The sequence below is a fragment of the Phodopus roborovskii genome, unplaced genomic scaffold (genome assembly GCF_943737965.1).
Source record: "Phodopus roborovskii unplaced genomic scaffold, PHOROB, whole genome shotgun sequence".
NCBI lineage: Eukaryota > Metazoa > Chordata > Mammalia > Rodentia > Cricetidae > Phodopus > Phodopus roborovskii.
This window is the reverse complement of record NW_026126480.1, coordinates 19,343,927-19,488,105: the sequence shown is the minus strand read 5'-3', so window position 1 is coordinate 19,488,105 and position 144,179 is coordinate 19,343,927. Positions and strand designations below refer to the sequence as shown.

The 144,179-nt window shown below is 40.7% G+C and overlaps 3 protein-coding genes, 1 non-coding gene and 1 pseudogene across 6 annotated transcripts; all 5 read right to left on the bottom strand.

Annotated features, from left to right (window-relative positions):
* Nucleotides 1–6,106: 6,106 nt before the first annotated feature.
* Nucleotides 6,107–22,402, bottom strand: Wee1 (WEE1 G2 checkpoint kinase). The gene is made up of 11 exons (XM_051192668.1): nucleotides 21,659–22,402; nucleotides 20,052–20,257; nucleotides 18,662–18,722; nucleotides 18,373–18,545; nucleotides 17,721–17,842; nucleotides 14,381–14,527; nucleotides 11,658–11,753; nucleotides 10,799–10,884; nucleotides 9,904–10,074; nucleotides 9,189–9,334; nucleotides 6,107–7,452 (listed from the first exon to the last, which is right to left on the bottom strand). The coding sequence occupies exons 1-11, from the start codon at nucleotides 22,229–22,231 to the stop codon at nucleotides 7,296–7,298; spliced, it is 1,938 nt and encodes a 645-aa protein (XP_051048625.1). The 5' UTR covers nucleotides 22,232–22,402; the 3' UTR covers nucleotides 6,107–7,295.
* A 17,101-nt stretch (nucleotides 22,403–39,503) lies between these two features.
* Nucleotides 39,504–39,991, bottom strand: LOC127227689 (60S ribosomal protein L27a-like; annotated as a pseudogene).
* A 14,891-nt stretch (nucleotides 39,992–54,882) lies between these two features.
* Znf143 (zinc finger protein 143) lies at nucleotides 54,883–92,350 on the bottom strand. Of its 3 annotated transcripts, none has more exons than XM_051192665.1 (16): nucleotides 92,232–92,350; nucleotides 83,409–83,527; nucleotides 83,011–83,103; nucleotides 82,151–82,234; nucleotides 81,427–81,510; nucleotides 78,146–78,342; nucleotides 75,473–75,547; nucleotides 73,637–73,756; nucleotides 71,265–71,340; nucleotides 69,987–70,112; nucleotides 68,180–68,359; nucleotides 65,360–65,587; nucleotides 62,293–62,441; nucleotides 58,953–59,114; nucleotides 57,153–57,299; nucleotides 54,883–56,027 (listed from the first exon to the last, which is right to left on the bottom strand). In XM_051192665.1, the coding sequence occupies exons 2-16, from the start codon at nucleotides 83,518–83,520 to the stop codon at nucleotides 55,944–55,946; spliced, it is 1,917 nt and encodes a 638-aa protein (XP_051048622.1). In that variant the 5' UTR covers nucleotides 83,521–83,527; nucleotides 92,232–92,350; the 3' UTR covers nucleotides 54,883–55,943. The 3 variants fall into 3 exon arrangements, with proteins under 3 accessions (XP_051048622.1, XP_051048624.1, XP_051048623.1); XM_051192667.1 differs by having other exon boundaries at nucleotides 81,427–81,507; nucleotides 92,232–92,297; XM_051192666.1 differs by lacking the exon at nucleotides 92,232–92,350 and adding an exon at nucleotides 83,613–83,751.
* A 5,191-nt stretch (nucleotides 92,351–97,541) lies between these two features.
* Ipo7 (importin 7) lies at nucleotides 97,542–137,406 on the bottom strand. Its single transcript, XM_051192664.1, has 25 exons — nucleotides 137,166–137,406; nucleotides 128,878–128,959; nucleotides 127,434–127,587; nucleotides 125,501–125,659; nucleotides 120,798–120,954; nucleotides 118,527–118,616; nucleotides 116,044–116,138; nucleotides 115,850–115,934; nucleotides 113,652–113,786; nucleotides 112,886–112,985; nucleotides 112,016–112,092; nucleotides 111,757–111,873; nucleotides 111,111–111,200; nucleotides 110,505–110,670; nucleotides 110,200–110,360; nucleotides 108,885–109,013; nucleotides 107,223–107,289; nucleotides 107,015–107,140; nucleotides 106,408–106,505; nucleotides 105,393–105,488; nucleotides 104,700–104,920; nucleotides 104,404–104,609; nucleotides 102,224–102,430; nucleotides 100,023–100,139; nucleotides 97,542–99,414 (listed from the first exon to the last, which is right to left on the bottom strand). The coding sequence occupies exons 1-25, from the start codon at nucleotides 137,247–137,249 to the stop codon at nucleotides 99,317–99,319; spliced, it is 3,117 nt and encodes a 1,038-aa protein (XP_051048621.1). The 5' UTR covers nucleotides 137,250–137,406; the 3' UTR covers nucleotides 97,542–99,316.
* Nucleotides 110,795–110,975, bottom strand: LOC127228963 (small nucleolar RNA SNORA23). Its single transcript, XR_007835062.1, has one exon. It is a non-coding gene; the product is annotated as a small nucleolar RNA SNORA23 (small nucleolar RNA).
* Nucleotides 137,407–144,179: the final 6,773 nt, after the last annotated feature.

Genomic DNA, 144,179 nt, shown 5'->3' with positions numbered 1-144,179 from the left:
AGCCTGGTCTACAGAGCGAGTTCCAGGACAGGCTCCAAAACAATACAGAGAAACCCTGCCTCAAAAAACAAAAAACAAACAAACAAAACAACAACAAAATAAAAAAACAAACAATAAAAAACAAACAAAACCCCCACAATTCTTTGCAATAAGGTCAGAGTTTGAATTCTAAATTCTTATTCTCTGTAGTTGGCTTTTCTTTGGTTGGTTTGTTTTTTGCTCTTTGGGGGCCTGCCATCCATTTCCCAAATAAATTCATGGAGTCTTATTCTTATAAATGCCCAGCCTTAGCTTGGCTTGTTTCTAGCCAGCGTTTAAAAAACTATTCCATCTACCTTTTGTCTCTTAGCTTCTACCTTTCTCTATTTTGTGTATCTATCATTCCTTCTTACTGTGGCTGGGCCCTGATGTCCTCTTCTCTTTTTCTTGCTCCTCCCTCTCTTCTCGAGCTTATTTATTCTCTTTGCCTGGCAGTCTCACCTTATCCTCTCTCCTGCCTTGCTATTGGCCATTCAGTGCTTTATTAGAGCAATCAAATATTTTAGGCAGGCAAAGCAACATAGCTTTACAGTGTTAAACAAACACAACAGAAAAGAATGCAATACATCTTTGCATCATTAAACGAATATTTCACAGTATAAACAAATATAACACATCTTAAACTAATATTCCACAACAAATCTTCATATATTTAAATTTTTGTTTATATGTGTGTGTTTGTCTGCTTGTCTCTATGGGTACCATGTGTGCATAAGTGCCACAAGAGGCCAGTAGGGGGCATCAGATCCCCTAGAGCTAGAGTTAACAGGAGGTCATCAAGTGCTCAATGCTGAGTCCTCTCAACTGATGAGCCATCTCTCCAGCCTGAGCCTCCATACTTCTGCCTTCACAAAAGTGACCACATCCTGAAAATCATTCAAGTTTATTGTACCTTGAACCCATTTCATACCATAAGGATGTCAGCACTCAAAACAAATATATGCTCTTCAAAATATTTATTAGCTATACAAAACTAAACAATACGAGTTCTGTTTCTTCAAGGTATTTTTCTTCAAAGGTTGGAATGGCTGAGGTTTCCCAACTCTTAGCTTAATGATGTTTTGACAGAACATGTCATCTTTTCCTGGTAAATCTTCCTAGAGCATACACAGATATTTCTCCTTATTCCACAGACCTTTGAACTGCATTGAAAATTAGGAACATCTGCCACAAAGAAAAAAGTTCAAAGATGTTCAGATGAGTGCTTCTCAAAAGTTTTTTAATGCTAAATGTTGGGAGGGGGACAGTTTCAATGCCTTATTCTTCCATTTTTATAAAAATCAATGCAACCAGGTTTGAGGGAAAAGACCCATATACTCTGAAAATTGGTTTCAATGATGCTGGTCTCACAGCATCCAAAACACTTCCAAACCCTTTTCATGTGTCCTCTTCAGCAATTACTTTAGTCCACAAATGGACCAGAGAGATGCCTCAGAAGTTAAGAACACATCCTGGGGGGCTGGAGAGATGACTTAGAGGTTAAGAGCACTGACTGCTCTTCCAGAGGAGCTGGGTTCAATCCCAGCACCCACATGGCAGCTCACAACTGTCTGTAAACTCTAGTTCAGGAGATCTGGCATCCTTATACAGACATACATGCAAGACAAAAGCCCAATGTACATCTTAAAAATGTATTTATTTATTTTTTGGTTTGGGGTTTTTGTTGTTGTTGTTTTATTTTTCAGACAGGGTTTCTCTGTAGCTTTAGAACCTGTCCTGGAACCCACTCTATAGACCAGGCTGGCTTCAAACTCACAGAAATCCGCCTCCTGAGTGCTGGCAAACACTACCACCACCCAGAAAAAAAAAAAAAAAAAAAAAAAAAAAAAAAAACCCACATCCTGTTCTTGTAGAGGACTCAAGTTCAGTTCCCAACACTGCACCCACATCAGGTGGCTCACAATTACTTTCAACTCCAGTGCCCAGGTATCTGACACCCTCTCTCCCACCTCAGATCCCGCACACATTCATACAGACACAAGAACATAGGACCACCCCCTTAGGAACTTTATTTTTAGTTTACGAAGAGGATTTTGTCCTTGTTTTAAATATGTATATGTTTTGCCTGCATGTTTATATAAGCTCTACATGCACTCCTGTTGCTGAGAGGCCAGAAGAGGGGTCAGCTCCCTGGGCACTGGAATTATAGGCAATTGTGAATCACCTGATATTAGTGCTGGAATTGAACCCAGATCGTCTGCAAATGCAGTGCCTGATATTAACCACTAGGACATCTAAATGTCCATGTTGAGGTGCAACTTGAGCTGTCATTTCTTTGGTAACATTCACCATGATTTTGAGGATGGAGTTTTTCACTGGCCTTGAACTTTCCAAGTATCCTAGGCTAGCTGGCCAGCAAACCCCAAGCCAAGCACCATGCTTGGCTTTTTTATGAGTTCTGGGATTGAATTTAGGTCCTCTATTCAGCTTGGGAATTTTGTTAGTTCCATAATTTCTTGACCACTGGAAAAAAAATATAGTTAGAAAAAATAAATAAATAAAAGTTTGAAAATTGCCCTTCCTAAGCTGAGTGGTTGGTGGCACATGCCTTTAAGTCCCAGCACTTGGGAGGCAGAGGCAGGTGGATCTGTTAGTTTGAGGCCAGCCTGGTCTACAGAGATAGTTCCAGGACAGGCTCCAAAGCTACACAGAGAAATCCTGTCTAGAAAAATAAAGGGAGGGAGGAAGGGAGGGAAGAAGGAAAGAAGAGAGGGAGGGAGGGAGGGAGGGAGGGAGGGAGGGAAGGAAGGAAGGAAGGAAGGAAGGAAGGAAGGAAGGAAAGAAGGAAGAAAATTGCCCTTCCTAGGACTGGTGAGATGGTTCAGTAGGTAAAGGTGCTTATTGCTAAGCCTGGAGACCTGAGAGCAATCTCCAGGAGCCACATGATAGAAGAAGGCTTACTCCTATAGATTGTCCTCTGACCTGCATAAACATATTGAGGTACATGACAACTACCCACCCCCAATGGGTGGTGGTGACACCCGCCTTTAATTCCAGGACTTGGGAGGTAGAGGCAGGCAGATCTTTGTGGGTTTGATGCCAGCTTGGTCTACAGAGTGAGTTCCAGGATAAGAGTCCAAAGCTACAGAGAAAGCCTACCAGGAAATATCAAAACTAAATAATAATAAAAACTAACCAAAGGAAAAAGAATCAATGGTAAATATCTTCCTCAAAGACTAACAGAACATTTCCTCTTAATAATTTTGAATAATCTTACTTTTTTAAAATCATTACTCGATATCTTATCCAACCCCTCTAACATGGACAACACATTTTATTGTTATGTATATCTGTGAATCTCCTTTAACTTACCCCAAGTCCCTAGTAAGCAAATACTGGAAACATGGCTCAGTGGTTAAGAGCATTTATTGCTCTTGAAGACCAGGTTTGACTGCCAGCACCCACATGGTAGTTCACAACCATCTGTAACTCAAATTCCAGGGGATCTGGTGACCTCTTTTGATTTGTATAAGCATTGAGTATGCATATGGTGCACATAAATACATACAAGAAAAATAATCACATAAAATAAACTTACTAATGAGTGTTTTGCCTACACATATATGTGCACCCTGTGTGTGAACTTGGTGGCCAGAAATCCAAAGAGGGTATTGGATGGTCTGCATCTGGAGTTACAGATAAGTTGTGAGCTGCCATGTGAGTGCTAAGAAATGAACTATATAGTCCTATGCAAAAGCAGTAAGTGCTTTTAACTATTGAGCCATCTCTTCAACCATATACTTAAGTTAAAAACTACATTCATCTATTTATGTATGCAGGCCAATGACTCATGTCATGCAGGTGAAGGTCACAGAACTGAATGGGTTCTCTCCTACCATGTGGGACTGAACTAATTAAGATCACCATGCTTGGTGATAAACCATCCTGCCAGCCCCCAAAACTATTTTTTACTGGTCTGACGGCTACCTAAGAGACAAAAATGACACAACAAAAGTATCTTATATAGAAGATAAGCCCAACTCTTGGCAACTTTCAGATGGTTTAAGATTTCCTTTTGTGTATCAAATACAGATTTTTTAAAAATACTTAAGCTAACACTGTTAAAAGAAGTGGAATGTTACCACAAATCTTAATGAAAAACAACTGAAACCTCGTGGTGGTGGTGGTGGTGGCACACGCCTTTGATCCCAGCACTTGGGAGGTAGAGGAAGGTGGATCTCTGTGAGTTCGAAGCCAGCCTGGTCTACAGAGCAAGTTCCAGGACAAGCTCCAAAGCAAAACTTCAAAAAAAGAAAAACACTTGCATGTTTCTTTGAAGGCAGTGTACTAGAAAAATGTACCTTAATAACTTGAAAATGATCAAGACAACAAATATCCACTTTTTTTTTTTTTTCCTTCTTGGTCAGTCTCTGTGTAGTCCTGGCTGGCCTGGGACTCACTATATAGTCCAGATTGGTGTCAAACTCACAAAGATCCACCTGCCTTTGCCCCTCAAGTACTGGGTTTAAAGGGGTCGGGACACTCTATCTGGCCTATCCATTTTTTATACCTTTCTTCCGTTGAGATTAAGTCTTAGTAAATAGCCAGTCTGTCTTCCAAACTGTAGCAATCCTCTTGCTTTAGCTTTCCCAAGTGCTGCTATTACAGGGGTGACCCATCTCTTCTGCTTCTTTAGTCTAATACCAACAAGCTTTTGTATTGAATATATATGAGCTGTGAAATAGAGCTCTCACAGCTCTATTTTCTTGTATTTCTTACATTCTTACACTGTGGCCCAAGTTAGCCTGGAGCTTATTGTGGAACCCAAGCAGGCCATGACCTGAAGAAAACCTCTCCACCCTATCCTCCTGAGAGAAACTTGGACCTAAACTACCAAATCCAGCTCTAAATTTAGTTTAAGATACCATAGGATCAGGCATCTTAGTAACAAATACTGCAGCACTGGGGCTAAGAAAAGAGTCTTAAGTTTAAGGACAGTCTTAAAAACAAAATAAAACTAAATATGCCATTAGGACTAGGAAAATAGCTCAGTAGGTAAAGGCATTTGCTGCTAACCCTAATACTCTGAGGTCAATCCCATATAGTGCAATAAGAGATCTGTATGAGTTATCTGTGCTCTCTACATGCAAAATAGCATGTATTTACCTCTCAACATCCCCATACAAAATAAGTTTGGGGTTTATTTGTTTTGCTTCTCCCCAGACAGGTTTCTCTGTGTAGCCCTGACTATCCTAGAACCTGCTCTGTAGACCAGGCTGGCCTTGAGCACAGAGATCTACCTATCTCCCGAGTGCTGGGATTGAAGGTATGCACGACCACTACCCCCCCACACCAAAATAATTATTTTTAAAATATCAAAAACAGCTGGAGAGATTACTCAGCGAAAAAGAGCATTTGCTGCACTTGCAGATGAGCATGTTTCATCCCCAGCACCCACATGTTAGCTCATAATCACTTATTGAATCTGATGCCCTCTTCTGATCTCTCCACAGGCACCAGAACCATACATGGTTTATATCAAACATGCAGGCAAAACATAAATACAAATAAAACTGGGTTGGGCATTTAGAAAGAGTGTTTAGCAAGGGCAAGGCCCTGGGTCATCTTCATTGTGTGCAAATACACACAAGCCAGCCTCTTAAAACTATAGGATTTTCTGTGACTCAGTCTAGTTAGAAAGCTATAAATTACAGATGGTTTATCCACTTGACCTGACCCTTTCTAAATTATACCTTATTTCTAGTAACACATGCAAGAACAGCAATATGCTTAAATATATTATTTATACTGATAAAAACATTCAAAACATTCATGGAATCTCAAGATATAACTAAACATGGACTAAAGCAAACAATTAAAGAGCCAATAAGCTCTGCAGTCCATCAAAATTGTCATTAGAGTTTTAAGCCCAGCACTGGGGTGGAGAAGAGAGGGAGCTAAATTTCAGGCCACTCTGGGTTACAGGTAAGAAACTATTTCAAAGAATCAGCAACAAAGAGGGAAGCACATTCTGTTCTTTAGTACTTTATACATTATATCCTGTATTTTCTAATGCAGCAATGAGGAGATAAAAAATAGAAAGCAGGCACCATCAAGATTTAGACAATTAAGGTAAGCACAGAGTGACTTTTAATACACCAGTCAATGTTAATAAAACACAAGTCAAACAGACAAGTGCAAATGTTTTTCAGACCAACATTAATAGGAAAACAAATGAGCCTTTCCCCCCCTTTTGGAGGGCAACATCTATTAGCCAAATCTTGTTAGTCAAATGGCTAATCACAGGTAAAATGTATTTTGTGTAAAACTTGTAATAGTCAGAAGTCATTCTGGCATTTCAAACAGCTATGTACAGTATTACCAAGATCAGTTTATGTACACAAATATGGAAGAGAAACTGGGCGAAACATTTAAAAATAGGCTAACCATACAACCAAGTACAAGACTTGACAGGAGGAAACATGTTTTAAAGTCAGAGAACGACATTGTAAGAAAAAAATTACAAAACCAGTAATAATTATACTACATTAATACAGCATTCAAACAGGGAGGGGATAGGTGCACTTTTTCAATGCACTAGCTTCAAAGTCCAAAGAAAAAAGGCAAAGCTGCTTTCCATGAAGAGCAGCTACATATTTCACATAATTGTTTGAAAGAAAGCCTATTAACAACAATGATTGTTTAATGCTAGTTTTACAGCAAGAGGAAACTAAAATAGCAGCAAATTCACAAGGCAAGGCTTCCACAGAATGACCATTCCATGGTGCACACGATGCCTAAAGTGCTCCCAGTTGGATATACAAGTATAATTCACAATAGGAAAAAAAAGAAAAAAAAGAAAAAAAAGAAACATAAGACTGACACAGGTACATCGGAGGCTGAGTAGTACTGAGTCTCTGAGCATTTCCCTTTTTGAAGGGAGAGGATGTTCGCAGTAAAGCCCTTGAGTCCTTCCTATGGGTTGTAACAAGGAAAGATACCTTTCATCACACTGAACAGTGAATGATAAGCAGCACACCACCACAGTGGTTAACCCTGCAAAGGCTGGTGGAACATCCAACAGTGACTGACATCCTACATGAAACAGACGGGAAGATGAGACAAGCCTGACATTACCAAGTCAGAATATAGCTCTCAACTGTAATTCACATAAGTCCCAAAAGGCATTTCAGGAAAACTACTGATACCAATGGACAAAGTAATTGCAAAGCGGATTCTAGCAGTGATTTCAACCTAGCTTCCTCTTGTCACAGTTTTTTTGGGGGTGGGGTAGGGCAGTGGGGGATGTGAGCAGTTCAGTATATAGTAAGGCTGACAGAGCGGTTCATTTTCTTTCCAATAAGTCGAGAAGTTCTATTACTCTGGGTGGTGGACCTAGTGGCCATCCGATCCGTGAAGAGCGCCCGTTCTTCAGCTGCAACTTTAGCTGCCATCTGGGCTTTCTTGAGTTCTCTAACAAAAATAAAAAGGAAGCAAGACATTCATTTAACTACTGTATTAATCCTATTAAAAGAGTCCAAGAGGCCAAATACAAACTGAACTATTGTGCTGGCTAGTTTTATGTCAACCTGACATAAGCTAGAGTAAGACAGAAGTAAAGCCTCAACTGAGACAATGCCTCTACCAGATCAGGCTGTAGGCAAAGCCAGTTTCTTAATTAGTGATTTGCCTCAACAAAACAACAAAAAGCAAGAGAGAAATCAGACTTCCAATTTTAACAAACAAAACAACATGTAGCAGCAAAATTGACATTAAATTTCACCATTTCATAAAACAGGCTTAAGAAAATTCTGTAGGGTAACATTAATTTTGGTGAGTGTCTGGGGGAAAATATGTTGCATGTTGATTTAGCTCCTACCATGATTTAGAGTTTGGAGACAATGACCATTTGCAAATAGACACACTTTTAAATATTTTTGTTTTGTTTTTGAAAGCAATGAAAATTGAATATAGAACATCACATATCCTAGGCAATAAAAGCTCTACCACTGAGCCTTTTCTTTACTCTTTCTTTATAGCCCATCCCATTATCCCCCTCAGGCCTCCATGCTAGGGATGAAACCAGGACCTTATGCTTGCTGGGGCTAAGCATAACATTAAACACCCACTTTTCAGATAGGGCCTCATTATGCGATCCTGGCTTACTTTGTACATCAGGATGACTCCCAACTCAGATAGTTCTTTCTGCCTCTGACCCGCCTCCCAAGTGCTGGGATTAAAAGCGTGTACCACCACTTGCTGACCCTTTACTTCTTGAGACAGGGGTTTCACCAAGTTGCTGAGCTTCCACACCGCTGAAAAAATTGAACTTGAGATCCTGCTGCCTCGGTCTCCCCAGCATCTGGGATCACATCTATGCTAACACATCGTATTCAGCTTTCGTATTGTCTGTGTGTCTAGTTGTGCAGGTACACACTTGTGCAAGTGTGTATGGAGGCCAGAGGTCAAAAATCAGATGTCTTCCTCAATTGACATCCACCTTATTTCTTTTTTAATATTCAAAATCTTTAATGTTTGCAACACAAGCTTTTTAAAAAACGACTTCTGTGTATGATTGATTCTTTATATGCATGTATGTCTGTGCTTCATGTATGCACCGCAGAGACTAGAAGAGGGCAATGGGTCCCCAGAGACTGAAGTCACAAACAGTTGTGAGCCTCTAATGTGGTGCTGGGAACTGAACCTCAGTACTCAGGAAGAGCATACAGTACAACTCTCCAGCCCTCCTTCACTGAACCCAAGGCTCAATGATTCAGGTGGGCTGGTTGGCACCCACCTGTTTCTGCCTCTAGCGCTGAGATTACAGACACAAGACTATGCGCCCACAAGAGTATTATTGACTCATACATAAGGTGGTAGTTAATACTGTTACTCAGTTCATATAATTTAAAACAAGTTCTTATTTTGCAAAAAAAAAAAAAAAAAAAAAAAAAAAAAGCTCAGATTTTCACAAGTGGGCTAGTAACAAACTTTTTACAATTTCAGGTCTCATGTTTATGTGGGAAAACCTTACCAACTGAGCCACACTACACAATCCCACTTAGTACTCATAAAATACATATTACAAAGTTTGACAAAAACCCTAAATGATTTCTCAAAACTGGAGAACCAATGAGAATGACAGTTAAAAAAAAACAAAAACAAACAAAACCATCAAAAAACCAAAAAAACAACAACAAACTCCTTACTTCTGCAAAAGAGAATTTTTGAATTTTTCAGCATTCAATTCTATTCGTAACTGCTCTGCGCTCTTTCTAGATGCAGACAGCAACACTGAATGCTTCACCAGCACCATTGCTGAAGGCCTTCTTCCTGGATCAGGATGAATCATAACCTGAGAAACAAAATCAAAATTGTGGTTAAACACTACATCTGGGCATGGAAGCACATGCCTTCCCCACTCCCCTAGGATCCCTCCAACCCAAGACAGGGTTTCTCTGTTTAACAGTCCTGGAACTTGTTTTGTAGATCAGACTGGCATCAAACTCACTGAGATCCACCTGATTCTGCCTCCTATATGCTGGGATTACAGGCATGCACCACCGTCTGGCAGGGAACATGCCTTTAACCCCACCACTCAAGAGGAAGAGGCAAGCAGATCTGAGTTCAAGGCCAGCCTAGTATACAGAGTGATTTGCAGGACAGCCAGGGCTGCACAGAGAAATGAGAAACCCAGTCTTGAAAAACCAGAAAAAAACATATTTATGGCCAGGTGTAGCATGCCTTTAGGTCCCAGCACTCAGGAGTAAGAGGCAGACTTGAGTATGTTTCTTGCCTACATAGTTTACAGGACAGCCAGAGCTACAGAGATCCTGTCTCTAAAAAGCCCAACCAAACATAAAAGACTACTACATAGTAAAATGTCACGGTGTTAATAGAGTACTCCACATAAAAAACACTCACTTTTAGCAACTCTGTCAACTCCTGGGAAAGTACTTGTGGAATACGAGGTAATCGACCCTGCCTGATTTCATGCCACTGGTCTCCATTTCTGGGAAGAGGTTCAGCACCAGCAGCACATACGACTGTGAGAGCAAGAGCAAAAATATCTGCTTTCGGTAGATCGCTATAGTTCTGTAAAATTTAAAAGAGAGAAAAAAAAAAAAAAGATAGTGGTCAAAATAAAATATGGCACACCATTATGGTCTATGTAAAAATTACATTAGAAACCTTTCCAATGCCACATTTAAGCATCTATTCAGAAAATAAGCTGCTAAATTTAGGAAGATGGTGTTTTTTTTTTTTTTAAATTACAAGAAAACTTGGGGGTGGTTAAATACACATTTAAAAATAGATGCTGCTATGTAAGTTGCCCAATGACATGCTCAGAAGCACATACCATGCCTTTGGGAATGAACATGCAGACAATGTGCATGGAGAAAATGAGGAGACTTAATAAATAGACTTTATGTGACACACTATGTCATAATTTATCTTTTATTTCCCTAGTAAATACAACATTTTTCACATTGTTTTTTACACATGACCATTTGTATAGCAAACACTTCTGTGGCTAAAAATTCTGGGTCAATGGAAATGTGAATTTTAATTACCAATACAGTGACAGTTTGATCTCTAGAAAGGTTATGCAACTTTGAAGTTCCATTCGTAGTGTACTGAACAATTTACTATGCCATCAGAATCCTTGCCAGATTAAATATCCCTGGGTGATGATTTCGATTTACTTTCTACTTTCAGTCTACTAGTTGCTTAATTTTCAACATATTTGAATCCAGTCTTCTGTCAACTGCTTAAGTGGTACAAAGCAAATACTATAAACCAAGGAAAAATAAATTACCTCTTGTAAAACTTCATTTGCTAGAAAACGACTATCACCTTCTTCAACTTGTGGACTAGAGATTCTTGTCACATGTCCAAGATCACCTAAACATAGTAGAAAAGTACAGTAGCTCAGTGGAGTACTCACCTAACATGCACAAAACCCTGGCTTAGTATCTAGAACCACATAAACCAGGCATGGCAACACATCCTAGAACTCAGGGTAGAGGCAGCAGGATCCTGAGCTACCTGAGCTACACAGCAAGTTCACGGAAGGATATGTGGGATATATAAAATTCTGTCTCAAAGTGTATAAACATGGGCTGGAGAGATGATGGCTCACCATATGAGAGAGAGCACTTGCTGCTCTTGCCGAAGACCAAAGTTCAGTTTCCAGCATGCACATAGTAATTCACAACTACTTGTTACTTAAGTCCCTGAGGATGCTTCTTCTAGCCTCTTTGGGCACCATGCATATACATGGTGTATTTACATTAAGGCAAATACTCAAAAAGAGGGCTATGAAGATGGCTCAGTTGATAAAGTGTTTGATGTTATAAAGAGTAAGGACCAGAGTTCAGACCCCCTGAACCCACACAAAAGCCAACACAAGAGCACATGTTTGCAAACTCAGAACTACCTCGAGATGGTAGGCAAACATAAGAAAATCTCAGGGACTCACAGGCCAGCTAGTCTGGCATTCAAAGTAGTATGCAATAAACAAAAACATGAAACAAGATGGAACATGGGGACTATGGCTTAAGTTTGTCCTCTAACATCCATACATATTATGTTGCACATACATACCCACCATGACCACACCTATTTACTCCTCTCTTAATTTAACTTATCATTAACAGTTAACAAAATAGTTTTACCTATTTTAAACATAACTTTGTTGGATGTCCAGTCATCTTCATCTCCTTCCTCAGACACAGCATTTGGGATTGACGTTCGAGATATGAAAATATTACCTGTTGAATAATAATAACTATATTTAACAAACAAGGCCAAATATAAATATTGTCAATAAAGCCAGGAGCGGTGATGCATGCCTTTTAATCCCAAAACTCCAGAGGCAGAGGCAGGCAGATCTCAGAGAGTTCAAGGCCAGTCTGGTATACAAACCAAGTTCCAGGACAGCCAGGGACAAACAGAAAAAAACAAAAACACCCCAAAAACAAACAAGCAAATAAAATCAAGAGTCCATAAAGCTGATGAGGTGGCTCAGTGGGTAAAGCAATTTGCCACCAAGCCTAACAACCTGAGTTCAATCCTCAGAAGCCACATGGTGCAAAGAGAAAACCAACCATCACAGGAAAAATTGTCCAAAACACCTTAAAAATACAAATTACATCATTGACAATAACAACCTCAAGGGATAAAGATGAGGCTGTAATGCCTCTGTGTAGCTTTCAAGCCTGTCCTGGAACTGGCTTTGTAGACTAGACTGGCCTTGAACTCACAGGTATCTATCCACCTGCCTCTGCTTCCAGAGTGAGGGATTAAAGGTGTGTGTCACCACTGCCCATCAGGGAATATATTTGTTAATTTAGCAATGACCTCTCAACATTTGGGAGTCACTTCATATGAGCCTTTTGCCTATATATTAGTCTTCAGTATTCTATTAACTTAGAAATAATACAAAAACTAACAGTAATTCAATACTGGGGGGGGGGGGAAGCCACTAATCTTTTGTAACTTTGGAGCCTATCCTGGCACTTGCTCTGAAGACCTGGAACTCAAGAGATCTGCCTGCCTCTGCCTCCTGGGATTAAAGTGATGCCTGGCCCCACTAGTCCTATTTATTTTAGATTTATTCATTTATTTTATGGATGTTTTTGCCTGCATGTGTATATGTGTATCATGTGTGTGCTTGTTGCTTGTGGAGGTCAGTGTTACAATACAAGCTTCATCCCAGGCCCTGGTATCCACACACCCAAAGAGTCTGGGATGTTATGGTAGAAGTTACACCCAAGCCCCCCTCTCCTGATTTCCTCAAACCCTGCTGCATCTCAGAAAGCCTGCCAAATAATGACTCCCTCCCCCAGAGATGCTCAAGACCATTCCCACAGGGTATTTAAACTGCCCCCGCAGAAAATAGATGTGTGGTTTTCTGGTCTCTCTTTTTCATCTCCTCTCTGGGGGACTGGAAGGCCATCCGGAAGCACTGAATCCATTAAACATAGGCTTTTCTAATTCAGTTTGGTTTGGTCTAATTTGGATTGCTGCATCAGGGGAAAGGCTTATCAGGGTGTAGAAACTTTTCAATTAGCATAAGTCATTGGCTCTTCTGCAAATGGAGTGATGGATGGTTGTGAAACATCACATGGGTGTTGGGTTCTGTGCAAGAACCAGAGCTCTTAAACTACCCTAAGAATCTTTCTCCAGCACTAACCACTTAATTTTAAACTAATGTTATCAGGCTGGAATGGAAGAATGAGTCATTTAGCTACCATGCAGTACCTACAACCCAACACTGTTTAAGGCTTATTTCCTACCACAAACAATACTTCTTTTTCTTAAAAGTAACTTATAACTGACATAAGTCTGAGTGTCCAATTTATTTTTTTGGTATGTGGGTATATGACATGTGTATGTGAGCCAGAGATTGATGTCAGATGATTTTTCCTCCATTTTCTTCATCTTACTTTACGAGATAAGCTCTCTCACTGTACCTGGAACTTTTAGTCACTGAGTTCCCAGGACCCACTTTATCCTCATCTCACTCCTATGTTGAAATTACAGACGTACACTTCTGCACTCAGGTTTGTTAGTTTTTGTTTTTTTGAGGCAGGGTTTCTCTGTCCCTTTAGAGCCTGTCCTGGAACTCAATCTATGGAACAGGCTGGCCTCAAACTCACAGATCCAACTGCCTCTGTATCTCCAGGGCTGGGATTAAAGGCCAAAGCCACCACCCAGCTTCCGCACTAAGCTTTTACACAGGTATTGAAGATCTAAATTTTGGTTTGCACAGCAAGTACTTTTTACCCACTGAGCCATTTCTCCAGACCTGCATATTTCATTTTAATAAATTTATGAATATTTATTTTAGCACGAGTATTACTCATCTTTATAGTACATTATATTTTGCTGATGTTGCAAATTAAAGTTTTTTTCAACCTCAGTAGCTCAAACAATTTTTTTAACTTTATGTCCGTTAGTATTTCTAGCCTTTGAACCTTGTTAAACAAAGAGTCATTGTATTTGTTGCTTAATATACCAGTTTAAATCAATCAACCATGAAATACTTGGGATAGTTGGGGTGGGGTGAGGGGTATGTCTAGTCCTCCCATCATAAAACAATACTAGTAAGTAATCAATGAAAAGTAGAAAGATGAGCTGGGCATTGGTAGCACAAGCCTTTAGTCCTACCACAGCCCCCTGGAGGCAGAGGCAGGCAGATCTCTGTGAGTTTGAGGCCAGTCTGGTCTACAGAGCTAGTTCCAGGACAGGCTCCAAAGCTACACAGAGAAACCCTGTCTCAAAAAAAAGCAAAGCAAAACAAAAGTAGAAAGATGTTTTCATATTGCTACAATGAAGTAATTTATTCTCAATATCCAGGTTCCAAGCAGCACAGCCAGATATCTAGAATACTTACTAGGTTTTATATCCATATGAACCAAAGACATTGAGTGTATGTATCTCAAGCCCCGGCCAACTTGCAAAAGCAGATCCTTCAGCTCTACTTCGGTAAAGTAGCTCATGGTTCTGTAGTTCTCACTTATAGCATCAGCCAAACTCCCACCTAAAAAAGACAGCAAAAATTAACATTTTTATTGCTTTCCCTTTATTGACATTTACCAAAAACATTTTATTTTCCCTTCTCTCTATACTGAACAACCGCAATTCTCCATCAAAAAAAAATGATGTTTAATAGAATCTCTCTCTTCAACTTGCTTGGGATATCAACTTTTATTTATTGTTTTTGTAAGAAATACTAACAAATACAGAAAATACAATGTAAACACCAAGCCTAGAGATATAGGCACATAATACCAGCTATTTGAAAGGCTAAGGCAGAAGGACCTTAAGTTTGGGGCCAGCTTAGGCTACAAAATGAAATTAAGGTTAGCCTGAGTAACTTAGTAAAGACTGTCTCAAAATTTTAAAAGGGCAGGATTTAATGCCAGTGAATATGTATAGGTCCTAGTTTAAATTCTCAGTGCTGAGAAGGAAATTAAGATTTAAATTTTCTTTCAACTTATTAACCTCAGCAACCAACTCAGTTCACTTTCTCAGAGTAAACCATCAGTTTCTTCCTCTTTTTTCTGAGGAGGAAAACCTCCAGTGAGTGAAACAAAAGCAGAGCATGGTGATCCACACCCACATCACCTTTAGCACTCTGGAGGTAGGGACAGGCAGCTATCTTTGAGTATTACACCAGCCTGGTCTACATAGAAAGTTATAGATCAGCCAGAGTGTACACAGCAAGACCCAGTCTCTAAATAAACTAGAAACTGACTTAAACCAGGAAAGGGAAGAGGTCTTTATTACTTACATCACTTATTGACTCACAAATTCTTAAGACTGATATTTATGAAAATAAACCTTACTACCAAGTATTTCTAAACCTTAAATTTTATTTATTTATTTATTTATTTATTTGGAGACACAGTCTCTATGTAGCCCTGCTGGATGGCCATTTGCCTCTGACTCCCAATTACTGGAATTAAAGGGTGAACCACCACATCCAGCTACATTTCTTCCCCCCCCCCTTTTTTTTTTTTTTTTTTTTTTTTTTTTTTTAAGATTTACTTATTATATGTGCAGCGCACTGCCTGCGTGTATGCCTGCAGACCAAAAGAGGAGACCAGGTCTCATTACCGATGGTTGTTAGCCACCAAGTAGTTGCTAGGAATTGAACTAAGGACCTCTGAAAGAGCACCCAGTGCTCCGAACAGCTGAGCCATCCATCTCCAGCCCTACATTCTTTCTTTTTTAAACAAAGATTACATCCAGCTATATCTCTTTTTAAACAAAATTTATAGGTATGTATTTTTGTATAAGTAAATGCTCTTATACATATGGAACATAGAAAAGGATACTGGTGTCTCTCTTTGAGACAGTTTTATCTCTCCCTGAATGCAGGGTTCATTCACATTTCCTCTGCTACACTGCAAACAAGCAAGCACCAGTGATTCTCCTGTCTCTGCTTTCCTGGGGAGTGGGGGACATATTCAGGAAGTCTAACTTGCTGCCTAGATGATAGAATTTGTATTTGTTATTGTACTTGTTATTGCACAACAAGCACTCTGAATCACTGAGCCACCTCTGTGGCCTCCTAAACCATACACTTCTCATCTTTACGGAAACAATTTAAAAATAGCAACAACCCACTGTGTAGGCTTGGGGGTGGGGTGGGGGTGGGGTGCATGCCTTTAATCCCAGCACTCAGGGAGCAGAGGCAGGCAGATCTTACTGAGTTCCAGGCCAGCTTGATCTACATAGTGAGTTTCAGGACAGCCAAGGCTACACAGAGAAACCCTATCTTGAAAAACAAACAAAACAAAACAAAAAAAAACCCCAGCAACAAAAAACATAACTTACTTAATACAGATGTATTAATGAATTCTAACAGTAAACTAGACTGGACAGATGGTGGGAATAAACAGGACTTCAGAATGTTTTCAAGAAATGGCTAAAATTAATGAACAGAGAAGAGTCATTGTCATTTTATGAGAAACAACATCAATGTTGGAAGCACACAAATGTAAACGCTAAATGCAGTGAAAATTCACTGAAAACATCTGTATAACTTGAATGTGTACCCCAAAGTTCAAGTAGTAAAGGTCAGAGGAGCTATACCTTCAAGAAGGGATTAATGTTAAATTGAAGTCTGGCCTCATTATACAAGGTCTGCCTTGGCTACAGTGAGCTCAAGGCCAGTCCTGTCTAACTGCTTAGTGAAACCAGTCACAAAACAAAATACAAAAAGAACTAAGGAAATAGCTCAAAGATAGGGCACTTGAGAGAATTCAAGAGGTTCTCAGTTCAATTGCTAGTACCACAAAGAAAAGACTGCCATCATGAAATTTGCCATTGAAAAATAAATAAAAAGGAATGGTGGCACATGCATTTAATCCTAGCACTTAGGAGAGCCTGTAGATTTCTGTGATTTGGAAGACAGTTCAGTCTGTATAGATAGAATTCCACCCAGGAATATACAGTGAAACCCTACATTCCACATGGAAAGATAAAGAATGAAGAACCACCTCAGACACCAATATCATATTCTTAGACTTTGAAACATCCAAAACAGAGAGCCAAATAAATTAATTATAATTGCCTCCTCCCATTGTATTATTCTTGTTTGACCCAAGACAACAGACTAAAATAATCTTTCCAGTATAACAAAATATATATACACAGCAAGGCTACCAGTATGCTGTCTTCTCAGGAAGCTTAGCACTGAGTGACAGGCATATAAACAGAACAAGTTCTACTAATGAGGTATGTAGAAGATGCCACAGAAAGGATAAGACTTTCAAACTAGAAATTCATGTTACTCTTCTGAATGAAAGATGAGAAAGGGAGCCAGATGAAGTAGCACATGTCTTTAATCCCCACACTGGGTAGGCAGAAGCATGTGGGTCTCTGTGAATCTAAGGCCAACCTGGTTTACAAAGACGAAGATACAGACAGACAGACCAGACAGACCACACACACCCACACCCCAGGGAAAATTATAAAAAAATATTCCCATGGTGGTTTTTTGTTTTGGTTTGGTTTTTGTTTTTCGAAACAGAGTTTCTCTATATTGTTTTGGAGCCTGTCCTGGAACTATCTCTGTAGACCAGACTGGCCTCAAACTCACAGAGATCCATCCGCCTGCCTCCCTCTGCTTCCCAAGTGCTAGAATTAAAGGCGTGTGCCACCAACGCCTGACTGGTATTTATTTTTAAACTCAAAAGTTTATGAATGAATATGACATCACTTACCATTACAATATTCATTCTGTATAAGCATATGGTCATCTTCTGCCCATGCAGAGAAATAGCGAACCACATGGGAATGCTGTCCAAGCACAGCATGAGCATATACTTCTCTCAAAGCGTTCTGCCTAGAAGAAAAATATTAATAGAATGTTAAATCATTTCTACTAAGGACTAAATCAAATTATCTGAAGCACCATAAAGTAAAAATGACCCTTTTAAACTATCACTATGCTAAAAAGTGACTTACTTAAGAGAACTAAGAATTATACAAACTGACTTAGTATACACTGTAACTCTATCATCAGAAAAATTGAGGCAGGAGAATGGGAGTTGAAAATCACCAGTATATAATAGTGAGCTCACCAAGGCTAGCCCGAGCTACATGAAACCTAGTCTTTTTTGTTTTGTTTTTGAGACAGGGTTTCTCTGTGGCTTTGGAGGTTGTCCTGGAACTAGCTCTTGTACACCAGGCTGGTCTGGAACACAGAGATCCGCCTGCCTCTACCCCAAGAGTGCTGGGACTAAAGGTGTGTACCACCACTGCCCAGTGAAACCTAGTTTTAATAAAGCATTGAGTATTTGGTTACCTAAAACCTTAATGTTTATCAATAACAAAGAAGACAAAACACAAAAGACAAAAATATTTAATACATACTCATCAACAGAGCCAGCCAATGGCTTTTTTGAACGCTTAATGGCATAAATGCATCCATCTAGCCTCTTCACACATTTAAACACAGAACCAAATTCTCCAGAACCAATTTTCTCCAGCTCATGAAATTCAGTTGCATACCGTGACTTCATATTGCTTTCAGTAATTGTAATTCTCTGTAATAAAGGAGAGTATCCATGTCAAATACAAGATATGAAACTTAAAAATTATTCTACACTAGGTTCTGCTGTTTACATAACATGCAGACATATTATTATAAAAAGCTATTTACTTTAGCAGGTCTTGTTTCATCTTCAAACTCATAATCACTGGCTTCCATGTCTTCAGAGGAACTGGAAAAAAAAAAATGTGTGTTTTTACCAATTTATCAGAACACACATCAACTTAAGATTAAAAACTTTACCTACTAACTATAGAGTGAAATTTATTTTTAATTGAAATAAAAAAAATATAGTTAATTTATGACCCTAAAATTTGCTCAACTGATTAAAAAAAAATCCCTACTGAGATTACTACTACACAGACCAAAATTAAAGCTTTTTTAAAATCAAATCTCTGACCATCAAGATAGCTCAGAGCAGCAGTTCTCAACCTGTGATTCAAGACTCCTTTGGGGTAATGTAAAATACATTATCAGATATTTACACTACAATTCATAACAGTAGCAGTATTAGTTATGAAGTAGCAACAAAAATAATTTTATGGTTTGGAGTCACCACAACATGAGAAATTGTACTAAACATGTAAATTGCATTAGGAAGGTTGAGAACCAGTGACTCAGAGGGTGAAGGTTCTAGCCACCTCTTGACACCAGAGTTCAAGAGCAGGGACCCACACAGTGGATAGACCAAGTAACTAAAGTCAACCAAGTATGTGACCTTCACACACACAAAATAAATACATGTGATAATAACAACACTCTGAGATTAGTTGACACTAGATGTTTGAGAAAAAATCTAGGCTTGGGGCTGAAGAAATGACTCACTGGTTAAGAGCACTGGCTACTCTTCCAGAGGATCCTGGTTCAATTCCCAGCACCCACATGGTAGCTCACAACTGTCTACAACTCCAATTCCAGGGGCACATACATGCAGTCAAAACACTAACACACATTTAAATTAATTATCTAAAACAAAAGAGAAATCCAGGCTTTTTTGTTTGTTTTTCAAGACGGATTCTCTGTGTAATAGTCCAGACTGTCTTGGAACTCACTTTGTAGTCCAAGCTGTACTGGAACTCAAGAGATCCACCTGCCTCTGCCTCCTGAATGCTTGGACTAAAGGCGTGCACCACTGCTGCCTGGTCTAAGTATTTTTTTAAAGTAATAATTTTAAAACAGGTTTGTGTATAAGTGTTTTGCATGTATGAGCATCGCATGCATGCCTACTGCCTGAAGAAGTCAGAAAGGTCAATGGACGCCCTGGAACCAGAGTTACAGCAGTTTGTAAGCCACCACCATGGGTGCTGAGAACTAAACCAAGAACAGCGAGAGCTCTCAACACCCAAGCCATCTCTCCAGGAGTCAGTTTCTTATTCATTTCCTTTCTTCCACCATTTTCTTTCATAATCTATTTCCTGAGAGCCATTCCGTAGAAACTGAATTCTGATAGTACACTGAACCCATCTTAGGTGTATAGAGGAACCAAACTATAATGACTTACTCATTAAAATATGCTCTCTTTCTCCCACGACACTGTCCTGAGGAATGAAGCAATACAGGATCCGGAGTAAAAGGATTAATATTCACTTGAGGAGTTTGCCGTGTGTCAAATTCTCTTTTTCCTGATTTTTCTGTGTCCATGAATAGAGAACCACCCCGGAGTTTAACAGAGCTGGAATCAATTACTCGAGCTTTGGAAAGCAAACTCTAGGAAAGGGAAAGACAATCTTCAGGATACAGCCTTCAACTGGCCTTTCTAAGCAGCTGTTGTGTAGCCCAAAAGCATCACACATAGTGAACGAAGAACCCATGCCAGAGAGGCCCCACTACCCCACTTGGGGAAAGAAAAGAAAGAACAAGGGAGGGGCAACACACAGGCCTTTCTCATATTTCAAGTAAAATAAACAGTGGCTGACTTAGGGGTCAGGTTGAATACTACTTATCTGTAAAAGATAGCAAAGTAAAAACCGGTACCGAGTCCTTAAAAGGAACATTTATAGTGACTAATACAAAGTTCAAATCAGTGGCTAAAAATTAACAGGCTCTTTCAACATTCTAAAAATAAAAGCGATCAGTCTCAAAAAGTCCCCACATCCACTTCAAGAGGGCTTTTGAAGGCTACCTCACTGAACTCCTCCCCTCACTACCAAAGGGACTGTGCCTTGGGCAAGTCGGGTAATAAAACAGCAACGCTCAAAACACACGTATTCTCGAGGTTTATGACTAAGGAGTGCATGGATATCAATAAATAGACTCCTTTTAAAAGACTTCTTTCCGTTAAACTTACAGGTGCCATGCCTGTCTTAACCTGGAGAAGTATCAGATCTTAATTTTTGTTTGTTTGTGACTTCTAAAGTATTACCAGTGATAGTGTATAATATATTATGTTCTCAGGCTATTCCTGACGGGTGCTGAACACACACTTCTTTAAGACTCATTAATTTTGACACATAGACCAACAAAACCTCAAAGACAACCCAGGGTAAAACACAAAGCTTCCTTAATACTAAATCCAGAAAGATAATCAAAAGCTACCTGGTATAATCATGACTGTAAACGTAGAAAACTCCCAAAGGGTACGCAGCCTCCCTAACGCCATATAACACGAAACCATAGGAGGGTACAAAAAAAAAACAAAAAAAAAAAAAACAAAAAACAAAAAAAACCCTTCAATAAACCTAACTCCTATCAGTGCTTCCCAAATTACAGGCCCGATCACCGGGTTTAAAAGGCACCATATGGCTCGGAGTGTCAGGTGACCCGCACCAATCCGGCATCCTAGCATACCACACCACCGGGGCCAAATCCTCAGCCACCTGGACAGCGGGGACCAACCAACCCCTTTGTAAGATGAAGAAGTTACAGACCAGGCCCATTGTTCAGTTACATAATCTTAACCGACAACTTCTGAACGGAGCCAAAAATAGGGGCTGCCAACTTTTTTTTTTTTTTTTTTTTTTGGTGGCGGCACAGGACAGCGAGTGGGGTGCGGCTGGGCGGTTATGTAACCGAACCCCGACAGCGGTGCTCCCGGCTGCAGCGCCGCGTTTTTTTTTTTTTTTTTTTTCTTTAAGCCCCTGGAACCGGTCGCCAGAGTCCCCCGCTAACCTTGGGCGTGTGCGGCGTGTCGAACAGTCGCAGCTTGCGGAAGGTCTTGTGCGGCGGGGTGCTTGGATAGTCTGGCTGCGGCGAGCAGGGGCCCTCCATGGCCCGCGGCGCCCCGCAGTCCCGCGGGGAAGCATCCCCGGGCCCGCCGCACAGCACCGGCGAAAATGAGCTACCCAAAAAGTAGGCGGTCGCCGGGGACTTGACCGGCGACGACGAACCGAAACCCTCTTCTTCCCAAGAGTCGCCCTCGGCGCCGCCGCCCGATGCTTCTGCGCCCCCGCCGCCGCCCCGCAGCAGCAGGTCGTCCTCCAACTCTCCGGGGCTACTAGGCTCGGCGCCGGGCGAGCGACGGCGCTCGGCCTCGGCCTCGGCGGGGCTGCGCGCAGACGGCAGCGGCGAATCGGGTTCCTGGAAGGCTGAGTCCTCCCCGGTGCTGTGGCCGCTGCCTTCCTCCTCCTCCTCCTCTTCCTCCTCGCAATCGCTGCCCGGTGCGAAGATGAGCTTCTGCCGCAGGCTGCAGGCGGCCGCGGCGCGGCGGGTGGGCGGCGGCTGCTGCCGGCTCAGGAAGCTCATTTTCCGGCTGCAGTCACGGCGGAGCACCGGAGAGCGGAGAATAGGCGAGCACAGGCCGGCGGCGTCCAGGTCTCGGCTGGCACAGGGGGCGGGTCCGCCACGTGCGATCCGGCGCGCCGGGTTGGGGCTGCAGCAGGCCTGCGTGGCGGCGGCGGCGGCACCCGGGGCGGCAGCCCCGAGTCGCTCCAAGCTCCCGACGCGGCGGCGGCGGTGGCGGCGGCGGCGCGGTTACTCAGCGGACGCTGGCCAGTCCCGTACGAGCCACAGGTCTCCGCAAGTTCGGCCGCAAGTTCGCGTTCCGCGGCTTCCCGCGACCGTTAATCACGTGAGGGCCCAGCCCACCAATCCCCGCCCAGCCCCGGGTTTGAAAAAACAGGGAGGGCGCGACGTAGCCCGCGGGGGAGGAACCAGCTACGCGATTTTGGCGCGAACTCGCTGGCCCCGCCCCACAGCCTCGGCGCGCCTCCAGCGCTGGGCGGGGCGCGGCGCGGCGCGCCAATGAACGGGCCTGGACTGCAAGGACCCTTCTAGATTCTACGCCTGGAGGACCGGAGCCTGCCGGGAGCCGCCCCGCGAGGAGGGGCGTGGGAGCGCTTCTCCCGTCTCGTCCCGCGGCCGGCGAGCTTTAGCCTCTGTCCCCGGGTTCGGAAGCATCCGGGCACCGTGCAGCCCTTAGGGACGCCCAGAAGCCTGGCCCAACCCCGGGTTCTGAGGCCCGACCCCTGGGGCGTTCTGGGCGTGGCTGTGTACCGTCACGTTCCGGAGTCGCGGTCTGAGCCGGAAACAGTGACCGTGTTCTGGGCGTTCATTGAGGCGGCCTTTCCAGTCCTGTGTCCTCACAGCCAGACTTGTCGGTGGTAGTCGGTCCTACCACGAGACCGAATGCCAACCATGCAACCGTAGTGTTTGCATTTCTTCGCTAGCACGTGAGAATGTGCTGGCCAAACTGATTGGCCCCAGGGGGAAAAAAAACCCTAAGTGATAGCCGTGAGTGTTTGTGCGCCCACGCCTGTAATTCCAGCAGCTTGGAAGCCGAGGCAGGAGGACCAGAGTTCAAAGCCCCTGTGGTGTCTCAAAAATTTCAGGAATTGCCAGGTGGTGGTGGCACAAGCCTTTAATCTCAGCACTCGGGAGGCTGAGGCGGGTGGATCTCTGAGATCGAGGCCAGCCTGGTCTACAGAGCTAGTTCCAGGACAGCTAGGGCTGTTACATAGAGAAACCCTATCCTGAAAAAAAACAAGAATAAATCAGGAAAAAAGAATATCTCCACTAGTTGACAAACCGTAATTTAATCTCAGTACACACACACACACATTCCTGTGTTTCTATTTTGTAAACTATCATGACTTTCTCCATGTTATTTTAGGGCTTTTGTTGTTTCGTTTTAGCATTCATTGTTGGAGTGGGAATCTTAAGAGACCAGACTGTCTCACAGAAAAGTAATTTCCTTTTTTACTAGCGATTAGAGCCCACTTTGGGGGAATTTAGGATATCAGTAGAAAAATGTAATATTTCCTGGTGTAGATTCAATTATCATAATTGATAATAGCTATTCATACTTATTTCTAGTCTTTTAGTTATGAGTATTAACTTTTATGATGTTGTGTGTTCTGTTTTTTAACACTTCGAAGGCTGAAAAGTCAGATTGTTTGTTTGTTTGAGGCCAGACTTTTCAGTGTAGCCCAGATTAACTGAACCCTGGCAGTCCTTCCACCCTCCATCTCCAGGGTGCTGGGAGTATAGGTCTGTGCCCTGCCAGGACAGGGTGATTGACTGGGGTTCACTTTTTTGTCAAGATAAGAGTTTCACTGTGTAGCCTGGCTGGCCTCTAACTCATAGGACCCTCTGATTCCCAAGTGCTGGCTTTATTGTTAGATCAAGATTGACCAAGGTGACCTGAAAATAAGAAAAGCCGACCTCAATAGGAGCAAATTGTCTTTTTTTAGAACAATGAAGGCCAGCAGTCTCTTCTCAGAGGTGGAGACTTCACCGTGGTTCAGGGAGTTTAGGGGTTTCACAGGACAAAAAAAGGAACTTCTGGGTCTAAGTTTCCCTCTGCAGATCTGTTCCAGTTAAATTGTCTCGAAGTTGTAAATACCGAAGGAGGTTGGTATGTTGACCTTTTGGTGGTCAAGTTTTATCATCTTGTCAACTACTCTGCCAGTGTTTCTCAGCTCACCTGAGTGAGGCCTTAGGTCATTAATCCTTCAGTTACAAATGTGAGGCACCAGGTCTGGCTTCTAAGCTAATTTGAAAATTAGTAGTAGTAGTAGTCGTAGTATTAGCAGATGGGTGGCATACAATCCCAGCACTTGGGAGGTAGAGGCAGGCATAGCTCTGTGAGTTCCAGTCCAGTCAGAGCTACACAGTACCTCCTTGTCTCAAAAATAAATTATCACTGTGCATGTGCACATGCAAGTGTGCTGTGGTGTGAACTCTGGGGTCATTAACTTCAACATGAATTCCAGTGATCCAATTCATCTTTGTCAGGCTTTCACTGCAAAGACCTTTACCATGAGAGCTGTCTCTCAGCCCTGTCAAGCTGAATTTTTAATAAAATCCCATTTTAGCTAACACGTGGCAAGGAAGATTTCCTGAGATCCCAGTTGATGCTGTGAAGTCACCACGGCAGTCTGAATTTGTCTTTTCATATGCTAGCCCAAACTGTATTGATGCTGAGTTTGTGTTCTCTGTGTGATGGCAGAGAGTGGTCTCCATCTTTCTGCCTCTACCTATGGAGTTTAGGGATTATGGCATGCACCATACAGATTGCACACTTGCCTTGAGTTCTGCACAGGACAAGAACTTCACACTTGTCTATTTCACCAAGAGGTTATCTAATCTACCATGGCCAGAGCCCTGGAGGTGATCTCCACCACCTTCCTTTTCACACCTCCCTTCCTCTGTTCTTTGTTATAGACAGTTGACAATTTCTCAATTTTATATGACATATAAATAACAGTCACTTTAGAAAGCTGCTTTTAAGTGAGCTTTATCTTAGTATGTTTTTAGGTAAAGGGGAACATCAAAGCCCCTTAAATACTTGTCCCAATTAACTAGATGCTCCTTCTATGGAGGAATTCTGTGTACAGGCAGCAAGATGGCTCAGTTAGTAAATAAAGGCATCTGCCACCAGTCTGACAACCTGAGTTTGATCCCTAGGATCCATGTGCTGGAAGGAAAGAACCAACTCCCACAAGCTGTCCTTTGACTTCCACATGTACACTCTGGTACACACACACACACAGACACACACACACACACACACACACACACACAAATAAACATATGAAAAATAAAACTTCTGGAAACCCTGTCTTGAAAAAAAAGGAGGGGTTGGGGATTTAACTCAGTGGTAGTAGAGCCCTAGCTTGCCTAGCAAGCTTGGGGTCCTGGGTTTGGTATTCAGTTGGGGGAAGGAAACAAAATAGCAACAGCAAAAATTCTGCTGGCTCTGCAAACACACACACACACACACACACACACACACACACACACACACACACACAAGCTCGGAAACCTTCCACTTTACAACACTCTGCTTTATAGCTTTTCCTGGATTATACCACCTACTAAGCAGATGTTTGTTAATTATCCCTATCCTCAGGGACTAAATGGTCTCTATCTAGTTTATTGCAGTGTTCTCTTGTGGCTTTGGTGTTCACTATCTTTTAACTGATAAAGGTGTCCTTAATTAAAATGTTACATGGTTTATTTCTTTGTCCCAAGTAAATTTGCCTATTTAGGATTTTGAACAGAAAGTCACTATAACAGACATTATACTTTTCTTTCCCCTCCAAGGTCCTCCACCCCTTCTTTCTTTCTTTTTTTAATACTTAATTTAATTTTTATTTTATGTTCATTGATGTTTTGACTGCATGTATGTCTGTGTGAGGCTGACTGATCTTGGAGTTACAGTCAGCTGTGAGCTGCCAAGTGGGTGCTGGGAACTGAACCCTGGTCCTCGGGAAGGGCAGTCAGTACCCTTAATTAACCTCTGAGCCATTTCTCCAGCCCCCACCCCTTCTTTCAAATAATAGAATTTTAAATGGTTCAGAAGTCTCCCAGGTCTCCCTTTCATTCCCAGCCCAGTTTCCCTTCCTGGAGCTAAATACTGTTAATAGGTATTTAGTATTAGGCCACCTGCCTACCTCTCTAAACTAGGGGACCCTCAAAGTAAGCCTAGGTGGCCCAAAGGACATTGATTCCAGATAGAAAGAACTCTTGGTCCATAGACCTAGGATTTGGATTCCCAGGGCCTCAGGAAGAATAGGAGAGGTATGGTATGATGGTATGAAAAGTAAAAATAATTGCCAGCCTGGCAGTGAGATGGTTCAGCAGTTACAGGTGCCTGCAACCAAGCCTAACAATTTGAGTTCTATCTCCAGAGCCTACATGGTGGAAGGAAAGAACCAACTCTCAGAAGTTGTCCTCTGACCTCCACATTTGCTGTCCAGAAAAATAAAAAACAAGATGAGGTGACTTGTGCCTGTCTATAATCCTAGCACTTTGGAGACTGAAATGGGAGAAGAGGATCTTTGTAAATGCAAGGCCGTCCTAGACCGAGAGTGAGACCCTGTCCAAAAAAGGGAAAACAATTGTCTGGGGATGTAGCTCAGTTGATAGAGTGTTTGCTTAACACACATGAAGCTTTGGGTTCAACCCCTTGTGCCCCCTAAACTGAATGTGGAAGCATATACATGTATTCCCAGCACCTAGAAGTGCAGGCAAGAGAATCAAAGAAGTTCAAGGGGGTGCATAAAGAATATTAGACCAAAAAATTAATTAATTAAAAAAGAATTAGAGACCAACATGGGTTATATGAGGATCTGTCTTTAAGGGGGGGAAATTTCAAAACAGGGCTCAGCAACAGTGAAATGTTACGCTGAAGTACAATGTGCTCTTATATAGATTATAAAATGTTCTTACAACAGGGCCTGGGGGCCTGGGATACTGCTCAGTGGTAGACCACTTACCTAGAATTTGGAGGCGCTGGGTGACCTGCACCACACACACACACACACACACACACACACAACTTTCCCTTGTGTCTATATGTACTGCCAAAAATTTATTTTATTCACTTTGTCTTATCTCCCACCCAGAGCTGAACCAAGTTTGGTTTCTACAGCTCCATTGACCACCACCCAGCTCTAATCTTTGGAAGTTATTGAAGGAAAACCCAGTAATGATCTTTATGACAGAAGTTTCCAACTGACTAAAAGACCCAGGCCCCACCTCCTTCAGCTAAGCACAAGGCATGATGCTATTGTTTGTCCTAACTGAAATTTTTGGTGGCTATTCTGATTTTTTAATTTCATGCTCCTCCAAGTACAGTACATGATGTTCTAGACAGGAGGGTTCCACCCACTTGCCCTGGGCTGGAGAAGTCAAATTGATAGTTCTTTCCTCACCCAGTGTTGTCCTAATTGCAATGTTGCTTGGCAACTTCTGCAGAATCACACTCTGGGGTACTGTTAGCTAAGGAACAAAAAAAAAAAAAAAAAAAAAAAAAAAAACTTCTAGCAGTAGGGAGAACAATCTGTTTATCCTCCATAGTCCAGTGACTTCACAAATTAATTAAAGCCTTAATGCCTGCTACTGAATCATTCACCTTCCTTGCCAGCAAAACAGGATTTTAGTTGAGACTGCTAAGATACCCGTCTCCCGTACATCACAGCTCATGAGTCTCCAACTATTCTCATTAACATAACTCTGTACTGTAGACAAAGTTCTTCAGAAATAAGTACTATTTTCTTCTCGGTGACATAAATAGAGGGAGACTGCTGGGGCTTTCCCAAAGCAGAGTCTTCTCTAGTTTGTGTTTTGAACCCTGGAGAAATAGTTCACCTCTGGGAGATTTCTGGGATTTTGTTTTGTTTTGTTTTAAGTTTCCTTAGGGGCTGGGAAGATGGCTCTGCAGATTAAAGTGTCCCAGTCAGGTCTGATGACCTGAGTTCAATCCCTACAAGTCATTGTGAAAGGAAAAGAGCTAACTCCCAAAAGCTGACCTCTAATGGCCACAGGTGCACTGTGTGTGCCCAACCACATACACACTCAAGAAAATACATTAGTGTAGAGCCATTGAGACAGCTCAGCTGGCAAAGGTGCTTGCTTCCAGACCCAATGACCTGAGCTCAATCCCGAGTACCTATTTGATGTTAGGAGAGAACTAACTCCCATAGGTTGTCCTCTGACTTCTACACATGCATCTTGGCTTGTGCCACACACATATACACAAATAAATGATAAAACATTTTAAATTAATGTAAATTTTTTAAAGCTTCATTAGTTAAAACTCAGTTTGACACAAACAAATATGCTGGAGAGATGGCTCAGCCTTTTAAAAGCACTGGCTGCTCTCCCAGAGTTCCCGGGTTCATTTCCTAGCACCCTTATGGCAGCTCATAACCATCGTAACTCAGATCCTGGCCTTCATGGGCACAAGGCAATCATGTGATACACAGACATACATTCAAGCAAAACATCCATACACATAAAGTAAAATAATAAATTTGAAGTTTTTTTAATGTATTAAATAGTTCAACTCTCATTTTCTTCTTCCTTATCACCTATACCTTTTGTCTTCTGCCTTCCCTCCATCCCTTAACAAAACTCACATCACCCCAGTTCTAACTGCTACCAACTGCCACTCAACCCCAGGAATCCAGTCTCAGGCTAGCATGAGGCCAACCTTGGAGCCACTCCTGGTTTGACTCCTTAGGTAACCTGAGATTCCTTCACTTGCCACTCTCCTCAATCCTCTACTGAATGTCTTAGCAGCTCATAGTGTAATCAAATCAATTCTTCTGAAGTTATTCAACCTGTTAAATATGATACTAGCAAATATCCTTTGCAAGGAACATTCCATAAATGCTATGACTATGTAATACTTTGACTATACCCATATTGTTTGAAAACAATGGCTTAGTCACTTAAATACAACATGTAACTCCTGATGCTTCCCCCACCAAAAGAAAGATATTTAATACTTAAAGGCAGTTGAGTTGTGCACACCAGCTGAAATAGTGAGAACAGAAATAGTATGTGCATAATATGAATGGGAACAGTCTAATGAGCAAGGGGGAAACTTGTAGTTTAATATGAATTAGTATTTCTTCTTTTTAATATTTATTTATTTTATGAATATGAGTAACCTTTATTCAGTCACACCAGAAGAGGGAATTAAATCCCATTACAGATGGCTGTGAGCCACCATGTGGATGCTGGGAATTGAACTCAGGACCTCTGGAAGAAGAGCCAGTGCTCTTAACCTCTGAGCCATCTCTCCAGCTCCAATTAATATTTCTTAATCATGTCTAGTTAATCTTTAGGGACTATTAAGACACTGGCCTCTACTTATCTTTTCGATGTTTGAATAAGACAAGTAAGTCAAAGGCAGATGTCAGTATATCCTTTAGATTCGAATGTATCACTTTTATGGATTCTATAAAAAAAAAACTTTGAAGATCTAGTATTCTTCATATTTGCTTAGGGTCTCAAGGAAGGAGAGAGAGGACACAAGGGTATTTAGGAGTGGTGTCCATATGCAAAACCTTGACAGTAGGGGCCAGTGAGATGGCTCAATGGATAGAGATACTTATCCCCCAACTCTGGAGGCTTGAGTTTGAGCTCAGGAACACAGCTAAAAGCTACATGTTGTTGTTTGACCTTCGCATTATTCTATGGCAGGTACAACCTCCAAGTTGCTTCACTTCCACTAGGTTTTTTTTAAATTATTACAGTAAAGGTCTATCTCTGTCTCTCTTTTTTCTTTCTCATGCAAATATCATGCATATACATAATAATAAATTAAAAACAAAATACCAAAATGGTCTCCAATAGATAATGATGCATCTTAGGATATTGGAAAAATAATGAAAACCATGGGACTGGCCTCAGCAGTTAAGAGCACTGTCTGTTTTTCCAGAGTACCTGGGTTCAGTTCCAAGCACCTACATGGTAACTCACAAAGTGTCTGTTGATCTGATGTCCAATCCTGGCTTCCACTAGCACAAGACAGATACATGGTGCTCAGACATACACGCAGCCAAAACACTCATAAAATTGAAAAGAAGCCAAAATCAGGGTATTACAATGGGGCGGGTTGGTGGGAGGGGAATGTGACTCCACACAACAGGAACATTGACAGTAACCCTGCTTATTAGTGGAAGGGTTCCTCCAATCTGTTCCCAGTTACTCCTGCAGCTCTCAGCCTTGTAAAAGTCCATGTCTGACAGTCTCCTGCCACCAGTCAGGAAGTCCTTTCTCAAGAGAAAATACAGATGTCCCCGACCCCTCAGTCACATCATTGCAACATAAGAGGAGTTCTCAAGTAGCAAATTTCAGACCCACAACTCTATGAAGCATCAAACAAAAGCAACACTTTGTGCTTCCTATTTGCTTTCTGTTTTTAATTTTTCTCTCGTTTTGTTTTTGTTTTTGTGTGTGTGTGTGTGTGTGTGTGTGTGTGTGTAGGGGGGGGTGTTAGTATTCAGGCATGTGTACTGGTCTGTCCTTGGGTTTCTGACAGGATATGCCCTCAGCTGCAGCCACTAAGAGCACCACCTGTACATATTCACTCACTATGTTCCTTTTTACAAGCGCCCTGCCCACCTCCCATCATCCTTTTCTCTCTCTTTTTTTCTCTCACTCTTTCTGTCTGTTCCCCCTCTCTCTCCCTCTCTTCCCCTCCACCTCTCTCTCACTCTTTCCTCTCTTCTCTCTCCAGCTGTTCCTGTCTCTGGATGCCCATCTCCCCCCTTCCCTTTCCCTTTTTTATGATCCCTTTCCCTAATTAAAAAAAAAAAAAAAACACCTCTGCTTGAACCCTGTTGAATAGCATCTTTCTCTCGAGCACCACTTTTCATAAATTACAACAGAAAGTGCATTTCAAGACAGGGTTTCTCTGAGTATTTCTGGCTGTTCTGGAACTCACTCTGAAGACCAGGCTGGCCTCCAGAGATCTGCCTGCTTTTGCCTTCTGAGTGCTGAGATTAATTACATCTGCTACCATCACTGCGTTAATTTTCATTTTGTATTGCATTACTGGGGATGAGGCTGAGACCCCTGCTAGACAAGTACTCTGACTTTATACTTCTAGCCTCATAATTGCAATGTTGCAAACCTCTTCTTGGGCTGGGGATATAGTGCAGCACACTGTGTGGCTGATGGTTCAATCCTCAGTACCCAACTCTTTACAGAGATATAAAGAGCTGCTTTTATTTTTTAAGTAAAACGTCACTTCACAGAAATGTCATAAACAAAGAATCCTGAGTCCTGAACATGGAAACAGGCAATTAAGTAATTGCCTGTCCTGGGGTTTGTGACACATACAGGAAATAATCTGGGTGACCACCAGGCTTAACAAAGACAACTCCTTGTTGGCTGGTCACACTGTAATGAGTTAAGCAGGCTTTTTGGGGATTGGGGCGGTACATAAGGTGTGGTGACTTCTTCAGTGAGTCAGAGGGAGTGGGAGGAGAGAAGGCTGCCTCCTAGCCTTCCCAGCTGGGTTTCAGTTAGCAACTGAGCAGTGTTTAGGCATCGCTGTTGGGTGTTGGTGACTCATGGGCCCCTGTTTTAAAGTTTGTAAAGGACCTTGTTTCACCTCAGATAGGATCAAAATAAACTCACCAAGCAGCTAGCAAAAGAGCACCCAGCTGTGTGACATAGTCAATTGGAAGAGGAAAAATGCCACTTTCCAAGTGCAGCAAGCAAGACCCCTTCTGACTGTCAGATGATGTTTAAACATCATCCTTAGCCTGCCAACTACATGCTGCTCTAATATAGGCCAGAACAGAGACATGTCCCACATGCCACAGGAAGTAGTGCTTTGGAGGAGCTGAGAGGGCAGGAACATTCTAGGGGTAGATACAGGAAAAACTGTCCTTTGACCTCCATATGATTTTTGTGGCATGCAGCCCCTGCCCATACAATAAGTATTAAAAATATGTCTTACTGTTATTGAAAGAATATTTTCATACAATATAATTAGTGTAAATGATTTTAAAGACTTTTAGTAATTTCTAAAATAATATAACTATTTGTATTATTTGATCCAGATGACTTATGAAACATGTAACACAAACATGTAACACAGAGGCTGATATTGGGGTTCAAACTTCAAGCTGAATATCAGAAAAGCAAAGCAGCTTCCACTAGCTTCTCACCTCTACCCCAGGCTGAAAGGGCTAATCCTGTCTCCATGAGCTCTCACCAAGCCTCAAACTGATGCCTCTCCTAAGTGTGGTTGGAGACTGAATCCTTCTTTCTTCAATGTGGCCAGACAATGAATCCTACTGAATCCTGAAGATCCTGTTTCTATCTTTTATACCCTTCTAATGCTGGGATTAAAGGCTTGTGATCTTACTCTAGAACGATTCAAGCTCATGTATCCCTCACTGGGTACCTTTGAACTCAGAGAGATCCATCTATCTTTTAATCCTGAGTCCTAGGATTAATTAAAGTTATGTACCACCACCACCTAGCTTCTGGGATTAAAGGTGTCTGCCTGGCTTCTACCTCTTGTGGCTTACTTTCTGAATCCTCAGACAATCTTTTTTTTTTTTTTAATTTATTTATTATGTATACAGTGTTCTATGTGCATGTACACCTGTGGGCCAGAAGAGGGCACCAGGTCCCATTACAGATGGTTGTGAGCCACCATGTGGTTGCTGGGAATTGAACTCAGGACCTCTGAAAGAGCAACCAGTGCTCTTAACCACTGAGCCACCTCTCCAACCCCTCCTCAGACAATCTTTAATAAATCATAAATATTATAACACCACAGAAACATTTCTGCAGATTTGCAAAACACAAGCAGTACATACAAAAGATGTCTATTGCATTATTAGTAATGCAATATTTAGTAAATCCATAATAAGATTCATCTACAGACCAGAAACCCTTTGGGTACTGGTAACACAGAAATGATACATTACAAAATCCTTTCATGACCTTTTGTTTGAGAGAAATGTTTGTGACAGGGTCTTGCTATGTAGCTCAGGCTGGTCTGGAACTTGTGATTCTCTTGCCCCAGCCTTTTGTGTAACTGTGACTACAGGTGTATAGCTCCTGGCATACGACTGCAGAGAAGACAGTGTTAGATAACACACACTCACCTGAATAGTCCAACACTGCCTCTGGGTCTCCCAATTACATCTTCAAAGCCTCTTTTGTGATAAAAAAGAAAGGATAATAAAAGCTTCTGGGAATTATAATCCGACTACATTGAGAGAGTACCATTAGTCAGCTACTTCATAAACCATGTATCCTTGCTCTCCAGAGCCACCAATCCAGGACCATGCCACAGAGTCCTGCAGGAGCATCAGGCAGCATGGCTCCCACAGTTGATGTGCAGAGCTCACTTTTAGGCTGTTTCCTAACTATCACCATTATCGTTGACAGGACTTTTCCTTGTGTGAGGGTATGTCCTTAGGACATATAATTAGGAATGTTGTTGGGTCAAGGGCTTGTGCATGTTAAACCTATTTACTTATATTCCTAGATCCACCTGCCTCTGCCTCCAGAGTGCTGGGACTAAAGGTATGCACCACCACCACCTGGCTCCTTATATTCTTGATAACAGCAGTATCCACTTTTTGGTGCAGGAGATTTAACCTAGAGTCTTGTACATGCCAAACCAAGAGCTCTGCCCTAGTCCCATCAAATATTAGGGTTTTTTTCTTTTGTTTTTGAGACAAGGTGTCACTTATAGGCAAAATTGGCCCCCAACTTTGCTATGTATCTGATAGTGGTGTTGAATTTTGACCTTCCTGCCTTCCATACATGGTTTATGCTATGTAACCCAGAGCTTCTTGAATGATAAGAGAGCACTCTACCCCTGACCCACATTCCCAATACTTAAACTTTTTTTTAAATTTTGTGTATGTGTATATACATGTGTGTGAGCATTCAAATGCCAGAACATGAATGTGAGAGGAGGCAAATGTGTAGATGGAGTTTCTGTCCTGCCTGACCCCACAATAATTTAGTTCCAAATAAACACATAGAGGCTTATACTGATTTTAAACTGTTTAGCCAATGGCTCAGGCTTATTTGCTAGCTTTCTCTTAATTATTAACTCATTTCTATTAAACTATGTATCACCATGAGGCGGAGGCTTATCAGTAATGCTTCTTATGTTACTCCTTCAGCAGCTACATGGCATCTCCCTGGTGACTCTCTCTCTCTCTCTCTGTTTCTCCTCCTAGCATTCTCCTAGTCTGGTAGCCATGCCTATACTTCCTGCCTGGCTACTGACGAATCAGCATTTATTCATCAACCAGTAAGAGAAACATAGTCACAGCATACAGGAGGACAGCCACCATCATCTCCTCTTTTCTGCCTAAATAAAAAGGAAAGTTTTAACTTTAACATAGTAAAATTATATGTAACAAAACAGTTGTCAAACAAGAACTACAGTTAACAATATTTAGTTCACTAACATTGAGCAAAATTTAAAGACAATATTCTATCATCTATCCTATCTTTGTGAGTCTAAAGTTTTATGTGTAACTTACCTTTTATCATAATTAAGGAAAACTATAACCATAACTCTCTGTCTTTAATTCCATTAAAGACCCTAGAAGGATAATATATAAACTCTAGAATTGACAGAGACATCTCACTGCCTGGACAGTACCCCCAAAGTTCCTCTGTAATGTTGGAGCACCCATCTTCAGCCATGGTGTCTGGCAGACTTCTTGATGAAGCAGGAAACTTGAAGGACCATCCTGTCCCATGGCAGGTTCAGCAGTCACTTTTCTTTGTAACCTGCTTGTCCAGTTTGGGCAGCATGCTATCAAGCAGTCCAGGCAAAAGCAGTTTCTTGTCCAAATAACTATCTGTGGGTTATTGAAGGCAAACTCCATAATTAGTTTCTTCCATGCCCTACTTCCTCTCTACTTATGGGTGTTGCCAGAAGCAGTTGTATCTCATTGTCATGAAAAACACTAATACATCACTTTAAATGCCATATTCTGTAGGTCTTTAAAAGGTTTTGAAGGATATCTATCCATTTGAAATATATCTCTGTATATCTAGAAAACTAACATGTCCATAAGTTTTGACTATTATAGATGACTGTAATCTGTAATTAATTATACATTACATTTTTAAATGAGTTGTATAAACACAATACTTAAACAAGAGTAGAAATATACATATAACAAAATCAACCTTAGATTTGTATCAATAAACCAAAATTCAGACCGAAGTATTCATTTCTATATCATATTCTCTTTTTTTTCTTTAGAAAGAGATTGACTATGACCATTAACCATTTATAACCAAGCCCATTTAAATGAAAACAAACATTTATAAACAGTATTTGGGAACGTGGACGTAGTTCTCTCCAAACTGCTTCCTGCTGTTTGGGGGTGCTGTCAATCCCAAGGGAATCCTGAGAAAACCCAGAATCATGGCTAGCTTCTGGCTGCAAGGCTTCATTGTCTGTCCCTGCTGTTTCAGATTGGGCCACTGCTTCAGGGGTCTTGCTTATCAAACCATATTAGTCTGAAAGGAATACACAGCTTTTCATCTTCCATGGAAACAAAAGCAGAACCTCTTTTTCAAAGTAACATGTCCTCAGACTTAAATTTTGAAGGCATTTTCAAAATACATAAATTGAATTACTCCAGCAGCATTTCTTTTTTATTTTTATTTATTTATTTATTTATTTATTTATTTATTTATTTAATTTTTTTCAAGACAGGATTTTCCTGTGTAGCTTTGGAGTCTGTCCTGGAACTAGCTCTGTAGACTCTAAGTCACAAAGATCCACTTGCCTCTGCCTCCTGAGTGCTGGGATTAAAGGCATGCATCACCCCCACCTGACTAATCCAGCAGCATTTATAATCAAATGCCTTTTAGCAGCTGTTGCTCCTTCCTCAGCAAACAATTCAAAGACAACACAATAACATACAGTACCCAGACTGCGATTTTTTGTTTGTTTTTATTTTTTATTACTCTATTTCTTTTACTTTTATATTTTGGTTTTTTGAGACAGAGTTTCTCTGTGTAACGTCAGCTGTCCCTAAACTCATTCTGTAGACCAGGCTGGCCTTGAAATCATAGAAATCTCCCTGCCTCTGCCTCCCAAGTGCTGGGACTAAAGGTGTGCGCCCACCGTGCTCAGCTACTCTATTTGCTTTGGACTCCATCCTTTTTCTTTTCTCTTTCAAGCCTATGCATATTTTTAAACACAATGTATACCATTTGGAGGTTTTGTTTCTCTGAATCTGTCTTCACTGTATATCTCTATCTTTTTCTGACCACATGAGTCTTTAATCTGCTAAGTAGCATGGCTAAGATTAAAGCAGCAGCTGGGTGCTGGCTACACCCAGTTCAGTTTTTCCAAAATGGTGCTGGTATGTCTACTGCCGAGCTCTGTTACTTCTTGTAATTGAATAAATAACAAAGTTAATTCTGAGTCATCTGGAGTAACTAGTTATTTCAATATGTAAACAACTCAATCTGCATACTGAGAGTCAGTAACTATCTTAAGAGGTTCTAGAAATTTTTATAATAGAATGAGAATAGCATATAATTCTGACTCTTGAATAGAATCATTATAGAAAGTTAAGGCCTACAAGACAGAAAGATGAGCCAATCTGGAATCTGCCTGGCACTACCAGACATCCTGATCATGCCTAGCCAATGAAGGGTGGCCAAGAGATGTCAACGGATTAGAATGCAAGAGTGCTGGGAGGGTATATAAGGTTCCCTCCATTGCTAAATAAAGGCGTCTGCTGGTTTTCCTATGACCTGACTCCCAGTGTCTGTGTCATTCCACCCCCTTCCCCTAGAAAGCTGTTAGGACCCAGCAACAAATCATAAAGGTTTTTAGCACTTTTTAAAATTTCCTGACTTACAACCTGCCTTTCCTGATTTATTTGCATCAGTATAGAATGTTGGGGCTCCAGAAACTGGTGTTTCTCGCACAATGTGAGGAAGAATCCAATTAGTTCTTTTTATAAACTGAAGTCTCTTGCTTTGGGGATATTTGTTGCTAATCTCTCCCAAAATGTTACTAAACTCTCTTGGCCAATGCTCATTCTCTGCCCCTAATGGGGCAATTTCAGCATTATTAAAAGGTACCACAATCTCTGTTGGGCCTATTCCTGTTGATTGACGAAGTCTCAATTTTCCTTTCAGAATTAATTCAGAATTTTTTTCTACATAGGTCTTTAATTTTTAAAATGTCTTTTAATGACAAATATAGGAGAATTCCAAGAACTGATCTAACACCTGTGATTATGATGGCAAAGGCCATTGTTTCACCTAGATAGGTTTGTCATTTAACCATTTTTGAGGTAGGGCTGTTGGTATCTTTGAAAGATCACCAGCTGATGTGCTCTGCTTATGTACAACTTGAACAGTCTATGACCATGCTTGATAATACCTTTTTATTTCTCTCAGTGCATTCTGTTTTATGGTTTGTTTCTGAGATTGCAGGGATATTAATCTGTGTTTTCCATTGCTGCAACAAATAACATCCTCATACATTCATTGGTATATTAACCATATCTCTCCTAAAAATTTTATCTATTGAAACTATTTTGTCATCCAGAGCAGTATGATTTTATTTTTACTATAGGCATTATTTCCTTTAATTGTTCTGTGGAGGAGTTTCCCTCATAGTGACAGGGAATGAATAAACCAAATTGGACATTGAGGTCTGGGAGATGTTCCCCAAATTATTTCTTGATGGCAAAGGGTTACCTTGTCTGTCCCTTATTGATCTGCATTCATTGGTCCAATGACAGCCTTCTGTTTGGATTATCTCTAGAAAAAACATTGTTTCTAGGAATGCTTTGACTACAATTCTTTTTTAGAAGACCTTGTTTTGGGGGCTAGAGAGATGGTTCAGTGGTTAAGAGCACTGGCTGCTCTTCTAGAGGTCCTGAGTTCAATTCACAATAACCATATGGTGTTTCACAACCATCTATAGTGGTATCTGATACCCTCTTCTGGCATACAGAGTGCAGAAAGAGCACTCATGTTCAGAAAATAAAAGACCTTGTTTACAACAATTAAAACATTTGACATTTTGATTTTTCTTAAAATTTCTAGAAATTACTTCTATCAAAGCATGAGGTCCAATATCAGCTGTATTTTGGATCCATTCATCTGTGGTTGCTGATCTTGCCCTTAAGGGCCTAATAACCCTTTTGCATTTTGAATTAGCATCTTCAAAAGCCAAGGATTCAATTAATACTTGTCTAACTTCTGGATCTGATACCACTTTATTTACATGAAGTTAATCTTTGTTTAAAAAAAAAAAAGCAATTAACTCTTCTTTTGGGCCTTGTATAATCTTAATAAATGACAGCTCTCTTTCCTGATTCTTCAGTTCTATTCCAAACATTCAAAGCTGTTTTTGACATAGGGCCAAGGTGTGATCATCAAACATAGACTGCCTTTGTAAATCAGCATGTTGACCCTCACTGAGGAGCTGATCTTGGGAAATTTCAATACCTCTAGAACTACTTTATTGTTCTGTGACCCTAGCTTCCTCTCTCTACCATGTTTTCTACTGTAACCGGGGACCAACCAGCTTCCAATATTGCTGTAACTATATGTCTTCCCAGTCTTGTGGAAGAATCCTGTTCAAGTTGCCTATGATTTAACACCTGCTTCACAAAGAGTAAATGCATACTATATGAAATGACTGCTTCTTTAAACTCCTCAAATCTTAACATTTCTAAAGAACCCCAATTAACTTCTGCACCGCCTTGGGGGTGCCTATCATCTGGTAGTCTTATGGTATGTTATACTAGGTATATTAAGATTGGTTTTAGCCCGGCAATGGTGGTGCACACCTTTAATACCAGCACTCGGGAGGCAGAGGCAGGTAGGTCTCTGTGAGTTCAAGACCAGCCTGGTTTATACCTTCAATCCCAGTTCCCCCACCCTCCTCTTCTCCCATTACCCTCTCTTCTAACCCCTCCCCCATTTGCTCCTTGGAGAGGGTAAGCCTCCACTAGGAAGTCTACTAAATCTGTGGCATCATCTTGTTGAGGCAGAACCAAGGTATCTCCCCACCCCCACACCCTTGTGTCTAGGCTGGGCAAGGTATCTCTATATATAGAATGGGCTCCACTGAGTTTGTGTATTAGTGTTAGATCTACTGCAGGTGGCCTCATATATTGTCCCAGCCACACCATTGTCATCTATGTTAAGGGAGTCTAGTTAGGTCTTATGCAAGATTGGTTTTCTAATAACCTTAGGCTACTCCTCTTTAATTTCCTTTTCTTTTTCTTTTTTGTTTTAATGTTAACATTTAATTAACCTCCCTGGGTGGTTCAAGCCACCAGGACACAGGCACCTCCAACACCCTTTATCTTCTCTTCAGTTCTTCCGCTGAAAATTTTGGCTTTCAGGATGACAGGCTGATTAGGGAGCTTTCCCTTCCCCAGAACTTTGTAGTAGCCCGGTCACACAACATCAATATTGGGAGCAGCTCCAGTCTTGTTCTTGGAAGCATTGATCCGTGTCTACTTACTGACCAGTGTCCACAACTTATCCAGGTTGACAATTGGGCAGAAGCTCTGGTTCTTCTTTAAGTAGTAATGCCTCATACCAACTTTCCCAAAGTAACCTGGATGGTATTTGTTGAAGTTGATCCTGTGGTGATGCATGCCTCCAGCATTCCCGCGGCCTCCTGGGTTGCTTGAGGTGTTTACCCATGCGACCCTGGCAATGGCTCACGTGGCCCTGGAGTTTCCGGGTCTTCTTCCTCCGTCTGGATGGCATGGCGGCGGCAGAAAGGGCCTTCTTCAATTTCATAATGCAATGGTGTGGTGGGTTCTGCTCTAAACTCCTCTGTCTGTGTCTGAATATTTTTCTTATTTTCATGGGTAGGCCTTTGGGAGGCTTGTATCTATCAGTACTAAGTCTTCCTAAAGCTTGTATTCTATCAATAGTAAGTCCTTCTAAGGCTGGTATTTTGTCAAACTTTTCTTATTTTCATTAATAAGTCTTTCTCATATCACTTTTTTTTTTTTTTTTTTTTTTTTTGATAGGGTTTCTCTGTGTAGCTCTAGCTATCCTGGAACTTTCTCTGTAGACCAGTCTGGCCCCGAACTCATGGAGAGCCACCTATCTCTGCCTCCCAAGTGGTGGGATTAAAGGCAAGCACCACATTGCCTGGCTCCAAACCACGTTTTTAATGATAAAATATGAATTACAAAACTGATAATAATTGTGATTGACATTACGTCAATCCCAGCTAAGTTGTTTATCCCCTCATTTATTTTTTCCATTTGCAAGTCATCCATAGAAGCACTAAACAGTATCGTAACTCCCTGCTTTGTGATATTTCTGAGTTTTGGGTTTTGTTTGTTTTTGTTTTATTTTTTTATTTTTTTATTTTTTTTGAGACAGGGATTCTTTTTGTAACAGCCTTTACTGTCCTGGAACTTGCTCTGTAGCTTAAACTGGCCTCAAACTAACAGAGATCTGCCTGCCTCTGCCTCCTGAGTGCTGGGACTAAAGGTGTGTGCCATCACTGCCTGGCAATATTTCTGATTCTTAACATGGGAAGGATTTCCCCTTATTATGTATGTATTTATTTTTAAACCGTAATTCCCCCTTTAAGAATTCCCAGGTTTGGGCTGGAGAGATGGCTCAGTGGGTTAAGAGCATTGACTGCTCTTCCAGAGAGCCAGGGTTCAAATCTCAGCACCCACATGGCAGCTCATAACTCCCTGTAACTTTAAGATCTGACACCCTCACACAGACATATGTGCAGGCAAAATAATAAAAATAACCCAGGTTTCTCACCGCATCTGCTTATGATGGCTGGCGAAGGAGCAGCTGTGCATGAGGGTCACCAGTCTTGTCCATGACGATTGACTGGGGGTGGGATGCGGTGTGGCTAGCTGTCAGTGCTTAACACACTGGTCAGAGGACAGGTGTCAGCAGCATGAAAGGCATTAGCCCGGGGGTGGGGTGGAGGTGGAGGTGGTGATGGGCCCCTTGGGTATGGCAGGCAGTGTCTTCTTCCGTACAGACCATGGTGGGCGGGGGCTGCAGGGGCTATGAGGGTTAGTTAGCCTGACAGCTAGACTAACTCGGCTTGGCCTTGGGGCTAGTGCTAGTCATACAGGACTGACTTGGGAGGAGAGCTACTGGCCAGTTTGGGCTATGCAGGGAAAGGGAGGGAGAGGTCTGGGAAGTAGGTTCAAGGGGAAAACAAGAGCAGAAGCCCCCTTGACTAGGACACAGCATGGGAGAGCACCCGGGGGCTGCACAAGTCCCTGGCTGCAGAGCCAGCAATGGCTGTTAAGAATGCAACAGGAAAAGCCCGTGGTGTGAAAAGCTGGTGACCCTCAGTGGCATGTGGTCACAAGGGGAGTCACTCAGGGAAGTGCCAAACCAACCAACCAACCAACCAACTAACCAAGAAAAGACTAAAAACAACAAAAAAAAACAAAAGAGTAAATATTAGGGAATAAACCTGAGAGATTCATAGATCAATGCAGAGATGATCCACTTCCCAGATTAAAAGGGCCTTGCTATCCCCCTCGGCTCCTCCTTTTCCTCATCTGTGTGCCCTTCTATCTCCCTCTGAATCAGCCCTTGAACTCTGTGGTCCACTCTGGCCAGCTGAATTAGAGGTTGACTCTATTGGTGATGTAATCAACACAAGCATATCTCCCCCAACACTAGAGCAAGACAGCAAAGGGGACATTTATTCTAAGAATTCCTGTTCAAGAACATGGGATAGAGCAGGGCATAGAGGTACTTCCCTTTGATCTCCACATTAAAGAAGGTGAGGCAGGAAGAGTTTGAGGCTAGTCTGGGCTATCTAGCAAGACCATGTCTTAAAAAGCTCTCACGATGACCCACTAGGTAAATGCATCTGTCATCAACCTTGATCTGAGTCTAATCCCCAACAGGTGGCATACACCTTTAATCTGAGCACTTGAGAGGTAAGGCAGGCAGATTTCTGAGTTCCAGGCTACACACAGAGACCCTGTCTCAAAAACAAAAACACCACACACTATGGACCACTGACACTGACTCACTGACTCAGCTGTTTCATTCCTTTTCTTTCTTTCTCCCCCCCACACTTTTTTTTTTGGTCTGAGATAAGGTTTCTCTGTATAACAGCCCTGGCTGTCCAGGCTAGCCTTGAACTCACAGAGATCTGCCTGTCTCTGCCTCCCCAGTGCTGGGATTAAAGGTGTGTGCCACCACTGACAGCTGTTCAATTCCTTTCATCTCTGCAAGATAATAACACAGCCTAGGCCATTTATAGAGTCAGACTTGTAACACATACTTGTAATCTCAGCACTATAAGTCAAGGCCAGCCTTAGCTACCTTAGGTTATTAAATATATATGTCAACAGGTAGCACTAGGGAGGCAGAGGCAGGAGGATCTCTGATTTCAAGGTCAACCTGGTCTACAGAGCCAGTTCAGGACGGCCAGGACTTTACTGAGAAACCCTTTCTTGAAAAGAAGGAAGGAAGGAAGGAAGGAAGGAAGGAAGGAAGGAAGGAAGGAAGGGAGATTATTGAGTACATCTTAGTTTACATAATTAGTTCCAGGCCAGCCAGGACTACATAGTGAGGCACTATGTAGTTTTGTTTTGTTTTGTTTTTTTAATCTTGCAGTTCTAGAGACTGGGATGTCTAATTATATGCTGAAGAGCTCATCTCTTTTTAAAAACAACAAACAAAATGCATTTTTTTTTTGTTTTGTTTTGTTTTGTTTTTTGAGACAAGGTTTCTCTGTATTGCTTTGGAACCTGTCCTAGAACTCCCTCTGTAGACCAGGCTGGCCTGGAACTCACAGAGATCCTCCTGCGTCTGCCTGCCAAGTGCTGGGACTAAAGGCATGCACCACCAATGCCCAGCTCAAAAATGCTTTTTTACTCTGTAGCCCACGATGCCTTCAAATTCATGACCGACTTCTGTCTCAGCTTCGTGAGTGCTAGAATTACAGGAATGGGCCATCATGCCCATTTATCACTTTATTTTATCAGACTAAATTTTTGCAAAAAGATTTATATTTATTATTTTTAATTGTGTATACATGTCTGTGTCTACATCTGTGCGGAAGTGCAGGAGTCTTGGGAAGCCAGAGACCTCAGATTCCCTGGAGCTGGAGTTGCAGGCAGCTGTGAGCCACTTGATGGGAATTCTGGGAACGGAACTCAGATCCTCTGGAAGAGCAGCCAGTGTTCTTAACTGCTGAACAGTATCTCCAGCCTCCAGATTCAGTATCTGATCCTTTAGAGCTCTTTCAAAGGTTAAATAGACTCTATCCCTACCATGGCAAAGCTGGAAAAAAGCACCACCCACCAAAGGTGGGGCTCTATGGGGCTGCACCTCACAGAAACCCCCTGCACCTCACAGAGCCTCCTGCACCTCACAGAGCTCCCCTGCACCTCACAGAGGCCCCTGCACCTCACAGAGCTCCCCTGCACCTCACAGAGGCCCCTGCACCTCACAGAGCCCCCTGCACCTCACAGAGGCTCCTGCACCTCACAGAGCCTCCTGCACCTCACAGAGGCTCCTGCACCTCACAGAGCCTCCTGCACCTCACAGAGCCCTCCTGCACCTCACAGAGCCTCCTGCACCTCACAGAGCCTCCTGCACCTCACAGAGCCCCCCTGCACCTCACAGAGCCTCCTGCACCTCACAGAGGCCTCCTGCACCTCACAGAGGCTCCTGCACCTCACAGAGCCCTCCTGCACCTCACAGAGCCCTCCTGCACCTCACAGAGCCCCCTGCACCTCACAGAGCCTCCTGCACCTCACAGAGGCTCCTGCACCTCACAGAGCCTCCTGCACCTCACAGAGGCTCCTGCACCTCACAAAGAGCCTTGCATCTCACAGAGCCTCCTGCACCTCACAGAGCCCCCTGCACCTCACAGAGGCTCCTGCACCTCACAGAGGCTCCTGCACCTCACAGAGCCTCCTGCACCTCACAGAGGCTCCTGCACCTCACAGAGGCCCCTACACCTCACAGAGGCCCCTGCACCTCACAGAGGCTCCTGCACCTCACAAAGAGCCTTGCACCTCACAGAGGCTCCTGCACCTCACAAAGAGCCTTGCACCTCACAGAGGCTCCTGCACCTTACAGAGCCCTCCTGCACCTCACAGAGCCCCCCTGCACCTCACAGAGCCCCCCTGCACCTCACAGAGCCCCCCTGCACCTCACAGAGCCTCCTGCACCTCACAAAGCCTCCTGCACTTCACAGAGCCTCCTGCTCATGACCTAGGGCAGCACCTGCCTGGCCTTTCTTTTTGCTTTGAAGAGCATGCACTAGCACCACAACAGCAAAGCCCATTTATGCAGCGGGGTAATATTCTTTTTTCAGCAGCAGCTGCTGGTGGTAAAAACAACAACACTGAAGCAGTTTCAGGATGTTAGAAAAGCCTAAAGGAAGAGGGAAACCTGTCTGAGCAGTTTGACTGGGTGAGCTGTTATCTCTGTCCTCCTAGGGTCTTAAGGCACAAAAGTTACTGGTGTGGAGCAAAAGTTTCTTATTTTTAAAGATAGGCACACACCCTCAGGGCACCAGGATTTTAACTTAATCATTTTCCCTTAGAAATTGCAGGATTTCTGCGGCAGATTCGGGGACTGAGTGTGCAATCCAGAGTAGAGCAGTTTCCGGCGGCCTTCTTTAACGCCTTGGGGCTTTGGGTCAGAGTTCTGTGTGTCCAGGAGTTCTGGGTGAAAAGTTTCTACACACTGATAAGCCTCTCCGCTGATGCAGCAATCCAAATCAGACCAAATCAAACCGAATTAGAAAAAAGCCCATGTTTAATGGCTATAACACTCCAGGATGGCTTTTCAGCCTTGGAAAAGAGAGACCGGAAAACCACTAGTTTCTGGGGGCAGTTTAAATACTCTGTGGGAGTGGTCTTGAGCATCTCTGTGGGAGGGGTCATCATTGGGCAGGCTTTCTGAGATACAGCAGGGTTTGAGGGAGATATGGAAGGGGGGCTTGGGTGGAACTTCCACTATAACAATCCAGACCCTTTGGGTATGTGGACGCCAGGGGTTGGGGTGAAGCTTCCATCATAACAGTGGGATTCTCAGGGAACCCTACAAGAGGTGAGACCAAGCAGGGACAAATATGGGGATTGAAATTAGGGCAGTGGTTCTCAGTCTTCCTAATGCTGCGGCCCTTTAAATGCATTTCCTCGTGTTGTGGTGACCCCCAAACATAAAATTATTTTCATTGCTAATTCATAACTGTAGATTCACCACTGCTATGAAGCATAATGTAAATATTTTTGAAGATAGAGGTTTGCCGAGGGAATCGCAGCCCGCAGGTTGAGAACCACTGATTTAGGGCCTGGTGAATGATAGATTAGTGCTGTACCACATCACACCTCCAGCTCTGAGGTAACTTTCGAGACAGCTCTTAAGTCAGTTTTTCTTTTCTTCACTGGAATGGAATGCAGAAAAGAATTTTAAAAATGCTTTTGTTAGCCAGGCAGTTGGCACATGTCTCTAATCCCAGCTCTCAAGAAGCAGAGGATCTCTGTGAATTCGAGGCCGGCCTGGTCTACATAGCTACATAGTGAGTTCCAGGACAGTCAGAGCTACACAGAGAAATCCTGTCTTAAAAAACAAACACAAACAGAAAGCTTTTGTTTTCATTATAAGTGAGTTCAGAGTAGAGGTGATCAACTGTGGCCACATGTACAACGTCTCTCAGGAAATTCGTTGAGATGGCCCAGTGTGTAAAGGCATTTGCCACTGAACATGATATTTGTTCCATTCTGGTGACTCAAATGGTAAAGAAGAGGACCAGCTTCCACATAAATGCACAGGACACACACACACACTGGATATGACAAAAAATGCTAATAAATAAATAAACAAACAAACCAACAATAGATAGATATGTTAAGTGAAATAAGAACACATATTTCCAAAACACAAGTTGCACATCCTCATCAGGAATAGAAGGGCTGAGACAAGTGTGCTCCTAGAAAAGCAGGAGGAAAATATGAGTCTTCTTTGTCAAAAAGCAGGAAAAAGTGCAAGTAAACAAGTATGGTATGATTTGTCTACAGGAGTAGAATTCATAGAAACAGAAATTAATTATAAATGCTCAGCCAATAGCTGAGGCTTGTTACTAGCTAGCTCTTACATTTAAGTTAACCCATATTTCTTATCTATGCTCTGCCACGTGGCTTGATACCTTTTCTCAGTACAGCATGTGCATCTCTTTTTCCCTGCATTAGCTGGCAACACCTTTGACTCTGCCCTTCCTCATCCCAACATTCTCCTAGTCTGGCTTTCCTGCCTAACCTTACCTTATTCTGCTCAGCTATTGGCCAGTCAGTTTCTTTATTAAACCAATCACAGAAACATATATTCTCATAGTGTAAAGGAATATTCCACAGCAGAAACCCTGTCTCTCAAAAAAAATTTTTTTTTTCTTTTTAATTTTTATGTGTTTGAATCTCCATATGTACCTTGCCATACCAGCCCCAGTGGGGACAATGTAGCAATGGCCGAGATGAATCTCATGGCTACCTGTCCAGAGGTTCATTCGCACCACATGTGGTTACACTTCCTGAGAAGAAGTGGCCAGGTCCCTGCAGGTGCTTGCTTGGCTGGCTGATTGAAAAGGGTGCTGGGTGTATTTGTGCTATGTTAACAATAATACTTTTAATCATGAGTGTTCTGGCCTGAAGCTCCACTGTTAATTCAGTGAAGCCTAGAGAACATTTAGATATAGTTTTAGAAACTAAAAGAGATGCAGACCAGCGATCAGTAGATGAATATCCTCTGTGCCTTCAATCACAAAACCCACGGCGCTGGCTAAGATTCCAGGTGTCAGCCCAAAGCCTGAGAAATTAATAGAGTTGAAGCTATGTGAACTTGCCCGCATTGTGACCCTGCCTGAAAATAGCCCACCCGCAGCAAAGCTGCTGTTGGAGTTACTACAATCTTAGGTGGAAGGTCTATGTTTGGCTCATATTTCATAAAGATCCTAGGTTCTGGGCCAGGTCTATAGTATATTGGAAACGCTATGATTGGGATCTTAGGACCCCTGAAACAGTATAAGAGTTCATAGAGGTTTAGGAGAGAGCTTAGCAGTGCTGTTGAAAGTTTAATGTTCAAAAACAAAGATTATTCTTTAAACTCAGTGAACCAAGTGTCTGGCAAGCTGACCACAGGCAGGCCAAAATAGAAAAAAGTTTCTGGCTATGCACTTGATCTCATGCTTCAAGGAAATTGCTGGTGTGCATTAATTTCTGTAAAATATCTGTAATTTTTTTGAATTGTGGCCAAAGATCTGTTCTTTGAACTTTCTGCATAAAAACCTGATGCTCTGAAGTAAAAATCTCAGCAGTTGCAAACCTCAAGTGTGTTTGTGACTGTCTGTCAAGCCGAAGCCACTCCTGGCCTGGTCATCCGAGTCTTGGTCTCCCTGCAGACCTGTTGCCCACTGAGCAGTCTGCAGCAGTACCTCATGTGTGTCTAGTGCCAGAGGAAGCCAGAAGAGGGCATCATAGCCTGTGGAACTGGAGCTGGAGATTGGTAGGAGCCACCATGTGGGTGCTGGGAATTGAATCTAGATCCTCTGGAAGAACAATCAGTGCTCTTAACCATCCCAGCATCTTACAGCTAGTTTTCCATAGCCTTGTCACAAGGCTCTCAACTGTGAGCAGGCTGTCATATATATCTTTCTTACTAGACCCTCTAACACTAGTCTTCCTTAAACTCGGTCCTGGAGAGCATCCCCGATGACCCTTCCTCTGTGCACACTCAAGGCCCTGTCTCTGGCTTCTCTGTTACTAGCCACTCCTCTACTCCTACCTCCCCATTTCGTTTCCCCCTCTCCCCCTCCTTCCTTTCTGCCTGTGGGGCTTTCCCCCTCTAACCCCCCCCCCCCATACTGTCTCATACATCTGCTTAGGAACTTCTTATCAGGTACTCGAGGAACAATTGAAAGTGGCTCCTCTCTCCCTCCAAGAATGTCCTTCATCTTCTCAAGGTAGCAGGTAGGATCATTCAGGTACGAGTGTTCTTCCCCATGTCTAACCTATCTCAAATACAAATGTGTGCCTTCTCTGGACCCTAAGCCACTGGACACATCAAACTCTATTCCCCTTGGTCCTCTGGAAAAAAATAACCTCTTAGTATCCCCTGGTACTTCAGGAAAACATACGCTTTGTGTATCCCAAACTGAAATTATAGGGTTAATATATAAAGACTCTTGGCTCTTTCCTCTGCCTTTCTCCATAATAAATAATTCATTATCCAGGATCATTTGGTGTCTTCTCCAGATGTGGCAGGACGGTAATGCTATGTAACTCTTAGACTCTTAGGAGACTGACAGGAACCCTTTAACTGATCCAAGCACATTAAAGTATGCCTAAGACCTACCACAGACCAAACTTGAAAGCTTAATAATGTTTACAGGCAGCTTGAGTTTGTTACATTCTGTCATAATTGTAATTTAGATTTAACTCTCTTTTAGGATATTGGTAAGTTTGTTTGTTGTGTTGTTCTATGAACCAGTAAGAAAGAAAAATGTGAGTCTGGCATGGTGGTCCATGCCTTTAATCCAAAGGAGACAGAGGCAGGCAGATCTCTATGATTCTGAGGCCAACTTGCAAGCCAGCCAGGGTTACATAGTGAGACTCAGGCCAACTTGCAAGCCAGCCAGGGTTACATAGTGAGACTCATCTCAATAAAAAGAAGAAAAAAATTGAGCCAGGCAGTGGTGGCATGTGCTTTTTTTTCCAGGGAAGGGTCAGGTTTCAAGACAGGGTTTCTCTGTGTAGTTTTGGAGCCTGTACTGGAACTCACTCTGTAGACCAGGCTGGCCTCGAAGACACAGAGATTCACCTGCCTCTACCTCTGGAGTGCTGTGATTAAAGGCATGCACTACCACCACCACCACCTGGCTGATAGCATGTGCTGTTACTCCCAGTACTCAGGAAGCAGAGGCAGGCAGATCTCTGAGTTAAAGGCCAGCCTGGTCTACAAAATGAGCTCCAGGACAGCCAGAGTTACACAGAGAGGCCCTGTCCAAAAAAATAAAACAAACAAACAAAACAAAGGAAGAAAAGTATGGGGCTGGATGGCTCAGTGGTTAAGAGAACGCTCTTCTGGCTGTTGTTTCAGTTTTGGGTAATAATATTGTCTCTCATAACCCCCTGTAATTCTAGCTCCAGCAAATCCAATGTCTTCTCCTGGCACCAGGCACACATGTGTTCTTACTGACTGAGCTGTCTTTAGGGCCCCACTGTCAGTGTTCGATGGCTGCAACCAAAAAAGGACCCAATTCATTCTGAGACACTTATTCTACACCTAATAATCCAGAGAGGCCTCTTCTTTCTAAATTTTATTTTTATTTATTTGTTTTATGTGCCCTGGTATTCTGTCTGCATACATATCTGTGTGAGAGTATCTGATCCCATGGAACTGTTAAAAGACAGTTGTGAGCTGCCATGTGTGTGCTGGGAATCAAACCCCAGTCCTCAAGAAGAGAAGGTAGTGCTCCCAACCGTTGAGCCAGCTCTCCAGCCCCAGAGAGTCTTCTGAAACTATCCTTAGACTGAGGTCCTTAGGCTCCGGTTGGCATTATCTCAGGTTTGTCTACATTACCACTGGCATCTATGCCTGCCTGCCACCACTGAGGAGCTGCTGATGAACTCCCCATCTTGTCCAAAGTGCCCCTGTAGCAGTATCTATCACGTGACAGAGCACCACCACCAGGCAGGATTTCTCTCCCTCCAATATCCCTGCTCAGCTTTGAGCTAGCTCTAGAAGATAACCTTTGTCCTCTGGGGTGATATGTCCCTGCTAATCAGTGTGGGGAGTGTGGATGCCACTCTGTGGTGGTGCAACTAATCTAAGTGCTAAGCTAATACAAGACTGCTTTGACCTCAGATCAGGCTGAGCTCGTAAGACCCTGCTGTATCCACAGGATCAAAAAGAGTTAGTCTTTAACAAGACTACCTGCAGTCTGTCTTAGTGCACCTTGACACTACTGCAGAAGATGCCAGGGTTTTATGAGGAGTTTGACCCCTTGCTGCAATGCACAATAAGCCTGTCCCTAGGAGAAATAATTCATACTGTAAAACCCATTCACCAGCAAAATAATGAGGTACTGCCTAGTCATCCAGACATGAGCACCTCACAGATGTCTCAAAGAACTAAATCCTGGACCCCATGACATGGAAACACTGCCTGAGTGACCCCCCCCCCGACTCCCAGCAGCACCCTCCCCCCAAAAAAGAATACTTTTGTGCCATTTCTCTCTACTGTCTTACCTGATGGGGCTGTTGTGCAGCAGTCTCTAATAAATTTAGTACTTTATGTTCTTGTCTTGTTGATTTATTTCGCTGCCCCCACTTCACCAGTCTGTCACTGGTACCCCTGGCATGGTACCATGTGCATGTCCCATTGTTGCATGGAACTTTATAGATAAGTTTGTAAGAACTTCAATGGTGGGCTGGAGACAGATGGCTCAGTGATTAAGAGTATGTTCTGGAGATTCCAAGTTCAGTTTCCAGCACCCATGACAGACATGTACACATAATTTAAAACAATAAAAAGTTTGTCAGGTGGTGCTGTGCACACCTTTACTCCCAGCACTTTGGGGGAAGAGGCAGGCAGATCTCTGAGTTGGAGGCCGGCCTGGTCTACAGAGCAAGTTCCAAACAGCTAGGATTACACAGAGAAACCCTGTCTTGAAAAAAAATATATGTAAAAACAAGAACACCAAGCCAAAAACCCAAAACAATACAAAGTTTAAAAAGAAAAACAACACTACATAAGTGGTAGGGCAGTCACAGAACTTAAAAACTGAAGTATAGTTATTTTTTTGTTTTGTTGTGTTTGTCTCTATTTATTTATTTATTTATTTTTGAGACAATGTTTCTCTGTGTAGCCCTGGCTGTCCTGGAACTCTGTAGACCAGGCTGGCCTCCAACTCTGAGAGCCACTCACCTCCGTCTCCAGAATGCCAGGATGGGATTAAAGGCGTGGTCAAAGGCGTATACTGCCGCCTCCCATCAGCTTAAGGTTTTTCCTTGGCAACAACTTCCCATTGTGCCCACTTTTGTTTCCACTCCCCAATCACTGTTAAACAGATGCTGGCCAGCAGCAACTGGTCTGCAATCTCCCTTAAAAAAAAAAAAAAAAAAGATTGTTTATTCGGTGCGTGTATGTGTGTGCGCCTGACTGTATGTCTGCACACCACATGCATCCAGTCTCAAAGTACAGGGTACCCTGAAGCTGAAGTTACAGGCCATTATGGGTCATCTGACATTGCTACTGGGAACTGAACTTGGGCCCTCTGCAAGAGCAGCAAGTACCTTTTTTTCCCTTCTCTCTCTCTCTCTCTCAGAAGTTTTGAGCTTTTATTTTTTATTTATTTATTTTATTTTAAAACAATCTTTTCTAGCTGGGCATTGGTGGTGCATGCCTTTGGTCCCAGCACTCAGAAGGCAGAGGCAGGTGGGTCTCTATGAGTTCGAGGCCAGCCTGGTCTATAGAACTAGTTCCAGGACAAGCTCCAAAGCAATACAGAGAAACCCTGTCTCAAAATACCAAAAAGCAAAACAAAACAAAAACCCCAACAATCTTTTCTCATTTTTTATATACCAATCCCAGTTCCCACTCCCTCCCTTCTTTCCACCTTCCCCCAACCCCACCCCCACTCCTCAGAGAGGGTAAGACTTCCCATGGGTAATCAACAAAATCTGGTACATTACTTTGAGACAAGATCAAGGCCCTCTGCCCTATATCTAGGCTGGGCAAGGTATCCCTCCAAAGAGAATGGGCTCCAAAAAGTCAGCTCAAGCATTAGGGATAAATATCCTGGTCCTATTGACAGTGACCCCATAGATTGCCCAAGCCACACACAATTGTCATCCACATTCAGCTTTTTTTTTTTTGGTTTTTCGAGACAGGGTTTCTCTATGGCTTTGAACCTGTCCTGGAACTTGCTCTGTAGACTGGCTGGACTCGAACTCACAGAGACCCGCCTGCCTCTGCCTCCTGAGTGCTGGGATTAAAGGTGTGCACCACCAAGGCAGGGTCCACATTCAGTCTTATGCAGATTAACCAGCTGTCAACCAAAGCCTGTGAGCACTAACTAACTCATGCCAGCTGTTTCTGTGCTCTTAACTGTTGAGCCATCTCTCCAGCCTCTGGCCTGCAATCTTAGCTGAAGCCAGGGAATACTGGATGGCAGTTCTTCAGGTTGAAAAAAATGGAGTCAAGCCAGGCGTTGGTGGCTCGAGCCTTTAATCCCAGCACGCTGGAGGCAGAGGCAGAGGCAGATGGATTTCTGTGAGTTCGAGGCCAGCCTGGTCTATATGAGCTAGTTCCAAAGCCACAAAGAAACCTGTCCAAAAAAAAAAAGAAAAAAAAATAGAAAAAATGGAATCAAATTTCAGCACCAAGTGCAGTTTTCCAAATTCCTTATGAGCTCCATTAGTTTGATCCCAAGGGATGGGAGTTGGATGTGGAAGAAAAAGACCTGGTCCTCTGCGCTTGTGGCTTGTGGAGGCCAGTGGAAGTCATCTGGAGCACACACCATAGGCAATGTGTTTCCTCTTTCTTTCTTTTTAAAAATTAACTTGTTAAGGGCTGGAGAGAACTGACTGCTCTTCCAGAGAGCTTGGGTTCAATCCCAGCACCCATATGGCAGCTCACAATGGTTCAGGAAACTCCAGTTCCTGGGGACCCAATGCCCTCTTCTGGCCTCTGTGGGCACCAAGCACACATGTGGTACAGACATACATGCAGGGAAAATACCCACATACATAAAACAACAAAACAAATAATCACACATTGTGTGTGTGTGTGTGTGGGGCTTTGCATGGCCAGTTTTCTTTCTAGCTTCCAGTATTCCAGTGTCTGGGTGATTGAGGTCAGGTATCAAATAAGCACTTTTACCCTCAGGACTGTTGTCTTCCTGGGCTTGCAACAGGTTTGCAACAGGTTTTGTTGGGGCCCCAAGACACTTCAGGGTATCACACAAGCTGATACTCAACCTGCTGTTTTCAAGTGCCTTCGAGGATTTATTTTTGGGAGGACTCTTTTCCACTGCTTTTGCTGAGACCCACAGCAGCTCTAGTATATCTTGAGGGAGCAAGCTACCTTGCTAGACACTAAAGGGACAAAAAAACAGCACCCTATGTCCCATTTTCTTTGGGTACCAGTGGGAAAGCTGTTCAGCTGTGAAAATAGGGCTTATCATAACTGTGTAGCTAAGTGCTGCTCAATCCAGCTGGCATGGAGCCTGGGTTGCAGTGAAGCACTCTAGAGTCTGAGTATAGGTGGATATAAAGGCCACAGTTTAGGTTTTTATGCTGGAAAGAGTAAGCCCACCTGGCTACCCTTAGACCTCACATATTCTCCAGTCTTCCCACCCTGCCTCAGATGGGTACTCTATGGATGTGTACATATCACCATCGTGAATGAAGGCTGGGCCTGGGGATGACTAGCACACTGGCATGTGCCTATAACAAAGGGTCTCATATGCAAGGTAATCAACAAGCCCTGAAGGGCTTCTCTAATGACTGATTAGTCACAATGCTGGCTTCAGGAGCTCAGAGACTGATCAAAGGAAACATTAGCATCAACTGAAACAGAACACTTTCCTTTTGTGTTATACAACTTGACATAAAAAGAGACCATGTTAGGGCTCTGACAACCCAGCTGGGTGAGAGACAGTGCAGGAGTGGTGGCTGAGGAAAGCCCTTTGGCCTTCTCTTTTTAAGGGCTGGCAGGGTCCACTGCTGAACTCTCAACATTAGACAGTAGTGTTGTGGATCTTGCCTGCAATCCTAGTTCCAGGTCAGGAAGAGCTATTGAGTGAGAGCCTGTCTCAAAAACAAACAAAAACCAAGAGACTGGAGAACTGGCTTCTTTGTTGTTAAGAACACTAGCCACTTTTGTAGGGGATCTGAGTTCAGCTCCCAGAACCCACATGTCAGTTCAAAACTGTAACTCCAGTTCCAAGGGATCTGATGCCCTCCTCAGATCTCCATGGGTACTGCACAACATGGTACATAGACATACATGTAAACACAATACCCATACACATAAACACTCTTTAAACATTTATGTTTTCGTTCATTGGTGTTTTGCCTACATGTATGTTTGTGTGATGGTGTCAGAAATCTTGGAACTTACACACAGTTGTGAGCTGCCATATGGGTGCTGGGAATTAAACCCAAGTCCTCTGAAAAAGCAGCTAGTGATCTCAATCACTGAGCCATCCATCTCTTCAGCCCTTCAAAATAAATCTTAGAAAAAAAAAAAAAAAAAGCTTTCAACTCTTGCTATTAAGCAAGCAGAAGCTATCAAACAAAAATTGTCTTGATAGCCCCTGCTTCAGTGAGTTACCTTCTAGGCTACTGAGGTATAGTATAAAACCCATACTGGACTTGGAAGCAGAAAGCCAGGGCTGTCCAATCTTGGCCTGCCCTGCCTTTTAGAACTGCCGGGCCTGGGTAAGTTGGAGACAATAAATCTTAAGTTTTCCCAAGACTGTTGAGTACACAGTAATATAGGTGTGTTTTTTCTTTGCCTATCCAGGATATACTCTTTGCTTGTGTGTATAGGGTTATGTTGTTACATTGTGGATCGTTGTGCAACACTCCCCAACACCAGATCAATTTAATGAAACAAACAAAAAGTATTGTTTTAAAAACTGCTGTATTCAAAAATTAATAATAAACTTTAAGGTAAATAAGCTTTAAAACAAAAGCTTAAGAGCAAAAATAAATAATTTACACAACTCACTAACCCAGTTTTTAGAGTAAATCCATTTCCAACCATAGGGCTATAAGCCTAGACCAGACCCCTGGGAAATTCTCACAGTTGATTATCATAAAAAACAGTAGCAAAAACTTAGAAGGTTGAGTAGACTCTTTAACAACCCAAACACTGGATATTCTTTCCTTGTTTTTTGAGTATTTACTCTGTAGTCCAGATTGACCTGGAATTCACTACATAGCAGAGGCCAGTCTCAAAGTAATGATACTCCTCCTGCCTCAGCTTCCTCAACACAGGGATTATAGGCACAGGCTACCATGCCTCTCCAAGCTTCAAACACTGGATTTAATGTTTTACTTTAAAATAACCAAACTTTCTAATTTTATACACAATCCAATGCAAATGCTGAAATAATAGGCATTTTAGTTTGAAGAAGTGTTATATAACAGGGATGGGACACTATAAATGAGGTCTTCAATCCTTGAAATACAAATAAAAATGGGTGTGTAGTGGGACAAAAACTCCAGACACTAGCTTGAGGGACACCTGAAGGCTTGCATCCTTTATTTTCTGAGATGGCTTTGAAGTTATGACTGTTTGACATGGAGAGCTGTCGGCATGTTAGAGACAGCCTTTATTTTGTTTTTTCACAGTAAATTAAAATCTCGTCTTGACTCCATATAGACCTAGATGGTCCTGTGGGTAGATTCCAGAGGTTGGCTGTGTGATAGAGTAACATGAAGAATTGCTGTAGTGCCCTAATTTCATACTTCCTTGTACACAATGAATCACTTTGGGAATTTATTCCAGGGGCTATGTACACAAAAGTGTCAAGAAGAAAGTGTTCTCCACTCTTGCATAAAAACGTGTACAGTGCTTCAGGAATGGAACTTCTGCTCTGCAGGGCGGGGCCTCAGGGATTTCTGCAGCCAGAAGATGAAAGGCTCCTTCCTTCTGCTTTGTTGCTCTGTAGTTCTGAGTATTAATCATCCAACCCTGGTGTTTCTCCTTGTTGGATTCTAGATGCTATCCTGATAGCTTCTTCCAGAGATGGCTGCTCTCCAAGCTGAAACCAGAACACACACATCAAACATTAATAATCCAAAGTCCTAATCTGGGTAATGCCGGAGAATTGTTTAATGGGAGATGTGCAATTTCTCTCTCTAATTCTGATGCTTGGGGATTATTAAAATATTTGTTAACTTGATCACTAATAGCATAAAATCAAAACTTCTACATATGAGAACAATGGAACTGATTTTAAGTTCTTCAAATGCCATGTCACCACAGCCAATGGAGTGCTTCCTCAGCAGTTAGCTTCTGCATCCATGAACTAAAGAAAACTAACCAATGGCTGGCATTTTCCTGTTTATCAAGTAAACATAGGAGAAACCACTCCCCTGTACAGAGGCTATCTGAACCTGACAGGTTTATATTCTCTGCTGGGAACAGGGACTTGCCCAGAGAATACTCCTTCCATGTCTTCTGACTGACATGCCTCACTCTGGGGCTATGTGGGCAACTCGAGAGGAATCACTGAGGGTCCGTTCACAACAGGTTCACCTCCAAGGAGTAGCTTCCATGTGCTTTAGAAAACCTGACTCCTTAGACTCTATCTTGACAATGAAGATGGCTGCTTGGGTACACACATACCTGATAATTTTTCTTTTGCTATAAATTCCCCAAGAATATGCAAAGCAAAGGCAATAAAGAACTAGTTTATGTTTTGATTAAGGCTTCATATAACTTAGGCCAATGACTTTCATTCAACTTGTGATCTTTTTGCCTCAGATTCTAGGCCTGGTTTATGTGGTCCTGGGGATAGACCCCAGGGTTTCATGCATGCCAAACAAGGATTCTGCCAACAGAGCCATACCCCTAGCCTTGGTCTGTTTCTGGGTGGGGAGGGGTTCTGAGAAAGCTCTGGCTGTCCTGGAACTTACTGTATAAACCAAGCTGGCCTTGAGCTCACAGAGATCTGTTTGCCTCTGCCTCCTAGGAGCTGGGATTAAAGGCACATGCCATCACTGCCTGGCTTCTGGTCATTTCGAGATCATCCCCATCATATTAATTGTCTTCAAGTTAGGCACAGATAATTTTGTGTATGGCATAAACATAAAAGTTACACATAAGACTCAGAATGCCAGATTGAGATCTATGTACTACTGCTATCCACCTAACCTGTACTCACCTGAACTGCAATCTGGGTACCATTGGATGTTGCCACTAAGGTCAGAGGTCTGGTTTCTGTAGTTACTAAATGATGGCTATGTTGTTGGTGTCCCATTTCCGAAGAGGTTGTGTGGAATGCTGCCAGGTCTTGAGCCACAATTGCAACCTTAAGTGAACCAGAATGAACAAAACATACATGAAAAATTATACCCATGACTCAAATAGGTTAACGTCTACTTTGTGTGAGGGACCAGAGATGAGTAGACACTGCTGAAACAGACCTTATGCACTGTCCAGGCTGAACGCTCATCTGAGGAAGGCTCCCTCAGATGGGATTTACCTATGATCATTAAGTAAGTCGATGGCAAAACAGGTAGAGGGTACTGGAAAAATGGATCCGCCATGTCTAACTTTACTGGCTCAGGAGATGTGGTTCTGCTACCCTAAGTGGATGCTGAAGAAGTCATAAATGTTGACTTAACTCATACCACAGATGTCTGTTTATTCCCAAGAGTGGCCTGGACTATTTTCCCCTTTTGCATTTAAAATCAGGCTTCCACTTAACTGGGGAACCTGGAAGGACTGGTGACATGACTGACAAACACACTCGCTCCTTGGATGCATTCTCCACCTTAGACTCATGGATCTTTGTAGTATCTCCTGAAGCCTCTTGCTATGATTACAGATTAAAGTTTATTTATTTTTACTTTATGTGTATGGGTGTTTGGTTGACATATATGTCTGTATGCTACTTGTGTTCTAAGTGCTGAAAGAGGCCAGACAATCCCTGGGACTGGAGTTACAGATGCTTGAGCTGCAATATGGGTGTTGGGACTTGAACCAGGTCCTCTGGAAGAGCAGCCAATCCACTTAACCACTGAGCCATCTCTCTAGGTTTGTTCTAATGGTGTTTCTGTTTGTTTGTTTGCTTATTTGCTTGCTTGTTAGTTTTTGAGACAAGATCTCACTAAATATCCCTGGCTGGCCTGGAGATTGCTCTGTATACAAGGCTAGACTCAAACTCAAGACCTGCTTGCTTCTGCCTCCTAAGTGCTAAGACTAAGCACATGCAGCCTAATGCCTAGCTGCATTTGTTTTGTTTTGTTTTGTTTTGTTTTTCAAGATGTGGTTTCTCTGTGTATTCTTAGAGCCTGTTAGAATTCATGCTATAGACCAGGCTGGCCTCAATTTCACAGAGCTCCATCTGCCTCTGCCTCCCAAGTGCTGGGATTAAAGGCATACACTACATAGTGTGTGCTTTTAAAATTCAATTTTAATGTGTTTATATCTATGAAAGTATAGGCTATGTGTGTGTGGGTACCCTTAGAGGTCAGCTGAAGTTACAGGCAGTTGTAAGATGCTTAATATGGCTGGGCATGGTGCTACATGCCTTTAATGCCAGCACTCTGGAAGCAGAGGCAAGCAGAGGTCATCCTGGTTTACAAAGCTAGTTCCAGGACAGCCAGGACTACACAGAGAAAGCCTGTCTCAAAAAAAAAAAAAAAAAAAAAAAAAAAAGAAGAAGCCTAATATGGATGCTGGCACCTGAATTTGGGTTCTCTGAAAGATCAGCAAGAGCTCTCAACCACTGAGGTGTCTCTAGTCCCACATTTCTTTCATCCTACTAACTTTTTATGGTATAACTATCTCTCCTATTTTACAGATAGAGAAAAAAATAGCACTGAGGACTAACTGGCTAAAGAAATTATAAAACTGGGAGTCAGCCTGAAGTGCATGCGCCTACATAGGAATGTACAGAACAGCTTCTGTGGAAGTTGAGTGATGTATGTATTGCCTAACATTGAACAAAAGTAGTTACCTGCTGTCCTTCTGTGCCCTCAGCGGTGACCATAGCAACAGAGTGTGTTCCTGCTGAGGAGATGACTGCATCGTGAGTGGGGACCGTGATGGGTGTGCCATCCTGTGTTACCATGGTGATGGTATTGCCAATGGCCTGCATGTCAGCTTGAGAAATGTTGACCTGCAAACACAGTGCATTTTACAAATCAACCAATATTTCTAGTTACATTTGGCTAAGAACAGAGCCTAATCCTGGAGTAAGTTTACTCTGTGGGAGCAAATAAACTTTTTATAATGGAATGCACTCTATAACTCATCAGACAAGTCAACATCTTCCCCCACCCCAAAGATCTTGTTCTATTACCCACGATGGAAAGGAATACTTCAGTAATCCTCCTGCCTCAGCTTCCTGTTTACTATGGTTATAACTTGTGAGCTACTATGCCCAGCTTAGACCCTTACTTCTGCCATAATCTATGATCTTTAGAGGTATTGGGCCTAACTCTTTCCATCTCTATCTCAACACCTTGTATCTTACTTCAACCTCTGTTCCCTAGCATCTAGACTTCCTTTCAACTTCCTTTTATTTATTTATTTGTTGGTTTGTTTATTTACTTATTATTTTATTTGCATTGGCATTTTGCCTGCATGTATGTCTGTAGGAGAGTGTTGGACTCCCTGGAACTGGAGTACAGACAGTTGTGAGCTGTCATGTGGGCCTCTGGAAGAACATTCAGAGCTCTTAACTGCTGAACCAGCTCTCCAGCTGCACCATCTGGCTTCTTTACAAACCTTCATAACTCCATCTTCTATCACCTCAAATCTGCATCTGACACCTCAGACACTATAAACCATCTGCAGCCCCCAGAAGGGTCACACTCTGTCACATTCTCATGGCTTTGCCTGGCAAACTTATGAAAATCCTTCAATCCCCACTGAATGACCTTCTATGAGAAATCTATAAGATTTCTGAGGGTCAATGCTTTATTTTTTTCTCTCATGCTGCCAAAGTAGTTCATATACCCTTCAAATATATAACCCTGGTCATGAGAAATTACCACTTGACTATGTTAGAAATATCCCTCCTCCTAGACTGTGACACCACCCTTTTGCACTATGCAAACTATCTAAAAAAAATGTCTTCATGGAATAGAAGGCCAAAAACTATCTGAATGGCTAAAAAAATGAAATAAAATTCATGAAAAAAAAAAAAAAATGGAGAGACTAACTTTGGAGAGAACCCAACATTGGGATGAGGATGAGTTTTGTGACAGAATTAGCCTTACTCTGTAGGTTTTAAGAAAGCCATGAATGAATGGTATAAAGGTGGGTTTCTCTATAAACATGAAAGCTACTCAACAGTGCTACTGGCTGCCCCAAAGAGAAACTAAACTATTAGGTCATTAAACCTTATTAGAGGCTGTTTTGGAGTTGCTGCAGAAGAAATTGTTCCAGGAAGGAAGAAAGCTACATAAAACAATATCAGATAAATTTTTTTTGGGGGGGGTTATGAGACAGGGTTTCTCTGTATTGCTTTAGAGCCTGTCCTGGAAGACCAGGCTGGCCTCAAACTCACAGAGATCCATCTGCCTCTGCCTCTGGAGTGCTAGGACTAAAGGCATGTGCCAGCAATACCCTGCTTATCAGACAGATGATAAGCAATTAATTACCTGATTTAGAAAGTATCCAGACAGATGATGAACAAACACTGGGTTAAGCAAATACACAGAGTCTGCCGTGGAACCATATGACAAAGCTAGGGGATATGAGTACGTGTGATAGTATGAATGCTTTGGTGTTTCTCAATCCTGAATGCTCTGCCTCCTAGCTAGTATCATCATGTTAACAGTTGTAAGACCAGGGCAGGAGTGGTGTCACACATCGTAATGTCAGCAATTGGAAGATGGAATCAGGAGGACTGGGAGATCAAGGTCAGCCTTAGCTACATAGACAGTTCCAGGCCAACCTGAGCTAAATAAAACCCTGTTTTAAAACAAAAGTTATCAAAACAAAGGGGGGTATGGTGGCACAACTGTAACCTCAGACCCTGGGGGATAAGGCAGGAGGATTTCTGTAAATTCAAGTCCTGGTCTACAGAGTTCTAAGCCAGCCAGGGCTGCATAGTGAAACCCTTGTGTCAAAAGCCACCAAACCACATTAACCCTCAAAACAAAAAAGCAAAACAAAACAAAAAACAAAGGGTATATTGGCTGCAGGAAGCAAGTTCTAATGCTGATGGGCATGAAGACAGAACACAAGAGAATAAAGAGAACCCGTAGCGCATGTGCCTCTGTTTTGATTTGACAAAACTATAACAACTCTAGCAAAAACTTAAAAACTACATCAAAGCCCCCCTCCCTTCCAGGTCCCCTCACATCAAAGCAGAGTTCTTTTAGGTTACTGGCATCTACAAAACAATGACAGGTTTAGCTCTCAGAAAGCACCCATTCCACTATTTTTTGTTTGTTTGTTTGTTTTTTGGGACATGATTTCTCTATGTAGCTTTGTAGACCAGGCTGACCTCAAACTCACAGAGATCTGCCCGCCTCTGCCTCCAAAATGCTGAAATTAAAGGTGTGCACTAACACTGGCCAGCACTTTCTCTTTTCTTTTCTTTTCTTTTCTCTTCTTTTCTTTCTTTCTTTCTTTCTTTCTTTCTTTCTTTCTTTCTTTCTTAAAAGATTTGTGTACTTATATATTTGAGTATTTTGTCTACATATATGTCTGCACACCAGAAGATGGTATCAGATTCCATTCTAGTCAGTTCTGGGAATTGAATTTAGGACCCCTGGAAAAAAGCCACTGCCCATAACAGCTGAGTCATTTCTCCAGCACAGACGCATCAAAGCTCACAATCTTCTTGTGGTTCTGATCTTTGTCACTTCACCTTTGAGCCACACCAGCCAACACTATTTGGATCCAATGAATACAAATATCCTCTACTATTATTACTTCATACTATATTTCTCAGCAGACTAAAACTCTGGGAGAGCTACCATTGCCTAGAGCAATGTTTCTCAACCTGTGGTTCATGACTCCTGGGGCAATCAACCCTTTCACAGGGGTTGCCTAAGACCACAAGAAAACACAGATACTTGCTATGCTTCAAAATAGTGGCAGAGTTACAGATATGAAGTAACAATGAAAATAACTGTTGTGGTTGGAGATCACTATAAGATGAGTAGCTGTATTAAAGGGTTGAAGCATTAACAAGGCTGAAAACCACTGGTCTACATGCCAAAGCCCAAACTTCATGCTTTGCTACTCAAGGGTTTCCTCCATGGGGAGGGACTCAGCCTGTCTTTCAATCCCCGGTGCAAAGAAATAATTAACTTCCTTGGCTTTTAACAGATACTTACATGTTGAGTTCCATCTTGGGATATAAGTGTAACTTGCTGACTCAACCCAGACTGGGTTACTGTGGCTACTTGTGTAGATACAATGTCCTCTCCTTCTACACCTGTAACATATGTGATCTGGGACCCTTTAAGAACATCATCACCTTGACCTGTTTAAAATAAATGCATAATTTATTTGATCAACTAACCAATCTATTTGGACAACATTAGAGATTTTAAATATGAAACAGAAAACTGAATTGAGAGCTGGGCATGGGAATGCATGCCTGATTATAGCACTTAGGAAGTTGGAGGTAGTTCAAGGGAACCTTGGTTATACAGGGAGTTCAAGGCCAATCTGGGTTGTACAAAAACTTGTCTCAAAAAAAAAAAAAAAAAAAAAAAAAAAAAACCAAAACCAAAAAACCACAATAACCTATTTTTATATTATAAACCACAAGAACAGTTTTCAGGACCTCTTATTAATTCTTCTAAATTCACTTCTGCCAAGCCAAGTCAAATCAAACCTATCCATTAACTCTGAGTGTTCTGATTTCAGAAGGCCTCTACTTTACACTTAGATGGGATGATTATATGCTACTGTGCACATACATACTGGGGACACGAAGGGAGGATTTATACACAAAGACACACTTGCCCTTCCCACTAGGGCAAGTCTATACCAAGTTCCTGAAGTCATTTAAGATCCCTGAAGGTAATAAAAGAGGCTCTATAAACATTAACCACAAACCCAGAATGGCTTGTTCACAAAGACTTAAGTCTTTTCCCCACGTGATTGACAGCAAGCTGCTTGTACACAATGACATCACTGTGTAAAGACTATGCAATGGCATGTTATCTGGGCTGAGGTTAATCATTTAATGAGTAACAGAATAGGAACTTCAGTTCTGTTCTTTTTTTTCCACAAAGAATCAGCAAGTGAGTCAGGCAAAAACCCTGACTCAAAAACCCCCTTCCCCTGCCAATAAAAGGATCAGAGAATGAATAATGAGTTCAACATCCAGAACTGCTAGATTGGGCAACCAGGAAGATCATTGATCTCTCTCTTCTCTCAACACTTAATGGCTTCCATGGACCACAAAAGAAAGTCCCTCTTCAAAGAGAAACTTAATACTCTAAGTACTAATCTAAGAATATTAGCATATAAAGGATTTTAGTGTGCGGATCTATCTAGCGCTCAGATAGCAATAGTCACTGAGTTGTAATGTTCTTATTTATATCACTTTGCATCTTTTCTTTTCATTTGTTTATATACCATTATTCTAAGTGTTACAAACCCAAGGGATCCTGTGAGAAAAAGGAGTACAAATCTGTCTTTTTAGAAAAGCAATCATAGTTGGGTTGTTTGTTTGTTTTGAGACAGAGTTTTTCTCTGTAGCCCTGGCTGTCCTGGAACTCACTCTGTAGATCAGGCTGGCCTCAACCTCACAGAGATCCATCTGCCTCTACCTTCTAAGTGCTGGGAGTAAAGGCCAGTACCACCACTGCCTGGCCAATCATAATTTTTAGAATATATTATATAATAGCTATTTTATAGAATAGAAAAACTTCTTATAACCAGAGATATCAACATATGAGGAGAAACTAAATAAATATGGAAAGGGATGAGTCTTATAAACTACATTTAACATTATTAAAGCCTGCTTTCTTCCCGTGTGTTTGTGTATGGTGTGTATGCTGGAGATTAACATGAAGTCTTCCTTGATAGCTCTACTTTACTCATCAAGGCAGGGTCTCTCAACTGAACCTAGAGTTCACTGACATTTCTAGACTATCTTTTTATCTAATCATCTCTCTATCTAGACTCTGTGTGTGTGTGTGTGTGTGTGTGTGTGTGTGTGTGTATGTGTGTATGTATGTGTTCAGGGAGCTGTCTCTGCCTTCCCAGCACTGGAATTATAGGCAGGACTACAAATGGCATTTGTGTGTGGGTTCTAGGGATCCTAACTCCGGTCCTCACACTTGCACAACACTTTTAATAGATCTGTCATCTCTTTATCCCCCAAAGCTTGATTTTTTTTTTTTTTTTAATGAAAAGGATTTAGCAGTTACATCTTTGTTTCTTTTTCATTAGCAGGTTTCAAGTATAATGTATATTATTATTAATGCTAGTTACCATACTGTACAATGTCTCCAGGACTTCCAACTCTCTCTCACTAAAACTCCCACTTATATTTTTATCTAGGAGTAGTGGCTCATGTGTATAAGCCCAGCATTTGGGAGGCTGTAGCAGGAAGATTACTGCAAATTCAAGGCTAGCCTGGGCAACAGAGTAAGATTCAGCTGGTGGTGTGGTGTGAAAGAGGAGTAAGAGGGATGAGAATTGTGCATGTCCCTGGGTGTCAGAACATCTAACTATAATACTTATAGGGTTTTAGCTAGAGAGCAATATGGAGACATTTGAGCAGTATTCTTTCCCCATCAACAAGTTTTGTTTGTTTTTTGAGACAAGGTTTCTCTGGCTGTCCTGGAACTCACTCTGCAAACCAGGTTGGCCTTGAACTCAGAGATTTGCTTGCCTCTGTCTCCTCTGTGTTGGGATTAAAGGTGTGCACCACCACCACCCAGATTTCAAAATTTTTAACTTAAATGTTTCTGAACATTTTACTCAGGTGTTGAAAATGAGAAAATGCTCTCTTCCCAGCAGAACTGCCATATTGGCCAGGCTTCTTCCAAAGTCTCCAACTTGCTTTCCTCTCACCAAGCACTTAGCCTTTTCCATTTGTCAAACCCTCCATCTACCTGCAAGTCCCCTTGCCTTAGATCTGTTCTCTTCCCTTCCCCCAGGCCTTGTTTCTTTGCCTCCTTAATTCCTTTCTACCCTCATAATCTTTCCAAGAACAAATATTTCTTCAGGAAGCTTTCTCGGCCCTCACAGAAGATACTAAGTCCCCCTCTTCCACAACCTAGAGCACCTGTACCCTTTTGCAGCACTTGTCAGATATAAATCAGATTCGTGTGAGAATACAAATAAAACAGAAGGATTTGAGAAAATAGCTTGGGTCATATGCTCATAATCATAACTGATTCTCAAACCCAAAGTAGATATAATTGTCAAAGCTCTCACCTGGGGGAGGCTCGAAGAAGGATTCCTGCTCCTCCTCAATGGGCTCTGTGTCATTGTGAGCTGTCCGCTTGTGCATAGCCAGTGTAGAGATCTGTTTGTATGTCTTCCCACAGTGGTTACAGTTGTATGGTTTAGAGTGAGTATGAACGACATGGTGTTTATACAAACTGGAATATTCTGTAAACCTTTTGTCACAACCAGGAACTGTACAGACATATGGCTTTTCTCCTAAGTAAAGAAGACACACAAAAAGGTCATTTTTACATAGACATAATTACTCTACAACTGGAGAGTGGAACTTCTAAAAATAAACAGCCGAGCAGGATGGTGGTGGCACATGCCTTAATCCCAGCACTCGGGAGGCAGACAGGTGGAACTCTGTGGGTTCAAGTCTAGCCTGGTCTATACACTGATTTCCAGGACAGGCTCGAAAAGACATACATACATACATAAATAAATAAATAAATAAATAAATAAATAAATAAGACAAATCATCTGTCACTATAACTATAACTCATTGTTAGAGCGCTTGTTTAGTGAAATGAAATAGCACACAGGAGAAAATTCGCTATGGTTCTGACTTGGCTGAGTAGCTGGAGAGATGGTTCAGTAGTTAAGAGTACTTTGCTTCTCTTGCAGAGGTCCAGAGTTCAGTTCTCAGCACCCACATCAGGTGGCTCACAACAAATGTAACTACACCTCCAGGGCACTCAATACCACCTTCTGATCCACATGGACACTGCATTCTTGTGCACACCCCTTCTCCCATACACATGATTAAAAAATAAAATCTTTGTGGGGTATTTGGTACACATCCATAATCCCAGCACTTTGGAGGCAGAGGCAGGTGGATCTCTATGAGTTCAAGGCCAGCCTGGTCTATATATCGAGTTCCAACCCAGTGTAGGTTGCAGTGTGATTAAATACATGGACCACCAGGCCTGACTCTCTCTAACTGAACCTGATTTGGCTAGGTGGGCTGACCTCCTGTCTCTGCCTCCCCAGAAATACAATAACAGGTGCATTGCTATGCTCAGCGTTTCTGTAGGTGCAGGGGATCTGAATTCAGATCCTCATGCTTGTATGGCAAGAGTTTTGAATAATGTGTTTCTACAGCCCATTACTGATTTGACTGATGCTTTCAGTTTTAGGCAAGGTGTCAGAAAGGATTACAAATTAATCCTTAATATTTCCTATAAATTAAGAAACCATTATGTATACATGTCTCCTCGCTCTGTGTGTGTGTCTATACATGTATGTACATAGGTACCCAAAGCAGACAAAAGTGGTATCAGATCCCCTTAGGCTAGAGTTACAAGCTGTCTAGCTGGAGAGATGGCTCAGCCTTTAGAGGCCAGGTTCACAACCAAAAACATAAGAGTTACAGGCAGTTGTAAGCTACCTGATATGATGTGTGTTGGGAACCAAACTCAGATCCTCTGCAGGAACAGTACTTGCTCTTAACTATTAAGCCATTTGTTCAGCCCTTAAAAACATGCAAAACCAACAAAGGTTTTGTTTGTGTGAGACAGGGTTTTTCAATGTAGATTTTGCTGCCCTAGAACTCAGTATGTAGACCAGGCTGGCCACCAATTCAGAGTCACCTGCCATTGCCTCCTGAGTGCTGATATTAAATTTGTGTACCACCATGCCCAGCTATTTATTTAATTTTGTGTGTGTGTGTGTGTGTGTGTGTGTGTGTGTGTGATAGCCCTGAATGTCCTGGAACTCACTTTATTACCCAGGCCTGCCTTGAACCCTTGAACTCAAGTTCCTATTTTTTTTTTTTTTTTTTTTTTTTTTTGAAGTTCTTATTTTGGCTGGTCGTAGTAGCTCATGCTTTTAATCTCAGTATTCAGGAGGCAGAGGCAGGTGCATCTGTGTTTGAGTCCCAGGCCAGGCCTATAAAGAGAGCATACAAACAATTATATAAATAAAAGTTCTTATTTTGATGAAGGGTCTCAGACTTAGCAAAGGGAAAGAATTGGGAGATGATTCTGAAACGGGAAAATGGCTGCCAGTCACCACTTGAGCAGCAGTCCAGCTGCCTGGGCTGAAGCAGAAAGCAACACTAGATGGCATCAAAAGTCAAAAAGGGAACAGATTTGCCGGGAGGAGGTGGCTAGGGCCTTTAGTTCCAGCTTGAGTTCAAGGCCAGTCTGGTCTACACATCGAGTTCCAAGACAGGCTCCAGAGCTACCCAGAGAAACCCTGTCTGGAAAAAAACACCCCCCTCCATAAAAAGAAAAATAAACGAGAGAGAGAGAGAGAGAGAGAGAGAGAGAGAGAGAGAGAGAGGAAGGGAGGGTACAGACTTGATTACAAACTATTGAGGGAGGTTGCAGCTATATTTTTAAGTGTTCACGTATCTTAGGTTGGCCTCATGCTCATTACATAGCCAAAGATGATACTTAACTTCTGATCCTGCTCTCTCCACCTGTCAAGTGATGGGATTATGGGTGTGCATCAACATTCCTCACTTACCAAATTGTTGGCTATGCTAACTCACCTGATCAGCCTTACATAAACGTACCAAGTTTTACATTCTGAATCTTTCCCTCTGTCTGACTGCTTTCTTCCTTTATTTGAGTAGTACCAGGATCAAAAACAGACCCTTACAGGTGCAAGCACTCAAGTAGTGAGGCAGTTACTTGCCTCCTCTGGCTCTGCCTTCCCAATGCTGGGATAAAAGGCGCACACCACCACATGTTGGCTCATCAAAGAAATTTTTAAGCTGCTTAACCTCTTCTCCATGTGAACTGGGAGGAAGAGACTAACTGGAAGCCTTGAAAGACAGGACCAAGACATCAGCATCATTACCTGTGTGTATCCTCACATGGTTTTTATAATTAGTTGCGCTGGCAAATGCCCTCCCACATCCTGGTTCTGTGCAGTAGTAAGGTCTTTCTCCTGTGTGGGTCCTAATGTGCACTTTTCTGATATTTGATGTTGTAAAGGACCGACCACAGCCTTCAATAGGACACTTAAAGGGCCTTTCTCCTGAAGATACAAAAGGGAACAAATTAAACAGCGCAAAAAATAAAATATACAGAACAATCTCATCACTTGGCTCTGTCCAGGGTCTTACCCCAGTCTGTAGTCTGCTTACCCTTCTAAGCACTGTTGTGTCTCTAGACAATGCATCTTTCACTCCAAACTGGAGTTGACAAAAGAAATCTGAATAGCTTCAAGACTCATAAGTAAGTGACTGTTATTTTGCAAGATAGAATCAAGTGGACATACTAAAAACTGAGCTGAGAAAGCATAGACCTAAATGTCAGAGAAAAGATTATTAAAGTTTAAGGTTCAGCAAGACGGCTCTGTGGGTATAAATGCTTGCTGCCAAAACAAACTGCCTAAGTTGCATCCCTGGAACCTAAAGGATGAAACAACAATCAACTGAAAACTATTCTCAGGCCCCATTGTGCACACATATAAAAGTAATTGCAATACAATTTTATTTTAAAAGGGGGGGGGGCGGGAGTTTGTGGCACACGCCTTTAATCCCAGCACTTGGGAGGCAGAGGCAGGCAGATCTCTGTGAGTTCGAGACCAGCCTAGTCTACAAGAGCTAGTTCCAGGACAGCCTCCAAAGCCATAGAAACCCAGTATTGAAAACAAACAAAAAAAAAAAAAAAAAAAAAAAAAAAAAAAAAAAAATTAAGTTTGGACTGTAGGATTCCCTAGGGCTTATTTCTTATTTTATTTATTCTATAATACCACAAAGAAAAATAATATCTGGGGTCAGTGAGATGGCTCAGTAGGTGGTAGGTTAAAGCACTTGTTACCAACTCTACTAAGAGCTTGAGTTCTCCCCTTGGGAACTGCATGGTTAGATGGTGAGAACCCACTTCTGTAAGCTGTCCTCTCACCTCCATTCACATGGCATAGTGTCTGTGCCCATAATAATTAATAAATACAATAAAAAGAAAACAATTTGCTATGTCTTTTATCTAGCACTTCCCACACATCAAAATATCTGCTGAACATATACATACATACACATATATGTGCATATATATTTATAACATCTAATGAAGACAGAATCTTGTTTTATTCTTTTTTGATTTCTCTAGGCAGGGTTTCTCTGTGTAGCCCTGGCAGCCCTGAAACGTGCTCTGTAGAGCAGACTGTTCTGTAACTCAGAGATCCGCCTGCCTTTACCTCCAATTGCTGGGACTACCTACTATAATTGATCTCAGATAATTCCTTTAGCAACAGACAAGGAGTCCTGTACCTTAGTGTCTGTTCTCAATTAGGCTACTTATCAAATGGGTAATCCTAGGAAAATAAGCTTGTTGCTTGGGTAATTTCTGAAAACCGAGAGGGTTGGTGATCTAGGACTACTTCTGTATTTGTAGGGCTTCTCCTTGGAAAGAAGTACACATATACAAACAGCAAACTGGATAGAATTTTAGGAGTTTAAGATAAGGACTTGATAGTGATTCTCTTCAATTTTTTCAGACACTCCATCTCCATCCCGAAGATAAAGAATTCCTGATAGTAATAGTTTGTAATCCCAGAACTGGAGAAGCTGATGTAGAGCATCACAAATTCATTGTTAGCCTGTGCTACAATGAAAACAATAATTCCTGGTCCAGATATGATATTCTGTTTGTACTGGTACCTGTATGGGTTCTGATGTGCTTCTGTAGATCTCCTGAAGTTTTGAAAGATTTTGTACAATTATCTTCTGAACACCGATATGGCTTTTCTCCAGTATGAGTTCTGAAATGACTTTTTAATCCATAGCCTTAAAAAGAAAATCATAAAAGAAATTTAACACTAGGCTCTGATGGGGCATGCCTTTAATCCCAGAACCTGAAAGGCAATGGCAGCCAGATCTCTGTGTGTTTGAGGGCAGCCTGGTCTACAGATCAAGTTCCAGGACACCCAGGGTTACACAGAGAAACCCTATCTCGAAAAACAAAACAGAAAAGAAAAAGAAGTTTAGCAATACAATACTCCTCTAAACAAGTATTTGGAGATTAACATAGGAAATATACAGCAAATAACCAGGATAAAATAGTAGGCATACTTAATAGGATGACCATTAAAAATGTATGAGGCAAACTAAGTGTGGTGGCTCATGCCTGTAATCCCAATATATGGGAGCTGAAGTAAGAGTACTGTCATCTATTTGAGGCCAGCCTGGGATACAGCATGAGACAATGCCTCAAAAAGCAAACAAAGGAAACAGAAAAACCCAAATGTTAAGATAGGTGGGGCTTGAGAGCTGGCTCAGTGAGTCAGGGCACTTGTTGCTCTTGTAAAGGATCTAGGTTGAATTCCCAGCATCCCCATGACAGATGGCTCATTTCTCTGAGGTTCTCTTTATTAATTATATTTTAAGTCAGCATGGGGGCGGGGCAGCCTTAGCCAGCCTGGATAGACCAGTCTGACCTCAAACTCACAGAGATCTGCCTGCCTCTGCCTCCCCAGTGCTGGGATTAAAACTGTACACTGCTAATACCTGGTTTTTAATTTTGCTGGTAGAAGAAAACAGAGAATAGATAGGGAGCAGCAAATGTGTAGGCAGAGATAGATCTTTGGAGAAAAACAAGCAGAACAAGAGGCAGTTAAGAAAGATACTGAAGGGGTTAGCTGGATGGCTCAGCAGTTCAGAGTGCATACCGCTGCAGCAGAGGACATAGGTGTGGGTTCCCAGCACCCACATCACGTGGCTCACAACTGCCTCTGACTCCAGGTGCAGGGATCTAATCACCTCTTTGGGCTTATAGGGGCACCTGCATATATATGGTATACATACATTCATTCAGGCACAATATGTACAAATAGTTTTTAAAAAGTACAAGACTAAAACTGATCATGTGCTTCTGTAGTCTCAGAAAACAGAAGGGGCCCTGCCTCTGGCTTGCTCTGGGCAATCCCCCACTGAACTTACCTGTTGCAAATGCTTTCCCACAGCCTGAATGCTCACACTGATAAGGCCGGTCTCCTGTGTGAGAACGCTCATGGACCTATTATTAAAACACAAGCAGAATTCTGTTTCCTTTACATGTTTTATGAGTAAGATGTTCTTAATATAAATTTAAATTTTCTTCTACTAGTAAATGCCTCTGTTTTATGCCCCCTCTTTTACAGTACTGGGGATTGATTCCAGGGCCTCAGATATGAGATGCAACAACTATCACTGAGTTATATCTCTGCCTTGTAGTATACTTTAAAAAAAAAAAAAAAAAAAAAAAAAAGCCTTTCCAAAAAACTCTATACCCAGTAATTCTCAATTCACACCCAGATGTTACACAGCAACAAGGACTCTTTTAAAACAAGAAACAACATTTGAGTGCTTTTAGAGTGATCACAGGAACTCCTAGGACACACATGCATGATGAGAATGAGGAAGAGAGTAACAGGCCTCTCAAAGTGAACTGTGGCATGTAACCTGTGCTAGAAAGCCATGTATCTGAAATCTGAAGCAAGGCCTAGAGGGGTGGCCTTGGGTGCCCGCCCCGCCTCTGTAGGAAAGGATGACCTTGCACTCTTGAGTACTGGGATCACAGGTGTGCACCATCACACCCACTTTAAGGGATGCTAGACATAGATATTATTCATGCTAGTCAAGCACTTGTCTGTTGCAGAGTATTTGTTTAACTATGCAAAGATGGGTTGTATTGTTTATGTTGCAGAATATTTGTTTAACTATATAGAGATATATTGCGTTTGTTTTGTTTATGGTGTGGACTATTTGCTTAACTATGTGGAGATGTGTTGCATTTGTTTAATTATATACAGCTATGTTGCTGTTTTACCTTGCCTGACTAAAGCTTCTGATTGGTCTAATTAAAAGCAGAATGACCAATAGTGAGAGGAGGTATAGGTGGAACTTCCAAGCAGGTAGAGTAAATAGGAGGAACTGAGGCTTGAAGAAGAAAGAAAAAGGGACAAAAGGGGCCAGCCAGCCAGATATAAAGGAAGCAGGAAAGCAGGACATACAGAATAAAAGATAGGTAAAAAGTTCTGAGGCAAAACAAAGATGACTAGAAACAGGTTAAATTAAGTTAAAAGAGCGCCAGGCGGTGACAGCACATGCCTTTAATACCAGCACTCGGGAGGCAGAGGCAGGCGGATCTCTGTGAGTTCAAGACCAGCAAGTTCCAGGACAGGCTTCACAGCCACAGAGAAACCCTGTCTTGAACAACCAAAAAAAAAAAAAAAAAAAAAAAAAAAAAGTTAAAAGCGCTAGCAGGACAAGACTAACAAGACTAAGCTAGGGAGCTGGTTGGCAGCCCAAAGAGAATTTAACTACACCATTCTGAGTTACATCTCCAACTCTATCTGCCTTTCTAAGCCTCAAGGTGCTCTCTGTAAAATGAGGTCAAAGGCTGCTATGACATATGAGTATTCATGTCAATGCCCAACATTCACTGAACCTTTCATGGGGTCATTCTTTTTAGTAATTTATTTATTTGTTTATTTTGGTTTTTCAAGGAAGGGTTTCTCTGTAGCTTTTGGAGCCTGTTCTGGAACTCACCCTTTAGACCAAGCTGGCCTTGAACTCACAGAACTCCACCTCTGCCTCCCAAGTGCTGGGATTAAAGGTGTATACCACCAACGCCCGGCTCTGTCTAGTAACTTATAGTAACAATATTAACTTATTTAATTTTCATAGCCTCTCTGCAAGAGAGTCTCATCCATCCCAGCCTGGCTTTGCAGGGAGGGTGACCTTAATCTTCTGAAGCTTCTGCCTCCACCGCTTGATCACTAATTAAGGGTATGTGCCATCAAGACAAGTTCATGTGGGGGTGGAAAATGAACCCAGGATAAGGCATGTATTCTATGTACTCTACTGAGTGAGTGACATTCTCAGTCTGACATAACCAGTTTTTGTTTTGTTTTTGTTGTTTGGATTTCAAGACAGGGTTTCCCTGTATTGTTTTGGAGCCTATCCTGGAACTCGCTCTGTAGACCAGGCTGGCCTCCAATTCACAGAAATCTGTCTGGCTCTGCCTTCTGAGTGCTGGGATTAAGGCAAATTTACATAATTTTATGAGAGTTGTATTTCATCACTACAGTATTGAATTGAGTAAGTATCTACCAGCAAATATGCTGGAATTAGGGATACAGAAGTAAATCATCTATGCTCTTAGAGAACAGACAGTTGCTAGTCTGTCCAGGTTCTTGTGTGTCTTAGTGTGAGTATGTGTTAGTATCTTTTGAATGCTAGTGAACACGGATGTCAAAGCTTGACCATGCTGGCAGTCAGTGCCCGCATGCCATAGTATGTTTGTGACTAGCTACTTCTCTCTTATGTACCTTAAGATGATGAGCTGTTGTATAGAGTTTTCCACATCCATCATATTTACACCGAAATGCCTTCTCTCCACTCTGCTGAGTCTTAGGAGTTACTCTTGTAGCATGTCCTTGTAAAACAATCTAGAAAAAAAAAAAAAAAAAATACAACTTGAGTACTTATACAGAACTAAAATAGATGAAATTACTGTTTTCCCAATAAAAAGACAGAAACTTGGAGGAAGAATCTAGATGCATGGATTCACCAGGGAGACACCGAGATGAAACAGGAGATTTGAGATGGAAGAAAGGTTAACACCACATGCCAGAATGTAGATTAATATAAATGGGTTAATTTAAGTTATAAGAGATAGTTGAGAACAAGCTGAAGCTAAGGACGAGCTTTGCTAATTAATAATAAATCTCCATGTACTTATTTGTGAGCTGCAGCACAAAGAAAAAACCCAACCACAAAAAACATAAAACTGCCAGTGGTGGCACAGCCTTTGATTCCAGCACTCAGGAGGCAGAGGCAGGCAGATCTCAGTGAGTTTGAGCCCAGCCTGGTCTACAGAGCAAGTGCAAGGATAGGCTCCAAAGGTACACAGAGAAACCCTGTCTTGAAAACACACACACACACACACACACACACACACACACACACACACACCATACTATGAGCTACAGTTCATAGTTTCCCTAAGAGTCTAGTGCCTCTGGAACAGTAAAATGGGGCATTATAAGAATGCACAGTTTGTGGGGCTGGAGAGATGGCTCAGCAGTTGAGAGCACTGACTGCTCTTCCAGAGGACCTAGGTTCAATTCCCAGCACCCACATGACAGCTAACAACTGTCTGTAACTCTGACACCCTCACACAGATATACATGCAGGCAAAACACCAATGCAAATAAAATAAATTAAGTCTTAAAAGAAAAAGAGTGCATAGTTCAAGGTCACAGACCTATTTCCACCTAAAAAACCTCTAGTATGCATACCTGAAATTCCAAATTTAGGAGGCTGAGGGAGGAGGATCATTAGATTAATGTTGAACTATACAGTGAGAATCTACCTAAAAATATCCAAAGTAAACAAAATTTCCATTGTATCTTGCTATTTCCTGACATACTCAGGGGATCCAACTCAATTGCCATACTTTTTTTTTTTTTTTTTTTTTTTTTTTTTGTCTAAAGGAAATGGAACATTAAGACAATGTCAAGTGTATTTTTATTTCAAAAACAATGATAAAGAGAGTGTCAGGTTGCAGTGGTAGTAGCACATGTCATTAATCCCAGCACTCAGGAGGCAGAGGCAGACAAATCTCTGTGAGTTTGAGGCCATCCTGATCGTCAGGCTCCAAAATTACAGAGAAACCCTGTCTGGAAAAACCAGGGGGTGGGGAGAGAGAGGGTATCAGGCCATTTGAATTCCCCTTAAAAGATGAAATCCATGTGATCCTAGTCTACAGTAGATTCAGTAGAGGGTCATTTTTTTCAGGATGACAAACCATAATTTAAACAATGGCAATTCCTTTAAAATCTTTGTAAGATGACTATTTTAGAAATTATGACACCACCAAGGGTTGAATCTTGTCTAGCAAGCATGAGCCCTAGGTTCAATCCTTAGTCTTGCCAACAAAACAAAACAAACCCCCCAAAATTTAAAACCATTAAAATTGCAAATGGCTACCAGAGGATCCAAGCTTGATTCCTAGCATGTCAGGCAATTCATAACCACCTTTAACTCCAAAGAAATCACATGCATCTGACCAACATAGACACTAGTACTCAGGGGTACCTGCACATACAGACATCCAGGTACGTGCACACACATACAAACACACAAAACTCAACTTTACCTACCTGCATCTTTTTCTCTTGCTCATTTTCTCCAATCAGTCCTGTACTTGTTACACTTTCACTCCCATCAATGGATACCTGAAAGAGTAAAAGAAAGCTTTGCTTATTTTTGATTGTGCCTATCTCTCCAGCCCTAAAAGAAAGCTTTAAAAGGTTTAACTTTTTATTTGCAGTGCTGGGGACTGAGCCAAAGACCTTACATATATTAGATAAGCATTGTACAAAGGAGATATACCTCTAATCCCAGGTCTCATATTTTGATAATCATTTAGGCTAGGTAACATGCAGATTTATTATTCACTATCACTGTACATTTTTCAGTCTCCCAGCCAAGCAGTGGTGGTGCATGCCTTTAATCCCAGCAATTGAGAGGCAGATGTAGGTGAATCTCTGAATTTGAGGCTAATCTTGTCTATAGAGCAAGTTCTAGGACAGCCAGGGCTATGAACAGAAACCCTGTCTTGAAACCCCACACCCCAAAAAATAAAACAAACAGAAAACCTAACAACAACAACAATAAAATTCCTCCCAAATTAAAAAGTAAGCCCTACTATTTCCCTGCTATCATGGTGTGGGGACTGAACCCAAGACCCATGTGCCTTGTACTCTATCACTGAACACATCATTAGCTCCTCCAAACTGGGTTAAGTGGGTGAGAAAGAGTCTCAAGTGGTCCAGTCTGGTCTTGAACTCATTATATAGTCAAGGTGAACCTGAATTCCTGATCTTTCTGACTCTACCTCCCTGATGCTGGGATTATAGCTGTATCTCCAGGCCCCCTCCCACAATAACCAAACTTTTAAATTATATGAAAGGTACACTTTTAGTACAGGTAAAACTTCAAGAATCTTCCCCACTTCTCTCTCAGTTTTTCAAGACACATTTTTTTGTTGTCCTTTCTGGCTTTTCAGGACAGAGTTTCTCTGTGTAGTCCTGGCTGTCCTGGATCTTACTCTGTAGATCAGTGGTGTTGAACTCACAGAGATCAACCTGCCTCCTAATGTTAGGGTTAAAGGTGTGTTCCACCACCGCCCAGCTCTCTCTCTCCTCTTTTAGATGAGGTTTTATTATATTGTCCAAGTGTGTTATGAACTTCTAGACTTGAAAGAGCCTCATTCATTCCAAGCAGCTGGGACTACAGGCTCATAAACTAGTCCTTTTATATAAAATTCAAGGATTTTCTTAACTTTCCTCTTTCTCTTTTTTAAAACTTTATTTTTACTTTATCTGCATTTGTGTTGCCATGGGTGTCAGGTTCCCTGTAACTGGAATTATAGACAGCTGTGAGCTACCATGTGGGTGCTGAGAACTGAACCTGGGTCCTCTGAAGAGCAGTCAGTGATCTTAACTGTGGAGCCATCTCTCCAGTCCCTCCTTCATTTTTTCTAATCTCTAATTTCACTTTTGATTTCTATTCTTATCAGGTTCTTTATGGAACTCATCCTTGACTTCCTTTCTATAAATTATCAACTATTTATTTATTCTTTAAAGTATTCTTCATTCTGTTATTCTTCCCAAAATATTTCTTTTTGCATTTATTTAAAAATTTTGTTTTATGGGTATGTTGTTTTCATGTATGTCAGTATACAAACAGAACTGCAGTACCTGGTGCTTACGGCGGTCAGAAGAGGGTTTAGGGTACCCTGAAACTAGAGTTTTGGATGGGTTCTAGGAATCAAATCTGAGTCCCATCCAAGAGCAACAAGTGTTCTTTGTTGTTGGTTTTTGAAACAAAGTTTCTCTGTGCAGCACAGGCTGTTCTGGAACCCACTCTGTAGACCAGGCTGGCCTTGAACTCACCTATCTCTACCTCCCAAGTGCTGGGATTAAAGAAGGGCATTAAAACCGCCCAACACAAGTATTCTTAACTGAGCCATCTCTCTTGCCCTCTTTCTGCATTTCTTTAACTGTTGTTGAGACAGGATCTCACTATGCAGCGCATGTTTATCTTAAACCTGTGATGTCTATAAGCATGTACTACATTCTCAGCATTCACTTATTTAAAAACAAATGTTAAATTCTTTAGTACTGACTCATATTTTAAACAATTTATTATTACTTTATGTGCACTGAGTTGTTGCCTGCATGAATGTCTGTGTGAAGGTGTCAGATCTTGGAGTTACAGACATGTGGGGGCTAGGAATTGAACCTGGGTCCTCTAGAGGAGCAGTCTGTGCTCTTAAGTGCTGAAACGTCTCCCCCAGCCCTGGTACTTCTTTTTGGTGGTGTCTTTTTTTTTTTTTTTTTTTTTTTTTTAAAGATTTATTTATTAGGTATTCAGTGTTCTGTCTGCATGTATCCCTGCAAGCTAGAAGAGGGCACCAGATCTCATTATGGATGGTTGTGAGCCATCATATGGTTGCTGGGAATTGAACTCAGGACCTCTGAGCCATCTCTCCAGCCCGTTGGTGGTGTGTTTTAGTTTGCTTTGTCTTTGAGACAGGATCTCATGTATCCTGGGCTGGTCTTCAACTTATTAGGTAGTTAAGGATGACAATCAACTCCTGACCCTCTTGCTCTTTCCAAACTGCTGGAACTGCAGGTGTGTACCACCACGTTTGGTTTATGTGGTGCTAGTACTGACTCTAGAGCTTCGTGCAAGTCACAATAAACACTCTAACAACTAAACTACACCTCCCAGTCCAGAGATAGTATGGAAATTGCAAAGTGCCATACCTTTGCTGCATACTGCTCCAAAGCACTAATGGTATCCGGATCGATTGTGGCATCTCCAGTGTGTAGCCCTGCCACTGTCCCATCAGCCTGAATTGCCAAGATGGTATCAGACTGTGGGACTTGCACTGCATGGTGGATGTAAGCTGTTGTGCCATCTTCCAATTGTACTGCCTGAAGTGAGCTCTGGTCATAACTATCTGAGGGAATGGAAAAGAAAGGCATTACATTAAAAGTATCACATTAGTCTACCAACCCTCTCTCTCAGCTTTCCCTTATAGCTCGTCTTCATTCCTTTGTATCAGTCACTAATCCAGAGAAATGCTTTCTACTGTGGACCCACAGTGGCCAACAATGGGCTAAGATGCAGGTAGGTGATTTTACTGTCCTTCCTGTCCTCCCTGATTTCCCCACACTTATTCTTGCTCCTATTTTAGATGGCCTACAGGAGTCCCTCCTCTCTACCTATCTCCCTTTCCTAGGGATTCTGCCTCTTAGTGCACATCCAGGGTCTCCCTGGCTCTTTCATTCCTCTTTCTTTAGACTTACTCTTCCTTCCTTTCTTTTTTTTTTTTTTTTTGGGGGGGGGGAGGTGTTGTTTTGGAGGTTGTCCTGGAACTCGCTCTGCAGACCAAGCTGGCCTCCAACTCACAAAGATCCACCTGCCTCTGCCTCCCGAGTACTGGGATTAAAGGGACATACCACCACCACCCAGCTAGACTTAATTCTTTCTCCTACCTGCAGGAGCCCTTCCTCTCATACAACCTTTACTCCCTAGGGACTCTGCCTCCTAATGCAGGCCCTAGTGCCCCTAGCTCTTTCCCATGGCCTATATCAGCCTTTTTTCTTAGTCTATCTCCATTCCTTTGTGTCACTGGTCCAACCACAGAAGCTCTCTCTACCAAGGACAGGACCCAGACAGGGCAACAGCTACCAAAGAAGGAACATCTACCCAAGAAAGACAAGACCAAAACCACCTCAAATATCATAACTCTAGATTCCTGGATCTAGCACAAAAATACAAATATGAATAGCCAAGACAGTATACCTTCTCCAGAATCCAGTAACACCTATTGCAACTGACCCTGAAAAATGAAATTTAGCTGAAGCACAAAACAATGATTTTAAAATAGCAATTATGAATATGCTCAAGAACCTTAAAGAGGATATGAATAAATGCCTTAATGAAGACTGTGAAAACATAGTTGAATGAAATAATAAAACCAGTTCAAGACATGAAAATACAAATAAAATTTATTTTTAATAAAATCATAGAGCTGAGCAGTGGTGATGAACACCTGTAATCTCAGCACTTGGGAGACAGAGGCAGGTGAATCTCTGATTTCAATATCAGCCTGGTCTACAGAGTGAGTTCCAAGACAGCCAGGGCTACACAGAGAAACCCTGTCTCAAGGAGGAAAAAAAATCATAGAAAAATCTTCCCCAATCTAAAGAAGAAGGTACCTATAAAGGTATAAGAAGCATACTGAACACCAAATAGGACCAGAAAAGAAATTCCCTATGACACATAATAAAACACTAAGCATACAGAACAAAGAAAGGGTATTAAAAGCTGCAAGAGAAAAAGACCAAGTCAAATATAAAGACAGGCCCATTAGAATAATACCTGACCTTATGGAGACTCTGGAAGCCAGAAGGGCCTGGGCAGATGTTCTACAAACTGTGAGACCACAGACTACTATACCTAGCAACACTATCAATCACAACTGATAGAGAAAAAAAAGCTACAATAAAATCAAAATTAAGCTATAACTATCTACCAACTCAGCTTTACAGAAGCCTGAAAAGGTTAACCACAGCAAAGAAAACACCCCCAGATCCCATATCATAACAAAAATTACAGCAATCAATAAACATTGCTTATTAATAATTCTTGGCATTTATGGTCTCATAATTCCTCAATAAAAAAAGCACATATTAACAGACTAGATTAGTAAACAGGATCAAGGGGGGGAAAAACAGCAAGCTGGGCTTAGTGGTAGAGAATGCAGAGGGAAAAAGATCATATCTGTGTTTGAGGTCAGACTGGTTGGTCTATAGAGCAAATTTTCCAGGACAGTCAGAGCCGCACAGAGAAACCCCATCTCGAAAAACCAAAAAAAGAGAAAGAAAACAGGATCCATTTTTCTGCTACATCCAAGAAATACACTTCACCATCAAAGATAGACATGATAGATATTGTCCCAGGGTTAAAGGATAGATATTTCAAGAAAATAGTCCAAGAAGCAAGCAGGCATAGCCACCACTTAAGGAACTTTCTCCAAAACTGATGACATACTTGGACACAAAGCAAGTCTCAATAAACATAAGAAAACTGAAATAGAACCATGCATTCTGTTAATCATAGATTAAAGCTGGATATCAACAACAGAAAGAGCAGAAGCTATACAAATTCATGGACACTGAACAACTCACTACTGAATGAAAACTGGGTCAAGACATATCAAGCAAGAAGAAAATGAAAAACTCTTTAGGACTGAATGAGAATGAAAATACAACATATCTAAACTTATGGGACACAATGAAAGCAGTTCTAAGAAGCAAGTCCACAGCATTAAGCGCCTACTAGAATTAGAAGAACTGCAGAGCTCAATTCCTCTCCATCAAAGAGAAATATGGTTTACAAAGGAGCAATGGAGGAAAGCTAAAGTGAAAGTTTTAAAACCAAGGGACTATTCTATGACACAAAAGCATCATTTTATATCTAAAGGAAAATATAAATGAACTTTTTTTGTATAGGAACACTTAAAAAAAAAAAGCCTCAATATTCAATGTAACTTTTAACCTAAAAGATTAACATACTCTTTTTTTTTTTTTTTGAGGAGGTGGGGGTTGAGACAGGGTTTAACTGTGTAGCTTTGGAGTTTGTCCTAGAACTAGCTCTGTAGACCAGGCTGGCCTGGAACTGCCTGTCCCTGCCTGCCTATGCCTCCCAAATTCTGGGCCTAAAGGTGTGTGCATCACCACCACCCAGCTAACATACTCAATTTTAAGTACAAGTAGAGAAACCATAATTTGGACTGATGTCAGTCCGGGTATTCAAATGCCTAGCTCCAAAGTCTGTGCTATTTGTTGTGATAAACTGTCCCTGGACAACTCAAACTGTCACAAAGTTTTTCCTTAAACAATGTTCCAACCTGCTGCTTTGTACTTCAAGGAGTAAACAGTTGTTTCTCATGACAACACTCCAGCAGCCAAAGACAGTTCTTTTCCCACACTCCCACTTTTCTCTTATGTTATTCACATTCATAGAACTATTGTACCTTTAGAAGTATGGTGAATAAATGCAGTGGTTCCATCTTCTAGCTGCACTGCTTGTCCATCCTCTAGCCGCAAACTGTCCCCTGCTCAAGAGCAATGCTTACATTTAGATTTCCTATCTTCAGCATGTTCCAGCTAACTCACATAGCAGCAACAGAATCAGATTAACATATACACCTGCTTTAGGAGCCACTGGGCATCTAAGTAATCTCAGGGAAGTTGCTTCAAGAAACCATTTCAAAGAAAAGGGACCCTCAAGACTTGTTTTAAGAATATATTCCAGGGATGAGAATTGAAAGAAGAAAAGAGAATGAGTGGCATGGGATTCAGCTCTAACACAGCCACATTTCCTTAGGATTGTTGTCTACTAATCTCCTGGGCTCAGCCCAGCAATCCCTTTTCCATTATCTGTTAGAGGAATCTTGGTTAAGTTTGATCCTCTGTCTGGTGTCTCTTGACCCCTCTTCAGAGAAAGACTAGAAATCAAACTAAATTAGGTAGCAAGAACAAGCTGAAGGCAGCAAATTCTGAGGTCTGAAAATTAGGGGTGTTTTTTGTGTAATGTCTTTTTTTTTTGGTTTATTATTATTAAATGGTCTCATTGTATAATCCTGGCTATTCTGCTCTATATACCACGTTGGTTTCAAATTCAGAGAGCTGCCTTCTCTGAGGGCTGGGATTAAAAGCATGTGCTACCATGATGGCTGTTGTGTCTTAAATACTTACTACTTTTAGGTATGGGGACATGTTGAACATAGGCAGCAGAACCATCTTCCAACTGAATGACCTGGCCATCAATGAGTCTTCCATCTGGAATAAAATATTCAAGTCAATAAATTAGCAGCAAAAAATTTAAAACTTTAGACAATTTCAAAATGGTATCAACTATAAAAACATACACTACTTAAGCTCATGTTCATCTTGGTTCTTCCCTCAATGTTCTGAGGCAATTCAATATCAAATCCAGTGATCCTATAGAAAGCAGAAAATCCTCCCTCAGCCATCCTTCCTCCCTCCAATTTTCAATCACATAAATTCAAGAGGAAGAGTGGCTCATCACAGTAAGCTACATGCATCGAATCTCTGTACTGTTCAGAACCACTTAGTACCAATGACCTTGGGCACAGGGAAGCTGGACAGACATGTGTATTTGAATCTAGCTTATACTCTCACCCCTAGGAACTATGTATACCTTTGTCCACATACACAACATAGCAGTTTTCCATACAAAATAGGAGTTTTAGAGCTGGGCTATTTCATGAAGCAAACTAAACATCAATTTAGAGATGATGTCATTTTAAGAAAACCAAATAAATATATTCTTTACATGTTTTATAAACACATTGAATCATAACCTAGAGTTAAAAAGCAATGTCTTACTCCTCTCCCCCTTCCCTTTTAGAACCCCTAGCATATCTTTCAGCTATCTCAAAGGGTAGCCCAAAATTACCAAAGCAAAACTTAAACTGAAACAACTTCAAATATCATACGCAATACAGCATCTTCAGGAGACTGCAATGGAGGTCTAGTTGGCAAGAGTTCTGAGTCACTGGCATTAACCAACTGGCCACGTATGATACACATACCTTTAGAGTTATGCTGTATGTAAGCAGTAGAGCCATCTGCAAGTGTTACAGCTTGCAAACTTACACCTTCCATATTTTCTAAATTGTCACCATCTATGATAAAACAAAGTTATTTTTAGATACTATATATGTGCCTGCTAATAACATTAAATTATTTTCTATAAAATGAAAATTAGACAAAAAGCAAGTTGCTTAACTCTTAAAGAGACTCAAATAGAATCTTATTTTTTTTTTTAATTTACAAAAAAATTATCTAGCCAAATTGAAAATGTCAGAGAGTGGAAGGGATCCAGATATCATCAAGATACACTGGATACATGTATGGGATTCTTTAAAAAAAAAAAAAAAAATGTTCTTTAATTGCAACTTCCATGAACCTCTTAAGAGCAACGACTTACCTGCCACGGTTACAGCCTCTGTCAGGCACAGAGTAACGTGCTGAGCTTCCATTCCTCCTCCAGGAAATTCTGTCATTCCCTGAGAATCCCGATTTATTTGGGCTAACAACATTTTTTACCTTGAAGAGAAATATGAGCACTTGAGAACAAGGAATGATGCACATGAAATAAAAGCTGAGATGGCTCACAGGTAAAGGCACTTACTTTCAAATTTGATGACCTGAGTTTTGTCCCCAGAATTTCTTTAGCAGAAAGAGAGAATTGACTTCTACAAATCACCCACACATACACACCAGTGAGCACACTAAATACACAAATGTAAAATCTTGGCTGGGCATGGTGATCCCAGGACTCAGGAGGCAGAGGCGGCCTGGTCTCCATAGTGAATTCTAGAATAGTTATTAGAGCTACATAGTGAGACCTTATCTCAAAAAAACTTTTACTTTTAAAAAAGCTGCAAATAACATATGTGAATCACAAGAAAAATTGTTAAAGATGTGAATAGTGCTTAATAGAAGATGAAATTTCACTTAATATGCAGGGTAGGGTTATTAAAACTAACAAAGATCTCTTAAAACTCCAGCAAGACATACTACTGACATAGGTAAAGAGCATGTCTATACAGCACAGTTTGGCAAATAAGCCCAGGTTTGCTTTCTGTAAGACCGAGAAACTTATTGCCAGGGTGTCTAGGTGCACAACTTTAGCCCCAGCATTCCAGAGGTAGGATCTTGGTGAATCTGAGGCTAGTCTGATCTATGCAGTTCTCAGCCACCCAGGGTTACACTGTGAGACTCTATCTCAAAACAATGACAACATAAACCATACCACCTCAAAATTACAGTGCCAGATTGTACTTTATTTCTCCTATTCTCTACATTTACCAACCTCTCTTCCTCAGGATAGCTCAGGGGGCCTTGTGTGAATGATATAACTACCCCAGCTCTTTAGCATCAGCATCCATCCATGTATCTATCTATGAAAAAGTATATAGCAAGCAAAATACCATATATCCCAGTTATCACGCTCTCCTTGTTACAGCTATTATTTGTTTTTAAGCTGTTGCTAGGAATATTTCCTGAGGACTGAGGGTATAATTCACTGTTCAAGATCCACCACACACACACACACACACACACACACACACACACACACACACACACACACAAATATTTCATGATTTCTCACTGTTAGTAATTTTGTATAAATTCCCTGCAAATACACTGATCTTTAACAGGAAACACTAGTTATTCACAGAATCTACCCTATCTTTTTTTTAAAGGAATTTATTTACTTATTTCATGTACATTGGTGTTTTGCCTGCATGTATGTCAGTGTGAGGACATTTGATCCCCTGGAACTGGAGTTACAAACAGTTGTGAGCTACCATGTGGATGTTGGGAATTGAACCTGGGTCCTCTGGAAGAACAGTCAATGCTCTTAACTGCTGAGCCAACTTTCCAGTTCTCCAAAAGACTAAGAATAGTTATATGTGGTTGGGGATTTAGCTCAGTGGTAAAGTGCTTGCCTCCACTCCTCCTCACCTCCGGGGGGGGGGGAAAAAAGAATATTTATAAGGTTGCTGGTAATCCTGAACTAGAAAGGATTTAAATGTGCATCCATAAACGGGAAGGTAAACAAGAGGTAACGAATTCATGACAGATTACCTACATAGCAACAGGGGAAGACCTACTATATATATAAAAATATTGATGATGTAGTGGTGGAACATGCCTGCAGTCAAGGGGAGGGGAGCAGATCATTGCAAGTTAAAGACCAGCCTGGTGTACATAATGAAACTCGGCCTCTCAAGGTGACTGCTATCTCTTACTCCTATTTTAGATGAATTCTAGTGAAGCCCAAGATGAAATTTATCCAGCACCAGTCAGACCCAAAGACCAAAATTAAGAACAGCTGTCAAAAATCAGAGGCTACTAATGGGAGCATGTGGTGAAGATTCAAGGCCAGGACCCAGATGCTCTACAATGGTTTTGGGAGCCTTGGGCTCACAAGCACACAATGAACTTTCCTGTGATGAGATCTCTTACAATGTTTCCTCCTCAAAGCCATCCTGGAAAAAGTGGCCTGGCTGGCCATTAGAGTCACTAGTTTCAACAGGCTGAACAGCAAAAGAAATGAACAAACAGTTCACATGCATGTTTTCCTGTTTTTGGTTTGAGACAGGGTTTCTTTGTATTGCTTTGGAGTCTATCCTGGAAATAGCTCTGTAGACCCGGCTGGCCTCAAAAACACAGACATCCACCTGCCTCTGCCTCCAGAGTGCTGGGACTAAAGGTGTGCACCACCAACACCCGGCTCACATGCATGTTTTCTTTATGCTTAAATACAACAACAACAAAAAAAAAAAAAAAAAAAAAAAAAAAAAAGAAGGAAAAAGAAAGATCAAACAAATGAGAAATATCCCATTTCTTTTTAATGACGCTTTTGTTGTGCTGGGGAAGAATCCGGGGCCTTACACAACATGCTAGGAAAGAGTTTTACGCCAGCCCTGTCCCTCTGCCTAAGATTTAAGAAAAGTCCAAATAACAGCTGGCAGTCTCCTGGGAGTAGACTACCTTGTATTCCTTTGAAATCAAATATAGTCTCAGAATAAACACATCACACATTTCATGCGAATGTGTCAACTTATCTTTATGTTCTGATAGGTTTGTCACCTGTACTTGTCTATTTCCAACACATGGAGATACCCATGGTAAAATTTCTGAAGGGCCCTGTGATTAAATTCTTTTCTAAAGTTACAACAGAGTAGTCATTAACTGCCATGATTTTTATTCTTCTAAACTTTTCTTTTTTTTTCAAAGCTGAGCATGGTAGCATGGGGCAGAAGGCAAGAGCAGATGGATCTCTGTGAGTTCCAGGCCAGCATGGTCTACAGAGCTAGTGCCAGGGCAGGCACAGGGAAACCCTGTCTCAAAAACACCAAACAGCAAGAACAAACAAAAGACCTTTTCTTTTTCAGGTCTAAATCAATGGTCCATCCATTAAAAGTGCTTACTGCTCTTGTATAAGATCTGGGGGTTCTGCTTCCAGCACCCATATGGCAGCTCACAACTATCTGTAGTTCCAGTTCTAAGGGATGCAACACCTTGTTCTGGCCTCTGCAATCACCAAACACACATATGATATAAGTAGGCAAAAACCTCATATATATTAAACAAAAAAAATAAAATCACCTGGCAGTGGTAGCGCATGCCTTTAATCCCAGCACTCAGGAGGCAGAAGCAGGCAGATCTCCGAGTTTGAGGCCAGCCTGGCTACATAGGAGTTCCAGGTCAGCCAAGGTTATATAGAGAAACCCTGTCTCAACCCTTAACCCACTCCCACCCCCCAAAAAAAGAATCTTAAAAAAAAAAAAAAAACTTTTATTTTTTTTCTTTGCTTCTTACTATAATTACTTCAATAATTTTTTTCCTGTTCATTCTTCTGGCACAAATACCTTACCTTTTTATATTTTTTCTGTTTTTGAAACAGAGTCTCTCGATATAGCCTTGGCTGTCCTGAAACTCAGTATGTACACCAGGCTAGCCTTAAACTCACAGAATTCTGCCAGCCTCTACTCCCTAGGGATTAAGGGAGTATGCCACCATGTCCAACATTACTTTGCTTTCTACACTATTATATTTTTCTTATAATATTGTAATATAAAATTTAAAATTAAGAAAATTATTCTCCCTAGCACTCAGGCGGTAGAGGCAGGTAGATAGCTCTCTGAGTTTGCGGCCAGCTTGGTCTACAGAGCAAGTTCTAGGACAGCAAGAGCTACAGAGAAACATGGTCTTAAACAAAGAAAAATGATTCTCAATAGTTTATCAAACAAATCCCTTCTCTTTTATTTTCTACTGCTTGCTATCCACATCCATACTTACATTTTAGTGGTATAATTAGAGATAACACTGTATTCATTTGTTTTCTTTCCTAATAAACTAACCCTAACCCTGACCCTGGCAATGCAATCTTAGGATAGAGTCCTTTCAGAATTGAATACCCCCCCATCACCATTTACAGAATTAACCCCAATTGAGCAGAAGTTCAATCTGTCTCCTACTTAAACTTTATAATTTCATTGGTACATTCTCCTTAAACTCTTACAAGTGTGTGAATACAATGTTGACAAACATAAATACACACCTAACTGCCAAGTGTATGCTTTCATAGAGATAAAGAATTAATCTGGGCGTAGTGGCATAACACCTTTAATTCCAGGGCTCGGAGGCAGAGGCAGGCAGATCTCTGTGAGTTTGAAGCCAACCTAGTTTACAAAGCTAGTTCTAGGTCAGCCAAGGCTACACAAGGAAATCCTGTTTAAAAAATAAATAAATAAATAAATAGAAAAGTCACACTGTAATTGAAGTTGGTACCAATTATTAAAAAGACAACTGAGGGCCAGAGAAGGCTTAGCCATTAAGTGAACAAACTGCTCTTGCAAAGGACCTAAGTTTAATTGCCAGCACCTATATCAGGCAGCTCACAACTGCTAGTAATTATAGCTCCAGAGATTCTGATACCTCTGACTTCCATAGGTATTCATGGATAACACTCATATACAGAAACATCAATATACATACAATTAAAAATAGTAAATCTTTTTATTTGTTTTGTTTTTTGAGACATAGTCTCACTATGCAACGCTGGCTGGCCTGAACTCAAATACCTGCCTCCCTCTATCTCTGAGGTGCTGGAATTAAAGGTGCATGCTATCATGTTCATCTCTAAAATAACAAAGATGTCCAACCACATGAGTGTTAGCATTTATTAAACACTCCTGAGGGCCTATGAGGTGGCTCAGCAGATGCCACTAATGTCTTGATCTGAATCTGATCCCAAGGAGCCACAGAGGGGAAGGAGAGAGACTCCTTCAAGTTGTCCTCTGACCTCCACAAAGGTACTGCAGCAAGTGTATGCCCTCCCTCAAATAAATTATAATGAAAATTTAAAAAACACTTCTATAAGTGTGTACAGGTCAATGAAACATTATTTGCAATAGCAATAAGTCATTAACAATCTAAAAGTCCATAAAAAAGACATGTTAAATATGCTACCAATAAATGAAGCATGAGACAGTAAAAAGAAATCATCTCTCAAGGCACAGCTCTGCTCTAGAGCTCCTGGCTACCATCTGCAAGATTGTGGGTTTGATCTCTAGTCAGCAGTAAAAAGAGAGATCTATATAAAATGGTGAGAAATGTGTCCAAGATAAATACTAAAGGGAAAAAAGCAAGCAGCAGAAGAATATGCCTAGTTTGAGTACACTCTGGTTTTTAAAACTGTATATAATAACAAAGAAAGCAGGCTGGAGAGATGGATCAGAGGTTAAGAGCACTGGTTTTTCTTCCAGAGATCCTGAGTTCAATTCCCAGCAACCACATGGTGGCTCACAACCATCTATAATAAGATCTGGTGCCCTCTAGAATACTGCATACATAATAAATAAATAAATAAATAAATAAATAAATAAATAAATATCTTGAAATAAAAAAATAACAAATCAAGCATTATATAAATTCAAATGATTTCCTCCCAGGAATAGGAAGGACTAAGAGACAAACGTAGAGAGATTTTCAATATTTCACCCTACTGCAGAGGATCCAATCCAGGTTAAGTACTCTATCAGGTGAGCTATAGCCAAGCCTAACAACCTGAGTTCAATTCCTAGGTCTCACTAGGTGGAAGGAGAAACCTGACTTTCACAACTTGTCTTTTGACATACATGAGCACCCAAATTCATAGTCTCCGTCTCCTCTCCCCACCCCCACAAATAAGTAAGTGTAATAAACTTCAAAAAAGTACATAATCAAGCTTTTTTTTTTTTTTTTTTTTTTTTTGAGACAGGGTTTCTCTGTATTGTTTTGGAGCCTGTTCTGGCATTCACTCTGTAGATCAGGCTGGCCTCAAACTCAGAAATCCGCCTGTTTCTGCCTCCTGAGTGCTGGGATTAAAGGCGTGTGCCACCAATGTCTGGCCATAATCAAGCTTTATAACTCTCCACATAATCTAACTTCCTGGTTGTAAGCCTTAGCTTTAATTGTTGAGCCGTCTCTCCAGCCCTAATCCAACTTTTAAATAGGGGAAGGATAAAAACAGACATTTCTCCAAAGATGGACAAATGGTCAATCAATAAACAAATGAATAACAAGCCTTCAACTTTACTAGCAATCAAGAAATGCAAACCAAATCCACAAGAGATACCACTACTTCACACTCAATAGGATGGCTATGATAAAATAAAATGTCACTGCGTGTGTGGTAGCTACCAGATAGTCGGGCAGGATGCTAAATTTAATCAGTCTGGACTACATAGCATGATCTTATCTCAAACACAATGGAACAAAACAAACACAAAAGACCGGTAGTAACAAGAATTGGCAAAGGCTGGGCATAATCCCAGCACTTGGGAGGCAAAAGCAGGAGGATCTCTGTGAATTCAAGGCCTGCCCAGTATACAAAGCAGGGAAGTTAGGACCAAATGAAGATATCTTGTCTCAAAAACAAAAGTTGCAAAGACATGGAGAAATTAGAATCCCTATACCTGATGTTAGCAGTGTAAGTGTGCAAATGGTACATGCAATCTCATTCTTGTTCTCTCTCTCTCTCTCCCTCCCTCTCTCTCTTTCTTTTCTGGAGGCAGGGTCTTTCTATGTAGCCTTGCTAACCAGGAACTCATTATGAGGTCCAGGCTGTCCTTGAACCTGCAGCAATCATCCTTCTGCTGCCCACTTGCTGGGATTACAGATGAGTGACACCCAGCTGTGAAAACAGTTCCATTACTAGGCTGGAACTGAGAATGTAAAACCCTGTGTCTACATGGCCAGTACAATGACTTAGGGGAAAGTTGCCTGTTGCCAAGCCTGACAAAGAAGAGAACAGACTCCATCAAGTTGTCTTCTGATGTTCACATGTACACTGTGGTGCACACACACACATACACAGAGAAAATAAGAATGTAAATTTAGGGAGTTGGAGAGATAGCTCTGTGGCTAAGATCACTGGCTCTTATTCCAGAGGACCTGGATTTGGCTCCCAACACCCACATAAAGGTTCACAATCATTGTAACTACAGTTCGTGGGGACCTGACACCTTCTTCTGGCCTACTTGGGCACCAGGTCAGCCAAGTATTTATACTAATTTTTTTTTCTTTTTGAGACAGAGTTTCTCTGAGTAGCCCTGACTTTGAACTCAAGAGATCTGCCTCTTGAGAGCTGCTGGGAATAAAGGTGTGCAGTTTTGTTTTTGTTTTTGTTTTTTTTTCCTGAAACAAGCTCTTATGTAGCCATGGCTGGCTGGACTTGAACTCAATAAGTAGCCAAGAATGACCTCATATTAGGATTCCCACATATTAGGATTATAAGTATGCATCAGCAAGGTGAATTCTATTTGTCTTAGGGGCTAAATTAAATAAAGGCCTTGAACCAGGCAGGTAAGCACTCCACCACTGTGCCACCCATCTCCAAACTACTTTTTATTATTTTTGAGATAGGGCCTCACTTCTAGGTTGCTCAGGTTGGCCTTAAACTCAATCTGTAGTTAAGGCAGGCCTTGAATTTGTAATTTTTATCTCAGCCTTAGAAGTTGAATTACTAGGCCCAGGTTTGATTGTTTTAGGTGAATTTGAAGGTATGTGAATTTTGTTAAAAATCTTGTTATTCATTTACTTATTCTGAGATAATAACACATAATGCGTACCTAGCTATAACTATGCAATAAAGGGTAGCCTTGAACTCAGGGTACTCCTCCAGCCTCAGACTTTCTGAATGTTGGGATTATAGATAGAGCCACCAAACCCAGATAAAAACTATTCAAAATAAAAAGAGAATTATCTGTAGAGTTGGTTAAATCTCCAAATAGTCAAAATGTCAGGATTAAATGTATGCTTCTTACTATGTTTTGTAATCTCAACACTTCACAATGAATTTGACATATACTTAGAATAAAGTTACACAGGTTTTCGCCCACTACAGTAGAACATGTCTTTCCTAGAAAAACTAAAGAACCAAACTAAAACACAATCTGAAATTTGCAATTTCTAACAATTTCAACGGACTATGCCAGCTGATTTGGGTATTTCAAAAGTGAAGGCAAAGCTTGATTCTAAACAAATAATAGATGGGCAGTGGTATCCTTTTCCACGTTTTAAAACTTCATATAATGGAATGGGAAAAGTTAAGAGTGAACAAAAGTCCCACTATAAAACATTTGTTCTTTGGCCAGATGGAAATCACAAATGACGACTTTCAATACTCGATGTTAGGCCAGAGACCTTTAAAGAAAAAATCTGAGAAAGAACAAACATGCCCACGATGAGAATAGGAAAAAGCCCGGGTGCGATGTGCAGGCGGTGTCCCTAGCCGCAGGGCCCGCGCCCCTGCTGGGGTTTGCTCTGAACTGAGCCCCGGAGGCCCAGCCCGACGAGCTTTGCCACGGCGCGCCTGGGGATGCGCTCCGCGCGGAAGGTCAAGCGGAGCAAAGCCACCCGGCTCCCGAGAGCTCCACCCTCCCCTTTGCTCTCCCTCCCCTCAATGGCCCCCTAAGGGAACAGGCGGGGCGCGGCGTGGGGGGAGGGGGAGGTGGCGTCCTCGGCGAGAAACGCTCCGCCGCCCCAGAGTGGCGGCCTTGGGTTATTAATAAACTCCGCTTTTGCCCGAGCTCCGCTGCGAAGGCGGCCGTAGGATCGGCCAGGCCTAGGCCAGGCATGAGGGAGAGCTGGAGGTAGAGCCGGAGCCCAAGTGGGCCCGCGCCGTCGCGCTGAGGGCGGCGGCCGGGCGGAGAATAATGCACACTGGGTAAAAACACATTTATATACGAACCTCCGAGAAAATTTTCCAACAATTCCTTCGTCCGACCACCATGCACCAGGACAGGAAACAGCCGCCCGGCCCCCAGGCCCCGCAACCCGCATAGCAATTCTGAAGCCCGCCCCTAGCCTCCATTGGGCTGTCACTACGTCACTCACTGAAAGACTCTTGCTCTCTATTGGTCCAAATTTAGTGACGGACAGGAAAACGCCCCTAACCACGCCCACTTTGATCACGTCATCATAGCCTGGACTTCCTGCCCGCGTCTGAGTGGCTGGCGTCAAGGGCGGAATCAAAGCTTCTGTGTCTGACTGGTTGGAAGAGCCGTTCATCCCGTACCACTCCACCCTACCGACAAGTGAATTATGCCGATTCTGGGGCCCCAGCGGGAGGCGCCATTTTGTAGCGAGGGAGGGAGGTTGATCCTTTTGATTGCCCGGGAGGGAAATGGGGTGATGGGCGCCATTTTCCCTACAGGACCGAGGTGGAGGGTTTGCAGCTCCCGGTGGGCTTGCCGGAGCGCGTGTGGGAGCACGGATGGGCCTTGCTGCTGCTGCTGAATGCTATTCTGTTGGGAGGGAGGATAAAGGGGATAGTAGGGCAGCACGGGGGGCCCACGCGCTCCCTTGGGGCTCTCTGAGCCGGCCGAGGCCTTCACTCTGGGGCTCTTGTGTCCCTATCTCTGATGGCGGCAACCGGGTTCCAAACCTGCCTGCCCTTTCCCGGTCTCGGGGCACTGCCGTACGGTGGGAAGTTGAGCTCTCTGCTGCTGCTGCAATTCCGGTGGAGCCGAGCTTCCGCTGGGAGACAGTACGAATGGTCTAGTGTGTCCGTGAACTCTCAAGTGTGAAGTCGATCGACTTGGCGTCGCTGCGTTCCTTTGTATGTCCTTTCCCTGTTGTGTCCCAACTAAAGGACGGAGAGAGCATTTGTGCTCTTTAAGCCTGTTGAGACATTAGTTGTGGCGTTGTGGTATGATTTTTATTGGTGCTCTAGGCCCAACCCTTTTTAAAGCCATTTCAAAAAGGCATTTCAGGCGGTACTCGGTAATGATAGCTGCAGTGTGCTCAGTTAAAACGAGTTGCCTGGTTTATATTACAATCCACTATTGCATTTCAGGTAATGATGGAATAAAAGTAAATAAAAAACGTTTAAGGGTAACCAGTAGGAATACTTGAGTTTGTAACAATCTAGTCAGAATTTACAAAATGTTACATACTCTCACCCCGTTTGAGATTGAGCTTTGTAGTGTAGTCCAGGAGAATTTAATTTGATGGGCATCATCCTAGTTCTGTCTCCACGGTGCTAGAGGTAAAGTCTATGCCAAACCCAACATCATTAGTTTTCTGGTTGTTAATTTTAACCAGGTCATTAATTAAACGTAATTGGTACGCAAATGCCATCTGAAAAGGAACAGGACTTCGCCTTTTTTTTTTTTTTTTTTTTTTTTTTGAGAAAAGGTTTCTGTGTAGCTTTGTAGACCAGGCTGGCCTCGAACTCAGAGGTACGCCTGCCTCTGCCTCCCGAGTGCTGAGATTGAAGGCATGCGCCACCAATGCCCTGCTCTAATCATACACTCTTTTGTGACTTTCGAGAGGTATTCTGTGGCTCATCTGGCCTCTGATGTATATAAAGGACAATAACATGTTCTTGAACGAATGGTCCACCAGGCACCAACACCCAAACCCTCGAATGACAGGTATATGTCATCTTTCTTTGGCTCTTGGAGACAGTCTTTCTGCCTCCAACTGGCCAATACTTGGGTTATAGGCATGTGCCAACATCTGGGCTTCTAAACAATAATAATCTTTAGAATAGAGGTTCTCAAGTTTGCTAAAACTGTGACCACCAATCAGAAAATCATTTTTGCTTCTGTTTCATAACTGTAATTGTGCTAATTATGACTTGCAATGTAGATGTCTGATAGACGACCTTATGAAAGGGCTTCTGACCTCCCGAGGTTTTGTGGCCCACAGATTGAGAACCACTGGTTTAGAAGTACTTGAAATGGACCTGGCTAATTCCCAGGAATGAAAAATAAAGTTGTGATTACTCTATAGCGCTTGAGAAAAATAGGACATGACATCTGGTTAGGTTACTGGCTTTACTTATTTAAATCTCCAATTATTTTCAGTACAGGACTGCAAATGAAAATATATTTTTTGTGCCCATAGATATGACTTTATATTCAAAACTTCCTGAACATATTTTATGAAGTTTACTAAATTCTATACCCCAGGATGCTCACGAGAGAAGGGTGTGGTGATCCCACAGTAACCATTTTAATATCAATAGAAGTTTATCTATTCTGATTCTTTGCACATCTCTATATTGCTAGAGATCAAATCAGGGTACTCATTCTTCTAGAGACTTGCATTAGTTTTCCTGTTTATTGGATACCAGCCTATGAGGTTGGTGATGTACCAGTATGGTTTTTATTAATTTTGTTTGAGATTTTTCTGTAACTTTGGAGCCTATTCCAGCACTCACTATGTAGATCAGGCTAGCCTTCCTCTGCCTCCAGAATCCTAGGATTAAAGAGGTGTACCGCCACTGCCCAGCACTTATTCTTTAGTTACCTTTTCGGGCTATTTTGGGATTCAGCATTATGCATGCTAGGCAAGCACTATTGCCACAGGAGCTGCAATCTTAAGGACTTATTCTCTAAGAAATAAAAGAACAAAAAACATCTTTCTATAAGCAGCTGAGGTTATACTAGATTTATAGTCATGCTCATATGAAACGTGCCTGGTAAATCCATAAAACTTAGTTGTGTAATTTTTGTGTTCTTGTCTATCTTCAGAGATAAGTGAGCTGAATGACCTACTCTATTGGCCTTTGCATGTATGGATGTTTATTAATTCTCTCCTTATGAAATGGTTATGTAAGGCTTCTCTCAACTCTTGTTCTTTGGCCAATACCAGTACCACTATACTGTCATTACTTTTTCAGGATTGTTTTGCATATTCAATAACTGTTGGCAAAAAAGTAGTTAGGATTGTATCCAGAGTACTATCAGGTCCAGAAGTCCCATTTTCCCCAATTTCTTTAAGAGAGCTCAATTATTAAAAAAAAATAGGACATAGTGGTGTATGTACCTTTGATCCCAGTGCTTGGGAGAAAATGGAGGTGGGTCTCTGGTGCCAGGCAGGTGAGGATAACTAATCATGGCTGACAGCTTTTCTGGACAGGCATTGTGAAAAGAGTAAGTCCTGGCCTTTTATGGCTGTGTAGCTAACTTGAATTATACCTTTATTCAATGTATAGTTATTAAACTGCCTTGTTCACACATCATATTGTATTCAAATACATAGAGCCTATAGTGTCACTGAGTTACTTTAGCTAGCCAGTTACATCATAGATCTGTTAAGTGTCTGGAGGAACACTATTGGTTGTTCAATTTAAGAACTTGTGTTCTAAGGCCTAGAAAGATGGGTCATGTTAAAAACGAGCTCCATTTCTAGAGAACCCAGATTCAGATTTCAGCACTAATATTGTAGTTCACAACCATCTGTAACTTTAGTTCTTGAAGATTTAACAGCCTCTTTTGCATCTGTTTGGGCATTGTGCAGGAGATGTATAAACATTTATACAGCCCCAGAACAAAGCCACTCACACTTCTAAGAAAATCTGGGGTTGGAGAAATGCCTCAGTGGTTCTTCCAGGGGACCAGAGTTTGAGATTTGGCACCCACAGCTCACAAATGTCTGCAACTTCAGCTTCAGGGAGTTGACAGTTAATGCAAAACATTCCTTTACATTGTTTCCTTTACATTTGGTTTCATAAAGAGCTGAACTACAAATAGCCAGGAAGAGGTTAGGCAGAACTTCAGGGGTCAAGAGAGGAAGAAAGGTGGAATAGCCAGCCAAATATGGAAAAAGCAGCATGAGCAGTACAAAGATGTGGTTAAGAGCCACAGTAACATAAGAGCTAGTGGGACAAACATAATAATCCTAGTTTGTCCTTATTTGGGGGCTAATGATACAACTGTAATCTTAGAGGCAGAAGGGCCAAGTTAAAAAGACCAGTGCATCCTGTGATAGCCTGTCTCAGAAAGTTCCAAACCCCAGGGCAGCTCACAACTATCCCTAATTCCAGTCCTAGGGCAACACACATGCTGTATTCTGGTTTATCATAGGCACTGCCATACTACAAAGTAGTGTTGGTACCCCTTGATATACACTCTGGTCTTTATTGGCAATACTGTGGGAGAAAAAGACTGCACAAATTACAAGGACTGGGTTGCTGAAGAGATGTCTCAGATTAAGTAGCTGCTTTTCTAGAGGACCCAGGTTCCATTCTCAGATCCCACATGGTGACTCAAAACCATAACTCCAGTTCCAGGGTTCCTGACATCCTCTTCTGGCATCTTTGGGAAACACATGTACTTAGAAGCTAAATACCCATGGTGTAAGAACTACTTTTGCAGGGTATGATTGTGGGAACACCAGGCCTGGGGTTGGTCCCCAGGCAGGGCCTAAAAGACACGACCCAAGCCTGGCTCACATTTGGAGAGCTGTCTCTGGTTGCACTTTTGTATAACGTTGATTCAGTAGTTACCTTTGCCTGGTAAGTGGTGATTTAAAACAATTAGTCTCTCTACCTACTATCATCAAACTCTGGCTGAAGTCCTGTCCCTACCCTGAAGCCTGTCTAAACATCTGCTCAGATAAAGAGAGTTCCTCCTGCCCTGATCAGGCTCCCTATGTCTTATGTCTATGTATTATGATGTAGGTAGCGTACTCACCTTTCAAAGGTTCTCTCCTCTGAGGTAGGAATTGGGGAATGGTGACACCGAACATGGTTAACTAACACAAGCCTTTAATATCAAGGCCATAATAAGTTCCAGCAAACAAGGGCTACATAGAGCCCATGCCTCAAAACCAAAAATACCCAACAATAATTTCTATGATGGGGGGTTATGTTCAACTAGAAACTTAAACATGAAGTTAAATGTTTTGAGATAAGGTTTCTCTGTGATAACATTGGCTGTCCTGTAACTCAGTCTGTTGGACAAGCTATCCTTGAACTTTGCATCTACCTCCAGAGTGCTGGCATAAGTGCATATGTATGTAAAGATATGCCAGGACAGTTTCATGAAACAAGGTAACCTCACCAAATGAGAATTTTCATTCTGTGTATGGGACTAACTAAAAGCTTTATTAGATAGGGTGTTCCAGAAACAATGTAAAAACTACACTGATTCAAAGATCAGTGAAGTCTTAAACTTTAAAAAGTAGATTAGATATTAGGGCAGAAATAACAAAGACAATAATGTTAGTAATATTCAACATCTCCCCTCTGCATACAATGTTGCTGATATATAACTACTCCATTTTTATTTTATTGATTTCATAGAATAGTGACATTCCATTAAGCAACCTAGGATATACACTTGGTGCCCCAACTATCAGATGGTAATAGAAGCACACTTGATTAACAGTTTGCACCCACACATTTAGACATCTTTTTCTTTTGGCCAAGATTTTAGTATTAAATTAAGAAATACATTCACTCCTTCAGAATTAAAATAGAAAACCAAACATTGCCAACATAAGTGGCTTAAGTATTGGTATACAAGAAAAACACAACACCAAAGGGTTTTCTTAATTATGCATTTTAAATATCAATATGTGCATTTCATTTGTACAGTTTATAAATTTTGTTTTAGACAACAGTATGTAGTAGTTTTGAATCCACTGAGATGTTGCTTTCAATTTGAAATATTGTGTACACATGTATATAAAAAATAATCCAATGTATGACTCATCTGACAGATGTTTAAGATCAATAAAGGTTTATCTTTGAACATGCACTTAGGAAGAGAGGGGACAAGCCCACCTCGCTACCCTGTTGTTGCTGGCTTGATTCTGCAGTGGTATCAATAGTGGTTTTTAGAGGGAACCATGTGCCTTCAGTCTACAGAGTTAGGATAAAGACACCATTATCAAGATGGGTAGAAGAGATGAAGAAAGGGGAACGGGCAGATATTAGTCTTAAGTACATTTTGCACTCTTTCTGGTACAGGATAAAAACAGGTCAATGGGGATGGGGAATAATTAGGAATAAATTGCAATCAGATGAAGACATAATTGCCGAATTAAGTTCTTTTAATAGATTGCATATATAGATAGATGTTTAGCCATACTCTAGAACAACTCTTTAAGAGTAGAATTTTATGTCCAATTTACATGCTTCAGATATCACCTTTGTTTGTTACATAAGGTCTTGTATCCAAATGTCCACTTGTACACTGAGAGCTTTAAGGAACAAAAAGGACACAGAGGGAGTTGCCATTTTTAGCAGCAATGAAACATCACTAACCCCTTTTTACATACCGAATTCAAGTCACTACCAGAGGTGAGTGCACCACAAAGTCACCAGATACAAAATTGCTAGTTCATTTTTAAATTAATAATTAACCTGAAATTACCCCTTGCCCCCCCCATTATATCCCTTTTTATAAACAGCAAACAGTTTTGCTTTTATACATAGGCTAGCAGGCTTGTTTCAATATGAAAGTGCTAATTCATTTACAGATTTTAAAATCAGTTATGTAGTGCTACAATAAATGTCCAATCTACATAGGAACAATCTGATGAATGAAAATGATAAAGACTGAATAAGGCTATCTGATTACCTTATCTTATTTACATATAAAGGATACCCAATGGTCAGGAAGAGACAGAAATAGGACAAATACTTAAAGGTGTAAGAATTACATCTACCTTTGAACTTTATACTGTAAATGAGACATTTTAAATAGTCCTGTAGCCCATGCCTATTTTTTTCCTCAGAAAAAGAAAAGCTGCCTTCATGACATCCCCTCATTTCAGATTTCCACAGTGTCTCTTGAAGCTTCAGAGTCAGGATCTTACTTTCTTCAAAAAATAAAGAAAATAGCCCCCCAAGTTAACCCCTCCCCAGATCCCTCTAGTTTCTCGTCCAGTGCCAGGTTACATGATCAGCTCCCACCTCCTGGGGTTTCTGTCCATCTATTGATCAGTTAGTAGATAACATGAACCGGTTCTGGAACCACTACTAGGAGGAACACAAGCTCTTCACTACACTCACACAGCAGGAAAGAAAGTGGAAACTCAATTCATCCCTGGTGCCGGGCCTCCAAAATTGAAAGAACTTGGCACAACTGGAGCGCTGAATTTGTATCCTCCATGTTTCTCAATCATTTTAGATTCTAGAAGACAAGGAGGTGAAGCATTAATGGTCATAGTCATCTTACTGCTTGGGGGAAAAGGAACAGGAAAAACATTTACAAGTAGAGCTTAACCCAATAATGGACACATGCATTATATACAAGGTGTATCTAGAGTTCGCAGCCAATATTGATTTGTTTAAAAAAAAAAAAAAAAGCTTTATCATTACACATCTTAAAAAGGAACAAATAAATATATCTAATTGGTAAAATGAAACTAAATCCCAATATAAAATACAGCAGGGCCCTATGCTCAACTAATACAGAGGGTCTTAGATGGTTAATTGGCTATTAACACACGTACCGAAAAAGGTTAGGTTAGCTGTGTATCACACATACTTGGGTTTTTAAAATGCATATTGAAATGCTTAAAGATGAAATGTCTATGGTTTTAATAATTCAAAATTTTAGATCTTCAACAGAATGTTATATTGTCCTGAAATTAAGACTTTTTATTAAGCTACTATACAAGACAATTCAGTGTTAAACCTCCAAATACCTTTTACAGAATGTTAAATTCCTTCACATAATTATAAAGCTCCATGAAGTCATTAGTTGCATCAGAGGGAGTTATGGTTTTACTAACATACCATGGGCTGCTCTTCTTTGATCAGCGAGAGTTGCTATGTCCTGCAACTGTTTTCTTTGTTCTTCATTAAGACCATGAGTCAAAGCCTGATACCATACAGGATTACGATTTTGAATAGCTATATAGGGAGGAGAAGAGGGTGAGGGCAAGAACATATGATCATAATGAATTTTACTTCTCAATCTCAAACAATATAGCTCTGATAAACTTATCTAAGAAATAAGATTTCCCCAGGCATTGTGGCGCACATCTTTAAATCCCAGAACTCAAGAAGGCAGAGGCAGGCAGATCTCTGTAATTTGAAGCCAGACTGATCTTGGGATGGGGATTTATCTTGGTGGTAAACATCGCTTAACTAGCATGGGAGATGCCCTGGATCTAATCCTTAGACACCAAAGGATGTATGTGTATAAAAAAGGTGACTTTTTTTACACAAACAATAGAATTACAGAGACCAAAACATTTTATTTTATAGACAGTGACTGTAGGGAGGGAGAAAAAAAAAAAAAAAAAAAAAAAAAAAAAAAAAGATGCTCCAAAATGCCATAATAACATCAAGTTATCACAGGGCTCACAGCATCTGTAATTCCAGTTCCAAGGGATCTCAAACCTCTGTCCTCCAATGACACATGAATTCACATGTACATACCCATCTACAAATACTTCACAACAAAATGAAATGAAAAAATAAGAATATTGCTTAATTTTGAACAAAAATACTGTATCAAGACAGCTTGACAAACAAAACTGCACTTAAAAATTGATGTATAGGCCAGGAGTACCCATATACCTATTCTTAAGAGGTTGGTTGTCTAGCATGTAATCCCAGAACTTGTGAGAGGCAAATCAATCAGAAATTGAGGGTCACACTCAAGTTAGGCAAGGCTTACCTACCTACATGAGACTCTATCTCAAAAAACAAATGCATGTCAATAGTGAAATGGTTCAGTATATGGTGCTCTTGCAGAGGGCCTGGATTTGGTTCCCAGATCCCACATGGTGGAAGGAGAGAAGTAAATCACACAAGCTATCCTCTGACACACACCCAACCCTGCATATGTGCACTGTAACCAAATTTTCTAGTTGCTGTAATAGTACAAGCCTTTAACCCACCAGGAAGGCAGAAGCAGGCAGGCAAGGCCTCACCTCAGAAAACAAACAAAAACTATAAACTGATTTCATGTATTAGGACTTAGGTTTTTTTAGGGGGAGAGAACTAACATTCAATCACACGATTTTCTGTTTCATTGTTACTCATTCCTATGGACAGGCCTTGTAACTGACATGTTTATCTCTATAAAATAAAAAGGCACATGAACAATGAAAGTAAGTAGTACTGACATCAATTTATTTTAAATGCTAGTTCAAAAACTACCCATGCTTTTGTGGCCTTATAATAAATTGCTGTTAACATTGTTTTCATGTGGTTTCACACTATGAGAGAGAAGCGGAAGAGACCCACATGTTTAAGACCACTTGAACTACATTTGAAAAAGCCCTTCCTATCAGGGAACTTGCTTTGTAGAGGCTGGCCTTGAACTAAGAAATCAGCCCACCAGTGCTGGGATTTAGGGACTAGGCTAGTTTTTTTTTTTTTTTAAAGGGAAACTGGACAGATGACTCAGCAGTTAAGAGCCATCTTTGAATCGATCTTTCAGAACATGGGATGGTTCTCAGAACTCAAGTCAGGTAGGTCACAACCACTTTAACTTCAGTTCTAAGGGATCCAATGGCCAACTCTAGACTCTGAAGGAACCTGCATTCACAATACACATTCCTACATGTACACATAACTGAAGAAAACAAGAAACAAAACTAAGTCTTTAAATAAAAGGACATGAAAACCCACGTAAAGTAATTAAAAATGCTGGGAATAAAATTAGGTGGGATTTTGAGCTAGGTGGCGGCTGCACACCTTTAATCCTAGCACCTGAGATGAAGAGGCAATGAGTTCTTGGTTAGCGTGATCTACAGAGCTAGTTCCAGGATGGCCAGCACTACAAAGAAATAGCCTGTCTCAAAAAAAAAAAAAAACAAAAACAAAAAACAAACAAAAAACAAAAAAACAATCTGAAAGATTTTTTACTGTATGATTTTTGATATACACTATTTTCCCGATCAAATTACAAATGAAATGTAAGTAACAGAATAAAGGAAGGTGGACAAGATAAATTAAATAGTTAATTTAAGAAGTTGACTTACTTTGAAATATAGCTTTAAAAATCTGATACTCATCAACAGGGTTGTCTTCATCATCAATGATTGTGGAATAGCCTTCAAGTGCAGTCTCCTCAGCATCATCTTCTTCCCAATCTTCATCATCTCCATCTTCACCTGCTTGCTTAGCCAGAATCTCCAAATATTCCTGCCCATCTTCATCAATATCATCTTCATCACTCCCCAGTTCTTCTGCCAATTTAGTTATTTGTGACAATGAAACGTTGTGTTAGTCAGTAAAGTGACAGTTACCTCAACACTCTTAGGTGTCCATGAAACCCAACAAAGACTCAACTGATAAAGCAATAAAATTTGTTTTTATTGAGATAGGGCCTCTCAAGAAGCTCAGGACATGAACTCATGGTACCATGTTCCAATCTATTAACTACGGAGATTGCAGATATGTGTCACAACACCTGGCTCTTTCTATGATCCAAATACAGGTGACAAGGGGATGGATAATAATAATTACACAATTTCCTTCCTGAGACAATAGACAACTATCACTGTCCCTATGTGGTTATATAAGGATAGTGAATGGTTTTGTTATAATCCACCTGGTAAAGCCAAGCATGGTAAGTAATTCCAACACAGATGAATGAATGCAAGAAGAAGCTGAGTTCCAGGCCAACACAGGCTACAGAGTAAAACCCTGTCTCTAAATTGTACAAAAATGTCAGCTGGGTGGTGGTGGCCCACTCCTTTTATCTCAGCACTTGGGAGGTAGGGGCAGGTGGGTCAATATGAAGTAGAAGCTAGCCTGGTCTCTACAGCTTAGTTCCAAGACACGTAGGGCTATTACACAGAGAAACCTCAAAACCCAACACATAAAAAAGGTCACTGGGCGCTGGTGGCACATGCCTTTAATCCCAGCATTCAGGAGGCACAGGCAGGCAGATCTCTGTGAGATTGAGACCAACCTGGTCTACACAGCTAGTTGCAGGACAGCCTCCAAAGCAATACAGAGAAACCCTGTCTCAAATCCCCCCACCAAAAAAAACAAACAAACAAACAAACAAACAAACAAAAAACCCCAAAACAAATCTTTCATCCTTTACTCTTCAGAGAGCCTAAACTTTGTCTTTTAAAAACTGGTTGTGAGGGTCTGGAGAGATGATTTCAGTGGCTAAATACACTGACTTCTCTTCCATAGAACATAAATTCAATTTCTAGCACCCACATGGGCAGCTCACAACTGTCTGTAACTCCAACTCAAAGGGCTTTTACACCCTTATATAGACATACATGCACAAAAATACACCATGAAAACTTTTTTTTTTTTGAGTTAGGCGTGGTGGTAGCTACCTTTAACTTCAGTACTTAGAGAGCAGAGGTAGGTGGGTTTCTTTCAGTTCAACCCAGCCTGGTCTACATTGTAAGTTACACAACAGGACTCTATCTATAGAAAACCGGTTTCAAAAAACAGAGGGAGACACAGAGGAGAAAACCTCTGAGCTGTTTCTTTGGTGACAGCACGATTCCTACAGATATAGCCATCACTTTTGGTCAGTATGCTGAGATTACAGGTATTATATTCAATTTATAGCCATAGTATTACAGTTAAATGTTTGAGCCAATTATCTAATTTCCTTAATTTTTTTCATTTTAAAAATTTTCATTTTCTATGTTGAGTGCTTTGCTCTCGTGTTATGCAGCCATACCATATGTGCTGACTGCCTGCAGAGGCCAGAATAGAGCACTGGATCTTTTCTTCCTTCCTCTACCTTTAGAGTGCTAAATTTATATGGTCCTGAGATGGAATTCAGACACATAGCATGTTAGCCAAGTGCTCTACCAACTCAGCTACATCCTTAGCTCATCTTCTTAAAACTCTTTAAGAGATCTCTCTTGCCTGAATAAACTCAGCACCTTCAATCAATTTAGTATAATTTGGCTGAATGTTAAAGGCCTTTCTCCCACAAAGGAAGAAATTTTCAAATTTAAAAATTTTCAAAAAATATAGTCTACTTAGCTCTGGGTGTCCTTAAATATGGTAACAGTTGTAGCCTACCTGGCAACTGGGATATGGGGTACTACTGGCCACAATGCCTGGCTTTCCTATCAACACATATGGAAGTATTTAGCTATGATCCAATCTATGATAAAGAATTCTATGATGAGTCTCAGCACACATGCTTTGCTTTTATACATCCCAAATCCCTTACCAGTTTCATCATCATCTTCAGCATCATCATCGTCGTCACTGTCATTCTCATGTTCTGCATGGCAGGCATATGCTCTTTTTAATCCATTAAATAAAAGGATAAATGCCGGCAAAATCTGTCCTGAAACCTGATTTAAAACCTGTGGTATTTGTTCCATATCAATAAGGGCACACAAGCCAAGAACACACATCTTCCTGTCATGAAGCCTAAAACCATAAATAAAAACGACAATTAACCTTTAGTCTTTTATTACATAAGCAAAATCCCCCTCATCATTACAATTTATTATCACTTACCCCAGGAAACAGTCAACGTCATTAAGCCATTGAGTGATAAAATGATTTGTAACTGGTTCAACATTATTAGGGAAGCGAAGATTTTCCAAAGTATTAAGTAGCAGGTGTGGATTATAATACAATGCTGCAATTGCAACTTGCAGGCACATTGTTCGAAGTTCACTTGTCTTAACCTCTCTTGTCAGTCTCTCTAAAGCCGCTTCCACAAATAATGGAATACACTGTAATGAGAGATTATAAGATCTTCAAAGACTATAATAGCATCCAACACACCTTACTATAAACTTGCTCATTACATCAATGGAAACTTCCTTCTATCCCTAAAGGCAACATCTAAAGATGACTAGTATTTAACTGTTGAAGAATTTTCATGGGAACTCTAATTTTAAAGGAAAGCAAACTTCACTGACCTGAGAGAGCCTCACTAATTATCAATTCTGGATTCAGTCTTCCTACTTAAAGTGACTTGTAATGCAGTTATTGACCAACCTAACAAAACCCTTTAACCAAAGCTAATTTATATGATAACAGACATAAACATACAGTTATTATATGTAACATAAAACAAGCATTTAACAATGTTGTCCATTCATGTTGCAATAATATACAGAAATATACATGATCCCAAAGAAAATTTAAATGTATCAAAGACCAACACTCTACAGCCTCAAACAGAAAATCAGCATTACTGACCTGATCGATGCCACGCCCTTTGCACTGTAGAATGATGACTTCTAACAATTTTGCTGCATGACATTCTGCATCTTCTCCTGCAACTCCAGTAAGAACCTGATCAATACACAATAAAATCACAAGGCTTTGTGAATGTTCACATCAGAGAAATAATTTCCCTCTATGTATTTATACAAACAATTGGCATTTTAACCGTAAAAGGGATAGATGAAATGATATTTGTGTGTTACAGCCTACCCTTCTGGCACACCCTAGTTTGTAGCACATCCTCTGAATTCTTATTCTGGATTCAAGCATGTTCACAAATACTAAGACCTCTCATAGAGGTATAAGCTAGAACATTAACTTTTCTCAAAGATATCTGGCTCTTTTGTAAAGAACAATCCAACAAAAACCTATCACCTGAAACATGGTAGCACATGCCTTAAAAAAATCTTAGAAAGGTTGAGACAGGAGGATGAAAGGTTTTAGATTGGTCGCCTATGCACACACCAAATGGCAGAGTGGTTTTGGTTATTTTATTATTAGTAGTATTTTTGTTTGTATGCAGACAGGGTCTCACTATGTAACTCTGACTATCCTGGAATTTACCATATAGGCCAGGATATCCACTAACTCACAGGGCTGTAATTAAAGGGGCATGCCACCAAACTCAGCCAAAAAACTGCACTCTCCAAGCATTTTTTTAAAAACTCCCAAGTCCAAAATACTTTATCCATTAGGAATCTTCTAACTGCTAGGCAAGTTCCTTATCATTGAAATGTTATTTCCCCAAACCCAAAAAATTTCATTCCAATATTTTGGTCAGGGTCTCAAACTTGCTATGCACCACATAACCTTAAACTCCCAATGCTCTTGGTTCAAACAACAAGTATGAGCAATCCTGCTCTTCTACCAAAACCTGAATTGTCTTATCACTGTGTTCTATGTTTGGCACAAGCCAGGAATATATGGTGTATCTTTATCATTTTATTGCAATAACCTTCTGATATCTGATATTGTAAAAGGGGCCTACCTTTTTACACATACTGTATATCATTTCAAGATACTTGGTATCAGACAGGAGCGTGTCTGTATCAACTGTTACATAATTATGCAGAAGGGGCATCATGTCTATAGTTTTAAAAAAAAAGAGAGAAAGAATCAATTTGTACAACCTTTGCTACCTTTGTTTATCACCCTCTGATCACAAGGCAAAGTCTCCTATATTTAGGCTTATCACAATTAGCTGGCAATCAAGGATGACTTTAAATCCTAAGTCCCACTATACACAGCTTATACATATTTACAATGAAATATGTCATTTTCCTAAATAAAAAATTTTCTTCCCAAAAGGTAAATCTCACACTACACTGTCTCTATCACTTTAAAAAGAATTCCCTTGCATTAAACAAAATATATATAACTACTTACATAGAGAATTATTAGATATGTATTTTAAAAAGCAAACATTAACAATGATGCCATAATTGCAACTAATGTCAACTCAAAGTCGTGTCATCCTTGGGTATTAATTGTTAATAATAAGTTATAATGTACAGTCTTCAAATTATAAGCTATGTGGTAATCAAGTTGGGAATTCAGGTACAATAAATACTTTCAGGCTGATTGATTGACCTTACCTGTAAAGTAATCAAAGCCATCTTGTTGAAATACCTCAAATACAAGGGGTAGTAATTGCCACATCTGTGGAGACACTTGCTGACATGTCAGACTATGTGCCAAAGAAAAAATTTCTTCATAAAATTCTAGAAGAAAATATCAAGTTGTCAAAAAATATTTACTCATCCTAAATGATATAAAAACAGTAAAATCAGGTATAATAAATACCTAAGACATGCTGTTGTAAAACGGTTCCAATGACTTGTAAGCAGATTCCCTCGAGCTGCTGGGTTATCTAAGAGAGAAATACAATTGCTAAGGAATGCCACATTTTTGTTAAAAAAAAGCACTTTGAATTTGCTCTGAAATAACACACAAAGTATTTTGAACAAACATAACCCTACATCTAGTGGAAAATCATTAGAATGAGAAAAATAAGGAACCGCTTGCTTAAACACAAGGGAAAATATTGTCATAAATATTCTAAAGAGAACAATGTCTTTTTAGTATGTTTATCACACACATGAAGTCAGTCTAGTCACTGGTTGATATATAAAGAAATTGAAGGGTGGCAATGTTCCTACCAATGCCAGAATCCTAGGTTAGGTCACTTCCTTTTTTTTCCTTTTGTTTGTAAGATTGGGTCTGACCTAGGTCTAAGTCCCAAGATTATTTAGCCTTTCTTGTGTTAGAACTCACTATGTAGACTAAAGAACCTCAAATTCAGCAATCCTCCTGCTTGTGCCAGGATTAAATGTGTATGTTAGCATGCCCTGTTCCATTTTTCAAATTATCAGATAGTGACCCATGAAAAAATTAGATATACAATTAAGACATTACTTTCAAATATATAACATGTTAATAATCCCCCTTTCAAACATGTAAAGACAAAAAAATACCCTTGATTTCTCAAAGACATTCATTTGCTAAGTAAAACACAATGACAGGGTTTCATATGGATTGTGCCTATCTGTAATTATTGTATAATGCAAAAATGATTTAATGACATTTACACAATAGCTTATAGCTGAGAAATAAATACTACTTTTAGATGACTTAGATCACCTGTAGAAATAAACCTTTAATCCCAGCACTTGGGAGGTAGAGGCAGGTAGATCTCTGAGTTCAAGGCCAGCCTAGTATACACAGTTGAGTTCCAGAAAAAGCTCCAAAGACACTCGAGAAACCCAGTCTCAAACAACCAAAACCAAACCAAAATAGAAAAGGAAATGGTATCTAGGCAAGCATAGTGGTAGCTCCAGGACAACTACAGCTGTTATTCAAAGAAACCCTGTCTCAAAAAACCAAAACCAACCAACTAAACAAAATTTAAAATTGGCTTCTTATGGGAAATAACAGGAAATATAGTAAAAATGTAAAAAACAAACAAACAAAAAAACAAACTATAACTTTATTAGGCGAGACCAGTTTATTTCCTGTTATTTTTGTTTGTTTAAATAAAATTGAAGGTTTTAATATTCATAATTATATTCATTTACATTTCAAAAAGATAACAGGCAAAAAAACGATAATGCTAATTTCAGAAGACCGTGTGTTCTATATTTTGGCAAATGAAGACAAGGAACTTCCCCTGATGAGGCATCTCATCAGTCCAAACCAACCTGAATGAAACTAGTACCATGTTTTCCTAGAAATTGCCATATGCTGATGCTGGCCCTCAGAAAAATTACGAGCTTAAAAAAAAAAAAAAGAAAAAGAAAAAACTGTAAAGAAAAAAAAAACTGTAAAGAAAAAAAAAACTGTAAAGAAAAAAAAAATAGCAGCTGTACCTTGAAACCAGAATTAAGTGATCAAATAAAAGCATATAAAATGGGTTTATAAAAATCATGTAGCATGTATGTTACTTTTACTTGCTTGTTAATTTTTTACCTCTTTGTGATCTTCAACCACACTCAGAAGTGTGTCAATTGTATTTAGAATCCCCATAGCAGTGACTGCTTTGTCATCACTTCCTTCCTCATCAGGCCCGGTCTGAATTACTTGGTTGAATGTCATTGCCTACAATCAAGAGAATGCAATGTATTCAATGTTTTGGTTTTAAGACTAAGGATACACAGAGAGTAGCAGGCCTCAAATTTCTGGCCACAGCTTCCATACTACTGAAATTACAAGTTTTCTGACACAGTACTTGGGGGATTGCATACTGACACTGTGAGAGTAATGAGAGTGAAGTATAGAATGCTCTTTATCATTAACAGTGCCAAAAGGACTGAATGAACTCAAGAGGTCAGTGATAGAGGATATCCTTCTGTATGTGTTTCTCTTATTGTTTGATGATTGGCCAGTAACCAGGCAGGAAGTATAGGCAGGGCTACCTGGGGAGAGGAAGGCAGAGAGAGAGAAGCCACAAGAGACACCATGCTACTGAAGGAGTAACATGCCAGATTACAGGTAAGCCACAGCCTAGTGGCAATACATAAGTTTAATAGAAACGGGCCAGAAAGAAGCCTAAGACATTGGCTAAACAGTTTATATTTAATTACTATGTTTCTGTGTGCTCATTTGGGGCTAATCGGTGGAGAAACCAGGCAGAACAGAAGTGTCTACAGTTCAGTGCTAGCACCAGCAACACATTGAAGATCCTTTCTTTGGCTATGCCCAAATATACGTATATATATATATTTAAAAAAAAAAAAAAAATCACACAATTTAACGAATCCGTGTTTTGCTTTCAAGTATGCTTGCGGAAGACTTGTGTGCTTGGTGCCTTTTCAGAGAGCAGAAAAGAGCATCACATCAGATACTGTGCAACTGGGGGTTACACAGTTCTGAACCAACATGGAGGTGCTGGGAGTTGCTCTTAACCACTGATCTACCTCTCCATGACTGAGTTGGCATTTTAACTATACCAACTGTTCTGAAGACTCAGTAAATCACACAAGATGCTGACCCTGACATGCCTAAGAGTCTGCACTGTGACAACACAAGGATGAATTCCAGCCATACTACATTTAGCTATAGCAAGTTATTCACTCCTTTTCTACTTTACAATCTTTCTCTACAAAATAGGAATAGTTTCAACTAGAATCATGTGAGAATTACATGAGTTAAATATTTATGAAGGGGTTCAGACTACTTGTTATATATAGTTTGCTTTTAGGGAAAGCAAGATGCTTCTGATAGACTAGAGATCTTACAGAAAGCTAAATTAACAACTTTGCAATATGAACTTCAAACAACATACCAGATGCTGTGTCATTTCTACAGCAATAGGTGTAACTTCTTCACTATATTCACAGATCATTTTCTGAATTACATTGGTAAGATCATCGTTTTCTGTTTCTCTTATAATATGAAGAAGAGCCTGCATTACAGGTCTGATAAATGGAGTGATGTATTCTTTAGCTGTAATAGAAGAAGGGAATGGGGTGGAGACTTTACTGGTAAATATTAAGTCGGACACAACCCCCCCCCCAAATCACACAATTTTCTAGAATTCCGCCTTATAGCAAGTTATATAGAGGTATCTGTGACATACAAACCACTTACCTTTTTCTTGATTGCTGATCAACACTTGCAATGCAATGGCAGCTTCTACTTTCACAGGCATTTCTCGATCATCAATCAGACATCTTCTTGTCAGCTCTAAAGCTGTTTGGAGGTTCTGATCACTCTTGAACTTCACTTCGCAAAAATAGTGAAGTACCCAGCAAGCCTGTAAGGACAGCGGGAAGGGACAGGTAGGTAGGTGTGTGTGTGTGTGTGCACACGTGCACGCATGCACATGACTATAAACAGCATATAATAGCTTTCCCAAAATAAAGCTATACCCAGAGTTTTGTTGTCTGGGAAACTGGAGGCTGGCCAGTGGAAGATGTGTTTAAACACACACTAGACCAGTACTATGATCCCATGTTACTCTCTGGCTGCACACTCTTTGTGTGGATAGCAAGACCTGAATGCAAAACACAGACAGATACTGCTACCAGACATAGATGACAACTATGCACACAGTACTGCAGCAGCCAGATGAAGATTCACAGAAAAATAAATCTTAGCTGAGATAACACATTTCCAAGTCAAAGTTTCAATTTTGAGTCATATCTTACAAGACATATAAATAAATACATCAATTAGTAAAACTTTAAAACTTACTCTTGCTCTCATGTAGCCTAGCTCACTGCTGAAGAGTGGAAATACATGATTCTGCAACATGTATTCCATCTGATCTTTGTAGATCTTTTTCTGTGAATAAAAATATAAGTTATCAAAACAGAATTGTCTCACGTTGCAATACACGACAATGTGAGAAGGGACTAATAAAGACACAGATTTATTCTCATCTCTTAAATCTCATGAAACATGGCTGGGAGGTGTTGGCACAGGCTTTTAATCCAAGCACTTGGTAGGTAGAGGCAGGCGGATCTCTGAGTTCAAGACCAGCCTGGTCTAAAAGAGCTAGTTCCAGAACAGGATCCAAAGCCACAGAAAAACCCTGTCTCAAAAAGACAACAATTCTCTAATTATAAAGCAATCCCACCAAGTATTAATGAAATTTGTCTGATTAGAAACTTAGGAGGCTGGAAAAAGCTTAATTGGCAAAACACATTCAGTGAAAGTATTAAGACTTGAGTTTGAACAATATTATTCAGTTTCAAGTTTTCCAACAATGTTTTTAACCTCTCTAAGTAGGTCCTGCACACATGGCAGGCAATATATATTAACATATACATATTAATATATGTAATTAAAATATGTCTATTAACTAAACACACATTCTCTAACAAACACAAAGGAATACCTTCAGAAGTATTTCAGCTAAAGAACCAATCATATGTAAGGCTCCATCTTTTTTACGAGGATCAGCATTTGGTTCAGTAAGAATCTGATAACAAAATCCCATAGTCTTTTGCAGTACCTGAGTAAGAGACAACACACTTAACCCAGAATTCCTGAAGAACACGCTGACAAAAATAACACATGATTAACATTGGGGAAAAAAATATATATTTTTAGAAATTTAAAATAATAAAGTAAATGTTATATATGTGCTTGCTCACCTCTTTCCTTTTACTACAGGCTGTAAACAAAAGTGTCTGGGCAGCAGTAGTAGGAGAAATAAAATCTTCAAACACATCTAGAGAATAAATGCAAAATGAAAATTTAGAGAAAATACAGTTTTTGCTTTGTCTTGTCAGAAGTATCCCAGAGTGGCCTGAACTCCTCATCCTCCTGACTCCAACTAATTTTCTTTGTAAAATATTTCCTAATTTATACATTATGTTCTATAAAAACAAAACAAAACAAAGCCTTTGAGTCAGATGTGATGGTGCAAACGGGCTAAAGCAGGATAATCTTGAGTTCAGTGGTGCGCCTTTAATCTCAGCACCCTGGAGGCAGAGGCAGATGAATTTGAGTGGGAAGCCAGACTGGTCCACAGTTCCAGAATGGTGAGCATTACACAGAGAATCCCTGCCTCAAAAAAAAAACCAAACTGTTTTAAGGTTCTGTAATGAATGAGTAGGCTGAAGACACACAAACATAAATTATATATTTTATAAAGCTGAGGATGGCTGCACACCTCAATAATGTTAAACTAGTATTTTATTCTTTAAATGTGAAAGTTTTTATTTAAAAAAAAAAAAACATGTTCATTATATGTATGTGTGAGTAGATGGATGTACATAACACAGCAAGTATATGGTCATCAACCTCTTAGAGAGTCCTCAGGTCATCAGGCTTGGCAGCAAGCACCTTACCCATTGAGCCATCCTTGTTTACCCTGTGTTGTTTTTGAGGTATTGTCTTAATAAAGTTCAAGTTGGCCTCAGATTTGTCATGCAGATGAGAATAACCTTCCACTTTCCTTCCTAGTTTTGGGATTACATTTCTGCACCACCATACCCAGACAGCAAGGCAAATTTTCTTACCAAACTTCATTCGTATATATTCGTAAGGGTCTTCTTGCCAGAGTTCCTCATCAGCATCTGTATAGCACATCAATGGAAAAATAACATCTTGGATAATGCCCTGCAATTTAAAAGTTAAGAAAGTAATAGTCTTCAGCTTTCAAATTTAACCTGTCCATTCTCCTTTAAGTAGCAAAAACAAATATATAAAACTTAATAACAATTTCCAGAAATTTACTTAATGCATTTTCAGCCCAAAATCTAAGCTGTATATCCACTCATAACAATTACACACTAAGAGAAATGTGCACATAGGTAGCAAATACACACACACACACACACACACACACACACACACGTATGTATATATATATCTCACACCTATGCAAAGCCTCACCAGCAGTGCAGGGCCTAGGTTCAACCTCTAGCACCCAAAGCAGAAAAAGAACAAAGACAAGCAAATTCTAGAACTCTATAAACTAATAAATTATGAAAATATGATAATAGTCCCTTGCAATATTAACCATAATCCAATGGTCAGAGCTTAAATATTAGCTTCAATTTTGAGTTTCAGACCAAAATGTAGCTAAACAGTCATAAAATTACTTTGTCAAAGTGTTCTCTTCTTTTCCTGCTGTACTATCTAAACAAATCACCAGAACTAGACTAACAAAACTCAATTATTCAACCTTAACAACAATTAATGTATTGTTATTACAACTACTACAAACAAAACAAAACAAAAACCCAATCAACAACAAAGTGATTCCAGAGAGAAAATTATTACTTGTATATGAGGCTTCAGGTTCTTCCAGGTGAGAGCATGGGAAACTCCTTGATTAATATAATTTAATGTCTGCTGCAAAACTCGAGGAGCCATATATTGTTTCTCCTTGTACTGATATAACACTTTCAATAAAACCTTTGAAAAATGAAAAAGTTCAATCAAAATACAAATTCAAATAAAATTGAACCACTAGAAGCTAGTAAGAACTCATGCCTAAATATTGGCAAAAACAAAACAAAACAACAATTGTTTTAAAACTTGTGTGGAGAACTATTTCTTTCCAAGGCAATTAAAATAAGAAATGGCACAGTGAGATGGCTCTGGGGTAACAACACTTGACAACCTGAATTATAACCTTGGAACCCACACTGGATTCTGGCAAATTGTCCTCTGACCTCCACATTCATCTAATGGAATGCATGCTCATATACACATGTACATGCAAAGCAAGTATTTTCAATGTAACAAAATAATAAACCAAAAATAAGACTGTGTCAAAGGCCTAGTTTATAGTTAAGACGAGCCCTATGCTACCTACTCAACAAACCAACTACCCTACTGAGACAGATAGCTCTATACTTGGTTTCCTTTCGAGACTCACTAAGCTTTAATCAACAGTTCTAGTTCTACCTGATACTTTAAAACACTGAACTGCAAAGTTGAGAGGCCCTTTCAGAAACTACACTGGATAGAGGAAAGCCAATGTAAAAAATGAAAAGTTAGGATTTTGTCTCTTTCATTTATTTTACTAAGAACCACTGTATAGCCCTGTCTTGCCTGGATGGCACAAAAGTATGTACAGATAAAGGAGTGATTCCATGTGTATCATATACACACAGATACAAACACTTAAAAATAAATGTCTACAACAAAAAGGAGAAGCCTGAAGTTCAGCCATGGTAAGATTCCATGACAAGGAAGCTCAAATGGGAACTCAGGCCTCAATTCAAGGCAGTTAGTATTGATAGCCATCAATTTCATTCCAACTTTGTCTGTTGACTTGGAAGCCTTTCTACACTGTGTTCTCTGCCCAAGTCTTTTTATTGGGATCTTCAGGTAATTGTCAAGAACAAGATTCCTAAGTCAGTTTCTCCAGAATGTCTCCAATTTGTTAATGCTTTCTCCTTCCTTCCTTTGTCCACCTTCTGGTAAATTCATCCAAACTGAAAATAAGACTGGTGGAACATGCTACACAGAGAAATCCTGTCCTGAAAACACCAAACAAGCAAACAAACTCACAACAATATAAAAACGCTAAACCTTGAAAACATGGCTATCATAGATAATTTCATTGACCAGTACAGAATAAGCAAACCCCTCAAAGTCCTCAGGCCAAAAATATTAGACAAGTAACACATATAAGGTTCAAGCATACATAATCTTTACAAACAAGACAGGACAAACCAGTAAATTCCAGCACTAAGGACATGGTGGCAAGAATATAATTTTCAAGAGCATTTTAAAAAGTAAGGCTGGAGTCAGGTTCAGTGACACACACCTCTAGTCCCAATACTCCAGAGACAGAAACAGGTAGATCTCTGTAAATCTGAAACCAGGTGGGCTACATAGTGAGACGGTCTTTAAAAAAAAAAAAAAAAAACTATAAAGAAGATGGGTGTGGTGGCACACAGTTTTAATCCCAGAACTCAAGAGGCAGAAGCAGGCAGATCTCTTAGAGGCCAGGCTACAAAGGAGTTTGGGAGAGTTGGGGCCACACATAGAAAGCCTGTCTTGAAAAAGAACAAAAACAACAACAACAAAAAACAATAACCTTAACCAACCACTAGCAAACAAACGTGGAACTGGAATATAACAAACGGTAGTTAAGAGCACCAGTTGCTGGGACCACATGTTGGCACACCACCAACTTATCTCCAGTTCCAGGGGATCAAAGGGAGTGTTCTCAACTTTCCTAATTCTTCCACCCCCAGCCATAAAACTGTTCTCATTGATACATGTAACTTTAATTTTGCTATTGTTATGGATCATAATACAAGTATTTGATATCCAAACCCTGTGAATGGTCATTATAACCCTACTGGGGTGAAAACCCACAGGTTGAGAATTTATGCTCTAAGGGCACCCGGCAAGCAAGTGCAGCACAGATGCATACCAAACACCCATAAACATAAAATCAATCTTAAAAGTAACTCAAACAAAAGTGCCAAGTTTCTACTTAAACAAATGTTAAGACTTACTTGCTGAACACCAACAGCAAATGCCTTCAGAAATACTTCAGCGAATTCATTATACTCCTTAGAAACATTCCCAGGGCTTCCATATCTACATGAACATGAATGTGCCCATTATTTCTTTATAATGCTTTAACATCTATATTCAAGCAAAGGCTTGAAAAAATACATTTAAATTACTGTGATGGACAAGAGCATACCTTTCAAAAAGTCTTGCTAAAATATGTAAGGCCCACTTCTTACATTTCCACCAGGGTAACTCTGGTCTATCATCTTCTTCAACTTGAAGTGTTTCCTTTAAAGAGACAATTATTTAGTAATACTGAAGAGACCATGATCTATAAAGAACTTTATTAGGCAAGAATACTCAATTATAAAAATAGAGAACCTAAGCATTCAAAGTTAATGACTAATAAGATATTCATTGAGCCGGGCGGTGGTGGCGCACACCTTTAGTCCCAGCACTCGGGAGGCAGAGGCAGGCAGATCTCTATAAGTTCGAGACCAGCCTGGTCTACAAGAGCTAGTTCCAGGACAGCCTTCAAAACCAGAGAAACCCTGCATTAAAAAACCAAAAATAAATAAATAACATATTCATTGAAAGAATGAACTGGACATAACACATCCATGACATTTTAAGTTTACAAAATGAACATTGCCAAAGAGAACAATGGAAAATTAGGTAAAAGTCACTTTGGAAGTTACCAATAACTAAGCCGTGTGTGTGTGTGTGTGTGTGTGTGTGTGTGTGTGTGTGTGTGTGTGTGTGTGTGTGTGTGTGTCCGTCCGTCCGTCCGTCCGTCCGTCTGTCCATTCCCTGGTCCAGTTCTATCCATTGATATTTTGGAAGAGTAAAAGCATCTGACTGAAAATAACCATTCACAAACGTTTTCACTAAGACTATAATACTCAAAGACTACTTGAGTATCTCTATGAACATGTAAATACATCATACGCAATGGCACTATGTGGGTACAAAGGGTACTAGATGGCAGTGAAAATATACAAATCAAAACCAAACATAAACAAGTATCGTTAATATGTTAAGCAAAAGAAACCACAAATTACTTTTATTAGTTCAAAATGGATAAAACCTACTGTGTAAGAAATGAGAACCTGGATATATGGCTCAATACTACATAGAGAACTTGTTCTACCACAACAAGGAGTTCCAATCCAGCACCCAAGTCAGGCAGCTCACGGACCCCTGTAACTTAAGCTTCAAAGGTCAAATACCCTCTTCTAACCTCCAAACGCACCTTCATGCACAGAGGTACAAACATTAACAGACATTAAAAAAGTGCCAGGCATGGTAGATGTCTGTGCATTCCAGCCAGCCTGGTCTATAAAGTGAGTACTAAGGCTGTTACACAGTGAATACTTGCCTCTAAAACCAAACACACAAAAACAACCAAACCCCTCAACACACAACAAAAACAAGGATGGAAACATATTATGTATCTTATATTTAATATACAGTTGAAAACCATACAAAAGCTAGTACCCTAAGTAGGAAAACTAATTTTTTTACTTACTTTTGGTTTTTCGAGCCAGGGTTTCCGTGTAGCTTTGGAGCCTGTCTTGGAACTCACTCTGTGACCTAAAACTCAGAGTTCCACCTGCCTCTGCCACTGCCTCCCTGAGTGCTGGGACTAATGGCATGAGCCACCCAGCCCAGCCAATCTGTGTACTTCTTTAATCACTTAATGTTTTAAATAAGGTACATTTGTGCCCAGGATACTGATTTTATTTCTAGCATTTGGAAAATCAAAATTAAACAAAATAACAAGAATGTGATCTCATCATCCCATTAATAACAGTATTACTCCATCATAATTATATACCCTCTCATGTAGAAGTTTAAAGTAAAACTCAAGATTTTAATAGATAAGGTGCACAAATACCCCCACCTGCTAGAGAAAGCAAGATTAGAATATTATGGCAGCTGTAAAAATGGTCATGTTTTAAAAGTATAAAAAATATAGTTAGATAACTCAAAGCATTGAAAGAACCAAAGTTGCATACTTAAAAGGAGATAAGTTCTCCGGTATAAGAGTTATATATCAGGGCTGGAAAGATGGCTCAGTTGTAAGAGCACTTGCTGCTATTGCAGAAGACCCAGGATAACTTCCCAGCACACACATGATGACTCAAGCACATGGTATGCAGATATACATTTGGACAAAATATCCATTCATTAACAACAAATTAAGAACTGAAATGAAGCTGGATGATGGTGAAGTACACCTTTAATCTCAGCATTTGGGAGTGAGAGACAGGCAGATTTCTGTGAGTTTTGTGACCAGTCTAGTCTAAAGAGCTAGTTCCAAGACAGCCAGGGCAATACAAAGAAACTCTATATCCAAAAAAAAAAAAGAGAGAGAGAGAGAGAGAGAGAGAGAACTGAAATCAAGTGGAAGAATTAGAATGGATATACATGCAAGCAAGTTATTTTTCTAGAAATAACCTTTGAGCACATAAAGAAACATTTAATCCTGGCACTTGGAGGCAAGGGCAGGTCTTTTTTAGAATTAGAGGGAATCCTTGTCTACAGAGTGAGTTCCAGGACAATCAGGGCTACACAGAAAAAACCTGTCTTGAGAGAGAGGGAAGGGGAGGGAGGGAAGGAAGGAGGAGGTGGGAGGAGGAGAGAGAGAGCGAGAAAGCACACATAAGAACTTACATTAGGTACATCCCTATTCACAACAGTCTTCAAAATTTCCACCCATTCTGTCAGGTTCTGCTGGTTTATCAGCTCCAGGGGTAGTGTATACTAAAAAAAAACAAAAAACTGAAGAGTTAGTATTTTTGAAGTCCCAAGGAAATACCATTTCCTTTTATTCAACAATACCTACCAAAGGGAGTTTGCTCAATCCCTATTTCTACACATTGGTACATAGACTAATATCCTTAGTGAACAATGGCATTTAGTAGGGACATTCTTACTTTATTCAACTTACTAGGATCAAATCTTATTCTTACCTTGAAGGAGAGTTACCACAGATTTCTAGTGAACAAGTTTAGCAATTTAAAGGGAATTCCTCAATCAAGGTCCTAATATTATTTCCCATATTCTCTGTTGTATGTATGTATGTATGTATGTGTGCATTCATTCTTGCAATAGTTAGGATCAAATCTAGGTACTTGTGTATTTCCCCAGCCTCTCTTTTTATAAAGGAAGAATTGCTTAATAAACTTCAATGGTTGCATCTGGAAACATAAATCATGTAATTTAGGATTTCTGTTGATTATGAGACAGGGTCTCATGAATAGTGCTGGTGACCTGTATACCAGGAAAGCCTCAAAACTCCAGCAAACCTTTAGCCTTCTGCCTCTGTGACCCACAGTGCTGGGATTACAGGCATGCACTACCATGCCTGGTCATTTAGTTCAGGATTCCCCCGCCCACAGAGGACATCAGATTTCTGGACTCATAGGGTTGTGAGCAGACGAATAACATGTTACTGGAACTAGCTTCTGAAAAAGCAGCAAGTATTCTTTGTAATCTGCTGTGTTTTTTTTTCAGCTCAAAATGTGCTGGCATTAAAAAAAAAAAAAAAAAAAAAAAAATCTGCCAGGCAGTAGTGGAGCACAACACTCCCAGCACTGGGGGGGGGGGGGAAGCAGCGGCAGGTGGATCTTTGTGAGTTTAAGGACAGCCTGATATACAAACGGAGCTAGTTCCAAGACAGGCTCCAAAGCAATACAGAGAAACCTTGTCTTGGGTGGGTGGGAGGTGTTGTTAATTCGTATGTGTATGAGTTTGTTATCTGCAGTATGTCTATATACCACTTATGTGTCTGGTGTCCCCAGAAGACAGAGAAGGGCATTGATTCCACTGAAACAGGAGTTATAGAAAGCTATAGGATAAGATTTAAGTACTAGGGGTAGTAGAACCTGGGTCCTCTAAAAAAAGCAGCCAATTTCTCAACTGCTGAGCTGGCTCTCCAGCCCAGGAAATGATTTTTTTTTTAAACCTGAAGTTGTTACAAAGTTATAAAATTTAGTTTTTTCAGGTTTTACTAAGAATTCTAAACCCTGAATTCAATCCCCAGCAGCATATAAACTGGGCATAGTTATGCACGGTATGTTGGCCAGGATGATTTGATAATTTCCAAGTTCAACAATTCTCCTGGGTGGTGGACCACAGGTGTACCCAACATGCCTCATTGACTTATGAATACTTAAAGACTGTAAGAAACTTTCACTAATTCTAGCACGAAGTGATGATGCATATTCACAGCTCCATTTTCTCAAGAGACTGAGGCCAGCAGATAATTTGAATTTGTATGTTCAAGACTAGGCTGGGCTCCATTGCAAAACCACCCTCTTGAAAATACTCATTAGTCATACTGGATAGCTATGACTAACTGCCTATTTACAATGTGAGATCTATTAGAATTGCTTGTCTGTAGGAAGCATGCTTGTTTTTTCTTTGGCAACTGTTATTACTAGCAACTTACCTTTCCCTAAAGAGACAGTTCCTTACTATGTAACATAGAATGGCATTAAATGTGCTTCTCTCAATTTTTATCACCTGAAAGGTGGTACTCAGGTACACTCAAGTTCTATTTTTTTCCCTAAGACAAGTTCTTGTGATGTGCTATCCAAATAAGAGTATTATATACCATATAGCCTAAGCTGGCCTCAAACTCATACTTTTCCTGTTTCAGCACCCAGGAACAAGACTAGAAGCACATACTACCCTATTCAGATTTGACTGGCAAATGTAATTATTAACATGAAAGATAAAATTCTTCTTTAATGTGGTAAATGACAGGTAAAGGTACCTGCTGTCAAGCCTGACAACCAAAGTTCAATCCCAGGGCCAGAATGGTGGAAGCAGAGTAGTCTCCCAAGTTTCTCCTCTGACTTCCAGGGGTATGTCATAGCATACACAAAGCCCCTCCCTCCCACACACCAATAAATGTAATAAACATTTCTAAAAAAGTACCTGCACGAGGGCATAAAAGATCTTGAATATCTGCTTTTGAATAAGAACAGACTGGTCAGACTGATCGGAGAGCAGCTGGATAAAGCGATCTTTCAGGAGTGGCAGGAAGTGCTGCATGGCTGCCACTAATGGACTTCGCTCTTCTGGCTTCTTGTACCTGAGGGTAGGAATACAAACTAATTCTGTAAGAGTACAACTCCCATAACTCTGCCCATTTTCACAACTACTAACAACAGTTTCTAATCAAACCAAGGACACTAAGCAGGACAAAATCCTGCTGAGGAAAACAAAAACCACACCCAGCATCAGAGAGGTATTTTAAAAGATTAAGACAAGTGCTCACTTCCAAACCATACATACTGAAAGTGAAATGGTGGGAAGACAGCTAGCTGCCAGGGCTCATGTTTCAGGACTGAAGATTTGTGAAGCATTCCACATTTAAGGGCAGGTGACAGAACAGGTTTTCCTTAAAAGTTGGATTCCTGAGCTCAGTGTGTTGGTTCATATTTTTATTAATCCCAACAGTGGGAGGTAGAGGTAAGCAGATATCAGAATTCCAGGCCAGTGGTAGCTACAAAATTAGACCCTAGTTCTTGTTTGAGTTTTGGATTTTGTAAAGAAAGAAAAAAAAAGTGGCACACTTCTGTAATCCCAGTATAAAGGGGCAAGGCAGAAGGATGGTACAGCACATTGAGAGGAAACCTTGTCTTAACAGCAAAAAACTTGAATTCAATTATCTTACAGAATTTAATGACAACCAAAGTAAACTGTAAAAAATAAAAAATTACCAAGACTAAAGAGATGGTTCAAGCCATAAAATGCTTGCAATGCAAACATAAGGACTTGACTTCATCATAAGTCCAGGTGCAAAGCTATAGGGATAGATGGCTCAGCAGAGCTTTTGCGGAGGACCAGAGTTCAATTTCTAACACCCACATAGTGACTCAAGTGCTGTAACTCCAGTTCCAGGGGATTTGATGCCTTCTGACCTCTGCGAGCTCTTGCACATATGGTGCACACACCCATAAAAATTCAACAAAAAAATTTAAGTGCAGGGCTGGAGAGATGGCTCAGAGGTTAAGAGCACTGGTTACTCTTCCAACGGTCTTGAGTTCAATTCCCAGCAACCACATGGTGGCTCACAGCTATCTGTAATTGGGTCTAGTGCCCTCTTCTGGTGTTGAAGCAGACATGTAAGCAGAGCATTGTAAACACAATAAATAAATCTTTAAAAAAAAAAAAAAAAATTTAAGTGCAGAATATGCATATAATCTATTTACTAGGGAAGTGTAGATAGGAAGAGCGCTGCATCTTTACCAGCTAGCCAGTCTAGTTGAATTAGCAAGTTCCTGTCTTTATTAAGGGGGCTGCAATTGACCTGAGTTCAATTTCTGGAACCAACATGGTGGGGGAAAAAACTTCTATGACCTACACATGCATACTATGCATACTGGTTTGCATGTGCCTTTTTTTTTTTTAAAGTTATATAACAAAAAGAGGCCATGGTTGCCCATACCTTTAATCCAGTGCTCAGGAGGCAAAGGCAGGGGGATCTCTGTGAATCTGAGGCCAGTCTGGTATACAGAGTGAGTTCCAGGACAGCCAGGGTTACACAGAGAAATCCTGTCTCAAAAAACCTATTAGAAAAAGACACTTGCTGTGCACGCCTAACAGCCCAGGTTCCATGCCCAGAACCCACGGTGGGAGGAAAGAACAGACTACTGAAAGTTGTCCTCTGATAATCTACAGGTGTCCTGTAATTCATAGGTGCCCTCCACCAACATTCACACATATACATACATTTAAATACTTTAAAAGATTATCATACTTCTTATTCAATAAAACAGTAATAACAAAGGAAAGAAATTTCTATGGATGAGGGCTGACAACATGGCTCAGAGTAAGGTAAAAGACTGTGCTGCACAAACAAGAGTATCTAAATTTGAATCCGAGCATCCACAAAGTGGGGGGGGGGGGGGCAAGAAAAACCCAGCCATGGCCATACAAATGTAACCAAAGAAGTGCTATGGGGCAGCATGAAGGAGAATTAGAGGTGAGTTCCAGGTTGAGTGTTTCATGGGAATAAGGCAATAGTGATAGAGCAAGATGCCAGACTTCCTCTTCTGGCCTCTGTGCTGTGTACTCCCATTGGCAATATCCACTCTGCACCTGTGGGGCCAAATATCTCATACTGAGGTTCTCAAATATACCAGATACTCAAATACACCAACTGATATTCACATGCTTATAGAAAAAAAACAAAAAAACAAAAACCATGTGAACTCCCAGGTTGGACTACATTAACTACAGACAAAATTCCCTAATAAAGGTAAAAACTCTCCTTCCATCTTCCCAACTCAGTTGGTCACCCACAATAGCTGAAAACTTACATGATAGAATGTCTTTTCTCTTAACTCATGAATCACACTGATTAGACAGGGAGTTGGTTAGCAGTAGTTAATCTAAGCTAGTGGCAATTCAAGTAATTTATGCTATAAATATATCATTATACTGTGAGACCCAAAAGTTTCTGAAAGTATGACATAAGGCAGAGGCAGGTAGATTCTTGTGGTAAGTTAATTGAACTAAATAAAAATAAAAAGCTTAGTACTCAAATCTCCATTCACATACCAAACCAATGAACCATAGCCATAGGAATACATAGAGTTCAATTCTTTTGTCGTAATTTCTTTTTTTCTTGAGACAGGGTTTCTCTGTGCAGTCTTTGATCTCTTGAACTCAAGAGATCTGCCTACCCTTGCTTCCCACGTGCTGGAATTAAAGGTGTGAACCACCACACTTGGTTGAATTTTTTTGTTTTTAAATAAAAAGCCAGTGATTCTTTAATATCCAAAATGCTTACCAAGCAAAGTAATATAGCCAATAAAGTACTTCTCTAACGTACACACAAACCCAACTCTGGATGCTCCGCAGCATTACAAACCAAGTGTGGTGACACCCAGAACTTGTGAAGTTGGAAGCAGGAGGATCAGAAATTCAAAGTCATCCTCTACTATGTAGGAAATGCAAGGCCAGTTCTGTCCCAATTACCAGATCAAAACTATTACCTTAACATCTCACCAGGAATGACCTGAAATTACATTTTATAATAGTTTAGCTAGGCACCAAAAATCTATCCTGAGGATTCCTATGCCATTAGGTATTCCCCTTATTACCAGTTCATGCTTCTGGCTCTCTACCCCCTTTCTCATTTGCTGCTATTATTCAGTAAGATGTGATATAATTTCCTCATCAAATGCTCCTTTTGATCTCCTACAAACAAGCAAACATTGCTTGAAAATAAACTGAAATTTTATATTGTAGTAGCCTCCTCTACATCCCATTTAAAAATCCCTCACATTCTTTCCTGCTAAGGTTATAAGAGAGACTCAAAACCTCTTAATGACACTGCCAACTTATTGTTATTTTTTTTTTTCTGGCTTTAGTCACTCACTTACCAGAACTACTACTGGCACTCTGATAGAAGTTGGAGCGACAGCTGGAACATTCCTTAGCAGGAAGATGGGTAGCTGGTGGGGACACAAGAAAACACCAGTACCAAGGGTGTAAATGGTGTGTTTCATGCCTACTCAGAACAGCACAGTTCTTTGAAATGGGATCCCAAAAGAGTGTCAGAGGCTGCCTACAAGTCCCAGAAAAGAGGGCTCATAGTGATATCTATCTAGCTCTTAGGAATGGAGATCAAGTCACCAATATACTAAATTCTTCCTTTTAATTTTTCCACACCACATCTACCAATTTCACTATTTTGACAACAAGCTTGAATGAAAATCCTTCACCGTTTGGCTTACTACTTTTTTAAAAGAACGCACTTTAAAAAAATTTATGTGTATGAGTGTTTTACCAGCACGATGTATATGTTCTGTGCACCATTTGCATACCTGTGTACTGCCAGAGGATAGAAGACTTCAAATTTCCTGGTTTTGGAGTTAGATGGTTGTGAGCCACCATGTGGATGCTGGGAATCAAACTCAGAGCTAAGGCAATTCTTTGGTCTAAAAATTATTTATATAACTATGATTCATCCAAATATTCAGCAAATTAAGTAGATTAAAGTGAATTTCTCAGACTACACTGACTTAAAAGATCAAGAACTGAGCATAGTGGCATACATAATACTAGCTGTTGGAGGAGCAAATGTACACGAATCAGGAACCCACTGAATAAAGTACTCCATTGCTCAATGCACTCCAATCACCTTCAGACAAGCAGACACTCACAAATCTTAAAAGCTTCCTATCAGTACCTACCGAGGAGCCCCAATTCTAGAGACCGTTTCTGAATAAGTCAAGAACTTTAAACAGAACACTGAGAACAGTAAGTGAGGCAGTTTCTCAGTGGCATTAACAAAAAACAATGTATGTTTAGAATAAGTACCCCCAGCCTATGGGAGGGCTCAACAGGGTAGGTGTCCTTGCATTGAGCCAATCTTCTAAGTTTTTGGCATCTGCATGGCAGAGGGATCCATGCCCCCAGCTTGTCTTGTGGGATACTTCCATATGCACACACAGAAAATTAGTGTAATAAAGAAAAATTCAGAATAAGATTACTACTTCAATAGGAAAATACTAAATTAAGATACAATTCACTAATTTTCTTATACTTATATGTTCAAATTGGTTTAAACTTTTACAATTACTCCCACTTCTCAAAAACTTAACTGGAGTTAGGAGAACACTTACTCATAATTTTTCACAAGCTGATAAAGGCAAAGAAGAATTCCCAACCAACAAGCACTGTTATCAGACTGAAGATAAAATCCAATCTTGTCCACAATGGCAGTCCAGCGGCTTGGGTAGTCGTGTTTGATAATATGATGAATGCACGTAGTAAGCTGTACCCTGAAAGTCAAAATGCAGCAGTAAAGAAGAAACCTAATCGAAATAGCACTTTGGTAACTCAAACAATGGCAAAATGGTTGTTTCAACAAAGCCTAATTTCAAATAATCCATCAGGTATTTAGATGCACATAAAATACAGATAATACAATATAACTCACTCAGCAACAACTACTTCTTCCTACCAATTTAAAAGATAACCCAGCATGGCAGTGGTATCAAAACCCTTTAATCCCAGGACTCAGGAGGAAGAGGCAAGCAAGAAGATCTTTGTGAGTTCAAGGCAGCATGGGCTACAGAGCTGTTTCCAGGACAACTAAGACTACACAAAGAAACGCTTTTTGGAAAAACAGAACAAATAACTAAAAACCATTACCCAACTGGTGGTGGTGGTGCATGTCTTTAATCCCAGCACTCAAAAGGCAGACAGGCAGATCTCTGTGAGTTTGAGGCCAGCCTGGTCTACAAAGCTAGTTCCAGGGCAGGCACCAAAGCTACACAGAGAAACCCTGTCTCAAAAAACCAAAGGAAAAAAAAGTAACCCAGTTGCCATCCAAGCAAGCCTGATTGCACACATATATACTCCCAGCAAGGAGGAAGTAGATGGCAGGAGGATCATGTACTTGAGGCCAGTCTGAGATACACAAGGTCTAGTTCCAAAAAGCCTTTTCATTGCAAAAAATAACAAGTATACAAACATTTGCAAAGTTAAAGATGGTGGCACATACTCATTTCTCAGGGAAAGTTTAGAATTCAAGACTAGCCTGGAGTATTTCTAGATTAACAGGACTCTTCGAAAGACCCAAAAGTTCAGAGTCAAAGATGACTTGTAAAAGCCATAAGGACCTGAATTTGGTCTTCCAAAACCCATAGATAAAGCTAGGTGCAGCACTGTACAAGTGTATAATCCTGTGCTAGGAAGACAGAAAGGAGGATCCCTGGATCTTGCTGACAAGCCAGTCTAGACAATCAACAAAATCTCAAAAATCAGGCAGAAAACAATTAGATAGCCTGATCAATTTGCACTCCTATAAAATAAGAGTGCTTGCTAGCCAGGAACACTGTAAACCCACTTGGAAGGCAAGTGGATCTTTTTGAGCTCAATCAAAGCCAGTTTGATACAGAATGTTCCAGGCCAGACAGGGTAGTGATAAGTGCACTTGACTTCCACGAGCAGGCCTTATTTCAATGCCTACTCTGCAGAGAAGGTGTAAAACTTCCAAAATCAACCTATAAAACTTTGAGATCGAATTCTGCAATTTTTCTTTCCCTCTATCTTTCTTATCCTTTCTCAGTACAGGAACAAAAAGTTGGGACAACTTGTTTGTTAAGTATTCTACTACTGAGCTACATCCTCAGTACCTGTCTCAAAAGAGACAGGGACTTACTGCTGGTATAAACTAACCATCATCCCACCCCAGCCTCTGAAATGCTTACTGCAGCCATATACTGCACACATCAGGCTCTAAAATTTTCTTTACTCTTTTGTCTAATTGCACTGTTCCACAAGTTTTATATAAAAGATTTAAGCCTTGGCTTTATAAACGTGACACTGAACGCATTCTATGACATCATGTGCAGTAACTGTATGCTATAAAAATGGCAGGTCGAGTGGTTTTAATACTATAACTCAGACAGCTCTCTGTGAGTTCAAGACCAGCCTTGTCTATAAAATGAGACCCTGTCTTCCAAAAAAAAAAAAGGGAGGAGGGCTCTGAAAAAGAAAATTTAAAATAGACAAAACATATATTATAACAATGGGCAAATTTTAATATACCTGATAAGCTCAGGTGAATGGATAATGGCTTCTACAATGTTTTCTCGAATGCAATGTCGGTCCTCTTCTGGAATTGTGTATGGGGATATGTCCCCTGGTGTGGCTTCCCGATCAGGCCAATACTGTGTTATCATATTTTTCAAATAAATAACACCTAAAATACAGACCATTCATAAAGTAATGTTTATTGTAAAAACAGTGAAAATACCTCTTGGGAATATCAGTATTACAAAGGGATTCTTTTGTAAGCAAATTAATAGCCAATTATTTCAAGTCAATAACCAAAACACACATTTAACATTCAGTTGCAGGCATTAGGCACAAAATTATTAAACATACACCCCAAGAGAATCCAGCAAATAAATATAGTATACCAAAATCAATTTCTAAATAAAACCCTTAAGCACCAAACTAACACATACAGTTCTAAAGACAGGGCATGGTGTAGCATGCCTTTAACCCCAGAACTTGGGAGGCATACGCAGATGATCTCTGTGAGTTTGAGGCCAGCCTGGTCTACAAAGCATGTAACAGGACAGCTAGGGCTACATAGAGAAATCCTATCTCAAAAATCAAAAATACAGTTTCTACATGAACATGACAAAATGTTTTATAGGAAAAACCAAAGTATGTAAAGGTTCTCAAGTGTCTAAATTGAGTATTTCTATTCATATTACTTCATGAGAAAATTTGCTGTGCTCAAAAACCATAGATAATGACCCGCTGCCAGCCACCATACTGACGCCTTTGCACATTGCTATCTGACAGTTAACAAGCTTATGATGCAGCGTGATGTATATCACTAACAACACTTTTTTATCAGCTATCTGGGAAATGTGGATTACAAATGTGAAACATGAAACTGATCCCTAAATTGTAAGAAACTGACTTTTTTGATTGGTAAATTCCACTGCAGTCCTACACCATTTAAATAAAGGTGACTGAATCTTAAAAATGTACTACTTAACCCTCCCCCACCCCAAGTCAGGGTTTCTCTGTGTAGCTTTGTAGACCAGGCTGGCCTTGAACTCAGAGAGATCCACCTGCCATTGCCTCCCAGAGTGCTGAAATTAAAGGCATTCACCACCATCGTCCAGCAAATACTTAATCTTAAGGTATTAAAACAAAACAAAACAAAACAAAAAACCCTAAACTATATCTACAATAAAAGACATGGAACTGGCATATTCTAGATTAACAAATACTATATACATGTGGGTTACACCAATATACAAAAAATGAAAAATAAATAAATCTCAAATTTCCCTTTAAATCCTCCCAAATATCAAGAAAGTTGCTATTTCTAGACACACCAAAAGTAAATGAATTCTCACAGAAGGAAATTACTGAAGGGGCACCCACAATACTTTTGTATTTCACTAACATACCTTTCAATCAATATATTTTTATCTGTACATTCCAAGAAATAATTTAAGAAACTTGCCTGCCTGTCTCACAGGTAAGTCCAGTTGTTCGGACATAGTAATCTGGAGCAGTGTTGAAACAAAATTCAGAGACTTGTGTGCCTACAAACAAGCAAACAAAATAAAGACTTTAAATTTCTGTAGATGAACGTATTTTATTTAGAGGCAGTCTCACTATATAGCCCAGGTAAGTCTTGAACTCACCATCCTCCTTCCTCAGCCTTCTCAGTGCTGGGATTACTGGTGTACAAAGGCTATTTTATGTAAGATTATTGTTTATAAACGCTGACTCCCTGAAATGACTGCATTCCACACCTTTAATCTCAACTCTCAAAGAAGCACTCACATGGAGGAGGCATGAAAAATCAGGAGTGAGCCTCACAACCATTCCCTAACCAATTCCAGGGGATCACACATCTTCTTATAGTCTCCAAAGACACTGCACACATGTAGGACACTATACACATAAAATAAAAACAATTAATAAAATAATTATTGGAGCCGGGCATGGTTGCCCACATCTTTAACTCCAGCACTTCGGAGGCAGAGGCAGGCAGATAGCTTTGAGTTTAAGGCCAGACTAGTCTACAGAGTTCCAGGACAGCCAGAGCTGTTACAGAGAAACTCAGTATCAAAACAAAACAAAAAATACAAAAATATGAACTATAACGAGGTTAAGTATTTTCAGTTACCACAGTAGTAGAACCAAAACCAGACAGCCTTTTCACTATATCCATCTTGCTCTAATCAAATAACAGTAATATGTACATGTTGAGACCAAAGAGCCCACTTTAGAGTTATCATTAAGGTGCCACTGACAGATTTTTACATATATATGTATATATGTGTATGTGTGTGTATACATATACACACACATTCCACAGATGATTTTCTTTTAAATTGTTTTATGTATAAGGTGGTTTTACCTGCATATATGTCCTGTGCCCCTAGAGGCCAGATGAAGTCATATGATTCCCTTGGAGAGAGCAACCTTTACCATTTCTCTAGCCTGTTTTTATAATTTTTTTGTTTTGTTTTTTTTGTTTTTTGAGACTGAGTTTCTCCCAGGGTTTCTCCATATTGCTTTGGAGGTTGTCCTGGAACTCGCTCTGTAAACCAGGCTGGCCTTGAACTTACAGAGATCCGCCTGCCTCTGCCTCCCAAGTGCTGGAATTAAAGGTGTGTGCCACCAACACTGGCTCTTTATAATTTTTTAATTAAATGATGACTTTATACTATTGGTTATGCCAGAAGATCTTTTAGATCTTTACAATGCTGCCAGTAAGTTCTTGTCTCATAACCAAAGTATTCAGAGTTTTTCTCCCAAATTCTCAATAGTATTCTTGGTAATAAATGTTATGAGGGCTGGAGCAGCTGCTCATGAGTTAAGAGCACTGGCTTCCAGAGGACCCAGATTCAATTCCTAGCATCCACATGGCAGCTCACACCTATCTGTAACTCCTGTTCTATCCAGGTTATCTGACTCCCTCACATAGATACCCATGCAGGCTGAATACCAATGTACATAAAAGGAAAAAAAAAAAAAGAAAAAAGAAAAGAAAAAGAAATGTTAAGGTGGGCGTTGGTGGCTCTCTGAGTTTGAAGCCAGCCTGGTCCAAAGCCACAGAGAAACCCTGTCTCGAAAAACAAAATACAGAAAGAAAAAAAGAAAAAAAAAAATGCTATGAATTTTCTAGGTGTGATGGACATAAGGAGTTCAAGGTCATTCTCAGCCATGTGGCCACTTCAAAACTATTCTAGAGTACTGTCTCAAAACAAGTTTGAGGGAACACACCTGTTATTCTAGCACTTGGGATATTAAGACAGGAGGATCACTTCAAACTCAAGGGCAGCCCAGTATTCATGCAGTAGACCTGATACAAATGAACATGCTGTTTTCAACACATAGGCAACTCTGGTCTCTCAAAAACAAGGATCCTGATTAATTTCTAGACACACCAAATTATGCAACAAATGGGTCATTAATTTGTCCCTTTTCTGGCTGACATGAACTTAAAGGGATCTCCCAGCCTCTGCCTCACAAGTACTGACTTAACACTTTTTAAGTCCTTCACAATTCATGGGCAAAAGGAATACTGGAATTGAACCTAGGGCCTCACACATTCCAGCACCTTTCAAGTACTTTAATAAACAAAAATCAGGCATCCTTCTCCAGGTTCTAGCCCAGTAAATGGACATAACTAGAAAAACAAACATGGCAGTTCTTTTTCATAAGGCTCCTAGCTCCAAATCTTCAAATGTGAGTACATATCCTGCAGTAGCTGAAGACACCAGGAAAGTAGAAAGGGACCATTATTGGGAAAAGGAGGTTAACAGAGAAGGGAATAACAGAGTCTAAGTGATCTAATCTAAGAAATGAGAAAAGTAGGGACTCTAATTAGGGAATGGGGAGGGAAATATATGCAGAAGGAGAGGAGGGTAAAAACAAAGTAAAGATACCCAAACAAAGACATGGGGAGGGGGAGGAGAGCCGGGTGCTAGAGAGATGGCTAAGAGGTTAAGAGCACTGGCTACTCTTTCTGAGTTCAATTCCCAGCAACCACATTGTGGCTAACAACCACCTGTAACTTAAGGAAGCAGGGGGGGTGGTGGACTATGCCTTTAGTCCCAGTACTCAGAAGGCAGACAGGCGGATCTCTGTGAGTTCAAGGACAGATTGATCTACAGTGTTCCAGGACAGGCTCCAAAGCTACAGAGAAACCCTGTCTCAAAAAGAAAAAAAGAACCTGCAATACATTAAGTCTGTGTATAAATATACATATATAATTTAAACCAAACTCTTATCTGGGCTTCCTCCCACAGCCAAAGACCATCCAACAAAACCTCAACACCAGGCCTGAAAACATCCCCCACCCACCCCACCCCTGGACAAGGTTTCTCCTTGTAGCCCTGGCTGTCCTAGAAATAACTCCATAAACCCGGCTAACCTTGAACTAAAAGATCAGCCTTTCTTTGCCTCCCCTGTGCTGGGATTAAAGGTGTGTGCTACCACCACACCTAGTAGTGAAAAGTAACTGCTTGAGGCAACTATCTCAGGACTCAATAGTTTAAAACACAAAATATTTATCAATTCCAAATCCATTTACTTTGTCTTATATCAGCCTGGATTACAGACTAAAATCTACCATTGCAATCCAAATGTTATTTGCCACATAATAAGCACTCAAGATTCCCATCTAAATACTTGTTAAATACTGTCTACTGGCTGGGCAGTGGTGGCACATGCCTTTAGTCCCAACACTCAGGAGGCAGAGGCAGGAGGATCTCTGTGAGTTCAAGACCAGCCTGGTCTACAGAGCTAGTTCCAGGACAGCTAGACAGCTAGGGCTGTTACACAAGAGAACCCTATCTCAAAAAAAAAAAAAAAAAAAAAAAAAAAAAAAGCTAAAACGCTCATGTTAATTCCCACAAATTGTCTTCTATATCTACATACAAACATATTACAGATACATAACACATACACTACATAAAAACATAATTTTTCCCAATTAAAGAAAGAACCAGAGCTATTATATGGCATTCAATGTAATTTATACATAACAAATTTGTATTTTTAAAATTGTATGTTTTAGTGTTACGCCTGCATGTATGTCTGAGTGACGGTGTCAGATCCCCTGGAACAGACAGTTAACAAGAGAGGTGGGAGCTGTCATGTGGGAGCTGGGAATTGAACCAGGATCCTCTGAGAAAACAGATTAGTGCTCTTAGCCAAGGAGCCATCTCTCCAGTCCCCTCATCCATCCATCCATCCATCCATCCATCCATCCATCCATCCATCCATCCATCCATCGAGTGATTGACAGAATTTTACTTTTTAGCCCAGGCTGACCAGGAACACTGCAACTTGCTACAATCCTTTCTCAGCTTCCTGGGGTGCTGCGCTCCAATGCCTGACCAAAAACCTATTTTAAAGATTTAAAAATGAGTGCTCTAAAAAAAAAAAAAGAAAGAAAGAAAGAAAGAAAGAAAGTATTCTAGACTGGAGTGATGGCTCAGTGGTTGGTTAAGAACACTGCTGCTCTTCCACAGGATTCCAGAGTTCAAACCCCAACACCTACATTGTATCTCAAAGCCATCCATAATTCTAGTTCTAGAGAATATAATGTCCTCTTCTGGCCTCCAAAGATATCAAAAACATGTTACAGACATATATACTATCAAAACACCCATACACATAAAATAAACCTCTCTCTTTTTTTGTTTTTTTAGACAAGGTTTCTCTTTGTAGACCTGCCTGTCCTAAAACTCACTCTAGACCAGACTGGTAAGGCACACACTGCCCCTACCACCACCACCCTGTAAAATAATTTTTTAAAAAGTGTTCTTTCGTTTAAGTTTATTTTATATGTGTATGATAAGTGTTCTGCCTACATATATGTGTACCATATGATCCCAAGTGCCTGAGGAGGTCAGAAGAGGGCCAGATTCACTGAAACCAAACCTGGATCCTCTGGAAGAGCAACATGGGTTAATTACTGAGCCATCTCTCCTCTTTCCAGCCCAAATGAATGTTAACACTTCTATTTAGGTTCTTCTGTCTTGAATTCAACAAATACTTCCTGTGTCTATTATGTGCTATCAATAATGCTATGTCATAGTGATGTGTCCAAAGAATCATTTCTACTGAGGGTAGAAGGACTAAAGTAGTAAACTAAGGTAAGAAACAAACTCTAGACCTCTTAAACTTGTATAGCAGGTGGGATATGCAGTTCAAATAACTTGGAGGACTTACTGATGCCACTTCCCTAGATTTTTACATACACCACTTCCTTAAACCATACAACACAATGGCAGATACTATTTCATTATACACATAAGGAAACCAACACTCAGAAGGTTCTACCACCTAGAACTCAACCTCATGTATATAGATGGAAAGCATTTAGGGAGAAAAATGCACCTGTACTGTATATACAGACTTTTTTTTTTTTTTTTTCTGAGACAGGGTTCCCTGTGTTGTACCCCTAGCAGTCCTGGAATTTGCTCTGTAGACAAGGCTGGCCTAAGAGATCCTCCTGCATCTGCTTCCCAAGTTCTGGGCCTATACCACCACTTCCCTGCTTTTTCCTTAAAACAATACTGTACAACAGCCGTTTACAGAGCATTTACAATGCACTGCACATTATAGGTAATTAAATATTTAAAGTACAGGGGTCTAATGATTTAAACTCAGTAGGACTCAGGCTAATTATGTAAATATTATTCCATTTTACATTTCACTGGAGGATACACTGTTGCCTAGTAGGAAAGACTATAAAGTATTTTGAATTTTAAATTAATTATGTGTGTGTGTGTATGTATGTATGTATGTATGTGCGTGCCACAGCACACACATGAACATCAGCACATATGAGGACAAACTGCCAGATTTAGTTTTCTACCACTTGAGTGATTTGAAAAACACTATCTAGGCTAGACATAGTGGTACCATACTTGTAATCCCAGCTCTCAGGAATCTGAGGCTAGCCTAGACTACAAAGAGCCCATGTTTCAAAAAGAAAAAAGGAAGTAAAAATTACACACCCTAAACAGTCATTAGTTTCCCAATCTAATGTCATTTTTTAATTTTAGTCATACATGATATAAAAATAACTCAAATATCCTTTAAGTATAGATGATATTCATGAGAACTAACCTTTATAAAACAAGGGTAGGCAGATAGGAATGTAGTTGGAAAATGGGGAGTCCTCCATGATAAAGAGATATTTTAAAAGTGACAAAGGGTCCAGAGCTAAGCACACAAGCTCAGTAGCAAAAGTACTGCCATATTTACAAACTGAAAACTTTGAAAAGCTGGGCACAGTAGGGAGATTTCTTGCACTCAAGGCCAGTCAGGTTGACAGAGCAAATCCCAGACTTGCCAGGAACTTAGTGAGGCTCAAGCACCCACCTCAAAAATAAATAAATAAATAAAACAAAAAATAAAAATGCTAAAGACATCTACAGTTTTTAGACAATGATTACCCCAATGGTGAGGGGAACTCATTCATCTATCTAAAATCTTTTAACATGAGGAATTCTGACTGTTTAAGGAGTAAAAAGAGCTTTTTAATGAGTGGATGATAAATTGTACACCTTACCATATTAAAAGCAAAAGCCTCTCAAAAGCAAGATGTTCTGTTCTCATTCTTCATGATACATTTGGAATGTTTCTCCTAAATCAGGGCAAATATTCTAAAAGTTATCTTAGCAAAATTACTTGAAAATCTAAATGTAGTAGCTGAAAGACATAAGAAAAATAGAGCTAAAAATCACAGAAATACAGGCCAGATAATACATTTTCTTTGGCAGAAAAGATTATCAGTGTTTACTGTTCCAAGGCATTCCAGAACAACAGATCAATGGCTGAGTAAAAAAGGATCTGATTGCTATTTTGATTATTTGTTTATCTTTTAAAGCCTAACTTGTGAAATACTTTCTCCAGATCTTTAGTATGTGAGTGCACATAAGTAGACATGCAAAACTGGATGTGCTGGTACATGGGCTAGGAAGGCCAAGGCAGAAAGATTACCCAGGAATGTGAGACAAGCTTGGGCTAAAGAGTGAAACCCTGTCTGAAAATAAAACAAAACCTAGAAATACAGTAACTGTTCACAGAATCCCAACTTTGAAGAAAGCATTATTATCCAATTTTATGAAAGAGAAATCAAATCTTTTAAGAAACAATTTTATGAGTCACATGAATTCATGACAGAAATACTTAAGACAAAACTTTCAGATTTTTTTAGGTTTACTTTGGAGATAGAATCTTACTCTATAGCCCAGGAAGGGTTCAAACTCCTGGGCAGTCCCTACTGCCCTAAGCCTCCCAAGTGCTAGGATTATAGGTGTGACCCAAAGCTTGGTTTTCTAGACTATTAAACATTCATAAGCAAAATAATAGTCATTATAAGGAAGGTCCATATAAAGCACAAGAACCCCCTAACTCTTTGTGTGATTTAATAACATTGTAAAAGGACAAACTGTTTTAAATCCCAATGTAAGCTCTTGCCAAGGTGACTTTGGGTCTAAAAATTTAGCACTATGATCCTTTAGAATGAGTCTCACTTACATATAAAATACTTACCTTTTCATTTTGAAATAATTCAATTTATCTGAACTGTGGGTGGTTTGGTGGAACTGTAAATTCCTTGAGGGCAGGAATATCTAGCACAGCACTCTAACCTTTAGATGCTTAATTAGTTTCCCTGAAAGTCAATGCTTTAAAAATTTCTTTAAACAGGTTTCTTTTTACATTAAGACACACACACACACACACACAAAACGTCAGACTCGGTGGTATACCAAGTGACAGATGCTCTATAGAGTTCTCATGAACCTCCTAAATTCTTACTAATACATAAAACTGCAAAGTTCAGAAAGAAAGAATAATGAAATAAATCAGTACAGTAGAATACCCATGTAACACTACTGTTTTCCAAGGGGAACTCCCCAAAACACGTGGGAGAGAAAACCAACTCTCCGCAAATTAGGAAAGATCTATAGGCGGACTTCTTTTATCTCACTTGACCATCGCAGCAACCCTGCGGCCTAATTCCATGAATGAGTAAAACTCAGGATCAGGAGAGGTTAAAGGACTTGCCCCAAGGTCACTCCAGGAATCGGTGAGGGAACTATACCTAGAAGGTCGCACTTCTTCTGACCCTTCCACTACATCATTCCGTCTCCCAACTGTGGCACTCTGACAGACAGTACGAGAGCTGGGAACGCACTGTGTAACCCGCACTACCCAGCCCTACCAAGGAGGCGCAGGCTTACATCTGAAATCTGTCCCTAGCAGTTCACGGGCGAGAACTAAGTTGTACCCGACATGCATGTCACTGATCCGCCTAGAGCGAAGACCAGGCTGACAGCGCAGCACCCAGTGGACCGGCTAGCCTTCCCAGGACCCCCGACATCCAAGGCGCCGGCGAGACTGGTCTGGGACGCGTCTGTACGCCCTCCCAGTGAGTTTCGCCCCCTCCCGGGAGCAAGGAACAAGCTGGGAGTGAGCCAGAGGGCGGCGGGCCACCCGAGCCGACCATGTGTCCACACCGTCACGCCCGCCTAGCCCGGCCGGCTCCTCACACCCAGACCGCAGCCAGAGGCCCACTCGGGAGCCGACCAAGAGGCGGCCTGGGCGCCGGAGCCCCACAGCGAGGAACCCGAGCCTGGCACGGAGGGCAGATCTCCGCCCCACCCCTTCAAAAGGACCTGTCGGCGACTCGGTCCGAGGCTCCCGGCCAGGCCGGAAGGCTCGGCCTGCCGGTCCACCAGCCCGCAGCAGCCGCTAGCCGGCCGTCCTTACTTCATTGAGCTGGCGCTCAGCGGCCTCGCGCAGGGCTGGGTCCATGGTGCCCCGTAGGGCCTCGATGATGGTGTTGGGATCCATCGCCGCGCAGTCGGCCAAACCCGGGACACCGGTGCTACTGAGCCAGAAATAGCGCCACTCACTGCGCACATGGACCGGCCGCGCTCCGCAGCGGCAACCGGCGCGAAAGGAAAGAGAAGCGCCAAGGCCCCGGATAGAACCTTCTCGCCTCGGCGTGGAGGCGGGAGATGCTCCGGCCACTTCCTGTCAGAGCACCCGCGGAGCACCTTGGGAGATGTAGTCCGCAAAGGCAGGCACGGCCCACGTGGCTGACTCCAGTGGAACAGTCCAGCTATTGAAATGGAAAATGTTCAAATTACACACAAAGAAAAGTAAAACACTTACAAAGATTTATATGATATCCCTAAAGGACATCAAGCAATGTGAGTTGAAATTCGTTGTTACTGTATAATTAAAAGAAACTTCTGTTTCGTTTTTCAAGATGAGACTTGCTTTGTAGCCCAAGATGACCTGAACTTGCCACTGTCTCAACCTCCCAAGTGGAACTTTCTGAAAAATGATTTGAGATGTATTTCTTTTTTTATTTGTTTGTTTTGTTTTGTTTTCCAGACAGGGTTCCTCTGTAGCTTTGGAGCCTGCCCTGGAAGGTGCACTGTAGACCAAGCTGTCCTCGAACTCACAGAGATCAGCCTGCCTCTGTCTGAGTGCTGGGATTAAAGTCGTGCTTGAGATTTCACTCTGATTCAGTAATCTCATTTGTGAAGCTTTACCCTAAGGAAACAGTCTGATACAAAAGATCAAATGTACAGGGTGGTGGTGGCTGCAGCGGCACAATGCCCTTAGTACCAGCACTCAAGAAGCAGAGGCAGGTGAATCTCCGAGTTCAAAACCAGTGTGGATTAAATAGTGAGTTCCAGGACAGTAAGAGCTTCACAGGGAAACCCTCTCTGGAAAAACCACACACATACACACACACACACACACACACACACACACACACACACACACACTCGGGAATTAATGTGCTTTGTCTATGAAAGATAGCAATTTAAATATCTATAACTACATATATTGAAGTTATGTCTTATTAATGACTGTTCAAATCTCAGCTAGGTTATTATATAAATAATTTCTAAATACAGAGTAAATGCATAAGGTCTATGAAAACTCATGGTCTTCCTGATTGAGTATTTCTCAGCCTGTGGGTTTCAACACTTGGGGTCAAATAACTCACACTGGTCACATATCACATCAGTTATCCTATATATCAAATATTTACATTATGATTCATAACAGTAGCAAAATTATAGTTCTGAAGTAGCAACAGAAATAATTTTATGGTTAGGGCCACCGCAACATAAGGAACTGTAAATAGTTACAGCATTAGGAAGTTTAAGAATACTGTAATACATCTCAAATCAATTTTCAGTTAGAAATCAAATCAATTTCAATTAGAGTCTAATTAAAGTTACATACTGAGCTTCAGGCAGGCCTGAACTACAAAGTTCAAGCTATCTCAAAGACAAAGCAATGGGGCTCTGCAGCAAAGACTCAGGGGTCATGACTTGCTCTTTCAGAGGGCAGGGATTAAGGTCCTTGTACCCATTCTGGCTGCTCACAACAACCTGTGCTGAAGTTACAGGAGATCTAATTACCTCTTCCAGCCTCTACTACCTTCACATATGTGGCACACACATACAAATTGAAACAAAAATAAATCTTTTTTAAAAAATAAGTAATAACTCGGAAGACAGAGGCAGGTGGATCTCTGTGAGATCAAGGCCAGCCTGGTCTACAAAGAGTTCCAGTACAGCCAGGACTGTTGCACAGACAAATCCTGTCTCAAAAAACAAAAACAAAATCATAATAATAATAATAATATCTGAGACGCTGGAGGCTAAACTACAGAGTAAGTGTGTCTTAAAAAACTAAATTCCACTTTCAATGAATTTAATGCCTCTTTGGGCTTCTGTGGGCACCTGCACTCAATTTGCACAAACCCAACTAGACACATATATAAACACATAATTAAAAAATAAAAACTAAGTGTCTGGAGAGATGTCTCAGTGATTAAGAACATTAGCCACTCATCCAGAGGACCCAGGTTTAATTTGTAGCATCCACATGGCAGCTCACAATCACATGTAACTCTAGCCTCAAGGGATCCAACAGACCTCTTCTGGCCTCAAAGCCACTAGGCATGCAGGTGATGCACAGACATAGATGCAGGCAAAAACACCCATACACATAAATAACTTTTAAAAAGGATACAGTGCAGCCATTATTTGTATAACATTTATATCATGTTGGGTATTAGAAGTAGCCTAGAGGCAATGACTACTGCATTACTTGGCCATTGGGCTGAAAATTAATTGACCAAATATGAATAGATCTATTTCTGAATTCTACCTAGTTCCATTGATCTATTTACCTTTCCACACGAAATACTATGACACCTTCATTAAAGAGGTTTTCTTGAAACTCTTGAAGCCAGTATGTATAAGTCCTCCAAATTTGTTACTAATTTTTCAAATGTTTAGATTGCTCAGGGTTATTTCCAAGTATGAAAAACAAGTTAGTCTGTAAATAAAATCTGCTGAGATTTTCATAATTACTAAATTTAATCAATTTGGGTAAAATTAGCCTCTTAACAATATTAAGTATTCTAATCCATGAACATGATATAGCTCTCTATTTAATTAGAACTTTAAAATATTGGTTCATTTTTGCTTTATGAATATGTGTATTTAGCCTGCTTGTATGTCTGATGAAATAAAAATATTTTAATTTTCTGCTTTTTCTGCTTTAATCCCAGGACTCAGGAGACAGAGGTAGTTAGATATCTCTGCATTTGAGAACCAGCCTGATCTACCTATCATGTTCTGGGACTACATACAGAGACTCTCTCTCAAAAAAAAAAAAAAAACACACACACACACACACATAAAAGAAAGAAAGAAAGGAAGGAAGGAAGAGACAGGGGGGAGAGAGAGAGAGGAAGGAAGAAAGGGAGGAACTAAAAAAATCCACAAACAAATGAATTAAAAAAAAAAAAAAACAAATAAGCCACACACTGTATTAACTTATGGTTCTAATGTCTGTAGTGCCTGTAGTGATGTCTTATCAATTCTGAGATTATTAATATTATTAATTTAGCCTATTTTGCAACTTTCTTGCTCTATCTGGTATTTTGTTTCTGTTGATGGCGTTTGTTCTTTGTAGTTTTTGTTTGGTTTTCAAACACAGTCTTGCTAAGTTACTCAAGCTGGTTCAAATTCATTATGTAACACAGTATTGCCTCAAACTCCTAATCCTCCTGCCTCCACCTTCAGAGTGTTGAGAAGGTCTGGTAATTATTAATTATATGTTGGATATTGTGCATGTTCCGTGGTTGGGTAAGTTTCCTTATATTTCTTTAATGAATGTGAGCCATTGTCTAAAAAAGCAGTAGGATTGTTTACAGTTCAGTGAAATCTTTCCAGGTTTGGTTTCATGGTTTCAAGTTGTTTTGCTTTGTTATTTATTTTTAAAACAAGTTCTTGTGTAGCCCAGGCTGAATTTACACCTATCATTATGAATGGATGACCTTAAACTTCTGGTCTTCCTAGCTCTATTTTCAGAGTGCTGTAATTACAGGTGAATACCATTATGGTGATCAGAATGAAATAGCCCCCATAGTCTCAAGTGTTTGAACACTTAGTGGTGGCACTGTTTGGGGAGGTTTAGGAGGTGCAGTCTGGCTAAAGATAGTATATCACTGGAGGTGGGTTTTTAGAGTAAAAAGCCTATCTATTTGTAGTTTGTTGTTTCTGCTTGGTAACTGAGATGATCCAGCCTCACATAATACTCCAGCCAAGACTTAACAATTATCCTGATTTTCTCAAAGATGTTAGAACCCCTAAGCAACAGTAAGTAGCCTAGAGAGAACAATGCCCACATTCCCTCCAAAATGGGTTATGGATGTTTATTTTCATTTAAGGGGGAGTGGGGATTGGTTACAAGTTGTTATTGGTAATAGTCAGGGAAAAAAATAAACAAAAAGTTAAATTCAAAGATCCCTTTCTGAAAGAGAAAAGGGTAAAACAGATAACCTAACAGCCGCCATTGCCTCTTGCTCAAAGGAATGCTCAGGCCTTTTGAGCCAAGAGCAAGAAAGAGCAGATGACAGTGGTTGTTAGCGGTGGCTTCTGATTCACATCAGTTCCTCTTTTGTTCTTTAATATTTGTGCAGATTTTGTTAATAGATGGTAAAGACATTACATAAGATCTGGCACCCCAATGTGGGTGCAAGTACTAAAGAACAAAAAGGAAGCCTGGTCTGTATCATAGGCCCAAGCACTCCTCCCATCAGCCTCTGCTCTAGATCATACCCATCCCTAAGGAAAACCACCTCTTGGATCACTCCTCTCATGCTAGCAGGATTGGTGGCAGAATCCCTTTAACACAAGAGTTAGCTAGTAACAAGCTTGAGCTAACCTCTGTGTGGTAATTTGGGAGCAGGCTGCTGGGACAGGAAAACTCTGCCTGTGTGAGGGAGTTCAGAGGTGAATGCTCAGCTGCCTCCTCTAGCTATCAAGTGTCTGCTCTGCCATGGATCCATCCATCTGAAAGCAACAGCCAAAACAAACTTTCTTCCTTAAGTTGTCTTCTTCCTGGTCTTTCATCATAGCAACAGTAACTGATACAACCATAACAATAAATTTATTTGATTTTGGGATCAAAATTTTGCACTCCCTTAGCAAGCACTCTATCAAGTAAGCTACATGCCCCAATCTCTAATTATTTCTTTAAAGATTTAAAACAACAAATAGGTGTGTGGCAGGGGTGGGGTGGGGGGTAGCAGGCACATGCACTTGAGTGTGGTTCCCTCAGCATCCAGAAGAGGTGTTGGAGCACCTAGATTGGGAATTACAGGCAGTTGTTAGCTGCCTGACATGGGTGCTGGGAACTGAATTCAGATTCTCTGTAAGAGCAGTACATATTCTTATCCACTGAGTCATCTCCCTAGCTGCCTTATTATTATTTGTTTGTTTATTTGTTTAGATAGGGCCTTACTGTGTAGCTATCTACCTGCCTCTGCCTCTTGTGTAACTAGTCCTTTTCTGTCCTGCCAGCCAACCTCCAAATAATGACATGGAGACTTCTTATCAATTATGAATGCTCAGCCTATAGCTTAGGCTTGTTCATAACTATCTCATAACTTCCAGGCGATTTCATATTTACTTATCAGAAGACCCACCTTTAATCCAGATCTTTTAAGGTAGAAAGACCCACCTTTAATCAGGAAGCCTATATATATATAAAGGACATGGGAGAAGGCGGTTAGCTCCCTCTTTGCCTGCTTGCTCTTGTCTGTTAGTTCATTCCTTCATTGGAATTAGAGCCTACTTTGAGATTCTGGAATATACTGAAGACCAGCTGAGACATCCAGCATATAGAACTAAACAACTACTGGATTCTTGGACCTTCCATTGGTAGACAGCCTTTGTTGGAATAGTCTGGATCATAAACCATCCAGATAAATCCTTCCCCACCTTTGTCAGAGAGAGAGAGAGAGAGAGAGAGAGATCATTCTTTAAGTTATTTTCCTCTAGAGAATTCTCACTAACACAGTTTGTACTCAAATTGTTTGTTTAACCTGCCTTTAAGAGAACAATGTAACAACCAACCTTACTTGTCTTGAAATTCTCATGTAATCAACTTTTACAACCTAAGCTAATGAGTAGCTTCAATCTTCAGCTACGTACTCTGCCATGCTCCTGACCTAGTTAATATATGTGTACCATTTGCTGAAAGCTTCAAATCCAGAAACTGAAAGAAACTGTAAAATCTAACATAAGGGTTGAAAGCAACTATTTATGGATATTGGCTTTAAAAACAGTGATACTCATTTGATTAAAAAACAATGATATTCATCATCTGGTCAGTTGAAATTACCTAGAGCCAGTGACTTAATACCTTGTAAAAAAAATTATGTTAAAATTTTCTGTGAAGTATCCCATTCCTTCCCCATGTGATGCTTTCTATATTGTTCAATAAATACAGTCACACACCAGGACAGACACAGAGACAGGGACAAACACTGGGCTTAAACCTGCCCTAACACCTCTGGACTACTACATGCTAAGATCCCCAACAGGGCCACAAGAATCCACATATGCACAACACAAATGTCTTGGAGCAGGGTGGCAGATATAAATACAAATGTGAAACAGAGTGCTGCCAAGCGACACCTGCAGGAAGGTAGGATGTCGGCAGATTAGTCTCTACAGCCAGAGCCTAAATAACTTGAAGGGCAGCTACCTGGAAGATGTATGAAGGACACATGAGGGCTCTGGAAATGACTCAGTAGGTAAAGCACCTACTAAGTAAATATAGGACCAGAGTTTGGGTCCCCAGTACCCACATAAGAGTGAGTGCCAGGACAGGCTCCAAAGCTACACAGAAAAACACTGTCTCAGGAAAACAAAACAAAACAAAAACAACAACAAAAAAAACCCCAGGTGGGTGTGACAGCATCCTCCTGAACCCTGGACCAGCAAGCTAGTTAGAAACTCAGAGATTCAGATTCAGTGAAAGACTCTACCTTGATAAAAATAAATAAATAAATAAATAAATAAATAAATAAACAAATAAATAAAAGTAGAGAAAAGTTAAGGACTATGCAGCACACATAAGTGCATGCACAGGCTCACATACACATGAATACACACACACACACACACACACACACACACACACACACACACACACACACAGAGGCTCTCGAAATGCCCATGACTTTTACCTACTGAAATATTGCCTCTGGAAACACCTGTGTGCTTATCTCTCCCCTGTGCTACAAAGCCCTTTCATCCAGTTTATCTACAAATCCATCAGTTCTTTCCAAGTCAACCCTCATATTATCACTGGGCTCACTGCTCCAAAATAGCAGGTAATAATCTTGTTCAAATAATAGCGATTATGATGATAAAGGGGAATAATAATAAG

Excerpts from the sequence above, each read along its gene's own strand:
- Wee1 (XM_051192668.1), bottom strand. The coding sequence starts at position 22,231 with ATGAGCTTCCTGAGCCGGCAGCAGCCGCCGCCCACCCGCCGCGCCGCG. Across the intron at positions 11,754-14,380 it reads TCATATGGATATAAAACCTA|GTAATATTTTCATATCTCGA; the intron begins GTAAGTATTCTA and ends ATTATTCAACAG. Across the intron at positions 10,075-10,798 it reads CAAATGAAGTTTTACAAGAG|AACTATAGCGATCTACCGAA; the intron begins GTAATTTATTTT and ends TAAATTTTACAG.
- Znf143 (XM_051192665.1), bottom strand. The coding sequence starts at position 83,520 with ATGTTGTTAGCCCAAATAAATCGGGATTCTCAGGGAATGACAGAATTT. Across the intron at positions 65,588-68,179 it reads CCATGTGAGGATACACACAG|GAGAAAAGCCATATGTCTGT; the intron begins GTAATGATGCTG and ends TTCTTTACTTAG. Across the intron at positions 56,028-57,152 it reads GTACCCAGATTGCAGTTCAG|CTTGGAGAGCAGCCATCTCT; the intron begins GTGAGTACAGGT and ends TTCTGGTTTCAG.
- Ipo7 (XM_051192664.1), bottom strand. The coding sequence starts at position 137,249 with ATGGATCCCAACACCATCATCGAGGCCCTACGGGGCACCATGGACCCA. Across the intron at positions 120,955-125,500 it reads CAGCTTGTGAAAAATTATGA|GTACAAGAAGCCAGAAGAGC; the intron begins GTAAGTGTTCTC and ends TCCTACCCTCAG. Across the intron at positions 115,935-116,043 it reads TTAGCAAGACTTTTTGAAAG|ATATGGAAGCCCTGGGAATG; the intron begins GTATGCTCTTGT and ends ATGTTCATGTAG.